This window comes from Pezoporus wallicus, unplaced genomic scaffold (genome assembly GCF_028554395.1).
Source record: "Pezoporus wallicus isolate ANWC-B61680 ecotype Strahan unplaced genomic scaffold, APGP_CSIRO_Pwel_v1 scaffold_13239, whole genome shotgun sequence".
Classification (NCBI taxonomy): Eukaryota; Metazoa; Chordata; class Aves; order Psittaciformes; family Psittacidae; genus Pezoporus; species Pezoporus wallicus.
The window spans coordinates 4,531,994-4,651,479 of NW_026642052.1; the positions used below are offsets into that span (position 1 = coordinate 4,531,994).

Sequence of the window (119,486 nt, forward strand, 5' to 3'; positions counted from 1 at the left end):
GCCACGGGGGCATTTCTCTGGAATGAAATGTCTCAGGTGATATAATTCTTAATAGCCAGGTCAAATGACACACTGAAAGTATAACTGCTCCCTGGAAAGGCATCCTAGAGCACAGCTGTGACTGAATAGTGATTAAATTGAAAACTGGAAAAGCAAAACCATCATACTGGATAGTAGAATGGCAAAATTATATATCAGGCCCCTTATTTTGTTGTCTTTGGCAGGCCATATTCTTAAGTCCTTATTCAACTCTTACTACCCTTTCTAAGCAAAAGCACCATTCGAGTTAAAAAGTAATAATTGCATGATAAGTCAACATAGAAACTGGATTTGAGGATGGGGGGATGTTGTGCTGAGGTTGATGTTTTCGGTATTGTCTGCATGAAAAAAGCCACATTTTGTAAGTATCTAACAAAGCAATCCAATTTCAAGGGAAGTAGAATCCACTCAGGGAATGCCCTTCTCTTGCTTGAAAAATTCCCTTTTTTGTTTATTCTCCCCAGAACTCACTCCCCCTTTCTTCTTTAGACTTCTTTACTTGTGGCTTTACCCATCAGAATTGCAATGCATTTGGAAGAAAGAGAATGTGTTGATAAACCACCTCACTTTATTATGGACCCAAAATACAATTACAGCAATTACATATAATAGCAGCAATATATTTTTAATAGCTTCTCTAAGACAGCTCTTTTGAGACAATAATGGGCATCCATGGTTTAAATCACTTATGACTGAGATTAGCTCTTTTGCCTTATTTATGTTCCCCTATTTCTGAGAAATGTTTCTGGAAAATATTTAAGGCAGAACAGCATAGACTTACCATTGAAGTTTTGTGGTAACACGTGCAAGAAGCAGACTTGAAAACAGAGATTACAGTCACTTACTGAATTGCTCTAATTGCTTAATTACTTATTCCCACATGTAGAATTGAGATCCTTAGGAATTGTTTTAGGAAGGCATGAAATCTTTTTGTGCCAAAAGAAGTGGTTGGTCTTCAAAGAGTTGAGCACCACTTGACAGAAGAAGATTTTTCCCCATAATCTCTACCATGGGATCCATTGTATCCCAAGCAGTTTTGAAATGCAAATCTCACCTACCTGCCTAGGTGTGTGCTGAGCTTTTCAAAAACGTTGGTCCTCTGACATTGCAGTGATAAATGATCTAGAAAAATGTAAGTTACAAATGTCTGTTTCCTGTGTTTTACACTGCAAAATACTTTCATGACAAATTCTATTTTTATCCCCTAAAAATACATTTGCTTTTTACTGGAGCTAAAGAGCTATTTACTAACTCATTATAAATGTCTATCAATCAAGGCTGTTCTCGTCTTCTTCATTCTACAGCAATTGATGAATAGTTTTATCAGGCATACTTTTCTGTAGACAGGAAGCATGCAATCAGCACATAGCCACAGAGTCTCAGTTCTTTCTCTGGCCCCACAACATCTGACTCACTATCATTTTAGACATCATCATCTCATATTTTTAGACATTTTATAATTAGCACTTTACAATGACTGGAGACTTCTGGAAAACTTGAATGGTATCACAATCACAATCTGTTGAACTTTGCGCATCCTTTATTTTGCACAACCAGATGTCCTTGCAGTAGGCATGTGCATTAGATATGTATTTATTTGTGCACGTTTACAATGAGTGTGGTATATGCTGATGGTGTTGGCTTTCCATGAATAAGGTCTTACACTGCTGAAGTGGTACTTAGGTAGGACTAGAGACTTTGTCTCAATCATTCCTAATCTGTAATCATCAGTTAATAAACTGCATCTTTCTTCCCCTGTCATTGCATTTGTTCTGTTAAACCCCATTCTAAGTAATTTAACTTTTGAATTGCATGGGAATCTTCACAGTATTCCGTTCTTCAGTTCATTTCACAGGGCAGATGACAAAATACTAGCTATAGCACTATTTAGTATATAACTACAGGTCTTCTGAGATACAGCTCCTGAAGTAATGTAAATGAAGCCTTCAGAAGAAGAGCAGGTGAAGAAAGATACAATAAAACCAGTAAAATTGGATAGTAATGTTTAAATAGCAAAATTTTAGCCATGAGAAGTACGTTAACATGCAACAAGTGATTTATATTCCCATGCAACTCAAACGCCTTTGGAGATCATGAGGAGAGCATTTGAGGCCAGTTGGGAAGCATTAGGTATCCTGCAAGATTGGACCCATATGAGATCGTCCTTAGAATTGCCTCTTTTACTCATGACTAATCACTTCTACCTCTTTTCTTTCTTAGTCACTTTATTTATTTCAAGGGGTCTGATAGGGCCCTTAAGGCAGTCCCATAATGATACTAATTAATTAATAATTGGTAGCAATTTGGGGGTGTGGAAGAGCTGACCTCAGATAATTCATGCATTGTGACATGATGTACTTGACAGTGCCAGAAGCAGAAACAGCAGGAGTGCCATCCTCCAGCTGCCAGAACTAATTATAAGTAGTTTGTCTTTTCCTTCAATGGCGGATTCTGTTTGTTTCACAACAGCCAATTTAAAAGTCACTTTTAATATCATCATCAACAAAAGAATACCTGGAAAAAATGCGCTCACTTTTGACAGACAAACTGCAGAATGAGTTGGATTTTCATGGTTGCTTTTGTTAATTCAAGCTGCGAACAGAAGGCAAAAAGCAGATGGGAAGTCTCTCACAGGAAAATGTAAAAAACTGTTATTGCTTCTGCACAACTGATGTGGTGCTGATAATTCAGTTAACACAGCAACTTAAAACATAAAGTCCCTTCTTTATATGTCATATATTACATGATCAAGCTTATGACAAAGGACCTCAGGCTACATTCTTTATGAAAACTAATTCTGTGTAAGTCTTGTCAGGGACAAGGTGCGGAGAAAGTCATGTAGTCTTACAGAATGATCCCAGGATTTGTTGAAGTAAAAGGTAATTCACTGCTATGAATTCCCATCTCTCCTATTGCTCAGTACACTCACAGCATTAAAATCCCTTCTTAAAATTTCATCCTTCCTCTATAGTAAGGTGAAAAGGTTAATTCCCAAGGGACTAATCCTGTGAGGTGCTGGGCTCTCTCAGCTCCCACTGACTTCAAAGCTAAATATTTGGTTCACATGAAAGCCTCTTTAATTCCCCATTACTGTAAGGTATACTTGTATACAACAGTGGGAGCAGTTGTCATTATAAATCAGACAGTTTATCAGGGGAGCTATTCTCCAGGGCAGAGCAGATTCTAACACACCGCGACATACTTTATTTGTTAGCCTCAATTCCACAGGAATTTTATTCAGGCAGACACCTCAAGGCATGCATCTTTTCAAAGTGTTTAGGCAGGAAGCGAAATTCAAATTAGATACACTTACGATGCAAATGCATTATTATTTAGCTCAAAACGACTGAGGCTCGTAAATCCTGCCATAAAGAGATCTTTCAATTACCTTCTGTTCATTGAATCAGAGAAGAGGAACCCTTTCCCTGGCTTTTTCATGCAGAACAAATTTAACTCCCAAACAAATATCAATCACCATAATACTCTATATTTTGCCCTTTATATAGACCTAACTCCAAGCTGGTTTATATGGGGCTTTCTTTTAAGATGGTGTTAAACCAAAACCTTGCATCTTTAATGTGACTGAATCTGAACCCAGTCTTCAATGGCTCCTCCCTTTGTGAGCTGAGCCAAAACTCCCGAGTAGAGGATGTGTGAAACCTGGAGCCAGATCTAGATCTAAGAATGCTTTCCTTTGAAGTTTTATTTCTTCCTCAGCTTATCCTTGTCCTTCATTCCAAACACCAAAACTACAGCAAAAATGTATTACCACTTTCTCCCTAATGTTTCCACAGCATGGCTCACATTTCCCTCCACTTCTCTGCTTGATTTTTAGCTCTTCTATCATTAAGTTGTTTCTCCTTCTCCTCCTTTCCTGTCCCCAGCTCTGCCTGTCTGTTGTACATACAGTCTGCCTGTTCAAAACACTGCTGTTATGGTCACTATCCACCATATTGACCATGGTATCCATCACAGGCACCTTGAATCCTTTCATTAGTCAGTCTCATTTCACTGCATCAGATTCACACCTTATTCCCCTCAGGATGCCCTGAACTTCTCCTTTCCCTTGCCTCTCTATTTTTGTGTTATATTAATAAGTTACCAACCTGCTCCCCAGCAGCCAAATTATCATCCTTGAGTTTTGTTGCACAAAACATGGGGAAATTTTTATGTCTGCTTCTGCTTTGATCGTCTGAACAGGTATAAGAGGGGACAAGCACAACATCTCTTTTCATAGCTCTTTAAAATGCATGTGAACACCTGAGTCCATGTACAGTGACTTGGCTGAGACAGTCACAGGAACGGTGAAGTGTTTGCAGTCAGCATAAGGCTTCCATCAGTCCAGTTCTTGGCATGTATGTCCACTATTTAGATTGTCCGTAGGATATTTCAGCATTCTCATTGCACAGTGATGATTGCCTAAGTGGTGGTTTAATGCTTCTGTATGACACAAACTAAAGGAAAGACATTTTACCTCAGATACACAAAGCTATGCCAACAAAAATTTACAAAAAGCTTATTGCTCTGACATGGAGAAACTGTAGGCTCAAGTTCTAAGTTCCTTATGTTTAAAATATCCTTAGGTGCATATTTAAATATCATTTGTGGCTGTATTTATAACAGTGCACACATTCCATCAACATTTTATGCAAGTATATATTGTATAGATGTTCAACAGAAACACATTTAAATATATGTTTTCAGCAAAACTTGCTAGTAAAGTTCATATTCCTCAAATTAAATATTTGGTTCATTCATCAAATTGTATATTTAGTTGTATTCTAATTGTACACACATATTTTCTCACAGAATAAATTAATTGCTAAAGACATTTTAAATTGCTAAAGCGCATTTTAAATGGGAGTGTGCTTTTCAAAAGGAATGGTGTGGCTGCAGCGCTCATGAAAGGTGCCAAATAAACACCTTCAGGGACTGCAGTTTTCTATGGGTTTCATCTAGAGACTATTACTTTACATCAACTGTTATAGAAGTACAGGTCCTATGGTTAGGGAGCAGAGAGTGTGTGAGGATGTCAGGTTTTGAGTCCCCACCTTCCTGGACCTGCTGCTTCACCTCAGGTCAGTCATCTGGTTGCTTTGTAACTCAGTTTGCCCATCCATGAGGAGGGTTTAATCTCTCCTACCTACGCCGCAGGGAAGCTGTGAGGCTTATTCTGCTAACGTTTATAAAGTGCTTTGAAATATTTGCCTTGGAAGCACGGCACGTCCCTTGTGGTGGTGTTTTTATCTATAGAAATGGTACTACATTTATAGTTACGGTATCAGCTCTCCAACACCACTAATAAAATCAAGTCCTAGTGAAAGAGTGACTCCCACATTGTAACTTTTCTGTTTCCTCTTTTCCTGACAGTTTGGGTAAATAATTTTTTTTCTGCTTTGCCATTTCCAGAATAAACCCCTAAAGGTTCAAAAGCAAATAATACATTTTTCAGATTACTTCTTTCAATTTCAACCAAAAGAAGAAAAGGTTGGATTATGCACATTGAAAATTATTTGTAAATTAGGCTTTATTACTATGTATGGCAAGTAAATACAATGGAAGCAACCACAGTGCCATAGCTTAAAAGATAGTATCAGTGGTTCTTGAGTTTGTGCAGGCCTGCTTAGGTCTTTATCTGTGATTCCACTATCTAAACAAAAGCTTATCTTTCTTTTGCTGTCCTTATCTTGTTTGTCAGTTGATTGTTTGCTAAGTATCTCAGTGAACAAGTCCTAAATGAAAATGACTGCTTGTGTACAATTTGTTTGGATCAGATTAAATTGGAAAGAAGGTAAAAGTGAGAGACAGGGAAAGTAGAATGCTCCTTACAAATTAGTAGTGGAGGTTTTGTTTGGACTTCAGCTTCTTTTAGATAAATCAAATAGATTAGGATTTTTAGTCTTTCACATAGATCTTCAGGACTCTTTTCCATGCAACTTCTACCTTGTCAGCGTTTTCATTTGGGAGAATGTGTATCCAAACTTGGTACAATATTCTGCTTCTGCAGCAGTTTCAGGAAGACCATGTACAACTGCAATATTTTCCTTGTGTTTGGTTAGTCCTCTGCTGACACATCTAGACATCTTCCAGCCTTAAAGTATTGTTCATTATTCACCATGATGACTAAAAGTAGATAACCCGTACATGCCTCAGATGTCTATCCATACAGTCTTGCCAGTCTCTCACTCCCACAAGATGTTGATATTGCTTGAAGACTCAACCACCCCATTTAACTGAATCCCCTCCTCCATCAAGTTACCTTCTCTCCCATGCCTAACCTCACAGCTCTTTATGTCATTCTAATTTTTCCCTTGTTTGAGCCTTTGCTGAACCCCACAAACTTCACAGATCATTTTCATCCCTTTTGTGAGCATGTCCAACTAGATGTGGCTAGTGCTAGCAGTAGGGAAATTACTTACATCAGCGACCACCCAAAAAGTCCCAGCCATCATTTCTACGTGTCCCCAGAGACTTTCTCTGTTGTATGGAAGACACCAATTGGAAATCAACAGAAGAGGACAGGAAAACACAGAGCAGCGTCCTCTCAAGAAGCCACCTATTCTACATTTATACACAGAATATGCATGTACTATTTAAAATTTGCAGGCCGACAGGTTTCCCTCTCTTTGTCCATCTCATGGAGACATTCTCTTGTTTAGTCTGCCACGCATTTTGAGATGCTCAGTTCACAAAGAAGCTTAAAACATTACTTCCTCATTGACAATTTATATGAAATTAAAAAAGAAACCCCCACGCACCCAGGGTGATGAAATCACAAGTAATATTAAACAGCCTCAGTCCACAAAATGCCACCCTAAAGACTCTGACAAGACCTCCTCTGAAACTCCATGGTAGTTAGTAGCCTGACATTTCCAACAGCACACCCTGATCATCTCTTTCAGACTTCAGTACCTACCAGAAGGCTCATTCCAGTAATAAGACTCCTTCTTTGTGAACTTTAAAAGTCAGTAGCTCTCTCCTTAGCACCTTATGAATATACCCTTTTCCAAAACGGTACAGTTCACACTGGAACATGAATTTGACTTTTTCTTCCTTTTTTTACTGTGACTTTCATGCAGAAGAATTCAGAATGCTGCCAGGCTGGCTATTCCTGCAGGGAATATTGCATCGTGGGAGAGTGCGTATGTGGAGAATAGCTTATCATGTTGCAGTGGAGGACCAGTAAGTGTGCTTCTGAAATACCTCGGTGTTGATCGACTTGTTCTGGCTGAAGGCTTGTGTCACTAAATAAAAAGGTATATTTATTACCGTGCTGGAAAAGGGAAGAGTTTGTTAGCAGGAGAACATTACATGTGGATAGTAGCCAGGATGGATCACGTTTTGCCAATACATTTCTGGGCGCAGACCAGGCTGTAGGCCTTTGATGCAAGCAGCTCTGTCAGTTAACTTAATTTCTGGACGCGCAGCCCCAGCACTGCAGAGCAGTGCCGAGAAGTGAACATCACAGCAAAGCAGTGTAGGGCAGTGTAGGGCAGAGCAGAGCACAGCAGAACACAGCAGAGGGGCAGCGGCCGGACAGGCCAGGGGAAGCTGTGGCACCAGCACCACAGAGCTGAACCACAGGGCTTCCTCTGACCCTGAAACCGATCATTATTCACTTGAAAGCCAGACTTGCACAAACAAATATTTTGTGTAGCTGTTATGATTATTGTCAGTAACTGTCTCCATTGTTCAGGCGCAGGAATTCCTTTGGTCTCATAAATAGTAAACCAAGTCCTCCCCTCCCCCCTTTAACTGTCAGATAATTACACAGTTGGCTTTAGAGTTTAACTTGTCAAAGGAGTTTCATTACTTTGTTCCTTTTGGGCAGCTTCCACTATTGTGCTTTCTGAACACTAAACAGAACCTATATTAACTGTCAGTTAATTACACACCGTTTTTCTTCAGTATTTACCAGTCAAAGGGGCAGGTAGGCTGCAATCCTATCATCTCAATCACTGTCTCTGCTCACAAAAGAATCAATAAAGATGAGTCACTTAGTGTCACCCAGTGTCTGATACTCAAAGCCACCCATTCCTAATTGCCTTTAGAGATGGATGATAATACAAACTTTGAAGTGATAATCAGCCTAATGAGTGGCCTTGCTGAGAGGGTAGATCATGTGTCAGAACAGTTTGCAGATGCTTACAGGCAAACAAAGCCAGCTTTCCTTTTAGACCTGAGAGGACCATGGCAAGTCTGGTACCCAGAGCCCAGCACAATGGCAGAGACTGGAGCACAGCAGGACGCTGTAGCCTGCTGATCACAACTGACTCCATCCATCTTGCTCTTTGCCTTTAATCAGCGCAGTCAGAACAAGTCCTCCAGATCTCTGCATGTTTATGCTGGATGTTTAGGCAATAACTGTGTAGAAGATAAGTTCTCTGATTCTGAGTCATTGGATTTAAATAATAGCGATTGGACTTGATAGGTAATGGCCGGGGATCCCAGCTAAAACTACTGAGTAAATGTAATTAAATACAATCGGGTGCAGTCAGCCAGGCAAAGGCAGAGACCATAAAAGGCTCATTCAGACAGCAATGAAAACAAACAACGTCAGCAACAAAAACAACACCAGTGTTTGGTTTGCTAATAAGAGCATGATCTGAGGCCTGATCTGCATTCAATTTTTGCACCCAACAATTTGACCAAATCAATAATATGAAAAAAACACACCAGAACCCAGAAACAAACAAACAAAAAGACAAATTAAATTGTTATAATCCCTGAGTCTGGATCCACTTATATTATCATAAAGACATTTGCTTTTCAAAATAGTTAAGCTGTCATAAATCCAGTCAAGTGTGAACAAATAGACTGACCATGTTTGTGCTAATATTAGTCTCAATATAAAAGGGTTGCTTTGATTTAACAATCCTTTACCAATTTAGCTACAGTTTGACAAGGCTGCAGACATGGATCCAAAATCATCTCACATGAAGACTGAGAATGTGTAATATTGCACCAGTTTGATTTCAAAGTATAAATATAAATATCATATATGAATGTGTATAAATGTTAACATGTTTAGCAATTTGGACATAACAATTTACAACTCCTTTGGGGACAAATGCTGAAATCTGTGTTCTCTTTCTTAGCACTAGTTTTCAGTGATTCACTGTGAGTCTGGGAGAGAATGGTAGTGAAAAAGCTGAACAAGTGGTTTCAGGATTTGATACTGTTTTAATAAGAAGCTGACAGAGGTTTTAACATTTTGTAATCAACTAGTTTGCTTGTAAAACATAATAAGGAATTATCACAATAAACCAAATGAGAAACAGAAATTGTCGTAAATGCAAAATAACATTTTGAAATTAAAAGCAAGAGTATTGCCGCCCTTAAAAAAAAACTATGGAATGACACCTTTCAGATAAATCAAATCATATTTACATATTTTTACCAGGCTACATCTGCCTTGCTTCATATCTTCAAGTCAGTAAGAAAGTGCAGTTCTTAGGATATGAATGACAAAAAAGAGAGCCTATTTGTAGTTTCTGTATTAATATAACAGAAGTGCCAGTGGAAAAGTTTCAGAGCTGTCTGATTGTACTGCAGTTTGTCTAATGAGTGATGCCTAGTAATGTTTTCTGCATGCTCATATAGAAACATATATCTTCAAAATATCTGCCATAATGAGTATCAGTCATTAGCCCAACCTAACACATCTGAAACTGAATTCACATTAAGGAGTTGGTTTAGTTCTTCTGGTAAAAAAAAAAAATAAATGAGGGCAAAAATCCTTTACGGAATTCATAAGTGGGCTCCAGAGACACGTGTTCACCAGTGGTCACAGGCTGCCAGTGATCACACAGATACCTAAGGTCCATGATTTCACAAAGCTGAAAATACATACGACTGTCTGCCAGCACTGTGTATTCAGTCTTGTGGTAGACTTCTCTGACAATGCTATCGCATAACTTTGGGAAGTGGTTTTGAGCCGTGCAGGCACTTCATCTTCCTTCTTACCTGGGGAATCAGTTGTGAAAAGCCACCCCTGCCATACTAATGTAATACTCTTCTCCAAGGCAAATTCTAACCCACAGTTAACATTTCTCCGACAGAAAATATTCCTTTTAAATCTTCTTAACTTACACGTTTATATCTCATAGGATTCAAGTTAATTTTAAAGTAATAAAGTTACTAAACTTTTTTTAAATCACTAAATAACCCTATATGCATATACACTGGACTGTAGCACATGATAGGTTCATGCCAATATAGTTAAACACAAATGTATTTACCAGCATGCAAGTCTAAAAGTGTCCTTTCAGGCACAAAATACTTCTATCATTACATATCTTATCACTCATAACCACATTCAAAATCTCCATCTGAGCTCTAAAGTGTGTTGGACAAAAGGAAAACTTACCTGTGGTCAGACCTATGGAACTGAAGTTGATAATTTGTGATTAGTTAATGGAAATGCGTTGACATATGAATTATGGCTGCAAGTTTAAGCATGTATGTTAGAGGCAGCTGTGGGTTGGAAATAAAAGAGGACAATGAATTAAATAAATAGTTTTGGTGATGCCTGTTAACTGATACCCACTCAAGTAATCTTGATTCAGAATTTGGATTGTAGGTAGAGATGTTATAACCCATGTGACATGATACACTGCAAGGAATTGATGAACATTTTCTTTTTCAAACAAACCAAACAAGACTTTTAATGTATCTTTTAAATCCATTCAGTTGATACTGACCTTAGTGTATTGATTTACTGTTATTTTGATATCTCCTATTTGTATTGTTGCATCTCATAATCTTAAAGCAGGGCATTTTGATGCTCAACTCTGTAAAGCTGACAACCAAATATTCCATGTCTGAAAGGTTTTCCTAGATTTACAGCTATGAGAATTATAGCTATGATTTTTAGAAATGGTTCAATTTTTTGGATGAACTCAATTTGAGCACCTTAAAGGGATCTGGTTATCAAAACATTTAAATTTCACACATTCTAAAAACATCTTAAATTAGGTACCCAAAAATAGAGGCAGCCATAATGACTAGTGACCACAAAAATCGCAGTTGTTTCTCCATCAGTTTGTGTCACTCTTACATGGGGTCACTGATGAAAAAGGGAATCCTAAGCGCCAGTTGCCTATGGTTATGCATTCTCACTGCATTAAATATGCTGGCATTCGTGGTCTTGAGCAAGCCAATCTGATGGAAATATAAGCCTACAGAAAATGCAAAGTGATGTGGTTGACTGGGCAGCAACACAAGTGGTAATGACAGCAATGGGCACAGGCTGCCAGGGCCGGCAACAGGCAGCACAGGTCTTTCAGCACCAGCCTGAACTTGTATTACCTTGAGAGACGATGTAACTGCACCCCGAGTCTGCATGCATTTCCTTCTTGGACTATGTAAGCAACCTGCTGGTGCTTTGCCAATAAGCAGATGAAGAAATACAAGCAATACAATAAATATTAAAAATTAAATTAAAAAATATTGTATGTCACAGTGAGAGAAGAGCAGAAAAGAAAGACTGGAAAGCTTACAAAAGAATACTAAGTATGCTTTTGCTTTAGGCTTTTGGCTTACATATTGAGATTTACAGTGATTAGGAGTTTAAACCAGCATTTCCAAGCTCTTTTTCGAACAAGTAGCTCTAAGTGTTTCACAAATGCCTACAAAATTCCATAAATCTTTCCATGAGGCAGCAAAATGTACCAGGAGCTAGTCACCTGCCAGTGGAAGGCAAGTACCTCTTGAGGAAAACAGAGCAGGAGTAGTAAAACCTAGCAACGCTATAAATAATGGAAACCACAGGAAGAAAATCAGATGGTTAAAAATAGCTACTGGAGATGAAATCAGGCCAAGACGTGATGGTGTATAATCCTTTTCCCAATCTTATGAAAAAGTGCCATGAAAGTTGCAGCAACAAACAGAAATGGGAATCTCTTTTTGTCTCATTTGAGACATATCTCCAGAGTAAGAAGTTTTCTTTTAAAAAAGGGTAGGCTTGTATTTATTCCCTCTGAGCCAGTGTAAATTTTACCAATGATTTTAACTAGACCATATCCTTAGTGTGTTACTGAAAAAAATTACCAAACCCACTTCCTACTTTTCTTGGAAATGTCTCCATTTCTTGGAAATGTCTCTGTTTCCTGTATTCATCTAGTCCAGCTCTTCCCTGAGCTGCAACTCTATCGAGTCTTACAAAAAACTAGGGAAGGAGAGAACTGTAACTGTGGAACTCTTCAGCAAATTTTGAACATTTACTTCAACATATGCTGTAAAGCAGTATAACTGTCAAAAGTCACACTCAGAAAATCAAATGTGGCTTTTTGCCAAGTCCTTTCCTATTTTTTAAAAAAGAAAGCACAGGATATGATTACCATTATATTAAAATGCTGCCCGATCCAGCACAGGGCTGTATTGCCTTCCCTCCCATTGACTTCAACATGAATAAGCTCAGCCTGGGTATTTGAGAATTCATCGCTGCTAAGACATATTCTGGCAGGTCAACATAAGCATTATTCATAGGCCTCAATTCAGTCTGACATCTGAAATGAACGAGAGCCTGTCTTTAAAAAGCTAAAATCCATCTTTAATTTGTTAACCCAGTAACTGTATCAAAAACTGTTTTAAAATAAATATGAAAAATGAGAACAAGCTGATCAGCAATTGAAGCCCAGTAAAATAGATCTGGAAGTCACTGCAGGGCCACCATGTCCATGCTCCAGCTATTGCAGGCAACCAGCTCATATAATCTTATTCATAAATATATCAAGCTCTGTCTTAAAAGCAGCTATTTTTATTTCTTCAGTTACTGCTATTGTATAGTTCTTTGTATTTTTTCCACTTTGAGTTACAGATTCATAGATTATATGCCAGAGGGGACCTCTGTGATCATCAAGTTTGACCTCCTGTATAACTTAATCTGTAGGATTGCCCTGAACTCATTTAAGAAGCCAGTGATTTTGCAGCCATGAATTTACTGGGGAAAGGGCTCAGTGTTAGACTGATGGGATTAATCAGTTCATGTTAACACACTGATTATCATACAGTAAAGGGAAATGTTTCAAAAGAATACCCCAGTCTGAAATATAAAGTGAAATCATTTGGACTTCCAGAGAGGTCATGGTTGGAATATCACAAAACTTTCTTTACTCAAAGCAGATGCTTATTAAGATTAATTTAGTGTGAAAAGTGAACCAGAATGCATATAAAAGACAATGCCTCCTCAATTATGTAATAGGACACCTCCTCATTATATTGTGTTCACTGAAGATGATGGTATTTTCCTAGGGGATGTATAACTACAGTTTGCCAAAGTCCCTCTCCCTTGTTTTAGATTAAATATCAGACTGCAGAGCATGAAGCCAAGTGAACAGAAACAAGAGAACTCAAATAAACATCAATTTAAATGAAAAGGCCTGTTATGTATGTTTACTAAGTATACGTGTTCAAAATAGAAGGCTAAAATGATGCCAGGATACAAACACAAATTACTGGCATTTAACATAAGCAAAAATACCTTCTTTTTTCTACATTTGTACATGAATTGAAAAGAAACGCAATCCGTAAGTGTAAATATTCATGCTAATTTTCATATAACTGCAACAACTTCTCTTTCCTGCCACCTTTTCTCTTTTTTCCTGTCTCTTTCTGTGAGCTCCCTCCAGTGTTCTCAAGGAAGTACTGAATCATTTCATTTTTGTATATTCCATTTTTACCACAGGAAGTACCATGATGAGAAAGATTGCATTCATCTAACCTAAAATCATCTGCCTCAAAACTAACCTAAAAGCTTTCTAAGCTGAAAGTCTAAGCTAAATTGTGAAATATGCCCTGCAAGTAGAAGATACATCTCACCCACCACAGATGTCCCTTAGAATGAATGGCAGACTTTGCCAAAAGGACTACTGGCTGTAGAGGTGGCTAGAGAATGAGTTGAGACTGCGTATCCACTTCGAGATTATGTAGAGTTAAGGAGTATCAATTCTTTCCCTTTTTTCCCCCTAGAGACTAACAGGAAGAATTTCTGTTCTAAACTGGAGGTTCATCCATTGGAAAAGACAGAGGACGAGGAAAGCCCAGACACTAACTCTCAGTCATCAACATGAAAAGAGCAAGTTGGCTGTAAGACCCTAGCAGGTAAGGTACATTCTGTTTAGCAATAATAATGCCTTTGTACAAGTCTAAGCTGAAAGGCTAAGGGGATATGATTACACTCTGGCACAAAGCATTCAAGGCACTGAATCCACTAGCTGTGGACACGCTAGCCTGCTTGGAGCCAGCTCAGGGATCTCTATGCAGTGCTGCTATGCAGGCTGTAAACATGCCATAAGTGCTCTAACACCTATTTACATGAAGTTTAACTCCTGTTTCTACCGCAATAAGCAAGAGAAGAGTCAGACACTATATTTTCTATGCATTTTCCCCTCGCTTGGTGGAGTTACTAAGTTGAGCAGATACACGTGACTATAAAGTTATTCTCTGTAAGGCTAGTCTGCCTGGTTTACTTCTGCTAGTTTGTTTTTGGGCCTGTCCACTGACAGAATAAATCAGTATAAGCTGAGGCTGTTGTAGTCCCTTTCTACCCTTTCTTCCCTAAGCTGTTTGTTCCCATCCCTTCCCTTGTACCCACATTAGTGCTTTGTGCAACTGGCCCATGAAATGCTCAGGGAGCTTAGCTGTAATAAAAATAGGCAAATCTCGTGAGAACATACGTAAGGTTAAAGTCATAAGCAATAGAACTAAAGAGAACTTAATTTTGAGTATTGCAATGTCAATTAATTTGGTGTCTTACTGGTGCTTTGTTTATAGTGAAAGCCACTATGACAAACCACTCTACTGCTAATCTGCATGATATTCAGCAGATAGTGAGCCATTGCCTAACCTCAGAAATGTCCGCATGGAGCTATGGAATTACTCCAGTTCTTTGTGGGTTTGGCAAAGACTTTGTAGGATCTCTAGTGACATATGCTGGGCCTGATTCAAATCCCAACAATGGAAATGCCTTTGATTTGGCTTATTGTTATTTCTGACCCTATAAATGTGGGGAGCACTCAGGCATTAAGAAAGATATTGTTTCCCTGACATACCAGTTGGTCATTGCAGTTAACATCAAATAAAACAGAATGGAAATCCCAGTTTGATTTTTCCTCTTACGCTATTAAAGCACTCGTAATAACATAAATTCAATGCCTGTTCAACCATCATGGTTTGTTATGTATGCACCAGGATTTGAGTTTCTTATGGGAAAATTGAACAAAAATGGTCCATATTTCACAATTCCCTTTCTTATACCACTGTCTGTAAATAGTTTAAGAGGAGCTCTTCACTTTTCCTCTCCTCTTCTCCTTTAATTATCTAAACAGGTTCTTTATACATTTTAACTTTCCTACCCTTTTTGTATTTTTGTTCTATCCATTCTTTTGTAAGGGCCACCTCACCATCACTTCTGCATGTTGTTAACATGGAATCAATGAAAGAACATATTTAAATACAGTTCCTCTTTAATACAAGACATTGGTGTGCTCTGTGCTGTGCTCCATGACTGAAGTTCATTTTAGTATTTTCCAAGAGGTTTTTTCTTCTCCATTTTTATACAGGGCTTGGAATTTTGGAGAGTGGCTACATTGGTTTCACTCCTAAACCCATGAATTTTGAGAAATAAATTGGATTTGGACTACGCTAGGGGGAACTGCTGTGTCTGTGCTGCTTTTCAGCCTTCATAGTAGTATGGTTCCTGAAAAGAGTTTCTTTTCAGCCTCTCTCCTACTCTTTCCACAGTGGGCATGTCAAGATTATTTTACTTGGCAAATGTCTAAAGGATCTCTTGCATATATACTCTTAGCTCTGCTCACTGCTAGTAACTCAGAGCCTGTGGGACAATGCAAGCATCCCACGTACATGGTATTTATTTCATATGTATTTTCAAGCCAAATCCTCTTGCGTTCAACATGGTGGGCAGACATGTGCAAAATCCAGGCCTGTCCAGTTTGTGCCTGTTTTTATCTCATTTCTAAGGCCCTATAGGCTGGCATACATAGTTAGGGATTTTAACTACCTGTATTAAACTATACTTGCAAGAACTCTGCATTGAGATTCCTTTGTGTTGACTGCTGCCCAATTTATAAGGCTTTGTCTCCTGACATTATTTGTTCTAATTATCACAGTCAAAATGATGGTATTTAGGTGCCCAATCTCAGGGCAGAGTGAGTACCAGCTGCTTGCTCAGGGTTAGGGAGCTGGTTGCAATACCACAGCCAGCAGAGCAGGACCTGGACAGTACAGCTTGTCCTACTGCCCCAGTGTGACGGGAGACATGCAGCCAGGGGCATCCCAGTACAGGGCATTGGGCATCTCCTTGACATCAGCCCGCATGGCGGTCATAAGTGTTTCCATTTATGGGAGGAAGAATCAGCACTTCTGAGAATTATTCTTACCCAAGAGATCTCTAACACTTTTATAGATCAAGCTGAATTGCACTGAACACACACTTCTTTGATGATGTAAATTAGATTGCACATATCATGTTAGGATGTATGTTACAAGTAAAGAATGGTTTTAACATAACATCTCTAAGAATTAAACATGCTTTTTGAACAACTGGAAAATCAAGTTAGCACTTTTTTCTCTGAATTTCTATTGTTATACATTGTATATACAGATATATTTTTAGGCAAAAATATATTTCACGTGAATTTTTTATATCTATGATATATAAAAATAATATATTTTACATCTATTTTTTAAATTATTTTAGTTGTAAATTATGGTTCGATGGTCTAGTTTCAAGGGGAATAACAGAACCTTGATGTTACTGCAAATTAAACTGGTTTCTAGCAGTGAATATTTGTTGTCTCAGACAGTACAAGCTGCTTGTAGTTATGCAGTTCATATCCATTCTTTCCACAAAACTGTTTCAGTGTACACAGTGACACTACTTCCTTTGTACAGTGTGTACTGTCTTCTAATCCTACCTTTAAACACCAAAGGAGATTCCTTTATACATCCACAAACTTGTTGTGTTTGCTTTGATTTTTAGCCAATGAGCATACATGCTATTGGCTTGAAAGTTTAAACAGTCATCAAATACAGCTTCTTCCCTTTTGATCTATGTTGATTACAGATGTGCTGTAAGCAAATTGCTTTCCTTTTGATATTTTGTTCAGTTTGCAACACTGCCATTGAATAAAGAAAGCTAGAGGGTTTATGCCAGAAAAAAAACTCACCAAAATATATAAAATCGACCGCATGTAGTTTTCTACTGTCTGTGCCAGATTAGGACCTTTGTAGTTGGAGTGCATCAGAAGGGAAGATGTTCAGGAGCTTTATCCTTTTTGTTTACCTCTCACACAAAAGGCAATTACAATTTCAGGAGTTACCTGTCTCTAAGTGGAGATGAACCCACTGGCCCCTGTTTAATGGTCCCACTGATTGATAACCACAGGGAAACACTGACTCCCTTTCCCTGGCAGGTTTGCCCAGGTTAAGCAAGTAGACCAAGACCTGATGATCACCATGCTGTCCTCACACAGTGCACAAAATTGCAGTTTGTAAGCTCCTAATTCCTCCTCTTCCAGGCATGCTCCTGCTTAGGCACGACGGAGTGCACAGTGCATGTGTTCTTACAGATTTACCTGCATTGCTTGTGGTGGGACTGTAGGCCTTTGTGTGTGTTTTGGAATTTTACTCCAACCTTAAAATCTTAAATGTCAAGGTTAGTCTTTTTAGCAATTACAGGAAGCTCCAGCATGTATTATTGAAACCTATCTGCTCCAAAGTAAGCTTTAAACTTTCAAAACAAGGTGGCTGTGGAAGTGCAAATAAGTACTGAGTAGATGCAGTTACTGTCTACAGGAAGCTAGGATCAAGTTCAAATAACAGCTCCGGGCACCAGTTCTTAGCAACTGATTTTAAAGCATTTGTAATCTTCAAAGGTATCTATTTTTCTCTACAGTAGAGGCCCTGGATATTATGTACATAATGAGTTAGACTATTTGAGCAACCTTCTTTCACATTTAGAAGGTCGTTTAACTTTTTCCTTTGTCAGATTAACTGTTCAGTCCATTTCTGACAGATGAGATCAGCTATATGGGATTTTAATAATGCGTTTCTTTTAAACTGTGTCTCTGTTCCTTTTCTTGTACCTGAATGGGAGTTTTAAGACTGTTGAGGTTCAAAATTGGCTGTACAATATTACTATTACTGTTTTGGAGTGTTTTTCAGTAACTACTGGTCACATACACAAAGCATGTGATCAGTATAAGTAAAATTAAATAAATAAAGTAGAACTGAAGACAAAATCTTTTCCCAAAGAATTTCTATTTAAGGTCCTTGCTGTGCTTGGGATTGCCCCGACCCAAGTGTAAGAACTTGCACTTGCCTTTGTTGAATCTCATGAGTTCACCTCTCAAGTGTGTCAAGGTCCCTGTGGATGGCATCCTTTCCGTCCAGAGTGTCAACTGCACCACTCAAGAGTGATCAAAATCCTCCTGGAATTTTATTAAGTGTGCTTACTCTGGTTTTGGTAATTCAAAGAATAGGAAGACAATCAATATTAGAAAACATACCTAAAAGTACTTGATATACCTGTATACATGTAAATTCCACATGTCTTTATTAAATATGTCATAGAATCATAGAACAGTTAGGGTTGGAAAGGACCTTAAGATCATCAAGTTGCAACCCCCTGCCATGGGCAGGGACACCTCACACTAAACCATATCACCCAAGGCTCTGTCCAACCTGGCCTTGAACACCGCCAGGGATGGAGCATTCACAGCTTCCTTGGGCAACCCATTCCAGTGCCTCACCACCCTTACAATAAAGAACTTCTTCCTTATATCCAATCTAAACTTCCCCTGTTTAAGTTTTAACCCGTTACCACTTGTCCTATCACTACAGTCCCTAATGAAGAGTCCCTCCCCAGCATCCCTATAAGCCTCACTTCAGATACTGGAAGGCTGCTATGAGGTCTCCACGCAGCCTTCTCTTCTCCAGGCTGAACAGCCCCAACTTCCTCAGCCTGTCTTCATACGGGAGGTGCTCCAGTCCCCTGATCATCCTCGTGGCCCTCCTCTGGACTTGTTCCAACAGTTCCATGTCCTTTTTATGTTGAGGACACCAGAACTGCAGACAATACTCCAGGTGAGGTCTCACAAGAGCAGAGTAGAGGGGCAGGATCACCTCCTTTGACCTGCTGGTCATGCCCCTTTTGATGCCACCCTGTATACGGTTGGCTTTCTGTCCTTTGCTAAAGTATTCTTATACTGAATTTTTTAATCTTGAAAGAGCAAAGGCTCATAGTTCAATAAACTACTGCTGTCATTCTTGGAATTAAAAATTTAATCTCCTTTGTTGCCCACTTTTTTAATACCTTAAATATATTTTCATGGTAAATCCAGCACCGAGGACAGGGACTTGAAACAGCCTATTGCTTTAATCAGAAATACACATCTGTGCCACAACAAAAACTCCATTTAAAATAGAGCTACAATAACAAAGTATGAATGAATACTATTACGATATAACTATAAGGAAACAGCTAATCTAAAGCTGAATTGATGAGAATTGAACTGAAAGTAGAGTAGTAATCAGCATAGGAAGAAAGCCTGATACTCTGGAGTAAATACGAAAAATAGTTGTGGTTGATTAAGTTCCAGTCCATTGGGGAGAGGCAGGAGTTTGAAACTGTGTTCTGTGGAGACTGCCTCAGGGAACGTGCTCGTGGTCAGTGAGAGCACAGTTAAAAACTACATCGTATCTGCTGGACCCCAGATCATTGTATGGTATCTATCAATGCAATAAAACATAAGATCACTACTAGTTATTTGGTCACATATTTTCCTCTCTTTGACACGCAATGTCACACAGCTGGTCTACTGCACAGAACCTGGTAATAAAGTTGCCTCAACAACAAAGGTTGTTTCACAAAGCTTTCTTCAGGATCAGTCAGATCTGAAACAGATCTGCACTGTAACTGTGTGATAACACCTTCCAGGTACCAGTGTGATGCTATCCCGGGGCTGGATGGCAGCAGATTGAGGACCTCATTGGCCAGATTCCCAGTAGAGAAGAAACCATCGCTACATGTTCTGGGTGTAGGTTCTCCACCTGTACAGATCACAGGTACACAACCAGGGCACACACACCTGTGGCCATTTTCTGCCCAGCGGCCACCCCAGACCCCAGTGCAGATCTGCCGACATGCACTAATCAGCCCTAATGAACCTGTCCTGTGCGGCCATAACTCTCAGTTGCCAAGCTAAGATCTTGGCAGACTGCGTCTAACAGCACCACCCGGTGACACCTGCCCCGGCGCCACCGCGGCGTGGTCCGGACGCCGAAGTTCTGTGGAGCACAGCTTTTATTCCACAGGGTGGGTGGCAGACCAGAGCCAGACAGAGATAGCCCCGCTCCGGCCGTCCCACTCAGGAGCTGGCTCCTGCTGGGCTGTACGGGAGGGAGGCGCACGCTTCTTCTTAACCTAAGGGCGCCCGCTCTCAGCCCTCCGTGCCCGGTACGGCACACTCCTCCGTAGCTCATGGGGCTCCGAGAGGCTGCTGAGGAGCATTGCCCCATAGCAGCGAGCAGGGCCAGGAGCCCTGGGAGAGGACTGGCCTGGCCCGGAACGCGCCGCGCGGAGCTACGTTGCGCGGGGAAGGGTGCGCAGCGGCACCGGCGCCGGTTGAGGGGCGGGCAGCCATGGCGGTGGACATCACCCTGCTGTTCAAGGCCAGCGTGAAGACGGTGAAGACCCGCAACAAGGCGCTGGGGGTGGCGGTGGCGGGTGACAACGCCAGGGACGAGCTGCTCAAGCGGAGCGCCGCCCGCTCCAAGAGCGACTTCACCGGCCGGGCCCGGGAAGTGGTGAGTGCGGCGGCGGGCAGCCGGGCCCCGCGGGGAGGGGGAGCGGCAGCCCACCCTGCCCTGGGCAGCCCGCCCCCTTCAGCTCACCGCGGAGCGGGCCGCCACGTCTGGCCTTCCCCGAGGACCGGGGCGAGCGAGCGGGCCCCAGAGTCGCCCGCAGACTGCCCCGGGGTGACTCTTTCCCACACGGATGTGGGTCGGGAGGGTGGGAGTGCAACGTGAGAGCCGGGTCCGGCAGGGGAAGGCTCAAAGCTCGCCTTCCGCCCGCCTTCCCCCGGCGGGACTGTCCCGGGCGACTCTGCCGGCCGCGGCCCCTTCCGGGCGGGCTGTCGCGCCTGGTGCGGGCCGCGGCCGTGCGTGCATTGATACGAGTGTTTCCTCGTGCGAGTTGCCACGTAAGAGAGCGCTCCTGTAAGCAGATATGAACGTAAGCGCTTGTAATGTTGCACAGTATATTCTGTCTTCAGTTTTGCTTTCGGTTTGTCACACCCTATGGCTCTGAAGTGCCAGTTCTGTACAAATTACAAAATGTACAAATTATATTGCAAATGTACAAAGGCAACTAGAACATTTTAAGGTTTGAAAAGACAAGCACTGAGAAGTTAAGGAATTACAGAGCTGAAGGCTGACCAGCACTATTAACAGTCCTCAGTCCAGTCACGCCGTAAACCAAATTTGTTGCAGGTTATTTTGCTCCGTACTGAGTAAAAGGCAGGGAGAAAAGTCTGGTACCAAAGCAGGGTTTGAATAGTACATCTTTAATGTACTGGACTGTATTTTGTAAAACTCGGAGAAAAGGACTTTCTGAGGAGACAGGCTTACGGAGTGCAAATACAAGTTTAGGACTAAACAAAGAACGCACAAATAATCTTGTTCTGTCATTTTCTAAGTTATGAATAATTTAGTTTTCAAGCATAGCTATTAATATCACATTTCTGTGCTCACTGTACGTTTTCCAGTTCTGAGAGAGTACTAAAAAAAACAGTGTAAATTGTAACACTTGATGTTTGATGTTCAGTAGCTCAGTGGTTGCTTAGAGGCCTAAGCAGAGGGTGTCGAGTACCTAAATGAGTATAAAGCAAGTTTTTGTTGTGGTTAATAAGTGACTTGTTCACTATGAGTGGTAGGGATCTATCTGTAGTGATCAGACCAGTCCATAAAACTACAGTCAAGATCTTTTCCTGTGAAAGCTACCTTTTCCCCCCCCCACTGCATCTCCTGATGCAGATATTCCACATTCTGCAGCGTTAGAGAGAATGGGCTCCTTCAGTTTTACCCCAGGGCAGTCTTTCTAATTTTTAACACTATTTGTGTGTGTAAATTCCTAGAATTCAATAAATGATTGGCTATCAGGGGGCATTATATTGGCATTTATCTCCATCATCAACACAGCTGCGATTTTTAAATCTTCCATTCAGAACTCCAGCAGTTGGGCTGGTGCTGAGGGGAGGTTGTTGCTCTCTAAAGATTTAGCACTAGACAGTGTTTGGATGTTTTGTTGAAGTGTTTCACAGTTATTTGTGGTATCAAGAGGAAATCTGAGATTTTTAGGTTCCATTCTAGATACTGTTATAGCTATAGACTTCTGGTTGTTCCCTCTGAAGTGTTTCACCTTTTGTCCAGTTGCCTCCACTATTGCCTGCACTTCACAATCATATAATGGTTTGGGTTGGAAGGGACCTTAAAGCTCAGTTAGGTCCAGCCCACTGCTGTGGGCAGGAGCACCTTCCACTAGACCAGGTTGCTCAAAGCCCTGTCCAGCCTGGCCTTGAACACTGCCCAGGATGAGGCGTTCAGTTCCTCATTCTCAGTTTCAGCGTCTGTATTCCAAATAATTTATAGCTTCAGACTAGGCTGACATCTACATCTTCCTCCTTCCTAGTTTTTCTGTGTCTTCCCTTCCTATCACCAATGCTTCCTTGCATTTGCTGCCTCCCAGTTTTGGTTTTCTTTCTTGAATTCGGTTCATACTGAAGCCTAGCCTCATGTTCATCTTCTCGCTGCCCAGCCGTAGTCCTGTGCTGTGGGAGCAACATCCAGCTCTGGTCCAAAGCAGACAGCAGGATGGGTGCTCAGCCTGGCCTGGAGCAGCCACACAGCTGTGGGATCAGAGTTCTCCTTCCCAGCCCATCCCATGGTGGTTTTGTATCACATTATTATTGTGTTTGAGGACTTGGCTGAACTGTATTAAGTGGTGTAATTCTATCATACATAGAATATTTTCTCCCTCCTTTCCCCTTGCCCCAAAGGACTATGAGTTTTGCTGCAGGATTTGAGGACTGTGGAAATGTTTTCTTTTTTCTTTTCTGGTCTTTTTTTGTAGACAGACTCTTATGTGGTGTTTAAGAAGGAAGATTGAAAGTACTTAATTAACATTTGGAGAAGAAGCTGGCAAAGTTGTAACAGTTCCTTATTTTCCATTGAATTTCATTTTTCTTCCCTAAGGAAGCTCTGTGTCTGCACAGTGAGCTTTTGTATTTATGGTAAAGTCTCGTTGCACCTGGGAGATAGAGTTATAAAGTCCTCTTTTATGCTCTCAAACTTAACATGATTTTTTAGGTGGACTGGAGTAGGCAGAGAGAATAGAGAATATCAGAGCTTTGACTTGAATCAGCAGTGTGCGGAAAACCAAAAATGGGAGGATACATTTTGTGTGCTCTTGGTATTTTGCATTAGTCACAAAAAGTACTTAATGGTTCTGCATTAATTTGTATTTCTTTTCAAAGCTGTTTTGTGCTCAGATATATGTGTGTGTACATATATATATATATACACACTGTGTTGTTGCAGCCTCTGGGGAGCTGACGAAGGCGTTTGTATGTGAGGCTGCATTGGTAACACAAGGATGTTATGAGGTTATATAAAGTCATTGTGGTGTTAGTAGCAGAAACTGCTGTTGCTGCTCATTAACATTTATTAAACTGTGACAAAACTGTCCTGTTTGCCTATGGATGCTTTTCTAAACCAAAGATGAATGTTATGCCTATAAAAGGATTTTCTTTGCCCTGGTGTTGACCCATCACTGTTTATTTGGTTTGGGGTGTTTTGGTCTATCAGCTGCATTGTACAAGGTTGGGTTGGCTGATACATGATGAAAGGTGACTAATGCTGCACATACGATGACTGTTTCTGGCATCTCGCCACCTGCTCACCAGTTATATATTGACTAGGACCAAATAAGAAATGATCGTTGAGGGGTTCCCTACAAGAAACCTGCAATAACAGTGACAGACTCTCCATTGCTTGCAACTCAAAAAAGACTGTTAGAATTCATTATGTATATGGTAGTGCTTTTTGGTCAATTGAAACAAAACCAGCACTTTTTCTTTTAGACTTTTACAGTAACCCAGCTATTTGAAATGCAGTGTATACTTTGACAGGCTTATGTAGTGTTACGGTGGGTTGACCCTGGCTGGACACCAGGTGCCCACCAAAGCTGTTCTGTCGCTGTCTTCGTCGGCTGCACAGGGGAGAGGAAAGAGAGGAAGTGTAACAAAAGGCTCATGGATTGAGATAAGGGCAGGGACAGATCACTCACGGGTTACTGTTGTGGGCAAAACAGACTCAACTTGGGGGGAAAAGTCAATTTGATTTATTAACAATCAAATCAGAGTAGGATAATGAGAAATAAAAACTAAATCTTAAAACACCTTCTCCCCACTCCTCTCTTCTTCCCAGTTTTCTCCACTTCCTCCCCCCAGTGGTACAGGGGCACATGGAATGGGGGTTGTAGTAAGTTCATCACACATTGTCTCTGCTGCTTCTTCCTCCTCAGGGGAGGACTCCTCATGCTTTTCCCCTGCTCCACCATGGAGTCCCTCCCACAGCAGACAGTCCTTCATGAACCTCTCCAACGTGAGTCCTTCCCACAGGCTGCAGTTCTTCATTAACTGCTCCAGCATGGGTCCCTTCATGGGGTGCATCCTTCAGGAATGGACTGTTCCAGACTGCATCGCCCCTGGGATCACAACTCGCAGCAGACTTGCTCCAGTGTGGGCTCCTCTCTTCATGGAGACACAGATCCTGACAGGGTCCTTCTCCAGCATGGGCTTCCTACAGGGTCACAGTTTCCTTTGGGCATCTCCCTGCTGCAGCCTTGAAGTAAGTTTTCGGGGACAAACATGAACAGTTCAGGTATAGCATAGGCCCAGTATATGTGGCACTCATTCACAACATTAGCATGGTCTTAAACCTGCAGATTTGGATATTTTAAAAGGTGGTCAGCTTTGGAAGGTGTTTGGCACTTGAACTTCTGTCTTAGGACAGTCTTGGGAAACCTGACTATTGAATCCTTTCCTGTTACTTTTTAAGGCAAGGATGAGCTATTGAGAATACCACCTGCCAAATATGCTTCTTTCTTAGTTACCTGAGTGTATTGAAGGAATGAACTTTTTATCATTGCTGACTGTTGGAGAAATGGAATCGGGGCTGGTACAGCCTATTACAGAAATAAATATCTGTTAATGGTCAGACAGAATTTCATGGTGGGCTTGATTGCAGCCATGAATGAAATTTTGTGTTTCACTAGGTTGATTCTCTTCTTTAAGGTTTTGCAGAAAGCTAAAATATGAAGTGTTGGAGCATGAATCCTTCAAAAGCAATACCAGACCTATCTGAAAACCTATCTTTGAGAATGGAAAATTTGAAAGGTTAAATGTTTCTTAGTCTTTAAATGCAGAATTTCAGAATGATCAAATGTCTGTGTTTGAAACTGTTGAATGCATAAGGATGCCAGGTTCATGAGGCAGGAACATCTGTTACTCATATAACTTCTGTGTATGGATTCTGTAGGATGATTAACTGATTCTTCAAAAAAAATTGGTATGATAGGCCAATATTCACATCAAAAATATGTTCAGCTGCTCTGTACAAATATGTAATGAGTAGGAAAAATCCCCACATAAAACTTGTCTCCAAAACTGGGTCTTGCGAAGGCCAAACCAAATGACGTTGAATATAAATTTTGAGAAAGCTTTTGATTTCAAGGCTACCTGACTTAATTTTTAGCTTTTAGGTTTTATTTTACATCCTCTGAGTAAAACAGCCTTTCATGCATACCTGTGTAAGTACAGCAGATTGGACAAAGCCTACGGGATATTTCAAAGTAGCATTGCTATTGGAAGAGATGGAGAGCTGATGTTTTGTCCTTGGTCCCAAACATGGCCCATCTTTGTGCAATTTGGTATTTAGAGCATCCTTGTAGGAGAAGAAAAGGCTGGGGTGTCTGTATGTGGTGTTTACAGTGCCTTAATCTTTGTCATGTGCTTGATGTTGTGCTGTTACGTCATCGGTCACTTGAGATTGACCCAGGAGATGGCAGTCTTGTTCAGAATGTGTGGGTTAAAGCCCTTCCTGAATCTTCGTTAGCGAAGACAAGCCTTCTTCATAGGAGAAGAACTCCTACCTTCAAACCCAGGCAGATGGAGCTCGTCTAGCCTTGTATGGTCTTCCATCTAAGAGAAGGACACTCTTACAAAACCTACGACTGAGGACTTTGGTGCCACCATTCTAGGTAGCTAGGCCGTGGCAGTTAAACCTCAGGGGTAGAGGGTGCGGCCAGTTCTGCACACACTGCGCCTCACCTAAAAAATCCACTGCGCAGGCCGGAAGGGCTTACTCTCACTTGTCTGGATGGACAGGCGAGGGTCGAATTGGCAGGTGACAAGGTGCATGGGAAGCTGCAGATCCAATCTTGCATGTGGGTGGATCAGGGCATGGGTCGCTCAAGATTGCCCCAGGAGTTCACAGTCCTGGTCCAAAACTTCCTGATTGCCTAAGCAGCCTTTTTTCCAACCAGATTTGCATATCCCACATGCCCTTGGTCATTGTGCTTGTAGTGAGCGTGGGTAAAACCCTTCCCAAATCTTTGCTTGCCAAGCCATCAATCAGTCAATCTTTGTCACTGTATTAATAAAGCCTAAAAAAGTATGAGAAATGCCAAAACCAGTAGCTGGTCCCTACAATTGACCATATAGGACCACCTTGAATAGCATGACATAATTATTGATGTAGCACCATTAAAAGGGTTTTTCACCATACATACTTTCTGATCCCTTTCAGACTATTCAGGATTGTTTGAAGAGGTACCAAGAATAAAATTCAGGCATTAAAAATGTGCAGTGGGTCTGGTTACAGTAAATAATCTGTAGCTAGTACATAGCACTAATAGAGAAGGACAAGTCTGCATGCTCACTGGAAAGTCAAAACCAGTTTGGAAAACAGTAGTAGATGATTAGATCGAGATTTCAAACAAAGGATTCTTCTTGCTTAATACAATTTTAGTATTGTAAGAAAAAAGAGTTGGCTTGTAGATTGGGAGGTTCATGGGCTTTTCCACTGCCTGCTTTTGGATATGTAGTAGCTTTGGTGATAGGCAGGTACCACTCTGTTGATGCAAGGAGTAACATCATTACTATTTAAAAAGTGAAGGTAAATGAAAATAAAAATGCCAAGTATTAAATGTTTTATTGGAATATGACAATAGTTATTATGCTGCTGGCTCTGAGTCAAGTTCAGGTTGGTGTCTCCAGAATGCATCAGATTATATTGAAGCTGTTTAAACAACAGAGAAATATCCTAATTAATGAAAAGGCCATCTTGCTATATTAACTTTAATAGGATGGGACACGTATTTGCCAGGTTTAGAATAGACCTGAATGTGCACTGAAGACTGCATGGTCATGTAGTGAGCTACTTCTGTTGTAGTTGAATAGCTGACACTAACCAGTGCTTTGAGAGAAATAGCCAAAAATGGTTAAAATGGTGTGCTTGAATGTTTTTGGTTTTACTCAAACTAAAAAAAAATCTAACCTGATGTAATGTTAATTTATACCATTATTTTGACTTTAATGATTGCATAACAATAAGTCCCATGAAAGAATATTTGGATGCAAGGAAATGTATACTGCTTATGGTATAGCCAATTATAGTCTCTATTAGAAATTAATGACTGTGCCAAATTTTGGACAGCAAGTGATATTTCAGCTCACTTAACTTTTAATGAGCGGTAAGTGCTAATAAATTGGAATCCACAGCTGAGGTCATTAGAATTAATTCTGACTTCTCCCATGTACAGTTATAAAGTCACTTTTTTTCCTCTAAGTTCACCGCTGATGCTGCATTTTGTGCTCTTTTGCATCCATGTGGGTTTCCCTCCCCCATTTTAGAATTGATACAATTCTAAGTGACGCTTTTTCAAGTGGGGCGTTACAGTGTAGGGCTTTCTAAGATTTCAGATTTATCTCTTCCCCTCTGCAAATTATGCATAATGTTAGGTTTTTATTATGAACATTTCTTGTTTTTACTTCTCATTTCCTCCATCCTTGTTAGAGAAGAAATTTAGCCTGAGAGATGAAGGGGAAAGGACTTGATAATTTTAATTAGTAGAGGAGAAACACTTAAAAAGCCAGAAAGTAAATAGCAGAGGAAAGATGTGTTTAAGATTTTTGGAGACAAATGCAATGCTGACCTTGTTTAATGCAAAAGGATTAACTGCCAATTCACTAATGTTCCCCTTGTGATGCTTCTGGTTTTGGCAAAACTCGCATCAATACCAGTGGTGAGGGTATAGACTGGCCTTGGGGGAAGAGTTAGATTTTGGGAAATGTCAGTGCAAATGTCTGTCCTTGTCCCCCACTGCTTTGTTTGTTTGTTTTGAAGTACATTCTTAACTCCATGGGAATTATTTTCTGACTGTAACTGAACAGCAGGATTGAAAGTTGGCTTGGGAGACAGCTTTCCTTGGTCGTCTGTTAGTTTTGTTTTGACTAACTGGACCTCATGTGGTGCTGAGGAGTCCAAAAGTACCTGAGGCTGCAGTTCCCGTTTTGAGGATGTTGTCTTTGTCCTCACCTCCAGCTTGGTTGTGGGAGGTTCTTTCCTGACTTTGTTGTTGGAGGAAACGTTATATTGTGTAGCTGGTCACTATGAACTCTTTTCTGACTATGGTTGTCCATTAAACTGACACCTCCTGTGAGTTCTTGATTTGTCATCTTGCCATAAATAAGAATAAAATTTATGGACTCTTGTAGTACATGTGAAAGTGGAATAAAGCTGAGGTTTATCATCTGTAGTTTCCAACACAGGTTACATTAACATGACATCTGAAGAAGGAGAAAAGTGGGTTAAGGACAGGGTGGTGGCTCCTGTGGCATCTGAAAATCTGGAGTGATTCAATAGAAGACAACAGAAAGTGAGTAGGCTTAGCTGGAATAGAATGATGTAAGTTGGAGAAGAGACAGTCTAACATGAGAGGTAGAAATGGGTAAAGAAAAAGAATGAACAGCAGGAAAGCATATGGAGGTTATGATAGGATAAATCTAAATAGGAAAGAAAGGAAGGGAAATGGAAGTGCGAGAATGTGACCTACAGGTTAGTGGATTTAATGGATGCATTTATGCTTTTTACTGTTTCTCCAAGTTCTGTATCAAAGATCTTGGAGCAAGAACAGCTCGTTATTTTGAGTACTTTGACACACTGCCATCACTAGAAGCTTTGGGCTCTGTATTTATGTTTATTAAAATCTCTTGTTTGGGACAGAAATCAACTTAAAAATAAGTAGACTTAATATTAGTGTGACTTGTTAGAGATTTAACTGTTGGGGTTTACTTTCCAGACATTATCAGTGAGGCCAAAATAAAACTAATTTATCTGGAAGTTAGTAACTGGTTCTTTAAGTTCTGATTTTCCTCCTCTTCTTTTGAAAATAGGGCAAGTCTGTTGAATAGTAGCCCAGAGTAGAGTTTAGCCATGACTCTTCCTGGCATCCTGCACTTCTCATTTCTGTGTGCATGGTGTATCCTGCTTGTGAAGTTAGGTAGAGAGAGATATTCTTGGACATTTGAGAAGTACTATTTCTGTTGCTTCTGCTAAATCTAGACTTGGACTAAGAAGGATTCTTCTCTGCGGCAATTAGCAGGCAGAATTTCTGAGTCCTCATACATAAATTGCTTTGAAATCTGAAATGTATTGAATATTAGCAAGATGGGGAGATATGTAATTTAGGATGCTGTGCTTCACACATGATCAGCAAAAAGAGTTTTAATCTGTATCTCAGTGAACAGCTATTTCAAAGCATAAAGATGTTGCAGCTTCTCACAAAAATCGGTTACAAATCATTGCTTTCAACAAGTGGGACTAACACATGTGTTTTTGCTAATTGGGCTGGTTTTGGTCATCAGGATTAGTTATTGCTGTAATGCTGAGCTGATTCCTTGTGATTTTTGGTAATGAGTGGATTAAGGTTTTCTGTGCTTTGCCATAGACAAAAGGATGTAATTTTTCAGTGAAAGATTATGTAATTATATGCTCTGTCTTTGAAACTTCAGACCACTGTGTTTGAAAATATGTGTCAGGCTGGCAAATACTAAAACCTGGTACAATAGGTTCAGCAGTGACAGCGATTAAAGGGTGAAAATTGGAGGTATGAATTGTTTCCAGCAATCCTGAGAAAATGTGCTTTAGTGTCGAAAATATTACAGTGTGATCTAATTGCCTAGAATTTTAAATGATGGATACTTGCTTGAAAATGTTGGCTTGCTGTCTTCAGGGTGGTGTGTCAAAGCTTTCTGTCTGCCCCAAAATGATGTTTTGTAGTGATCAGGTACCAGTCCTGAGGTTTTTGTTGTCCCTTTTTACCCTTTGATTCTGACTCTGCCTTCCCTTTTGATGGAGGGTGGTGAGAGCAATAGAGAAGCAGATTTACTACATCTGCTTAAATTTCAATCTATTCCATTTCCATAGGTATTGTCCAGCATTTGGAAACCAAACAAAACAAAAACCAGATACAGTTAAATCTAATCCAGCTTCCTTTCAATCTTTGCTTTTCCACTATTAATAGGCTGCTTGATGTTTCCCACTGGATATTTCCTTTTTTGGTTGATTTCTAAATGGTTTTGAATGTGGATTTAATCTCACTATGCTAAATTGAATATTTAATTTCCGTAGTACAAGATGCAACAGACTGGTGTTTCCCACCTCTCCGTGTCTCAGTTGGATAGCAAGTGTGAAAGGGGGTTCTCGTGAATGTTGGTAGAGGTTCTGTGAGGATTATTTAAACATTATGTTGGTCTGTGGTTGAAAGGGTCTTGGATTGCATCATAAATTTATTAGATGTCTCATATGGAGTAATATTCTAATCAGAATTCTTATGTGTTTGTTCAGTGTTTTAGTTTTTAATGGAAAGTAAAGTAAGTCCTCAAATGTTTAGTCCAGGTAAAAGTAAAATATCACTGCATTTAGAAGACCAGAAATAATCTTGTTGCAGGACTTGTGGGGGTTTCTGTAATGAAATAGACACCAAAGGCCTGGCAAATAAAAAAGAGTGGAGAACAGAGCCCTGGGTTGTACAGCAGCCCATGAGTGTGGTGGGACTCCTTACCCTGGCTCTATGGCAGCAGCTGCTGGGGAGGGCAGGTTAGCTAGACTCCTCAGTCTTCAGAGAAGGGAGAATTTTGTTAAAGAAGCAGGAAGACAGGGGAGTTGGTCAGCAATGTGTTGAAACTAAGATGTTCTACAGAGTATTGATATTATGGGGATGAAAACATACTTTTGGAGTTCTGAGTTGTTCTAGAAATCTTGTATTTTCTGGTTCTCAGATTGACATGTGTAAGTAAAACAGATGTAATTGCATCATGGATTGTTTTTTTTTTCTTGCCTGTTTTTGGGTGGTTTGGATGTTTTTGCAGAATAGAAACAATTTTGAATTCTCAGGCTTTTTGAGACTTCTCTTTCTTAAAGAAATTCCAGCTTTCCTTTGAGAGTTTTTGGCAGAACTAATGGCTTCATTTCACACACACACACACACATACAGACTCCCCCCTTATCTCCAGTTTAGCAGTTAGTTTGGGTGATTTTTTTTCTTGCTCTTTCCTGGAAAAGAAGCAAAACATTGTGAGAACTGCATAGGAACCTACTGCTTACTCTTATGACACTTCATGTCTAACATAACATGTTATACATTATATCTGTCTTCTTTATAACTAGTTCACTTGTGTTAAAAATAAATGGTGATAGCAAACTGACATGTGAAAGACAAACATGTAATGGTGATGAAAACCATTTAATGATTAGTAAGGCAACAAGTATTTCTTGAAAATAAAAACCATGTCTAAAGGCTCTAATGCTGACTTTTGGAAACACTGCCATGTTGTGGTATTTGCAATACCGTATGTCCTGTACAGTAGATAGTGTTTAAAATTTCTTGGGAACTGGAGCTTGCAATTGTGAGCTTGGAATGTCCTGCAGATAATTAAGTTGTGGTCAGGCTTTAGAAAAATAAAAAGTTCTCGAACTATGATTTTATAAACATGCTACAATAACATTTCTTTATATTTAACAGTTTCTTATAGAAAGCTGATACTCTCACAAGGCATTGACTAAAGGTACAACATCAAGAGAGAAAAAATACTAAATTAAAACTTCACTTAGGATGTTGACAGTTGGCTTGTAATATTAAACAGATGTGTGTGTTCATGGGATATTCTTTCAGAATCTTGTTGCATACCCATTTTATAGTGACAGCTACAAATTTTTGATTAATTTAAAAATCTTCTTTCTTCAGTTGTCTTTGTTACATATTATTTACTTGGGTCGATTCAGCTGGACAGCATGATGTACTGCAGTTTGTGATAGGAAAGTGTTCCTTTATGTAGGCTTAAATTAAGCCATGGCTCCTTCAACTATATAGAAAAATTATTACATCTATGCAAAGATTCTTAGGCGTGATATTACCTTTGCATGTGTAAGCAGGGCATTTATTGATTGTGGCTGTGGATATGGTAGGGCATAATTTGGCCTCTTCAGCTTCTAGTAAATAGTGACAGGAGTCAGTGCTAAAATAAAGAAACTTTTAAACAGATGAAAGTTGAATGGAGCAGAGATGGGATTATCAGTTAAAGGAAGAGCATATAGTGCTACTAAAATGACAAAATGTTGCATACAGTTCTGATGTCCACCTTTTCCAGAAATGTGGTGGTGGTGGAGGAAGAGGTTGTGTTTTGTTTTTTTTAGAAAAGAGGTGTGAAAATGAGCTGACATCTGAAAAATCTACTTAGTGGTGAGAAACTTTTTCATCCGATTTTGTTAGGGGACATGATCACAAGAAAAAAGTCTCCAATTTTTTCATGGATCTAAGGAAAAAGAAAAATAACATGCAGTGCTGAGAAAAGTCGTCATTATTTGTAGTGTTGTTCAGCTGGTCCTTGATTTGGTAGATTCTGCATCACTTGAAATCTCTTAAATCAAGTGCATATATTCCAAAATACATACAGTACTCAACAAGTATTGCAGGAGTTAATGCATGTAGGGATGGCTCAAGAATCCCTTTTTACATATGGGACACTGCTTTGTACCAAAGCAAAGAATTGGATACTGGTTTTCCGAATCCCAGACTACCGCTCGGGTGACCTATGACTCTGATCAGCCTGACCTTACACTGTGTGAATGTATGAATGTTCTGTCTTCATTTTTAATAATAAATTAACTTACAGGAAACAACGTGTTAAAGCATTTCTAAAATAAAATAGCCGTTTTAAACTTCACAGGGTGCTTATTCTTATTTTCTACCACAGGAGTGAGTTACTGCAAAGTAAGCAACCACTTTTTAATGTTTGGGAGTTTTTTTCTGATTCCCTCTTTACAAATTTCAGAGGATGAATGGATGTACAAAGACAGGTAAATGAATTTTGTAAAGACTGAAGGAATCATTAACCAGTGTGATGTGTTCGTTGATTAAATAACACTACATTGCTGTAATCTGCACACTGACTCAGTTTCATGTATGAGTGTCTCCTTTCTTTGTTAGAGTTGTGTAAAGACACAATCATGCACCATAAGGCAAAACTAGTTTACTGTATTACTGTAAGAGCACACTTTATTTCTCTTAATGATGTTATTTCCAGTTCCTGAAAATTTTAGCTCGCTTTGGAACCCATTAAAGAACAGATGCGAAATACTTAAAAGAGCTCAGATACTGTTTCTTATGGTCTTGAATATGATGTAAAGAAGCCTACAGCAAATACAGGAAAATACTTCTTAGAGATAATTAAAATATGGAGGAGAATTAAAAAAGGAAAAATACCAAAGAGTGAATTAGTTGGTCTAAAATGTGACCTAGTATAACTTCTTGTATTGATTTCCTTCTGTGTTATGGCATACAGAACGCATGGTGCTGTGGTCTGGCTATTACATTACCATTTCTTCACAATTTATTGTCTGAAAAATTACAGTAGTTTCAGGAGTGGTTTGTGGGTTCACACAATACACTTGAAATACTTAATATAATTTTATTTTGCAGGGAAGATAAGGCATGAATATCTTTTGTAGGAATATCATTTGCAGTGAATGAAAAGAAGGCTTTTCTATATAGCTCTTAAATAAAAATTGAGTCTACTTACTTAAGCATATGCAACCTATGTGAATTCTAATCTCAATATTATTCCAGTTTTGAATAAATATATATAAAAACATCCATTAGGGATATAGAAAAGACAATAATGCAAATATTACATGGATTTTGTCTTGTGAGTGAATTTGCATGGCTTGTTTTTGACTCTAATAAGAATCAGAAGTTTACTCCAAAGACTTTTTTTTTTTTTTTTTTAAATACGAGGTTGCTACTGATGCTTTTATGTTTATAAAAACCCTTCTATTACAAAAGTTTGTTTGCAGGCATTTTCTGGATTGAACTGTTTTGAACAAACAGATTGTATCAACCGGTTCTTCAAATATAGTAGAAGTTGTTTCTTTCAGTGAGATTTGTAAACTGTTGTGGGAATTCTGCCCAGCCTGATGATGATAGGGTGTCATTTTCTGCCAGAGCAGGCATACCAATAACTCTTATTATTGTGTATCTTCCAGCTGGGGCTCTGTGATGGTTGGTTCTCACTTCAGGTTTTGCTCCTTACGTGGAGGACTTTGGAATAGTATGAGTAAATTGTTAATCATTGAAATTACATGAGATGGCTTGCTATGCTTTTAGGCCTTTTTCTTTAGCACACTTGGAATTAGGGAGATTATGTTAACAGATTTCATAGAATCATAGAACAGTTTGGCTTATAAGGGACTTTAAAAATCATTTAGTTCCAACCCCCTGCTATGGGCAGGGAATTTTCTATTATCCTTATTACTGATGTATAATATGAAATCTCTGGCAGAACAACTCTGTATGTGTCTCATCCTGCAAAGATAACTTTTGACTGAGGCTGTTGCTAGTGAGAGATTGTTGTTTATTAAACACAAATGTATATTGTAACAAAAATCCACTTTCTCATTGGAATTTTCTAAGCAAGAAGATATGTTGTAATGAAAATAAACTGAAACTCATGAATAGGGAGTTGTTCGGAATTAAGTTTCCTACGTATTTTAAGTCTGTGAACCTAACTATTATATTGCGTTCTGATTGCATGATGTTTTTTTTCTGCTTTAAATTGCTATTACAGTAGCTCTGAGAGTCCCTAACTGAGAGCAGAGCTAGATATCATTTGTGGAACATTTGAGCTTTTAACTAAGCAAGATATTTAAAGATGCAAGATAAAATCCTACTTGTAACAGGCTGAAGCGTTCTGGTTGATTTAACTGAAGAAAAGAGTTTGCAGAAAGCTCTTAGTAGCGTGAAAGTTTAATTCTCATTGTTTGTTCCACATTTTATCTTCTGAATGAGAGTGAGGATGGAGACTCACATAAGAGAGACTGAAAGAGAAATCTTCTCAAATTCTTTTTTAGGACTTTTTATTAAGGTACATTCCTCTTACTTTTTTGGTTGTGAGAAATGAACTGAATTTGTTTGGACTGTTCATCCTTTGTTGAGTTGGGTGCTAAGACTGTTCTCAGGAACTTCTGACAAATAGGAAGGAATTACAAGTAAGGACATTTCTAATATTCTGTCCCCTAAACCAAAATAATTCTACAGATATTTATGCATAACAGCCTTGGAATTTTTCACAAAAGTGTAGTATTGAAAATATGTCTGAGTTGTAGCAATTAACCTACATGCACAGTTATAATTCTAGAAAATGGACAGCATATTACATTCAAAGACTGGATCTGATAGACCCAAATTGCTTAAAACATCAGTTATTGAAGATGTCCCCCTGGGACTTTGAGAAACCATTTAACAGATGAAAGTACATTTTGAAAAGTTTGACCTTACAGGCAATCATAAAATGAATCAAAACAGTTCTTTCCTCCCCTGAAATGTACAGAGCCCATCTGTATCTAATCCAGTAATTACAGACTGAGTTCAATTACCTTTTCAAGCTTGGAGCAGACTGGAGACTGGGCAGTGAACAAACATAGGGTTTTGTCTAGACCTCAATTGACCACAGTCTAAAACTTGAATTTATATCTCATTTTATTTTTAACTTTGTTTGATAGCAAAATAAATCCTTTAAAAACTATCTCGTTGCTAGATCATGAAAGTTTTTACTTCTCGATGCAGCATTTATGGCTACATTTTTATCCTAGTGAAGTTAATAAAATGATACCAAGTCCTAAGAGTTTATTGGGTAAATCATTTAAAATGTAACAGAAGCAGGTTAACCAGTTCGAGTCTTTAATATTTCTACAACGAACTTATGAAAGCATCATCACATAATTATGTAATTTATTCTCTGTGCTCATATCCATATATTTATATGGATATGAATATGTGGATATTAATATCTGTATCTTTATAAATATATGTTTAATATTCTATTAAATTTTAATGTATATTTAATGTTCAGATTAAGAAAAAAAACCTTTGTTTTCTTCTCTTTTAGAAAAGTGAACCCCAAACCTACATGACTGCAGTATTGCCAGTAGCTAACCCAATTAGAAACTATGCTGAAAATATATTTTTCTACAATTTTATTAATTTATTTCAGTTAGAGCAAACAGACTCTCCATTCAGCCATAAAGACAGTGTGAAAGAATACATACATAGCTACAAATTACAGCAGCAAATATAGGTTATCCCTTTGACCACGAAGTTGAAACCCAGGCATTTTTTGATATTATCCCACAAATGAAACAAACCACATAATACACATCTTGCTGAGAAGTATCTTGAGCTGCATTCACTGTGTAACCTAACAATGTCACCCACATGATGTTCTTATTCCTTACACAACGGTTTATGTGCAACCTTCACTTGTAAAGCATTCTTTGCAATGAAGATGTATGTAGTTTGCAGAAACCAACTGCAGCATGCAAGACTTCTGTTGTTACAGTAGTACATTTCCTATCTCTTGGGTAGCGGTGGAGGAACAAGGATTAAAGACAGGATAAACACCATGTCTTTAACTTTTAATTGTGCGGTGTGCCTTTGGTGGAATGGCATCTCTTGGCAAATGAAGGTTATGATAATTGCCATGTTTAGCTGAACTCACTGATTCTTAATAGTAATCAGTATTTTGTAGCAGTTGCTGTAATTAGTTAAGAATGTGGTTCATGATGACTTCCAAGTCAACACGCATTTGGCGAATAAAGCAGTCTGTTCCTATGAGTAGTAAATTTGATGTGACAAGCAGGAATCTTTTGATGTTTAATTGGTTTTCCTTGTGACACTTGAGAAAAAGCTGATCTAATGAAATGTTGTATTAACTGTAAAGCTGAGAGGCCCACTGATTATTCTGAATGTATTTTGTCTCTGTATTTTATAAGGAGAAATTCTCCAGTATTTGCTTTGTAGTTTTCTGGATGAGTGATAGTGTTCTGAAAAGGTAATATGGAAATGTATCAAATTATATTCATAATCATAATTTTAAGAATTTGTAATAGTATATGATGAGAAAACATAGTAGTTTTTGGTATATAACATCAGTTTGGTTCTTTTTCTTTCAGAAAAGGACTGTCAGGCACTCAGAAGTCAGGAAATCCAGTCTTCAATTTCAGTCCTTCGTCAGAACCTATTTATAAAATCACTGAGAACATCTTATTTCTTCCGTGTCTTAACTCCACATGAGGAGCTAAGAAGAACTTTCATCCATTGCTAATGGCCAATGTCATAATCTGTTGTACAATCATATTTATATTATTAGATTTGTCATAGAAAATAGCACTGTACACTGTCTAAAAACACGGAGTACTTCCAGAAAGACCCCAGCATTTTTTTTTTCATCCTCTTTGCCATAATGGCCACAAGAAATAAACAGTTCACCTGGAGATTCTAGTATCATTGATGCTGCAGTTCAGCGTACCTCCAGGCTTTGTAATTAAAAATAAAGAAGGACTGTTGATTCTGAAATCTTAATTTATGTAATAAAACTGTATTATAGCTTCATAGGAAAAGGCTACTACATCCAGGATGCTGGATCTGTTACTTGCACTCTGTTTTATTTTATAGAGCTTCAGTGTTGCACAGAGCTTCAGAAATGAAAGCATTTTAGACCAGCAGCTAAAATGAGTATGCTCTGAGAGTAAACTACTAAGGCAGTGCCTTTAATCTGTGGATTACCTGAAATGAGAAATCTAGATTTTGTATTGTTTACTTTGATCTACATAATTTTCATCCTAAAGTGTAGTGACACTCTTCCTCCTCTCACCCAAATGCAAAGGCTGCTGACAGTAATTGTTAGGAGAGTTATGTCTGCTACAATAGGCAAAAATTGTGTTACAGTAAAAATGAAAAAGTGACTGTTTCATGGCCTTTCTCAAGATTTTTCATGACCTTATCCACTCTCTTTGTCCCAAGTGGGAGTTGGTTGGTATGGTTCCACCTCTTTGCTCATTAGCAAATGGACTTTGTTTTGTGACTGTCTCAAGAAACTACCCAATTTCGGTTAGTTACATTCAACTAACACTGTACAGCAGATTTTCTGCTGTGTGCATTGCGTACACTTTAGATTTGTAATGTGAGAGGAAAACAGTATTATTTGTTTATTTATTTTTAATGATGTTTTCAGTTTAATGAAAAGGGATTTTTTTAATGTGAAAGTATTTGTCGTTTGTACTTCAATAGATGTTTTTGTTTGGACTGTTTTCAAACCAGATTACTTAAATCAGGTCTTGCAACTATACATATGTCCTCTGCCTTGGATCACACTCTTTGAACCAGGCAGACAGCACAGATCTTTTAACTGCCTCCATTCAAGTAAATGCATTTAAATTTCCTTGTTGGATAATTTTTAAATCTGAAGGGAATATTAACTATATTATCATCCCTGGGCTTGGCTTTGGCAAAAACTAGTGCTCTTCAGGAGTCTGGCTCTGTCTGTTGCGTTTCATCATAGCTCTCTGTTGACATCTCACTCCTGCAATTTGAGTGTCACCGATTTCTTATTGTTGGTGTTTTCTTCATTTGCACTCCATTTGATTCCTTTGTTACTGGTTTTGGTTTCTGATATTTTTTTTTTTTTTACTAGCACATAGTACAGAATTCATAGTTGCTTGTTTGTTTAAATGGTAAGAAAACTTTAGCTGCAGGAAGGATAAATTGTTTGCCCACAAACCAGTCAGTTGGTTTACTTTCTTTCTGCAGCAGAAGCCAGGCTTAGTCTTTTTGTTGTAGCTTAATTTGTCTTATAAGACAAAGAATAAAAAGCAAAAGGGCAGTCCTTGTGAAGCTTCAATCTACAGAATCATTTTTTCCTTTGTTTCTTTTTCCTCTCTTGTCCAGCTCCTGCTTTTTGGTCTTTTTCCTTTCATATCGTTAATTAGTATTAATAATGGCTGCTAATTAAGCAGCAAAAAGATGCATGCAGTCATTAAAGCTACACTTTTTAATTTCTGAAATGCAGATTCCTCAAACAATTTAGATAAAAATCATGTTCAGTTACTTAAACTTCATAAAAAGTCACAGTTCAGCTAACGATGCAGTGCAACTAAATATAACTAAAGTTACATTAGTAAAACTTTCTAATTAGACGAGTTTTGTTTTCCTTCTCTGTTTTTCTATCACTAGACATTTTTGTCAGTCTCTTCCATGCTCATTGAAGCTGTATTTGTGTCAGACACTTTAGTTGCTTATTGCAGGAACAGCATTTGAATCGTTACGAAGGGAACTGAGGAATATATGGGATGAAAAAGGATTGTGATATTCAGTATCTGCATGGCTGCTCTGCAGTTATACAGCTATACAGTGCAGCCAACAGCATGCCTGCCGTAGGTGTAACATTAGAGCTGCAGGCATTTGAAATTGTTGCATGTTTCGGGGGGGGGGGGGGGAACTTATAATTTTGGGATAGCCTGGTTCAAATGCTGATGAGGCAAGGAGTAAAACAGGCTGTTAAAAACATTAGGTCACGATAACCCTCTCCTTGCTAACATATATGTATGGAGCATACAGTATTTTGTGTAGGCTATTTTGAACACTTTCAAGGAGAGGATTTTACATTCTAAGATTTTTAATTACGGGTTGGGGGGATTCTTTCTTCCCCCTATTAATTTTTGTCTGTTTGTTTAGCCTAAAGAAGGGCCCATTCTTCCAAGTGCATGCTAGCTCTTGTGTCTCTGCTGTCTGTCTCATATTTGCACTGAAAAACATAATTATTGCTTTAGCCAGGATGTATTTTACAGTGTTTTGCATTTGTTCTTTACCTCAGACCATACCTTTATGCTGCTGTTCTTATGCTCTCTTCCATCTTCAATTCTCCCTTTCCTTCACTTTTCAGTATTGCACATATTTTTTCCACCTCTGTCACAGCAGCTCCTGTTCCATCTACTTATACAGTCAGATACCTGCTTGGCATCTGCCATGTAATCTTGACCAGTCTTCTTATGTTAAATTCTCTTCCCAGTATTAAGCTTTCACATTTTCATTCTGGTTTCATAGCCTTAAAATATTCATTCGAAAGCCAGTGAAATATCTCCCCTTTGGGGAGGTACTTCACGTTTACCTTTTTGTCTTCCTAAGTACATGCCAGTGCATGGGCAGAATACTGATGAAATATATTTCAGTATTGCTGATTCATCTGCAGTAATGCAGAGCAGGACCATAGAGCAGTGGTATGAGATAGCTATGACATCTATAAATCAAGTGCTTGTAACCCAAATAATATGAGAGGCTGTTCACAGAATGATATTTGTATACAAACCAGTATCCATCTTACAAGAGATATTCCTATTTCTACATATGCACATCTGAAGCATAAGTATTTTCTATCCAGTTGTTTTGTAATTTTCTCCTAGGAACAGCCCAACCACAGCAATCTAGTTCTTGCAGCAAAAGACAGGGAGGTGAGGTTGATTTCCTCACTGTGTACAGGTTGGTGAGATGCAGTGAAACTGCTTAATGGACAGTGAATCTTAACAAAAAGCTTCTTAGCAGCTCTTTATCGGTTAATCTGTATAAACTCATAGACAATTTGTCTGTGTTTGTTGACATGGTGGTGTTTTAGTTACTTGATGGCTCCTTCTTGCCCTACACATTACAGCACTGCCCATATGTATATTAGCAAAGAGTGGTGAAAAGTAAGGCTTCTTTGAAACATTCAAGCATCTTCAGGAACAAAAGTGTTCATGTACCACAAGCAGTTAAAAACTGTGATGTTGCCTGTAAAATACATCTAAAGAAAATCATGGGGTGGGAAGGGAAGCAGTGCCTGTTTTGTTCTTTCTAGCTGATTTTTTCAAGTAAAATCAGAATTCAGATTCATTTTGCCAAACAGTGTTTTAATAGATATTTGTCTTCTGAAGCTCTTCTGATTCATCAGAGTTTACAGAATAAGCACAATCTCTCTCCTCCACTGGTAGTTAACATGATTTTTATCTCGGTGTACTTAGGTTCTAGGTAACTGAAGTGTGCTGTCACAGTGAAGTGCTTGTGGACATGAATCTGTCAATAGATACAAAATGTGTCAGTGTGTGTTTCACCATCTTGCTTCTTAAGATTGTCTCACTGGTGCGTGGGCACTCAGCTGTATTTATAGTCAGTCACTTTGTAATTTCAGAATGGGGACTGTGTTGCTCTCCTGAGCAGCCTTTAAAATAACTCCTTAGTTACAGCCCTTTCTTCTTGGAGGCCCTTTGGAGCTGAATACTGGATAACATCTCAGACTTCATGTAGCAGTGTATGGTGGTGATAGGTCTCAGTGCAGATGCTGCTCCCTTTTATTTCAGCCAGCCCTTTTCTTTCCTGTTCTTGTGTTGTCTTAGGCTTTTTGGTTTCTGTGTTCTCTCCCTATTTGCACATCATGTATTTTCCTTTCTGTGGACTCATACCATCAAAAAGCTTCCCACTACATTAAGTTGTGGGTTCCTGTGAATTTGAGGCTTTGCAGAGATTAACAAAATGCTTTCAGAACTGAGTAATATGTTGCAGGTAGAAGTAGTCTATTACAGTGAACAGGTGACTTAGCTAGGAGCCAGGAACTGACTGCTGTATTTTCAGGCGTCTTGTATAGCTTTGCAAAGCTCAGTTCATTGAGTTTCATCTTTCCCATTTGCATTCCACACCAAGCTTTCCTTCATCCGTGTGAGCCTTGGGTTTGGGTGATGAGTCTCTTGTTTGGCTTCTGTTCTCCTTTATGGACTGGAGTAAGAGGAGGAAACCAGAAGCTTTCATCTCCTGAGGACTTCAGAGTTCTTACTCTGGCTTACAAGCAGTTACTGTCTTTTTAGAAACTTCTGGCTTTTGAAGCAGCTTAATATTCTTTTTATCTTCAGTTACATATCTGTCATCGTACAATAGATGGAATAATTTGATTTAGAGTATCAAGTTCAGAGTTCAGCTTTCTAGTTGTAAATAAGACTGATTTTATTTTTTCCCTTCCCTGATACAGATAATTTCCTATTGGTATGATTGATATGATTGAGGGAGGCTTGGAAGGTGGCTTTATGTACAGATAATGTAACAGCCAGAAGTGCCACATAATAGATCATCATAATACAGATGGGAATTAGAGAAATGAGCTGTTGGGTTGTATTTCTTTTGATAAAGATTCCTTCTCCTATATACTTGTATACTTCTCAGAACTTATGTTAAATTTATGTGGCTGTTATTGATATTCCCACAGGAAACTGTTTCAATCTATTGTGATGTGAAAAATTTCCTATGTTTTAGGCTATGATTCCTCGTTTTGATGTTATATTGTGAAGTATATCAACCTCATGTGAACCTAAGGTTCTTTTCCTTGCTTTTTGAAAGTGCAGAATATGCTGATGCTCTTTTAGCTCTTACTTAGCTAAGTTGTAAATCTTGAATTATTTTAACCTTAAAGTTCCTTATGCATTGTCATTGGTTTTGAGGGTCTGCATGCTAGAATGTTTCATGCTAGAATGTTTCATGCATCCTTGTAAATAGTCTGTAGGGAGCACTTTATTTTTCACTGAACATAGTGTCATTTTTTTAGCTGTGCTGACACACAAAAGGGTTTCCCAGTTTGTGCTTTTTTCTTCTCTGCTGTTCCCAAACTTTTTCTATGAAAAACTCATACAGATTTTTGTGCTGTCATCTTGTGGGCCTCGCAATGTCACAGCAGTTTCTCATGGTTGCTCTTATCATTAAAAATGTTTCTTACATTTAACTTCAGCTTCTCTAATCTAAAATCCTAACTTTCTTCTTACTGGCTGACATCTATCTCAAGTAAAATTAAGATACTCAGAACTGTGAATGCTTTGTTTGCATCGGCTAAGTGACTATGATTAAGTTGTAAGAAGCAGCCCATCAAGTAAACTGGTGTACAAAGCTGTATGTCGAATTAAAAAAAGAGAAACTGAACTTTCATTTGTAATAGGAGTGTTCTGATTTTCATGAAATTATGTTTTACTCTTCTTTAAACTCAAGATTAATTTCTATGGTTGCAGTGGATATAAATCTCTGGATTGCTTTTAAAAGGGATTGTTTATTCAGAGCAGGGCTGACAGTCCTTAAGAGAAGCTATTACTTAATTTTATTTTTCTAAGTTTAAATGCTTAAAAAATATTTGCAATGATACCCCAAAGGCATCATAAAAATGTAAAAATAATTATACTCTAAAATTACCAAAATTACAGGAAATGGACATATAAAAAAATCCGAGATTCATGGCTGAGAAAAAGTGAGAAAGGAAAAGTGCCTTTACTTCACAGCTCACATTTGTGTCAGGAGTTTCTGCTTTCCGTGATCAAAAATATGCTTTTGAATTGTCAGCATTAATCAGATGTGAAAATAGAGCATCAATTTCCCTTTTAATTACAGCTACATCTTACTCCTCCCAAATCCTGCAAGAGCTTTCTCGGGAGAAATTTCTACATGACTATCTACTGGCATATTTTCAAGTAGAAATTATTCTCCCCTGTGGTTGGGGGGACTGTATTTTCTCATAGGTCAAACAAGTTGGCAAATACATCTCGGTAGATCAAAATCAGTATGAGTAGCATTTTGTGGTGAACAAATGCAGGGGTCCAGAGACACTTTTCATGCCATATTATGTTACCTTTGGTAGTTAATAGAAATATGGAAAAGTGATGTATTCTAAAGGAAGGGGTTTTGCTCAGACATTATGGCTGGACTTCGGTTAGGTCAGGAGATTCTGGAGTGGGGACACAGTAAGGTGCCTTCATTCTCAGTGGTGCTTTTAGGCCAGTTTGTGATCTGATAAACTTCTAGCCTTGCTGTAAAATTGGGAACCAGTCCTCGTTTGCCTGTTTTATAAGACACTTGTTTCTTAGCAAGGGGCAGGGTGGAGGGAATGGGATAGTGTTAACAGACTGGATTTAGAATGACTGTTAGTATCCCTGTCTGGTCCAAGAGTTAGAAAATGATTATCCTTAGCAGTCAAGCAGCCCATTTGAAGGGGGCAGCAGGGAAGAGAGCTGTGTGCCTGGCTGAGGAACTTCGTCTAGATTTACGGGAGATGCGAATAGCCCCTATCAGTGTGTCACTCCACATCAGCCATGTAAGGACTTACAGCGACCAGGGCCCAGTTCATTCCTAAGATTTAGGGCTGATGATCGAGGTCTTGGGGTTTCCTGTTACATGAGGAGGGGGGAAAAAACCAAAGGCCCTTTGTCTTAATTGTTCTGCCGATACTGTAAAGCACATGAATGAAAATCTTGATGTCTATAGAATTAGCTTCTTTCCAGTATATTGATTTATGTACAAATCAGGCTTTTGTACCTAATTTATACAAGTCCATTACATTGGAGAAGGCATCATTAAGAAATCAATTTCTCACTTCTGACTGGATGTTCTCTTGGTCCAGTCCAGTGTTTTAATGGGGGAGAAATTTACTTGGTATAAATGCTAGAGGAAGCACTGAAATAGTGTTTCATCTGTGTAACACAAAGGTGTTGAAAATTAGTGGAAGGATTTTTTGCACCGAGAATATTATTGTACCAATAATGAAAATCCAGTAAAATACTTGGACACTGAAACAGAATGGTGCTTGTTTCCCTTATTCTTAGGAACAGAGTGTCAGTTCATGCTGCATCAGTATATAGGTGTATTACTGTAAATACACTGAAAAGGTAGAACTCTGACTGAAAAGGGCTTGGCAGAGGAGCGTGGGACTGCTGTTGTGTGCAAAGGAGGCTTCAGTCTGGCTGCAGCTTCAGCAGCGAGCACGTCAGCACAGCCGATGCCACAGGCTTGTGCTCTGGTGCCCTGTTACGGCTTCTGCTGGAGCAGCTGCAGTTTAGTCGCAAAGTGAAGCGCATCACATGAAACTGCAGAAATTTGGATTCTGAATTTCATAAAGATGGTCATCAGCATAACGTTTTACTGCTGTGTATCTGTTAAATGAGACTCAAAATCTCTTTTGATCATAAACCAGCTTGGAATCAAGAAAACATAGCACTAAATGAGAGTTCAGACTGTGAGAACAAGGGACAAAAAAACCCCACCTCTTACAGAAAGTCACAGGCAGAGTTGAATGCAGTTACTTAAACGTTGTAAATGGAGTGTTTGGAACAGCAATGGTAATGGCCAATTATTGCAAATATGTATTTTGACCAATTTACTTTTATCTCTCAACCGAAACATTCCCCACAATTGTTGTGGGGTTTATATTTTAGTCAATGAGGTTTCGGATGATTGTGTAAAAATATAAATGTTAAAGAAAGTTATGATTAGAGTCGGACCATGAACAAGAAAAAGGAAAAGAGAAAGTTTTATTAAAATCAGATGTTGCCTTTTTTTTTTGTATTGAAAGTATTTTTTGCCACAGGATAAATGACTGAATTACTAAAAGCATTTAGCATGATGTTACATTGTAGAAAGCCTACTGTTAAGTTTTTCTGGAGGTCATCTTATGTTCTATAGACCATTTTCAGAATATTTAGGTGTGCTTCTGTAGATGCAGGTATCAAATCAGTGTGTTCCCACAAGACCTAAGAAAACCATGACAAAATTCACACCTCTTTATCTTAACTTCTACATGTACTGCAGTTTTCTGGTTCAGACTTGAAATTCAGTTTGTAAGTAAGCATCCTATAAACTAATTTTTTTTTTTTCCTGTATTATAAACACCTGCATTTTTTCAATGGTTTTAAGAATACATGATATGCTCTAGGATAATTTTGACCTTGGGAAAAAAAAAAATCAAGGCCTTCACAATAATTTTTCTATACAGTAGGAGTTTCTGTAAGTACCATAAGCAGTTTTAAACCGTAGAGCAGCCCCAACTCCAAAAAGCACTCCAGTAAAACCTTCATCCAGTGGTAGTACTGGGTACTTTCACTCTTCACTGTGGTCAGTGGGGAACTGGAGCTTTCACACTCTTAGGACTTAACTTTGTTTTACTCAGAAGAGTCGTAAATGAAAAATATTTTGCAGTTGTGTCACAAATTTCCCAAAAGAATCTCTTAATCATGCACTTGACCAAATTTTACACCAACTCTGCACTGTTTTTAAGGGAAGAATGGTAAAATGAAATGTGAGGGTTTTAGGCTGCCAGTGAGTTATTTACTACCAAATTTTTCCACTTGGTATAATAAACAGTGAATAAAATATCAAAATAACCAAGTGCAGATCAGAGTATGCTTTAGAGGTTGCTTCAAATGTGAACTGAGAATAGCAAAACTCAGTGAGTAGATTTTTGAACCATAGGCAGTATTTATAAATATGTGCAGAAGAAAAGCAGGAATTAAACCCCCAGACTCTTTCCTTTAAACTGTTGTTTTCTTTACTGTGCAAAGCAATGCTTTTTTGCTTTCTATTCTTTGCCAATTTCATATTAAGCAAAAGGAAGCATTTTTCTGCTCCAGACCAGGTGCTAGGAAATTGGTTTTGCTTCTTACTCCACTTTAGAGGGTTTTTTAATCTGTTAATGATCACTGAAGGCTGCCTGTGATATTCTGCAAACAGGATTTATCTTCCCATATCCCACAATGGCTAATGCACATTTTTGCAGTGATTCATTAAAATTTTACTCCAGTCTTACAAAGAAAAAAAAAAGTGTTATTTTAAATAAGAAAAATACTCATATTACACAGTTTTAAAAAAAAAGTTTTGTACTGTCTTTACCTTGAAGAGTCAAAATGTCCCCATCTTAATTTTCCTGGCTTTTAATTGAATTAATTCACTTTTGGATGTTCCTATCCCACGTACCGCACATTTCATTAATACAACACCCCCATTCTTGGTTGTGCTTGCTGTGAATGCAAGACTACTATTAATAAAATGCGACTGAAACGTTCCTCTGCCCGTTGCTGCTGCTGTAACATATATGCTGATGTAAAGCAGGAACTGAACAAAGTCACAATTTTCCTGAGATTAGAGGTAGCCAGGCTGGCTGTCTCCTCTCCTGCCTCCCCATACCCGCTTCCAGCGCCGGGCCACCCCCACGCCGCAGTTTAGGTATTATTTGCTCTTTTGGGTTTCAGATTACGACAGCAATTGATCTGCGTGACCTGTTTTAGAAACTTTCACGTTTGCTGGGGAAACCTAAACCAAATGTATCCCCTCAAGAGACAAATCAGCTGAAAACTGGCCCGTTGACGTTTGAAGGCAGGCAGTGCTCCTCTGCGGTGAATTCTGGTAGGACAGCACCACCTCATGGCCTGCTAGTAAATCACCATCCAAACCCCTTAGATAACAGTTTCCACGCTATTAAATTCAAAGCTCCAGCTCTAAATTTAGTCTTTGGTTTAATCTAGTTGGTTTAATCTTTGTTGTATGTCCCTTATCAGGGAACTCTGTCATTCGTCTTTTGAAAGTTCCAGTTTCTGAAATGTAGAACCCAGGTAATAGTACTTTAAAACCAAATTCTTGTCTGTTCTTAGGCAACATCCTGCAGGAGCCGGTGTGAATTTAGTGGGCTGACATTGTCCTTAAATGTGCTTAAGATATAACCTAGAAGGAAGCTGTGTGGGACCTAGCTTTTCATATGTTCTATCTAACCAACAGTAGTTTGTAGTGGAAAACTCCCTAGGAGTCATTTCTGCATCAAAACTTTTCTAACTACTCTTTCCCAACTGTAATAGTTTAGGTATTGCTCTTAATTTTAGAATTTATTTAATAGAAATTGTGTTTCAGTTTATAGTATCTGTTCTGTTAGGGTTTTATTCCAGACTTCTGAAAACGCCTTCAGTACATGCACTAACTGTGGAAAATTACCTTTCTGTTTTTTCTCTTAATATGGTTTAGACATTGGAAACATTTTCTATTTGTAATAGGAACAAGTTTATGTTCTTACACCAGTTACTGTATCTCCTCTTGCACTGAGACCGTACTTTTTTTTGGTCAGAAGTGTGCAGTCCTGTGTATCACCTGATGTCTTATTGAAATCCTTAATGTCTTCTGAAATGGGCAGTGGGTATGTTTGGGTTGACTGTATGTTTGGAATTGAAAACATAAGTGTCTAGATATATTAATATTATGATGATCTTAATTTTTTCTGCCCTTTGCAGAAGGGATTGTAGAATGTAGTCACCTATTCATGAATTGGTAGATGGAATTTGTTTAGGTGAGACATTTGAAGATCAAGCTTTTTGTAAATGTAAAATGTAAATGTAATGCAAAATGTAAAAATGTAAAACTTTATTTTTTATTTTTGTGGTTAATAAGACACTTCCATCAGCAGTGCTTGTCAGTGCTGCTGAATCCACACTAAATGCCGTGTCTCTTAGGACTTTTGCAAAAGCTTTTCTATTATGTTTTGGGTTTAAGTATTTTTCAGTTTTCCTTTAACAAAGCACATCTTTTAAAAATTCAGAGGGGCAATACAGTGAAAAGTGTAACAGTCAATTTTATATGGTAGTAAACAGTCGTATGTTCTGGTGGAAGGGTAAACTTGATAAAACGCTGTGTTTGTTTAATGAAAATGACTGTTCAGCCCTGTCGAATTCTCTACAATATGTCACGGGAACCTACTCCAATCATTTTAATCGTAAACAATGCTGCTGCTTCTTGCAGTGGGTTAAACGTATGCAAATTGGAACCTACTGTTTCATGAGTGATCAATTCTTTGTTGGGAGCGGAAAGAAATGCTGTATATATTGCTAAGATACTGAAGGAAGCATAGTCAGCATCTTCCTTCCAAAGTATATGTATCTTTTGAAGATGGTGCTTTGGAGGGAATGCTTTTCTCTTTCTCCTCTTACTTAAAAATGCAGCCTACTCTAAAATCATAAGAAAAGTCTCTAAATAGAGGAACACCTACCATTTCTAGCAAAGGCACCAAGTATAAATAGAGCTGTGCATGCCACCTGTGGTAGCAGATGGCAGCCATTCACAGCTTCCTTTTGTGTTGGACCTGCATTTTATGCAATATTTGCTTTTATGTTTTAATAAAAGTTGTTTGAAAACTGCAGTGGCAACAAAATACAGATTTATGCATGAAAGAGGTAGTTTACAATGAAGATAATAAAATTTAATGTACAAACTGGAACAGAAAGTAACTTTAAGTTACGTTACAGGCTCTAATGTGAATTTATAGAGTGTTTTTGACTTGTGTGATGCTGATGCTTTTGTTGCCATCCATCAGAAAACTGCCGCTCCTTCCCTGTACAGAATCAATTGTTTTTTGACAATCACATCTACACATGGGAGTTTTTAAATAATGCCTGGAGTCTACAGCTTCGGTACCTGAGCATAGGAGATTGAGTTTCTTAAGTTGTAATAAACGTATCTCCTTTCATGGCAGATGAGTCTTTTAGGAAGTTCCTACTGGTGCTATCCAGCTGCTGCCCTCCCTTGTGCTGATACAGGTATTGGTGGAGCTGAAATGAAAGAAACCAATTCTTTAGATTTGGTCTTTAAGCTTTATTAACCCCCATTTCTAGAAGAGTAATTAAAGTCATTTCAGTGTTTTGGTGTGTGGTATTGAAACTCAAGGGAGTGCCAGTAAGAATGGGAAGAAAGTGGGGAGAGCCTGCTGTTTCGTAAGCAGTCTTCATTGTCAGAAAGAATGTAGCGTGCTGTATTCTAGTAATGAACAGGAGCTCAAGAATATGCTTTTAGTATAAAAATATAACTGACTTTGGCAATATTGGGAGGAAAGGTGTTTTTTTTTTCCCATGATTCTCAATAAATTATCAGTTATACCTGGAAATTCAGCAGTGTTCTTCCCCATAAGATACATTTAGTTTTAATGTAGTGCAGGAGTGCTGCAGCTACGAAGGGTGTTTCTGTAAGCCCTCCTATCCCTTCAGGGAAGAAAGGAAATAATTACATTATTTCAGAGTTGAAGGAGAGGCTGCTTTCTCTACTCCAGACTTTCAGAGAAGAAAGAAGCCAATTTCCAGAGACAGAGAACGGGAACCATAACAAGAAGCCAGTACTCGTATTGCTCACAATGTGTTTGTGCTTCGTCTTCAAATTGCTTTCATCTACCCTTTGATCAGAGGGAAGCAAATTTAATGCCTATAATTGAGTCAGCAGAGGGAAACTGATAATGGCATCGGCAGGGCCTGACCCAGAAGTGGTTCAGGATTCCGAAAAGATTATAAGGGGAAAAATGTAAATAGAAGGCAAGATACAATGCAGTATAATTTGCTATCTTACTGAAAATAGGATGTGCCCAACCAACCTGAATCTGTAAGAAAATCTGCTTTTTCTTCATTAAGATGACCTAGTATCCGGTTGTACAGTGTCTGATAAAGTGCTAATAAGTCTGGAGGAGATTAGCAGAGAAAATATGAACTGAATGAGGTAAGTAAGCAGAAGCAGTGCTTCTGTGTTGAAAGAAGTGTTGGGCAGAAGGGAGGTTAATAGTGGAATTACTTTTTGCATTCCCCAAAATAAGAGCAGTACTAACCAGGATGGGTTTTAAAAATAATCCCAAGAGTAAGATGGATCAGTAAAACTTACTCATGTAAGTTGATGTAAGTTACTGATGAGTACTGAGGGAAAGGAGAGGGAGGATATCTTACAGCAAGTGCTGAATGAGTCTGGGGTCTGGAGGTCTGGGGATAAGAAAGAAATTCATCAGTAGAGTATGTTTACAGAGACTGAAACAAAGAGTAAGCTTTAAACTAATCAATGAAAATGATGAAAGAAAAACTATGTCCAGCTGAGTTACAAGTAACTAACACCAGTGAATGCGCTTCTAAGTCATCAACAAGGATGGATACAAACTGGAGCAAATGCAAAAGAAGTTACAGGTTAGGCAACCTCAGAACCATGTTGTGAGAAGAAACTAAAAAGTTGAGGTAATTTGTCTGGCACTACAGAAGTTAAGAGGGAGGTAGGATAACTGATGGTAAACTAACACACATGCAGGGAAGCAGAGTTTTTATAGGAAAGGACTGTTTTGAAGCAGGAACAGATGGATAGAAGTTGGTAATCAGTGAGCCTGAAAATTTGGTGGCTCTTCTTCATAATAAGAGCAGTAGGATCCTAATAAAGCCATTCAGTTGGAATAAGGAGATGCTTTTATTACCTTTAGGCTGGAGCATGATAACTTTGTAAAGAGTGCATGGTATGCATCTGATAACCCCAGAATACTTGCAGGTTGACCCTGAAGATATCTTCAAGATTTATATTTGTATAATAAAGGATATTTTGTGTCTGCAGATTAAACATCATACCTTACCCTTTTTTTTTTCTAGTTTTAAATATAATTGGTATTTCCTTTCATGCTGATGAGACCTTCCTTTTCATAAAAATTGTTTAATTCTGTTGATAATGACAAATTGAATTAAAAAGTGTGCCTATAGTACACAGGCAACAGAGAAATAGCAGCAGCACAGGATCGCAGAAGGTGCTGTTAGAATTTGAGGGAAAGTAGAACAAGAAGTCTCACTTCTGATGCAAATCTTGGGAACTAAGAGCTTGATGCGAGTATGGGCATAATGGTGTCATTCTAAATTCATGAAAATAGCTTTACAAATGAAGGAGAGGCAAAGTGAGGTCAGAGCAATTCAAACACACGATAACAATTTTAGCCTAAATAGAATGCTCTTTGTGACTAGATGAATTAATTACTGTAAGACAGTGTTCTTGCTTGTCATTCTGATTCTTTCTGCTTGTTAATCACTCCTAAATTGTAGCTATTGCAGTAATATTGAGATTTATTACATAAAATTTTGTGAATCGGTCTTCTAGTTTAGTGATTGTTCAAATATTAATGGAAACATTCGGAAATGTGTTTCTTATTTTACATTTCTCCTTTTTGTCCTCTGTAGTACTTTCTGCCTATTGAAGTATTATTGTTCTACTGAAATACTATATGACTAGTTTAAGTGTTTTGCTTTCATAATCAGGTTCAATTTATCTATTCAGCAGATTTCATGACATACCAAGTCTGAGCTGAAGAAGAGATTAACGTAGAAAATTGCTCCAGTGGCAATGAGAAGAGCATCTGTAGAATGGTTTAGCTTACTTTTTGTGCCTCATTGTCCTGTAGTAATTTCAGTATTTCCCTTTTTATTGTGCATGATGGTGCTAACACAGTTTAGGAAATCTTGGACCTATTGGAAGTACTAACAGAACTGAGCTTGCTATGAATGGGGTGAGATTTCCTGTGCTGTTAATCACATGGAGACCTTTAAACATGAAAACTGGGGAAATTCTTATTCAATACAATGAGTTGTAGTAAGAATGAAGCAGAGCAAATAATACTAGGGAAATGTATGCATATTTATTTGCACAAGGAAACACTTGTAGTTGTACAGATCACTGTGGTCTTACTGGGTGCATTTTTTTTCTCTTAGTTCTTTCAAAGAGACCTTTTGAAAAAATAATTGGGGAATTAATCTTCTATTTATCCAAACTGTTCTGTGTTCTTTTTCTGTGGGTTTTTTTGTTTGTTTAATTACAAGGAACATTTGCATGAAAATGGGATTTTAAGGCTTGAACAGCTTCTGATGCTTTTTCCCAGATACATGGAGTAAGCCACATTTATTGTATTTGTAAACTAAACCAAGTATTGTTTTGTAAAATGCCTTGCATGCTTTATTACACTGATTATTAATGAATATTTGGGAGTATGCTTTAGGAAGGTTTCCCCTGCATCCCCTTTGAAAATATATGCCACTAATGTATATAATTTTCCTCACACACCCCCCATCATGTCTCCTTCAAGACCTGCCAAGGAAGTCATAGTGGTAGTCATCTCATTCTTTATCCAGTTAAACTAGATTTCTGTAGATCCTCTGTTCTGTAAAATAAGCAGCATCTTACACTGCACCAAATATAATAAATCAGACTAAAGTTTGCCAAAGTTCTCTTAGATTTTTAGGAGGTTTTTTCTCATCTTTTCAAAGGATCTTTGTAAAGACTTTTAGTAAAGAAAATAGAGTGGATTTATAGTAAAATGTATCCGCAGTGATATGCAAATCCAGAAATGGAAATTTGATAGGGATATATGCTCTGTAAATGAGATTCTGGTTGCCAGTTTACGTAATGTTTTGTGTTATTATTACTATGTTTAATACTGTAGTTGTATTTAGTGTTCAGTAGTGTTTAGTTTATGCTTCTGGGATAGAAGACATTTTTATTACTTTTCTCTGAGTTGTAGTTCCATACAACAGATCTTTTTTAGTTGATTTTTATGTATTGACTGCTTGCAAAATGAAAATTGTTAAGAGAGTAAATCTTACGATTCTATTTAATTACAGAATAGTTTTACAAAATCACATCTGAAGTGTGGAATACTGCACTTTAAACATTAAAAAAAAATCAGTTGTCTGATTGCAGTTTAATTATGATTTCTGTTCCTTTAGATTTCTCATATTGGAAAGCTGAAGGATTTTCTTCTGCAACACAGAAAGGATTACATTAATGCGTACAGGTAAGTGTGCATTCGGTTTAAATAGATCTACTTATTTTCTGATTTATAAAGTGAACTGCTTAGAAATCTAGAGGCATAATGGCTAAAACCAAAACTAGACTGCTTATTAATTGGCTTACTGTAAGCTACTTAAAGATGAATGCTGCTGTCACAGCACCATTTTCTTCTTAAATAAAATGAGACTCAGAATTTGAAGATTTCTGGCTCTCAGGAGTGAGTTCTGAAACAAACCAAGCTGGCAGTCAGAGTCTGACACCTTCTAAGGACCTGCAGAGTAGGTTTCTGAAGTGGTTCCTGTGACAGCAGAATAGTAGATACAGTGATCCATGTTTTCCCTTTCACTCTGTGACACTAAACCTGTTATCACTAAGGATACTGTCAATAGCATCAGCAGGACCTGGAGGAGAATGATGCAAACTCTTCATACCCTGGAATGTGAATTTCAGATGAGGGTCATTATTGAGAACACCACATCAGGGGACAGCACCACAAGATTTGCTTTTCTGAAACAAAACTGAAGGCTTCAGTTCTGGTAGTTACTATTCTATGGAGAAAGTTTTAGTGCTCTTCAGCCATTAGGAAAAATTCAAAACTTGTATCCAAATGAGACAGTGTAAATAATTTTTCCCTTTTAAAGGATATTCTAAAACCTCAGTTTCCTGTGTAATGTGATTGCAGTATTGCATGGGGGAGTCAGCCCTGGCTGCATTGTGATTCTGCCACAACCCTGACTAAAGCTAAGCTGTTGCTGCAGTCAAGGTAGTGAAAATGCAGTCTAAAGCCATTTTGGGTTAAAGACGCTGAAGTCCCAAGTCAGTTTAATACCTTTCTTCAAAAGGCTTCACAGATACCAGATAGGAGTGTTATCCAGACAGATATCCATATCCTAGGAGAAGACAGTAGGAACAGATCCATCTGCTGCTATTCCTTAAGCTCAGTCTATACTGCTGGAACAGTCTTTCTGAGAAGCAACTTAATAGGCATGAAAGGGACCGCCACAGTAATAGCAATCTATACAATCAGTGGTATGAAAATATGTGCCAGAGTGAGTCGACAGAAGACTTCTGGCACCCTTTTTTGTCTCCCTGAGATGGTGAAAAGCAGTATTTTGTTGTTTCACACAAACAAAAAATTTGGCACATTTTATAAGTGTAAGGCCATGAGAGCTATTCATAGTCAGTGCCAGTGAAAAATGAAGCTCTGGGTGGGTGTCAAATCTGTGTGCAAGGTGTATGAAGGAACTGCTTTTCCAAGCAGCAAGCAGAGGTAGTGTACAGCTACATGTTTTGACTAGCTCTCTGTTCAGTTCTGTTGGAATAGGTCATGAACAACACTAGATGGAGCTACCAATTTAGTACTGAAATTACTGTGTTTACTATGTGAAAACTTCATGTGATTGCATAGGCTGAGAAACTGCAAATAATTGCAGTAAGAACAGTCAGTGACAGTTAATTTTTATGTGCTATTTGTAATTTATTAACAGTAATGTGCATAAAATTGACATGATGAGTCAAAATTTGTCCAGGCTATTTTGGTTTCTAAAAGCTCTCAGTGTTCTTCTTGTAAACTCTCTTAACCAGTCATCATGGTAATTCTCAGTGATTTTTGCACATGCACACCCCCCCCCCCCCCCCCCCCCCCCCGGTGTTTACTAAGGAGTGTCATTTCTTTTATTAAACAGTAAAATACTCCTCCAAATCTCATCTGTCATTGCAGTTGATCCTGTCCATAATGGTCAAACTTAAAACGGATAGTACTTTAAAATTTCATACTAGATGGCTTATGCTGTTCCACTTGCTGGATGTAAAGAGGATCATAGCGTCCATGCTGTCAGTCTTGCAGTCTTAGCAAATACCTCAGTCATTCAAGACAGTTTTAATAACTTTTCAATACTCAAGCTGTGAGAAAAATTTTAAGGAATTTAATACTAAAAGACTCTTCTGGAATTTATGTAGGAAGCTTAATTTTGTTCATGAAAATTGACTCCTGTATTTTGTCAACCCTGCTATTTGTTTTTCCAACTATAGCACAACGTGTTGACGAATTTTGGCTTTTGAGTTAAGAATGCATGCCTTTTAAAACTTCTTCAGAATGTGTTACATCCAGGTTCTTGACCTTAATTTTGCAGACTATAAACTTTAATAATAGAGTTTTTATTTTTGGCATACATAAAATATCCTGCTACAGGAGGTATGTCTTTAGTTCATTTTAGAGGGATATTTTCAGCAACGGGAAAGACAACTGAGAAAAGGCCCTGACCCATTTGTTCAAACTTTAAATATTTAAGTACATCACCTAAATTGAGTCCAAAAAGCTTAAGAATTAGTAATTGCTTATTCGCCTTCTTTCTTCTTGATTTGACTGTTAGCTGTAAAATATGTGAATGGAAAAATACATGAAACTAATGATGCAGTGATCTAAGCATGCTGACTTATAGGCCATTGCACCTCTACCCTCTCCTGTTTATCAGGCTTCATTTGCTTTCCCTTACACCTTGTTTTTCAGCTTTCTGTGATAAGGAACTTTTCTGTTTTGTTCAGTTTATCTTGTCATAGTTCTCTGAGTAGAACTTCTGAGAGCTTTGGCAGTACCAAAGATATGCTGTCATCTTCCACTGACAGCATGAGTTACTATGGAAAGAAGCTTGAAACTGGCCTGTTAGAAAGACGACTCTGATTTACAGAGGGGCATGTATAGAAAGAAGCTCCTTCAAACTTCTCTCCAAATGTATGGTTATTTTTCGTCATTTGGCTTAAAAATTGAGGGCAGTAATAGTGAAAACTTGGGTTTTCTCTGCAACACACGTTTTAAGAAAAAATAATGAATAATGAAAACACTGAATGAGTAGCAAAGACTATGAGTGACTCATGTCACTCAGTAGCTTTATATGTATCATTACTTTTTATTTCACATTAGAGCCCTGTCTTAAAAACAACTTAAACGATTTTAATTATTTCCTTGCTGGCTTCATAGACACATTTCAAACCTAACAAAGCCCTTTGGATGTCATACTCGCGATCAGTAAACATATTCAGTGGCAGGTCTTTTATCATAAGCGTGTAGCTACATGGTGGGATGATGTAACATCTCTGTTGCTGCTAATAGTAGCTGTCTCTGAGCTGTTACTTGTGATGTTAACTGCAGTCTCTTTCCAAGAATCTTTGTAAAGAAGTGAAACTCAACAGTCAATAAATGCTTTAGGACATCTCAGGGTATTTGAAAAGTAATTAGTTACAATATTCAAAACCAGCAACGGTAATCGTATTTGGATGCTTGTATCTGGTTTATGATTTATCTCAAGGACTCCCTCACCAGCTTTTTCAAGTAGGTTTATTAGCCTTTATAATGGTGTTTAGAAGGAACATACGGGGTGTAGTCCTCGAGGCAAAGTAACCACGGGCTTTCCCTTTAAACAGAACTGATAAACTTTTTTTAGTTTACTAGATAATCAGAAAATTAAATTGATGAGTAAATACCAGACATTTATATATTAGAAAATCATCCCTGCTAAATTATGATCTTTAAGGACTTTGCCAGCAATGTTACAATTTGGCTAATGCGTATCTTTAGTAAATTAGTAATGAACAATTAACTTAAGAAGATACTAGTTTGGGTATTTCTGTGCTGCCTGTTCTGTAGCTAAAGCTTCCCCACAGACTTTAAAAAAAATAATGTCTTAAATGTGTTATTGGGGAATGTGTTCTTATTTGAGTTGATGAGGTTTTGCCTTGGAATTATGTCAAACAGCACTTGGATTGAAAAAAGTAGTAAATTAAACCACACAAAAAGTAACAAGTAATGTTTCAATTTAGTAGTTAAATAAGAAATAAAATAGTTAAAATATGCTAGGTGCCTAAAGGGAAAAAGTTAAAAAATGTCTGCTCTATTTCCAGCCAAAGTTATACCTATGTGTACATATGTGCATGTACCTACACAGTTACATGTATGTGTGTGGAGCAACATTTATGTATATATTTGTAAGGCAATATCTGCAGGTGGTAAATTGGACATATCTCTGCTCAAACAGTACATATCAGTATTTTATAACTGATTTATTTCAGCTTATCGCTTCTCTCTCTTCTGTAATATGTTGTTGGAGGAAAATCAAGTTTTTCTGCTTATTTGGTATGTTTGTTGAATCAGTAAGCAAAAAATATTTTATGCACCAGCAGAAATAGTTACTAGTTCCAAAAACTGGTGTAATGTCTCCATCAGCTCTGGTTCCTTGTGCTTTGCCAGCAAAACAGGATCATAGAAATGATAGGCTTGGAAGGAGCGTGGCTGACACATTCAAGAAGGGAATGATTAGGTCTTTCTACCACTGTGTTTTGCTTACTTTTAAATATTTCTTTCAGTGGAGATTCCATATCATCCCTCTGCCTTTTCCTGTTTCCTTTTCTGTGTTAGCTTATTTTGGTTTCTCCTCAGTCTCCTCTAGAATCAACAATTACAGTATATTTGGGTTTTCATCCTTTGATTGTACTTTTCCTCTCCTTTGGATGCTCTCCCAGTTGGTGTTGCAGTGAGGTGTTGAAGTGAAACAAATCTGAGGCCTTGTCCAAAGCTAAGGATAGCAGAAATAGTATCTTCGTTTGGAATGGATTATACTGCATTTATGCATCCCATTGTAATGACTGTTTATGCAACAGCATTGTTGTAATGTTTGGTTTATGATCCAGTATGATCCCAGATGACTTTCTAAAGAACTATTCCCTAATCAGTTATTCCCCATTCTCTGTGGGTTCAGATAATTGTTCCTGCTGCAACAATGAGCCTCTGACCGTTCCTTATTCAAATTCTTCGTGTCTTTTCTCCAGGTTTGCAGTATTGTTTTGAATTGAAGTCTTGTTCTCTTGGTACAGTTTTAATTTGCTTAGCTTTATGCCTCTGAAAATTTAGTAAGTGTATATGCTATTTTGCTAAGTTGTTAATGCGAGAGTGTTAAATAGCATCAGATTCAGGACAAACCCCTGTGGAACACAACTCAATGTATCCTTCTGTTTGGGTATATGACTACTCCAAGTTCAGCTTTTCAAACAGTTTCACATCCGTATGATGCTTATTTATTCCAATTCATTTATTCACTGGTAGCTTATGAGAATGTCGTGAGAGATAACAAAAGCCACACTAAAGAGAAGATGTATAGCAATAATTGTTCTTCAGCCAACCATAAGACTTGTTACTGCATCCCAGAAGTAAAGTACACTGCATTTGTCTTACTCATGATATATCTTGGCTACTGGTTATCTTTTTGTTCTTTCCTAAGCACTTAAAAATTGTTTGATTGTTTGTGCCTGTATTTTCCTAGGCTGGGTGGTCTATGATTCTCTGGTTGGCTTGTTTTTTTTTTTTCCCCTTAACCCTGTTTTTTAAAAGATAGTTGCTGTACTTCATCTTTTCATCAACCTAAGCACGCACTTAACCTCCCCCAGTTCTTGGCAGTGGGGATGTATCCTTCCATTTGATACATTTGCTATTTTATTCCAAGGCCTGGACTCCTGTCTCTGCACAGTCTATGGATGTGCATACATCTTGGGCTTTCTTGAAAGCCAGTTAGTTCACTTCAAGAGCACCCCTTTGACACACATATAGGAGGGATATGTACTTCATCAAGTTTACCTTCACCATTATCCCAGGAAGCACTACCTTCAAGATACACTTGTGCTGTGACCTGGCTTGTATAGCACTCTTTCTTATACATTCATTCACTCAGGATCCTGTTATTAATATATTGGCTGACACTTGTTATTCCTGATGAAAATATGAACAAATATTTATGATTCTTTTATTAATGGTGAAGGTACTAAATTGAGGCCAAATGATTTAGAAAGCAGTAAGCTAAAAGGAATAGTAACTGCAGCTTACAAGTGACTTTAGTGATGAAACTTAATGCAAAAAAAAAAAAAGGCACTAAACATCTAGTATTTATTCATATACTGTAGTGTATAATTTTATTTCTCTACTGAGCTAACAAGCCACCACCACATTCTTAGGTGTTTCTCTAAGTAGTATTTGCAGGGCAATCCCTTGTTATCATTGGCATCCCTTGCCAGGTGTCTCATCCAGCATTTGACCCTTTTCTGATTAAGTCCCCGCACGCTGTGTTCCTTTAGACTTGTCAGTAGCAGTCAGACCTAATTTGCACTTTCTTCTGCTTCTTGTGTTTGAGCTCAATGAAGAGCTCATGAAGTAGCTATGCTGATCTCTTCCCTTTCATCAAGGGTGGAACTGCAAATTATCATAAAGCAATTTCTACATGAAAACTACTAGTTCACATGAATTCTTTTTCTGTTCTGTTTTAGGTTTCCCTTTTCTATGCACTTTAACCACCTAACTTTTCTAGACTATTGAAGAATGCCTACTTGATAGCTACTGTCTTTATCTTACTCTTCACCCACTTTCTTAAAAATCACAGATAACCCAAGTTGGCTTCCAGCCTAGTTTCTCATTAAGCTTTCTCTTATCGATTAGGATAAAAATCTGGAAGAATTTCTTTTTTCGCTTCCTCCCTTGTCTGCATGCATTAGCCAGTGCATGTCTTGGCTAATTCTTCTGATTGCTTCTGAAAAACCTGGTTGTTTGACCTTTCTTGATTTAGTGATGTGTCAGTCCATTGCTGTGATACTGCCACTGCACTTCTGAACAAGTATTTGTATCTCTGACATGCAGGGGACAGCTGCTTTTTTTTTTTTTGTTCATTTGGTTTTTCTTCACTTTTTAATGTGTTTTTGTTTTGTCTTGGTCCTTTCCTTTGAAATGAATGGTCCTATTTCTGTTCTCTGTTTCTTTGTATCTGTTCAGTAGCAGACCAGCGAGAAGTTTTACTATTGTAATCTGAAATAGAAGAGTGGAGATTTTTTTGCTTCACCAAGGGCCCATCATAAGGCTGTAACTCCATTCTTGTTTTCCATCTGAATTTATGTGCCTTAACATGCTTGAGTAACTCTGTAGGCAGGGCTTACTGAATGATGTTATGCATGAACCCATCCCCGATGATCATAATGGTTGCGTTCTGTCTGGGTTTGCGCAGAGATGGATGTAGAAATGGATTTTTCTGGCTTTACGCATGTTGAGAACTTGCTATGCCACAGACTAGTAGTAAAAACACCCATCTATATAAACTGTGCTAAGGGAGTGGGGGACAGGTGTGTCCTCATATTTAACAATATGAATTGTCTTACACTGAATATGTAACTATCAATATATCATCGTAAGCAGGCTGTGGAAAGCCACTCCATCAGATGTGTCTAAAACCAGACAATTTCAAATCTTTCATCATTCAGAAGCTGCTTTCTCAGAGAGTGCAAATTAAAGTTAAAGCTTACAAAACCACTGATTACAGCTGTCATGGGGATTTTGGCACAAATTTATGAAACCAGTCTATCCCGACCAAAGGAGAGCAATTCAGCTAGTAAAATATAAATGGAAACACTATATGTGTTTCTGTATGTTTTTCTGTAAGGTATAAAAAATGATTTTATAACATTTAAAATAGTTTAATTTGTAGTGGGGGGAGGGAACAAGCTGTGGTATTTAGATGTCAAAGACATGGCAGCATTGGAAACAAACAAGTTTATTAAGTATTATAATATTACTTCCAATTAGTTTGTGTAACTGTTTGCTGGCTAATCTGTGTTTGTGTACTAGCTGGCCAGCAAGCAGAAACTAATTTTCAAGCCAGATGAACCTTGTGCTACAGCTATATTTTACAGCCTCCATTTTTATTAATTTAGCAACAAAAAGATATATGTATCCTATTAGACATTATTAAATACATAATGAATCATTTAAAATAGAAATAAACAATGGGGACAGGTTTTAATAAATCTTATCCATGTGATATTAAAAATAATTTTCTAGTGCATTTTCCAATGCATTATTTTCCAGCGTTGTTCTTTACTCTGGTTTGAATCCACATAATTCACAGCACATCCACTTTAAAAGTGATGCTTGGTATTTAGGATACTGAAAATAAAATAAAACTATTATATATTTTTTTTAATTTCTTTCAACATTTGAGCTGTTCCTTTATCCTGCTTGTTCTCATGTTTTCAGAATTGAAATATGCTTTGTTGGAATAACTACTGAGGCTAATAATGTATTATTGTGTTGTATCTTCTTATCTACTCAGTATTTTGTTGTGTATTGTTTATAGGATATATTGCTCTTTCTACATCTATTACTAGCCAAAAATGTGTTAAAACACTCTCTCAGCTTTATAGAAGTGGCATTTTTATGAAGAATGGTTGTTGTACTTCTTTTTCCATGAAAATCAGTGTTGCAGAAAAGCTTTCATGAGTATAATGAATGGGAGGAAGGTCTAAGATGTCTACTTGTAGATTTTATGTTGGGGATATCTTCAGTGACAGTTTGTCTTCTTTCTCAGCCATATTATGTCCGACTATGTGAGGATGACAGATACAGAACGTGATCAGATAGATCAAGATGCTCAGGTATTTATGAGGACATGTGCCGATGCCATTCATCAGCTGAGAACAGAAGGTAAATTGAGCAACTCTTAAATGCTTTTTTGTTTTCCTTAGTTATTGATAAAGGCTGATACAATGCTGAATACTGCATGGTGAATCTGAAATGCTTCTCGAAAGAGATTTGTGAAGTCTCATTGCCTTTTCATTTGCATCTTTGTAATCCCATTCCCTGATTAGTACTGTACTTAATTTTCTAATGTTAGTGGGAGAGAAGGCAGAGCATAAAATTTTATTTCTTTCTTTATATTCACTTATTAGCAAGTGTAAAAAAAAAAAAAGATAGTCTTAAATATTTACGACTTGAATAGGAATTTAGCACTGTGGCACAGAGGCCTGAACCAAAGCTCACTAAATTCAATGGTTGTCTCTTTCTATCTTGTCCACCTGTAAGGTATTACAAGTATAATCTTTCCAAATTTGGGATAATTAAATAAGTTTAACAGAGTCCTTGTAAAATAAGAGCCTTTTTGACAACCTGAGTATGGGATCATACCTTTACAACACCATTTCGTGCAAGCTGTAGAGAGAACTTGTTTTGCCATTTTCAAGTTGACCTGCCGTATGTGTGTGCTTTATCAATATACCAAAGATTTTCATCAGCTTTGAAATGCCATTGAAACATAGAATCATAGAATCACAGAATAATTAGGGTTGGAAAGGACCTGAAGATCATCAAGTTGCAACCCCCCTGCCATGGGCAGGGACACCTCACACTAAACCGTATCACACTCAAGGCCTCGTCCAGCCTGGTCTTGAACACTGCCAGGGATGGAGCACTCACAACCTCCCTGGGCAACCCATTCCAGTGCCTCACCACCCTAACAGCAAAGAATTTAGTCCTTATATCCAATCTAAACTTCCCCTGTTAAAGTTTTACCCCTTGTCCTATCACTACAGTCCCTAATGAAGAGTCCCTCCCCAGCATCCCTATAGGCCCCCTTCAGATACTGGAAGGCTGCTATGAGGTCTCCACGCAGCCTTCTCTTCTGCAGGCTGAAGAGCCCCAACTTTCTCAGCCTATCTTCATACAGGAGGTGCTCCAGTCCCCTGATCATCCTCGTGGCCCTTCTCTGGACTTGTTCCAACAGTTCCATGTCCTTTTTATGTTGAGGACACCAGAACTGCACACAATACTCCAAGTGAGGTCTCACAAGAGCAGAGCAGAGGGGCAGGATCACCTCCTTCAACCTGCTGGTCACCTCCTTTTGATGCAGCCCAGGATACAGTTGGCTTTCTGGGCTGCAAGCATACACTGCTAACATTAGTCAGAATCACTGAATGTCAGTCATGCATGGGAACTACATAGCATCAAAATATGGATTATTCATGTATGTGAACTAAAAGGATGCTTGATGCAATAAATCCCAAAGATTTCCATGTAATCTGTACACTAGAGAATGTAAAATGTTAGAGGTTCAATGTTGTAAGCAAGTTAAATCTCTAGATGTTTTGCTGTGCTTAGCTTGGTGACACCTATACTTGTTTAGAAATCTAATTGACATAATATGACTCAGTGGCATACCTAAGAAATCAATAACATAAATATTGTAAGACACTAGTTATTTTCAGCTTTCAGTTTATTGTAATGATTTGCTTTTTCACAGAACCTATATTTAAGTATAGCTATGTTTAAAATAAATACTAAGATATATATATATATATATAATGTTAATAGGCTCTTGACTATATTACTTGTGTGTCAAATGTAACGGCAAACTTTTGTGCAGTTCAGTAAAAGGTTAAAAGATTGTGTTGTATCTTTCTTTTGTATTTCAGCACACAAGGGCGTCCAGTCTGCTCAGGTAAAGGAGCACAGAACAGCTGTCTTGGACTTCATTGAAGATTACTTAAAAAGTACTTAATATTTATTGAATGGTTAAAAATGAATGATTGTATTTTCCAAGAAAGAAATGATGCTTTTCTAACCTGAAATTTTGTTTACTGCTGTCTTGAACAGGAGTGTGTAAGCTGTATTCTGAACAAAGAGCCATCCGAGTTAAGCGAGTGATAGATAAGAAGAGACTGTGAGTAGTGTCAAAAATAGTTTAACTGTGCCTTTAGTTTGTAGGACATTCAACAAAACTATTACACATGTTTAGATTCTAAGGAGATTGTTTTAACAGAAATCTGTAGCTGGATGAGCAACTTCTGCTGTCAGTAGGTGTGTCCAGGCACTTCAGGCATATGAAGTTACATCTGTAAGTGGCAGTGCCAGTTCTGTTGTGCTTCTCATTTATGTAAATGTTAAAGCACCAAATCAAACTTGATGGATTTTTACAAATGCTACAGAACATTTTCCTGTGTCCCGTTAAGTAATTCTGCACAAAATAATTTTAGAACAAAATCCTGCATATTGCTAATATGTCTCAAAGATGCTATTTAAGATACTGTCTGTTTGGGTACAAGAGATCTTCTCTCTCATGTTCTCTTCTTTGTTTAAGCCGCTGTCTTTCTGCTAAAGCAAGTAACTGTTGTGAATAAATGCTGCTTGACAGGGCAGGTCTTCATGTCAAGTAGGAACTTGAATATATCTTGTAGCTGAAACAAAGTAGTTTCTGCTTCCTGCCATAGTGTATATTCAGGCTGCTATTTTAGAGGTGAAAATGTCTGGGAGAAGTTAAAGATAATGTGCTTCCTGTGTTTCTGGTCTTTTTTTTTTTTTTTACTTGATTTTGGGTATTTTTCAGTCAAGTATCAAACCCCACACTACTTTGGTTGCTTTTTCTGCACACTTCCAGGTGTAAGAATGAAACAGGAAAATGAACAGGTTTGGAATTTAATACCTGAAAGGCTTTCTATGTCTTCTCAACCAGCATTATTTGAATTCTAACCTTACATTCCATTCTTTACATTTCAGTTTAAAACCAACAAGTTCCAGAACATACAAATCAATAAATAAGTTCTTGAGTGTTTTTCCAAGACTTTATACTGCTTATCAGTTTGGTGTTTGGCTCCATCAGCTATTTACATTGAAACTAGAGAGATGTTTTTGAAGTCCATAAGTACATCTTTTTCCAAGTGATTCAGCACGACTAAGTACAATTAGATTTGCTCAAATATATTCTCCTGGGATGTAAATAGTAGCACAAGCCAAAACCAACTAAGCAAAATATCCCAAACCAGTTCTGAAATTTGCTAAGAGAGAAAAGGCAGGCATTGGTATTTTTGTAACTGGCATAACTTCTCAGAAAAAATATACAGAAACAAACTGTGTGATATTTTTCATGTGTAAAAATACATAACCTTAGCAGTATTCTTCACACTAAAGAACTTCAAAGAAAGATAGCATGGTTCCTGCAGTTACAGAACCGGCTAACAAATGCCAGCTCTTCTGTTTGTTATACTCTTATATTACTGTTTCTATGTGAAATACAAGATTTCTCAAATGACTAAGCAGAGAAAACTCAATCTGATAAACATGGAGCAATGAAAGAGCTATTTCAGAAGTTAGAATACTACTTAAATAAAGAGCAATAAGGCATTAAAAATTAACCCAGAAGATGTAGTTCTTTTATGTAATATTGGAAGATACCTCTTTGCCTGCCTTTATGGATCTAAGAGGTGGAAAACAGATGTCGACCAGGTGGAGTCTGTATCATTGCAGATGTGATGTAAATTGTCATTTAAGTTAAAATTCAATTTAAATAAATTACAGGCATAAACCAACCTTTATGATGACTTGAAAAAATGTCTTTCTTTTCATATGCCTTCAACTAGTTCATTTGTAATTTCCCCAAGGATTTCTGCAGACACTAATGTGATGATAAGAACACGTTCCATTACTTAAAAACCTTAGGCATTCTTTAAATAGTGTATTTTGTTCATTTTTAATTGAAAACTCTGTACATTAGCATATTGTGCAAAGTAAGAACAAGAAAGAATAAAGAATGCGTTTCTTTAAAAGTAAATTAATCCTAGTACAGATCTTTCTTTTTCCTGCAAATTAGTCAAAATACGTATCAAGACAATACTGAAAGGTTTGCAGTAGAAATCTACTTCATCATGTTTCCTTTTATACTGATGACCATCTTAAGCTCTTCAGCAAATTGCCTGAGTGTTACAATTTTCTTACATAAGTTGCCTTTATGTTTTAGCTCATATTTTTTTGATTAAAAAGTTCTGCCTATTATATAGGACTAATTCCCAGGAATGAAAAGCTGAGAAGTAGAAACACCAGCAGCTCTTTCTGTACAGGTCTTTGGTTTCCAGTCTTTGTTTACTGGTATTCAAATTCATCTCTCATTTCAATTTGAAACGTCTTTTTCCATTAGAATATCTTGTGAATTACGCATGCAATTATTCAAATCAAGCTGATATTTTTATTATCTGGGGAACTGATGTTTTATTAGTATCCAAACTATTATTCGAACTACATGGACATCCAGATGAGGTTTTTTTTCCTCATTATTATGCAAATTTGGAACTTGAAATGAGGAGATGAGAGTTCTTTTTGTAAAATTACCAAAAGCCCAGTACTTGCAGAGGTTTTAGAACTCAGACAGGTTCCCACTTACATTTTTTCCTTGTTTAAATAACGTAGTCACTCAGTGATGACTAATGCATTATATTCTGGTTTTCTGAGGATTTTCTAATTATGGGGTAGAATTTAGACACAATACAAAAGAGAGGAACACAAAATTCAACACCTCCAGTTAAACAGCAGGGAAAGATTGCAGATCAGAGTGAGATCAACTGTTGATTGTTTGAGAGGGGAGGGAGTTATGAAGGTGGCACAGAAGGTGATTCAGACCCACTGCTTTTTGGTTTTTTGCTCTTTATCTTATCTTAACAGCGTAATTGCTGAGCATTTAACAGTCTACTGTGTGGCAGTTACAGCATTGTTGCAGACCACAGTAAACCACAGGAGTTTACTGGAAAAAATGTTGCTGCTAATTTGAGGCTTTTTTTGGTGCTGCAGTGAAACATACTTGACAAGTACTGAATATAGAATCACTGAATATTCCTCTTACTTTTTGCATTGCCTTTGTATTAAAATTACATAGGAGAGACTTAGATGTAGTGTGTAGTTTGTATAGTCCACTTTTCTTGCTTCTAAATAGTCCATTGTGTCATTTAGCAGACGAGGATAACTCTCATCCTGGTTAAACTATTATAGAATCATAGAATCAATGAATCAACTAGGTTGGAATAGATCTTTAAGACCACCAAGTCCAACCACTACCCCAGGACTTCCAAGAGCACCACTAAACCATGTCACTAGGGGCTTCATCTACACGTTTCTGAACACTTCCAGGGATGGTGATTCCACCACTGCCCTGGGCAGCCTGTTCCAATGCCTGATCACCCTATGGTGAAGAAATTTTTCCTAATACCCGATCTAAACCTCCCCTGGCACACCTTGAGGCCGTTACCTCTTGTCCTATCACTTGTTACTTGGGAAAAGAGACCACCATCACCACCACCACCCCCCCCCCCTCCCCTCACTGCAACCTCCTTTCAGTCAGTTGTAGAGAGGGATAAGGTCTCCCCTGAGCCGTCTCTTCTCCAAACTAAACAACCCCAGTTCCCTCAGCCGTTCTCATCACACTTGTGCTCCAGACCCTTCACCAGCTTTGTTGCTTTTCTTTGGACCTTCTCCAGCACCTCAGTATCTCTCTTCTAGCATGGGACCCAGGACTGGGTGGAGCCTCACCAGTGCCTAGTACAGGGATGATCACTGCCCTGGCCCTGCTGGCCACACTATTGCTGATGGGATTGGCCTTCTTGGCCACTTGGGTGCAAGCTGCCTCCTGTTCACCTGGCCATCAGTCAACACGCTGAGGTCCTTTTCTGATGAGCTCTCCAGCCACTCTTCCCTAAGCTTGTAGTGTTACATAGGGTTGTTGTGGCCCAAATGCAGGACCTGGCACTTTGCCTTGTTGAACCTCATACCAGTTGTTGCAGGTTATAATCAAATTTCCTTCATGTAGTTTGAATCTTATAGGCCTACCTCATATTGATAACAGCAATGACTGCAACTCTGAGAAATTAAAAAGAAATTATGGTAGTAAGGAGGAAATTCATACCATGTTCATAGGATCATAGGATTCTTTAAAGCTAGTTAAATAAAAATACTTATTTCAGGAAAAAGCTAATTCTGTTTTATTTTCTTACTTTTCCTTAATTGACAATATAAAGTAAAATTGTAAACGGTACTTGTAATAATATTGCAGTGAAAGATGCTAAGTATAATTGAATACTTAACACAAAGTTAGCAACAGTTAAACAGTTAAAGTGTTGAATTTAATAATCTGTGGTGGTTCTCATTTCAGAGAAATTCAGCTGTATAAGATCAGTTAAATTATAGGCTCTTGTGCTTCCAGGTCCAGGCTTGAACCTGAGCCGAGCAGTGTGTCCAAATCACCTCTTTCCCCTGAAAAATCTTCACAGAATCCTTTAGATGATTCAGAAGAAAAACTTTCTGCTGAGGAAAGCAAAGGTAAGAATAAAACCTAGTTACAGTTTACTTTTTGTGGTAAGGCCTGTTCTGGTCAATAGTACCTCCTACACATTACAAGGGCCTTTTTCTGTGACTTGCACTCTTCTATTTTCATCTTCCTGGAGTCGATCAGGCTTTGGTGAAGCACATTGTGAGACTGAGGAAGCAAAATCTTAAACTCTAGGCATGCTTTTCCAAATAGCATAAAAACATCATATGCCTTGGTGGATCCTTCATCCTCTCAATAAACTGTATGAACTCTTCCCTTTTTATTTACTTTTATCAATATCCATCTACTTACATGTCTGCTGAGGTCTGTCTGATATTTCCATATTCCTTTCACTGATGGCAAGGAATTGGAAGGTAGCTCAGTGACTTCCTGGGAACATTTTCTAGTTTTCAAGCACAGAGACCTTGAGTTGGACACTTGTACACTAGAAACTCAAAGACAGAATATGCTTATAGAGAGGAGGTTACTGGCTGGCCAGATCCAGATGTTTTGGAGATAATCTTCTCCACAGCATTGAGTTTCACTGGTGGAAGGATCACATCTTATCTTTCAGTGCGCAGGAGATAGCCAGAAGATCTGGGCAGTCTTTCCTACCCCAGGGTCATTTCAGCTAGTGCTGTTCTTGACAGAATATGTGAACATTGCTTCTGATTCCTTGGTGGCCTGCTTTTGAGGCTGAGGGATACAACTCCCTTCTCTTACCTGTTTTGGTCTGTCCTGGGATGTGTACAATGGCAGAACTTTGTTGCAGGGCACCTTTCAGAGTTATCGCTATGCAGATAATTTCAGATTTCATACTTAAAGAGAAGTCTTGTTTCTGTGATTCTGGATTTCTTTTTCCTGGCTTGAGTTCTCCTCCTTGTGCTGTCTAGAGGAGTTCAAGGTACACAGTGATATATAGCATGAATTTTTTTTTTTTTTTTTTGAGAGAAGCAAACTGTATGAAATGTGACATTAAATTAGGGAAATACTTCATCATGACAGAATAAATGCACTGGATGGCCACATTATTCTGATAATCAGTTAATTGTTTCTTGAGTGATTTTTGTTAAAAGACTAAAGTTCCTCTGGTTGGTGATTTGAGGGTACTACAGAAGATGGATTCATGTGAAGTGGGTACTCCATTTCTGGATGAAGTCCCTAATACTGAATTACCTCATAGTATGCAAGTGGTTTCATTTTCTGATATGGCATTGCTTATCTTCCTAAACCAGTTTGTATTTCTTTAGCCCTATCAGTAGGCTTCTCCCCAGTTCCCACACCCCCAGACACTAAATTTATTATAAGAAGTAAAGGTTTTGATTATGGATTGTTTCTAGTGCTTGCAGCATTTTTATAGTGCATCTTAAGTGATGCAGCACACAGATGAGTTTCACCTTAACACATTATCAGTGTTCCACAGCCTTGTGCTAGCATGAGCAGAGACACAGTATTGTAGTAGCATCTTCCTTGCCCTGTGCTCTTCCTGTACTGAGTGTCTCCACAACCTCAGGAAGTGTGCACTCCCACCACAGTGTCTGTACCATTTTTAGCTCCAAAAAATCTGTGCCACAGTGTAGAAAACACTCTTCTTTGGTTGCCTTGGACACAGGAAACCACTGCAATAAGCAGAAATGAGGCTTTGTTTGTTGCACATTAATTTTGATTCCTCCAATTCTCTTACTAGTTTATGCTTTAATTTTTTTATAAGAAAGTAGGGTCCTGTCATGTGAGTGGTGCTAAGGCAGTGCTTAGGAAGGATTGCTGGCTAGTCTTTGAAATCTTCTACATCAAAATAAATCTGAAACAGTTTGTAAATGCACATGGCCTCTGATTCCTCACATAAGTGTTGGTTGCTGCTGCTTATAGAAATGAGCCTCGTGACTTCACTGGTAGGTGGTTGTCTAAGAATGGAAACGGCATGAACAAGTTGACTAGGAAGCAAGCAGCTCAGTTTCAGTCTTACAGCCTTCCCCTCTGCCCCAAGTAACTTTTTAAATTTCAAAGCAGCTGGAGAAACGATCACTTTTAGAAATAAACTGTTTCACCCTCAGGATGATGGTGGTTTCGAGAATGGTGATCATTTGTATTTAGGAATTAGCTATCATCATCGGGTCTCTTGCATTCAGTATCTCAGCTGTAAAGACGGTTCTGAGAGCAGCTTGTGGTCCTGTCCTTAAGGTGAACATTATGATGAGCCGCTGAATGTCGTACTTGGCATGCTGAAGCACAACTTGGGTTTTGTCTGGGTTTTTGACAGAAACCAAAGCAAAATGTGATTACTTTTGTTCTGAGGCAGCGTGCCCATTTACATTAGAATTATACTGGACGTGCCTCCTGGTAGCAAACTAGTCTCTCTGGAGATTGCTTTTCTATGCTGACAGTATTTATTTGCATATTACTAATTTAACATTTAGTTTATGAAGTAAATGTAAATAATGAGTAGCTTTTGAACTGGTCCACAAGCTTAGCAGCTGCTCCTTTCAGTGTGGGGAAGGGTTCAGAGGATTTGATCATGACTTTTGTATCTCTGTCATGCGTTAACTACTTCTCTTTCTGCAAAAGAAATGGAGTTTGGCTTTTGCTGGGTGAATTGTATAAAAGCATTAATGTCAGCTCCATGAAAGCTGCAGAAAGCCAGAAAGGTACTGTAGTGACAGGAGGAACCCTGGGGAGGTGTGTGTTTCTCCTTTACCTCTTACCATAAGTAACTTGCTTATTAACAATCACATTGGATACAGGTGCTGTTTTTTTAACAGTGCTGACAGTGTCTGAAAGTAATTGGTTCCTCTGGGATAAAATAGGAATACCTCTTTTTTTTCTTGGCTCCATAAACTAATTATCTTATTTTCTTTGAACCCAGTAAATAGTTCATTGATACAATGTAAATACACTGATTACCCAAACAAGTTACGTTTTGTGTTTCTGTGAAACAAACTTGAAATACTGATGACACCCCATGGAAAACATAGTTTTTTGGTTTGAGTTTTGGAGTTTTTTTAAGTTTATTTTCTATATTCCTTATTCACATCCCTTATTTGTAACCTTGTCATTATTTGTACATTGTAGCTTGGTTGTTGGGAAGCAAAATACACATTTCTAAAGGAGACATAAACAACAATCCTCTCATAATATTTATGTTTTGAGAGTTTTCACAATTATTACAGTAAAGAATAAAGGAGAAAATTTCTCTTTATAATCATTCTCATATGTTTGTGAATAGGATTTCTCCTTTCAGAGGCTTCCCAAGACAAGTCATTTTCTGAATGATGATGCATTATTCCTGCTTATGCAACTGAAAAAAAAAAAAAAGGGGGTTTAGAAGGTTATAACAAAACCAAACACAGTCCTTGGAAATGCCTGAAAAAATGGGCTGGGATAAAAGGAAGTCTGAAATGATAAAAAAATAAAAACTACATCTTCCTGTATTTTAATTTGCAGCCTGCATCTGATAACTCAAAGCAGGTTCAGATCTGATCCATTGTGGGGTGATGCAAATACCTCTTTTGGGGTTTGTAAAAATGCCACAGCCAGTGAGGAGGAGAGAGGCCTTCTCAAGAGTGCAGTCTAATCGTCAGGATTTTAAACATTGAGGCTCGAACAGCTTCAGAAACAGCGCGTTCCTGCAGCACAGCATCTTTTCTTTCTCGTTCCAACTTCATCTATAATCAAAAGTATATAATTAAGCCTAAAAATAAATCTTCCAGAAGGGACTATTCCAGAAATAGCTGTTCAAGTTCTTTTATGCCCAACTCCTGCTAAGATTTATTCAGCTGATTAGCTTTAATCAAAGGGGAAGTACTACTGAAATCAATGAAGCAGCTATGATGCGTAAGGGTTAGTTTGTGGGATCAGATCCGATTCCTGTTATACACAGGAAGACCCCTCGCATGGCGTGCAGCAGGATTGCCACTGCAGTATGCAGATTGAACAGCATGAGGAAATGGAGCTTGTCCTGTGAACTTTGCTTAGAATGTTGCTGAGATTCTGATTTTACTTCTCGGAATGAGGAGCTGGTGGTTTGGTCAAGTCTCATTGGAAGATAACAGTTTGCATACAGACTGTCATTTTGAAAATCATGTGTTTTCTCCTGTTAGAAGACAAATGTTATGGTATTTTGTACCGTAATAAGTCTTAATGCAGTGTGAGTTGTTTCACATCCTTCACTATCAATGTGCAGCTTCTTATAGTTCACAAAATTAAACATATGCATTGACTTTTGTCCCTGTTGGGATGTTAAAGGTTATTAGTGTAATTTTGCACTGTAAGGGTAGGGTGAATCTCAGTTAATGACAAATGAGAGAAAACAATTTCATCAGCATTCTGAAATGGATGAAAAGTCATTTTCACTTCACTGTTCGGTGTCCTGCATTGTCTCAAGCGTTTGGTGGTTCTTTTACAGACAGGAATCTGCCTGATGCCCAAAGTAACCTTGGATTATGGGGGGATGGCAAAGGTGAAGATGAGCTGTCACCTGAAGAAATACAAATGGTAAGTATCTCTTGTGTCTTACTGTCCATTTTATTACATTTTCTGTGTATTCATATGTATGAAAGTAGAGATTCACCCAAATTCATTTTCAACTTTTCATTTTATGCAGAATGCCATGGCAAGAGATACCTCTTGCACATGGCTTCCTGGTTCTTCTGGTAGCAGTTAATATTTAAAATTGCTACAAATACTTACATGGAGCCATGAAATGAGAAACAACTGTTTTTCAGCAATTGAAATTAAAATATTTTTTGCAATTAGTTATGAATTGCTTTTTTAGCCAGGAAACAATAGAAGTCAAGGCAACATCAGAAAAAGCATTATGAAACTTCTGAAAGAATAAAGCATTGGCTGTTTTTTTCCGTGGACTATTTCAGCAGCACACCTTAAATAATTATACTATTTAACTATGAAGTGATGCTTTATTCCTTTTTATTATTATTTTTTGGATTATCAAAATCAGATTGGTTTACTAGAAGGAATAGCGACAAGCTTTCTGTCACAACAGAATCTCATAGATTCTGCATTTCTTTTCTCATGGATTGTTTTCTGCATTTTCCTGTTATCAGCACATTTATGTCTTGTTTGATCCAATTCTACTTCCAGTTGAACTGATACATACAGAATTCCTGACATAGACGTGATTGCTGGCAACCTATCTGTTAGGCTTTTCGATATTCCTAACATTTCTCATTTTGAACATGGCTCTGAGTTCTTAGAAAGCCCCCCTCCATTAGCACACGTTGTCTTCTTTTATATAAAGAAAGAAAACCTGATTTATAACTAGCCAGTAGATGTGCGATTTTCAAAATTGTGACTTTTACTAAAGAAAAGGGCTGCTGCAGCATGAGTATGTGAAGTTTCCTTGGCAGTGATTAGAGATGTTCCCAAACACAATATGCATCACTCTTCCCGTCAGAGATGAGTAAGTTGCACATAATTATGGTATGGTTTGTCAGAGAAAAGGTCCTTCAGAGGCTGCGCTTTATGCTCTCATACTGCTCTTGTGTGCCAGTCTGAAATCTAAAGGTTTAGTCCTGCTTTCCTTTTTCTCTTTAAAGAAAATTCTGTACATATTAGCAGCAGTCCTGGCTGACTGCGGAGATCGCAGTTGACTGGAGGTTAGCAAATGTGATGCCCATCTGTAAGAAGGGCCAGAAGGAGGATCTGGGGAACTACAGGCCCGTCAGCCTGACCCGGGTGCTGGGAAACGTTATGGAGCAGATCATCTTGAGTGTCATCATGCAGCATGTACAGGACAACCAGGTGATCAGGCCCAGTTAGCATGGGGCAGGTCCTGCTTGACTGACATCATCTCCTATGACAAGGTGACCCGCTCTGTGGATGAGGGAAAGGCTGTGGATGTTGTCTACCTAAACTTTAGTAAAGCCTTTGACACAGTTTCCCATAGTGTTCTCCTGGAGAAACTGGCTGCTCATAGCTTGGATGGGTGTAGTTTGCTGTGTAAAAAAAACTGACTTCCTAAAGGATAGAAAAGCTCTACAGAGGGATCAGGACAGGCTGGATCCGTGGGATGAGGCCAATTGCATGAGGCTTGGGGAAGAGTGGCTGGAAAAGACCTGGGGGTGCTGATTGGTGGAGCTGAACATGAGCCAACGTGTGCCCAGGCAGCCAGGAAAGGCCAGCAGCATCCTGGCCTTTATCAGCAATAGCGTAGCCAGCAGGGCCAGGGCAGTGGCGATCCCCCTGTGATCATCAGCACTGGTGAGGCTGCACCTTGAATCCTGTGTTCAGTTCTGGGCCCCTCACTACAAGAGAGACATTGAGCTGCTGGAGCGGGTCCAGAGAAGGGCAGTGGAGCTGGTGAAGAGCCTGGAGCACAACTGTGATGAGGAACGGCTGAGAGAACTGGAGGTGTTTAGTCTGGAGAAGAGGACGCTCAGGGGGCACCTTATTGCTCTCTACAACTGCCTAAAAGGAGGTTGTCGTGAGTGGGGGTCAGTCACTTCTTCCAAGTATCAAGTGATAGGATGAGAAGAAACTGCAGCAGGGGGGGTTTAGACTGATACTAGGAGAAATTTCTTCCCTGAAGGGGTTGTCAAGCATTGGAACAGACTGCCCAGGGAAGTGGTGGAGTCACCATCCCTGGTTGTATTTATAAGATGTTTAGATGTGGCACTTAGGGACATAGTTTAATGGTGAACTTGGTAGTGTTAGGTTAATGGTTGGACTTGATGACTTAAAGGTCTTTTCCAACCTAAATGATTCTATGAAGAGGGCAGGTTACAGTGTAGAAACTGCTATGTTGGTTTTAAATTGGAATGTATTGTGTCAGATCATACTTAACAATTCTCAGTCATGATTCTGCGATCCCTCCTCTGGGTAAAATAATGAATTAAAGCCCCATCATATCGCTACAGCAGCGATTTCTATTAGTATTTTACCCACAGGAGAGAGCTTTACATTGTTCAAAGTGGTTGCAGGACTATGGTATGATTTGCACAATAAATTTCAGTTTATAACCCTGAGTACAGGTATATTAATGGTTCTTACAGTGAGCAGGTGTCTTCTGGTTGCATTGGGTGACAAAAAAATCTCTTTCTGCTGTTTAAGTAGTGAAAATATCTAATTTTCCCTGACTTTATCTTTTTTTGTTTGGTTGGTTTTGTCTTAAATTCAGATGCAGTACATGGAATGACTTACCTCATGGGATATCAGAATGGAACTGTGGTTCTTTCTTGTATGCATTAGACTTGCAGAGGTATCTTAAGGGGTTTGTCATTTTATGCCATACTTAGGTAACAATATTTCCCTGCCCTAAGGGACTCCTTTAACAATCATTGAGCTATCCTGATCACTGGAGTTTGGTTAATGTCCCTGTGGTGGAAATCTCTTTGTGACACACTGGTATGTGATGTGTTCTGTGCTCTAACCTTTTGTTCAGCTGACTGATTTAGCATATCTTAACTGCTGTCTGTCTGCACCAAGCTCCATCAGCCATGATTGCACATTGCAAAGATCACTTAGTGGTTTAAAAGGCAATCTGTGACAGTGGAACGTTTTAAATATCAAAGGGACTTCCTAAAGAATGCTTTCTCAAGTGGATTTGTGCTATTTGTAAGGGATTAAAATCATTCACTGCTTCTTTATTGAAAACTTGCTTTCTAAATTAGTTATCTCAGTTTCACTAAGGCAGCAAAATAGGGAGTTTTTGGTGCTGAGTATTTGTGCAGAAATACTTATCCCTACAGAAGTCAGAAAAACAATTACAGTTTGGTGGCCCTATTTAGTCACTTGAGGACCAGCCAGTCTACTCAGTGCTAAATCCTGTGGCTCTTTCATTGCTCTGTTCTGAGGTGACTCCTTGGGTGACTCACTAAAACCAGAGACATACAGTGAACATAAAGGAGTGCACTGATGAAACAGCTTTTACTGTCTGCCACTGTGAAGCAAATATCACTGTATTAGTCAATTGTATTGATACATGTAATTATGTATATCTGTTGAAGGAGTCACTACAGCCAGCAGTGACAATGACACTTGAATGTATTGCAACACCGACACTTCTACATTTAACAAAGCCACTTATGTTTAGGTGGCAGTCAGTGGGAGTGCAGGGAGCTGTGCAGTGTGTTCTCCTCAACTCACGGGGCCAGGCTGCTCTACCCAAAGTAAAGGTAACAGTGCCCAGTAGCTGCCCTCCTTATCTGTAAGCTTGGACTCTCTGGAGCCCTTTAGCCAAGGTGAGGTAGCTGATCTTGCCAGTAAGGTAGACAGTGAACCTCTAGTACAAAAAGAAATCCATATTTTAAAAGATGAAAAATCATTTTTCATTATTCTTCATTACATAAATTAGCTGTGTCAGACTGTGAAGACAACCTTTTTCTACGAGATTCACTGTTTAAGCTTACCTGTCATTTCACACTCACTTGTGCCAGATTAAACCTACGGATTCCTGGTTTTTAAGGCAGTAGCCATTTCCCGTAAGGCATGCAGGTTGACAATTAATTTGCTGTTGGCAGAGGGTCAGGTACTGGTCCTCTGAGTTCCTGATGAGCCTAAAGCAAGTTGAAAACTTACAGCACAAAGTGTGTGTGTGTGGGGGGGGCAGTGGTGATGGTGTGGGGCATGATAAGGAGGCAGTGAAGGTGAGGGTCAGAAAGGTAGCTTGCCTTCTCTCATTCTCTTGCTTTTCTGTGTTGCTGTGGCAGTGCAGAGTCTTGCTCAGCTCCTGCTCCCTAATATCCCTTAAGCCAGCCCTATCATCTGGTCCTGTGGTGGGATTCAGTTTATTAACCTGCCAGACAACTCGGGAGGAAAAGTGGTCAGTGAGCTAAGGTGTCACAGTGTGAAATCAGATGAGCAGCAGCACTTGCTTGGGATTGTGCATGCGGGGAGGGAGAGGAGCAGGACAAATTCCTCAGTGGCTGCACTAGATCTTTTTCACTGCACCCTCTGCAGTGTGCACACATTACTTCTTCTCTGTTAGTGCTATGGAAGTACTTGATATGGCAGAAGTTTCAGGTGGAACATTTCCAGGGAAGCACATCAGAAGCCACACAAACTGTGTAAGGAAGATCTTCAAGAACTGGGGTAGAGATGCTGGTGGCGCAGCTGGGACAGGGAGGGGGTCATAGTGGTGAGCCAAAGGTGGCCACCAGACATGGCACTGAGTAATGTTGGATGTACATACTGCTGCAGACTGGCTCCATGCAAGCAGCTGTGGGTCATGTGAACTGCATGTCATAGCTACTGAGTTTCATGTTGCATCTTAATGATGAACTGTGGTGTTTAAGATCCTTTGCAGTAGAGTGCTTCATTTCCAGCTGTTTCAGTAGTGCTGCTCTAAAAGCAAAATGCCCATTTGCCTTTCACTGATGTAACACAACACTTGCTGTTCCCATAATCCATAATCCTCTGTGATTCAGACCTTCTTTTCCCCCTCCTTCCTTTTGCTTTTGTCACAAGATGACTGTTCTAAATACTTACTATTTTCTCTGGGCAACCCCTCCTTTTTTGCCAGCTTAAATGTCAGGTGTTTGCTCAGATAGTGAGCAGTTCCTGTTGCAGTGACTGCAAACCCAGTCAGACTGTGAGCAGTGCTGCTCTGCTGGTGTTCTTTTGGCAAGACACTGCTCTGTTAAAAAGGATGAGACCTTGCAAGGTGACCACAAGGACTGCTGCACTTGTGCTGCTGCTGAAAGTGTAACGTGACTGGATGATGCCAGGATCCCAGTGTGTTATGTAGGCTGGCTCAGAACAAGGAGACTAACTGACCTAGAACAGGGCTTGCTGTCCTGCACAGCTCTGTTGCCAAACTCTACATTCTGAATCCTGTTTCCTGGTATTTGCACTGCTGCATTTCCTGCTCCACTTTGCCAGAGTCAGGGAGCAGGTCCTGCTTCAGTGGAAACGTGTATCCTATGTTTGTTTCTGTGTAACCACATAACAAGGTCTTTGCCAGCTTTGTGAGGGAAGTGCAGACACCTTGTTGGTTGTGGGTGTACTGCAAAGGCGCAGCTGTTACTGAGGCTTTGGTCATGTTGAATTGACTGGTAGAATACCTTGAATAAGCTTTACCTGCCCCCTCCGGAGAGGGGCTTGTGGCCACTCTGATACAAGGTGCTCTGCTGTCCCAGATGGCTGGGGCAGGCCACAGAGCTCCCTGAGCATGAGCTGCCATCAGCCAAGTGGCCAAGCTGCCAGACTGCGGGATGAACTCACTCAGCATCTCTAAAATCCCAGTCAGGCCGTCCCAACTGGTTCTTTCTAAAACGCAGCCTTTATGGCACAGCTTCCAACAGGCTCCACTACACCAAAGGATACCTTTTTCAATTGTATTTTGTCTGTGCAGGTTTTGTTTCAGCAAACCATGTAATCGTACTTGCTGCATGATGGCTTGTTCTGTAAGGAGTCCCAAATGGATCAGGCAGTCAAGTACACCTGAAAAGTCACAGCTTATTTTCCTGTATAAAGTCTCTATGCTGTATTTGGAAAATGTAGTGCTAGACGTTTACTAAGGTTTTTCATTGATTACTCAAGTTTTAAATGGACGATGTCTACTGGAATAACTAAAGCAAATGTATTTGTGAAGTATGAAGTATATATATCAAAATATTTTATATTGTAGCGAAATCTAATAGCTGTTCATGTCATAGGCAGTACGTGAGTAATGTGAAGGACAATGCAAAGATGTTATGAAGAGCGTCACATGCTTGAAAAGCATCATATGCATAAAGAGCATGACAAGCACTCAATGGCTTTCCCTACTCGATAAGGAACAGATTTCACTCACTGTATTTGTCCTTCCTGCAAAGTAACGTGAGCAAGTTAGATTTGGGGTTTGTTTCACTGAGGGGAGGATAATGACAAGTGTTACAGGGAGTGGTTACAAACAAGCAGATTCATATGGTTTATTTAGATGACTATCGGTAATTCCTGAACATGTTTCCAGTTGGGATGTATTGTAAATAGGTCGCAAGGACAGGTGGAGGTTGGTTGATCTGGGGTGGGTACTGAAGAGGGGTTCGCCAAGACCAAGTATGTGAGCTCACGTGTGTGATTTCCTTCTTCTAGTTCGAACAGGAGAACCAGAGACTCGTTGGTGAAATGAATAACCTCTTTGATGAAGTCAGGTACCACTTCCTGTTACTTTTGCTGCGCCTGATAGTCCCACAACCTGGACAACCCTCCACAGGGTGCATTTGTGCAGGATGCCTGGCTGCAGGAATGGCAGTGGTGTGGTAGGGGAGGGATCCAGGAAACCAGCCGTGTGAGTTCACACATTGTGCTGTCCCACAGGTGCTTCTGAGTGACACACAAACCATCCAAACAGCACTGGTTAAATTCGGAAGCTTTACATTGACTCAGTTAAGTTTCAAAGATGAAGTTTTCCATTTGTACCATGTTGTGCACTGCACACGCAGAGGGAGGTGCAGTCACTGACCCCCAGGCAGGGACCTGTCCCAGTGGTCGGGCCGTTTGCTCTCTGTGTGCTGTGCAGAAAACCTGAGTGGGTAACACAGAAATGGATTTTGGATTATTAGTACTAGGCAAGGGGAATTCCACACTTCACAGCAGGACATAAAAAGGCTATGTCAGAATGAACCACTTACGGTTCACCATGGATTTTGTTACGTTAGATGAAAGATGGACCATAGGTGGATTCCTCATAGTGAAGGCCACTCTTTGCCAATTTCCAGGTGGAGCCTCTCCAGAGCATCCCAGGGGCTGGTGTGTCCCAGCCAGGCACTGTCATAGTGCCCATCGCAGACTGTTGCTGTGGAGCTGCCAGTGAACAAATGGTGGCTTTCTGAGCAGCCCCATCCCAGGCTGGAGAACCTGCATCTGCAGGAGCAAGCAATGTTAGCACTAGTGTCTAATGGGATTTTTCTGTTCTTTGCCCAGACAAATTGAAGGAAAAGTGGTGGAAATCTCCAGATTACAAGAGATATTCACTGAAAAAGTCTTGCAACAGGTCAGTATAATACTACACCAGCAAATACAGCTGGGAGATTTTACTGGGGGGGGGGGGGGGGGTTGGCCTTGGTTACATGCAAGATGGAAGTTTAAGATTAATTAATATGTGATGCAAATGTGAAGTGTTCTGATTTTCAAATGCAAAATCAAGATATTTACTGTTGTTACTTACTGGGGCTGGACAATACAACATATGTATTAGAATGATCCCTCTGTCTGAGAACTAGTGTCCTGGTAAATGGGTTATAGCATCTCATCTGGAAATAGTGGTACCTCTTCCAAAACAGCAAAAATTAGATTAGATTTGGTTCTAGATAATTGGAAGACTTCCTGCTGGTCTGGGTGGTCTCCATTCAGACTCATGAAATCACAGGTAAAGAAATTACAGGTTGTCTGTACCTTTACATCACTGACACTAAGATGTCCATCATACCAGATTTTAGAATTCTGCTTGTTGCCCAAGTATTTGGAGGTGTGTTTTTCCCGACATTCATCACTGTTTCTCATTTTTAACAGGAAACTGACATTGACAATATCCATCAATTAGTCGTGGGTGCAACAGAGAATATCAAAGAAGGCAACGAAGACATACGAGAGGTAATGTCTCAAAGTTGTGTTTTAAACTCATTTCTCTTCATTCTCATCTTTGTCCAACCGCTGCTTTTAACAGTACCTGTGAGCTCACCCACAGCACTAAGCAGTGTGTGCTGGGGTGTCAAGGCACAGTTTGGGACACTTGTGCAGGCTAGGGAGGGCTCTTTGTGGTAGTGCTTATCTCACTGACCATGACTGAAGGGCTCCACAGGCCAGCAGGAGCTCTAGCATCTACCTGGCCTCACTGAACTGAATTGACATGAGTTTAAGCACCTGTGGAGTTTGAAGAAAAAACAAAAAGGGGTGGGGGGAAACTGCAGACTACGAATAAAGGACAGTGCTGGAATTGTTGAAGCTGGAGTTAAATGCTGAGGGTCAGCAGAAGAGTCATCATGCTGAACCCATTTCCCATGCTCCTAGCAAGCTAATCTATCCCACTGTCTTACTAATTAGAATGAAATCATGTTTTTCTTTCAGGAACTGAGATTTCAGTAAAAACAGACTTCCTGAATTAGGCTGCTGAGTAAATAGCTCAGTTGTTTGGTTTGCTCCTTCCTGAAAACTCATCCTTGACTCACATATTCTGTGTTATCTACTGCTCAGCTCTCCCGCGATGTGCACCAAATGTGGCATGAACTCAAGTTGTCTTTGCCTCATTTTTCACAGCTGTAGGTAGAACTAAGTTTCCTGAACCATACTGAGCAACAGTAGAGAAAGGTGGCAAATACAAAACTTTGTCACTTACAGTAATGCCTGAACTGCATAAAAAAATCAATTCCATGTGTAAATCTGAAAAATGAAAGTCAGGTCCCTGTATTTGCTGGTCTCAATGTTAGGATGGGGAATCCAAGAGAATGCTTGTTCTGAGACTGAAATACATGACTGATGGTGCTAACCCAACTCCAGAAACAGTTGTTGGGTTTGGGGGTGGTTTTGGGTTTGGTGTTTCTAGTCAGGCCCTGTTCATTAGAATGGTGAAGGCCTGATTACTTCTCACCACAGAAGTTCACTTTTGGAACTTAAACTGCCCTTTATGCGTGTACATTTTGACATAGTTCTTAATGTTTTGAGTTCCACTTAAAATTACCTACTTTAAGTTTTTGAGAGGAAGTTCAGTGTGACAAATCTGAAGGGGTGCAGCCAACCTCACTTATTCACCTGAAATTGATGGCGAGCTCTGTTCTTTCTCTTGTGGGTGAGAAGAGGGAAGCCACTAAGGGCTATCCTGGGTTGCCACTGCTGAAATGCCACTGTGTGTTTACTGGTGATGGTAACAGAGAACTTTTTCCTCACAGGCCATCAAAAACAATGCTGGATTTCGAGTATGGATTCTATTCTTCCTTGTGATGTGTTCGTTTTCCTTGCTTTTCCTGGACTGGTATGATAATTAAAAATACAGTGCTGTCTCCATGCTTTATTTGTAGCACTTTGGACACTGGTTTCAGCAGAATGGGGTAAATAGCACACCTGCCTCTTCTATGAAGTTTTTCATACTGCTATGATGGGAATATCTTCCAGCAAATAAATGTGTATATATCCATTAGTGCAGAGGGAGCTGATAGCATTCATTTTAAATCCCTTTATCAAACATTAAACCACACTTAATCCTGCAAAGAACACAGAAACCTTTGAAGGAGCTGATAAGAAAGCTGCAAGCAGGAGCACAGCTAAGAGGAGAAAATAAACCAATGATGGTTTTATCATAATCACCCACACATCTGTGATGGCTGGAGCCCAGCTCCCCATGTGCAGACCACAGCAAGAGAAAACTGGTACTGTGCAAAAGCATCTACGCTGTCTCAGGCTTTTATTTAATCACACCACTGCAGTACATAGTGATCACTTTGCACATGTTATGACCTCGACTCCCCATCCTCTGAAACTACTTGAGTCAGAGAGCAGGCTGATTTAATAGTAATAATAATGGTAAGAAGTCAACTAAAGAGCTTTACTTCTAGGTGAAAAGAGAGAGTACAACACAAACAGATTCTGCAGTGAAACAGATGTGCTGGGGTGTTGGAACAAAGCCCAGGGAGTCAACATTAAAGCAAAACAATTCAAAGTACTAAAATAGGCAGCAATTTGTTAATCAAGATTAAAAAAAGTTCCAAAACCAACTGTAGATGAGAATCAATAAACTCCCTCCTGTTAAATCAGAGAGAAACTGGGTTAGACTTCACAAAGCATAAGCAGTCTCTTTCTCCTAGATTCTAAAGCTGAGCCATTTTTAATGTTTATTGTTATCAGAGAGAGAAATAAGTTGTTTCTTATCAGTACTTACTTGTGCATTAAAGTTTTTATTGTACTAAATTTAAAGGGGGGAGCAGATGTCTCAATCACTTTGATGTAGGAGGGTGCTGGGAAATAGATCTTTCTATCCTGTAAAATCAGAATGGCCTCTGTAAATACGCTGATATGAAATATATGGTTTGCTGTCTCTCTCTCCTGAAATGTCTATTTCTAGATGTTGTACGCAACAAGCAGCAGCATCCTTACTCCTTACTCTGCAGAGTGAAAATGTCAAAAGTTACCCATGAATACATTTGATACAGCATCTGCCTATTGCAAAATGCAGACACGGTGTGTTTTCAATTTCTTAAGAGAAGACTGAAGTTTTTAAATGCAAAGAAAAATTTGGCACATAATTTATTGCTTTTTATGACTTAATAAAAAGCCTTTTACACATCTTGTGTAATGGCTGTTTCATGTCAAACCTAAAGAATGAAGTAAGAATGGTTATTTTAACTGTATTGGTAAGAAAGGTGGTTGATAAAGTAAATCTACTGGAGAAAAATCAAAGTAGAGCTGACCAGATCTTGAGAAACAGCCCATACTGAGGGTTTTCCCTTCATTTTGATATAGTCTCTACCAAAAAGGAACTTTTGACATCTCCACTACCCCTTATCCCATTCACATGACATGAACAGAAGGGTGACTGGCTTGCCCAGATGCTCCACACACTTATTTTGTCTAACTCTTAAATTAAGGTTTTTTTTGTAATATATATTTAAGATTTATAATAAAAATGAAAACATGGTTTCACACAAAGAATAGATAAGTCTGTAATTACAATGGAACTTCTGCGTGCATCCACAATACTGTGTTCTTCTATGTCTTTTCCCCTCCCCATACATGAACAGTTCTACTCTTCACTTTCTTTCACATGTAGCTTTAAAAGATCCACTTCTTGTACCCAGTCTGCTGGTTTCATGCGTGATGCTTTGTGGTTTAAAAAGTATCACACTGCACACCATGCATAAACTGAGAGCTCTTTCCAATTCATAAAAAGGGAAAATGTTAATGTAATAAGAGAAAATTTAGACATGTTACTCCCTCACTTGCATCCAACAAATTATATGGCAGACTACATGTACTGTGCATAGGCTTTCTGCCTCTGAACTATGACCAAAAGATGTAATTTCTCATTAGGATATCCTTGAACTGCCTATTTATTTATTTATTTTTACATTATCCTCAACATCCATCACTAAAACTGTCTGTGTTTTTCCATGACATCTACCTAGTTTGTGTTTCAGTGCACATCTGTACCAAGATGCTAAAGCCACAGTGGAAATGCAGTTAAATCCTGTTGACAGCAATAATAAAACATTGAGCATGCCTTGTTGCGGAGAACTTCATCATCACTTACAAAGAAACAACAGTAGAGAAAAATGTAAGAAAAATGCTACCTGACACTTTCTTTCTCCATACAAGTCATTACATTATGCCCTTGACATCAATGCTGACTCTCATTCTTGCTTGAGCCAAAAGTAAGTATTAGATACAGCTTTGATCTGAACAAGAGATCACTCTGGTTATGGCTGGGGTGTTTCAGTTTGCAAAATGACAGAGAATAAAAGAAGTCATAAGTAAAGGATCAATTCAGAGAACAGAACACGTGATTTATCTAAGGTCCAAGCCCCAAAAATCCAGTGATGAAATCTGTCAGTATCCAATGAACTGCAAGAACATACCTAACATTGGGGGTTTGTTAACATTGAAAATGGTGTCAAAGCTCTAAAGCGATGCTGGTAGGCACCTTGTCTTACGCCCATGAATGTTCTGCAGCAAGTTTTTGGTTTTTTTTTGCAAAGCAGTATCAGCAAACAGAAGCAATTGCACCATAAACATGAGTAACCTCTAAATTATCCATAGTTATATTTAATGAAAAGTTCCTTAAAGTCCCTTAGTTACCTTCAAATGACATAGTGTTACTAATTAGCGGATCATACTAAGCCGATTTCTCCGCGGCTTCAGTCTCCTGTTCCGATAGTTTCTCTTCTGACAGTACTGTCATCCATGGGGACACCGAGCGTGTGATGGTTTGCTTGGCCAGATTGTAGTGGTTTATGACTGTGTAAAACTTCCCTCGAGCACTGGAGTCTTGTTCAGAGTAGTAGTTTTCCAACCCAGCTGGAATGCATTGATTATTCTGAAAGGAAAACCCATCACTTAGACACAGCCCCATTCACACACTGAATGTGGTTCAGTCAGGTTTGGTTTGTTTCTTCTTTCCCTTTTAGTCTAAGCCAGCATTTACTTTCTGTCAAGATGCAACATAAAGCAATTAACTACAGTGTTTTCCTACTGTGTTCAAAATGTTCTTCCCCACAATCCTCAAACTACTGGTATATTTGCCAGCAAGACCAATCCAGGTTTATGTGCCAGGACCATTAACACACAAGAAATATGCTTGCCTGAAATTATTTTTAAAAGTACTCAATCTCCAGTTCCAGCCATCCTTTGGAATGGTTTTTCCTCCCCACCTAGTTTCCAAGTGTTTACCCTACAGTTGCAGCTGTCTGTATCCTACCTTTGGATTAGCTTCAGGCACTTTTGTATGGTGTTTTCAGTCTGAGGGACAGAAATTAATGCAGATATATTGGTGCCAAGGTACAAACAGTTTCATAGCCCAGTAAGAAAGACATACAGGGAAAACATAGTGAGTAGCCAAGCTTATGTGCAAGTGTGTACACACACACAGAATACTTCACTCTTGATTGTCAGAAAGACACAGCCAGCAGCAGGCTTTTAAAAAGCTATCTTTAGCCATGGGACTGCATTATTTAATTTCCCTTAAGTGTAAGAGCACTGAATAGAAACTGCTGGATGCTCAGAGCTTTTGAAAGAGAAACGCACGATTTAGAAAAGTAGGATCCAAACTTTGCTGTCATCTTCAGAACCAAAGGGAGTGCAGTGCATTAGTCAGCAGGTATCATTTAGCCCCCGTTCAGGGATGGTGCAGTAAAAGCCAACACAGTAGCTACTTGCAGTGAAGGTAAAAAATTACTTGGGCATATCCTGTGACCCCCCCAGGTCTTGCTGCAGAAGGTGAGAGGTCTCTCTGTAGGTCCTCTGCCACATCTGCCAGTCCAGGCTGCCTGGCCTGATAACTGTTCCCAAACCAATCAAGTGCTGGGGCAGAACCCTGGGCAACTGAATGGACCTTCTACGATACAAACTAGGAATAGGTGCAGCTTGAAGAAAAGTAAGTCTAATCATTTCTACTCTCTTTTAAAAAGAAATGGGCTTTTTGGTCTTCCTGCTTCCCACACTGGCTAAAATTTATAATACCCCAGCACAGCAACTCTGAACTGCTGCTGGTCTCATAGAACTTGGCAAATGGAACTTAATATTGGAGACTGCTGAGGACAAACACACATGCAAAAATGCCATGGGATTTAGGACCAGGTGCTATCCATCTCAGTGTGTCCACCTTTACTTTTGGGTTGACTCTTGTCAGAAAACCAAAAGAGCATAAATGAGCACCAGCAGCAACAGTTTCAAATGGTTTACATTGTAAAGCAGAAAAACTGGGGGTCAGATCTAACAGACAGTCTTACCTTAATATAAATTCTGAATTCCAAAGATGTTAGTGAAAAAAAGCATCAAAAGGTATGAAAGAAAAAAGGAAGACTTGCCAAAACAAGAGGCCTGCATGTGCACCATGAAACCTGCCTGCCCTCAAGAGTACATGTGACTGCTGCAAGCAGAGTCGTTGCCATGGGACTAACAGCCCTCCCACGAGTTACACCTCCTCAGTGCCAACCTGCTCCTGTAACAGAAGCCTTGATGCATGTCAGACTTGCAACAGTGCTCCAAGTTACCATCACATCCACCCAGGTTCAGCTTATCTGGTATCATCTGTTAAGGAAGCACAAGGGCAAATTCTCCCCCAGCATTTTGCTGGAAGTAGCACTACAGAGCAGGCAGGATTTCACCCCAGCTGAGCAGACACTTGTGCCTGTTCAGCACTGTTTTAGTCCCTGTGGCCATAACCATTATATATGCCAGTCGCCAGACCGGGACCTAGATTTAAAACATGTAATCTAGAATTATGGAATACAGTTACTTGAGATTAATGTTCTCCTACATCTACCTTGCCATCTTCTGGAAGTATTATCCATGCTTTATCTGGGAAAGCTGACACTACTTTTGATGTGATAAAATGACTAAGAAGTAGACAGACACAGCATCTTTGTAGTGATTATTTTACCCAGTTATGCGATGCAGTCACAACTGTAAATATTTAAAATTGTAAGTATTTAAAATTAGATCAATCCATTGGCCTAGTGAAATCTGGCCAAGGAAATTCAAGCAAATATAATTACTGGTGCTGAAGACAAGCCAAGATTGCTGCCAGTCTAAAAGAATGCCACAGCATCTTGTGTTGCTTTTAGAATCACTTTGCTTTGTAACGGGCAAAATTACTCAGTAAGCGGTTTTTTTTGTGCTCACAAACACACACAACATCTGACCGAAGAGCCTAAAGAAACACACAGCAGTTGCCATCCTGACTGCATTTTTGTTCCTGGGATTTCATGCTTCTAGAAAAGATGGGAAAGAGCTCCCTTCTGCTCAGTGCTTCTTGTTTTCTGCTCAAGGACAGCCCCTCTGCTTAGCTCCTGACAAGTCACACAGCACTGGGAGTGACTGAGCAATGGCAGATGGGACCAATGCTCGTTCTGCTGCTCGCCTAATACCTTCATCTTACATCGGACATCTCTCCATCGTTTTTGTTTCCATGGTTCCCAGGTAAGAGAAGTAGTAAGGAATGCCATGAGGAGAAACTGGAATGCTCCAGAGTGAGTTGATGGTCTCTTGTTTATTTCACAACTCTTCTATTTCAGAAATTAGTTATGGGTTAAAGCCTTTGAGAAAACCCTGGTTGCCAGTCTATGGCTGTATTATGATGACTCCTTTTGTTCCTTTGACATGAAGACTCCAGTGGTATTCACTTCTAAATAGTATCTTCTGTCACATTACCTTTGCTGGGTCAGTAATTCTGAATTTAATAGATGATGGTATTGTCTTTAGTGCACTGAAATTACTTTGCTGTACTGTCCATGAGTCTGACAGAACTCAGGTGCCTTGGCAATGAAAGCTAAAGGGTAACAGATGTAGTCTGGGGCACACTGAAGTCCTGCAGAAACTCATCCAGGATGGAAGTGCACTCAGGTCTTTGAGGAAAACACAGGTGAGTCACCAAGAACCAGTGAAAATCACATCAGAGGAGTGATCTACCCAACATAAGTACTAGGGCTGTGTCAGAAAGCCTGAGCAAGTGCAGAGTTGAGGCTCAAGCAGTCTGCCTTTGCTATACAAAGGAAGATGAGCAGCTTTGTAAGCACACCTTCAAGCCCTGGATGTATAGGACAAGCAGGAAGGTTGAGAACACTGAAACCTTTGGAACTGCTCCATGTATGAGAGCATCAAGGCAGAGAAGAACAAGCCTGACTCAGACCTATGGTACATCAGCCTTTATGCAGAGATTCCCATGGTACCAGGCTTCCTGAGGCAGGGGACACCTCTGCCCTTACCCTGGAAATCACATCAGCATCCACAGCCTAAGGACATCTAGGACGGAGAATGTTACAGAGTCCACATCAAGCACAAAGCCAGTCCACTGAGACACTGGTCACAAGGTGACAGATACAGTCTTCATGCCTCTTAGGACATCTGTGCAAGCTCTGACGTGACATACTACAGACTCTCCCCCCAAAAAAATACAAAGGCAACAAATACAGATTCATGTCAACACTGGTAGTTTCAGGCCTTGTGTCATTTGCTAATGTGTTTATCCTGTAAAACTCGTATTCAAGAGTTACATGACCAAAGATGCTGGGTCTCCTGGAGTTACGCCATCAAGCAGCTAGGAATCAGCCTTCAAAACTCAAACACTGGGAGAGTAACAGTAGTGCAGGCCTGTGTATGTGCTGCACCTTAAACACAGCATGAGTTATGGGACCTTCTGCCTAACCTCTGTTTCAAACACAGGGACCTAAGGAGAGAAACCCAACCACACTTTCACAGTGCGACTGAAATACAGCTAAGGAATTGTTCTCCCCTTAAACATCTTTAACATGAGGAAGAAGAGACAAAAGCCAGAAGGCTGCAACTCAAAAGGGAGGGACAACCTGGTATGAAAGGAACCAGAATCAGCAGGCTGTTAACTAGACTTACAGCAGGAATATGTAACCCGCCATTCCTGTGAAGTCAGGATCACATCAAGACAGGCTCAGTAGGAACATACACTCTGTATTCCAAATTGCTCAAAGAGAAATCTTAGGGAAAAAAAGGCTATAGTCCCATGAGACTTGAGCACAGGGGGTTTCAGTGCTTGTCTGAGACAACAAAAGAGAACAACAGCAAAACCAAGCACTGGATCTCCTGAGTTACCTCCAGATATTCTCACCACAGTATCTTCTGCCCTTGAACCAAGGGAAAGCAGTATAACCTAAAACTGACTGCGTGGAGCTAAGTTAATAGAGCAGGGCATCACTGATTATAATTTTGGACTAGATTCTTGCAAGATATTTATATGCCTGAAGTGACAGAATCAAAAATCCTAAACAGGATCATCAAGGAGTGCTGAGGCAGCCATTCTTTCTTAAGTCCTTCTGAAGACACTAGGTACCCATCTGATTCATTACGTGCCTAAGTATTCTTAACAAATTAGAGGGAAGGATGCCATCATCACTGCTACTTTTCTATCTAATTACAGCCAAGCTCAACCCTGCTGAATCTACAATGGAGAAATCAATGTTACCTTTCTGACTTTGAGCGCCGGTCACAGCTGAGGAGCCAGCACTAATATCTTGCACAAATGAAGTGCTCTGCAGCCTCCCTTTCAGATAGAACCAGGGGTTTTCTCTGATAAATGTGTTTTCCCTTTTTTTTGGCATCACTTTTGGCCCGTGGCAGTAGGGCTCCAAGGTCACTGTTCTAGAACAAGTTCTTTCTACAGAAATAACCCTGAAGTCAGTCTGCTGCTCCTAATGAGAACATCACTCACTGGGTTTTTGACACATATTCCAGAGTGATTTTTTTTCCCCCTCCAAGTTTTATCATTCTCTTCTTTCCTAAGACACATGAATTTAGAGGAACAGCAAAATTAACCCATATGACCTAATAAATGAAGGCTTTGTCCAGACAACTAGAAGTGAAATAGGCTTGAAGGACACTAGTGCTGGGACTGGGCTGTATTTTCAATGTTAAGAGCATTAGCAAAATAACAATGTTAGGAAAATTATGCAATAATACAACCTCAATTATAAATTAAGCAGAAAGAAACAGCAGGAAGCACAGTAACCTCTGTAAACAAGCACAAGTTTCTGTGCAATACAGCATGACTCAATCAAGGTTATACAGAAAACAACACAGAGAATATTACATGCTCTCCTGTTTTTCTAGCATGTGAACACAATTTACCTTGAAAACAAATCCTTCTGGACAGGTATGGTCATACTTGTAAACCTTGTAGACTACCAGAAATACAACACAGGTTAAGAACGCGAGGGCAAAAAGGACCAGCACAGTCACCTGTGAAGGAAAATAAAACATGCTCATGTTAGTAACGCACTGCTAATTGTATTGCTGTTTGTCACTGCTGGCAGCAGAAGCCACCTCTAAGTGCACTTTACAGTAAAATCAAGTAAAGGATTAAAACAGCTGCTTAATTACTGAGGGAGAACAGGGAAGCAGCACCTAAGTGCTTCTACATCTCCCTTCTCTGAGAAGCAAGCAGTTTGTCTGGTCAGAGGCCCATTGCCTCTGTACTGCAAGGTGGGTTTGGCTGCGCTCCTGTTCAGTTCACACAAGGCCAGAAGGACACATGGAGGTAGCTTGAGTCTGCTGCTGTTTGGATGATGCAAGTGTAAGTCTAGTTTATGTCAGCTGATAAGCGTGTTTGTTTTCCCTGTGCCTGTCTCAGAATGGAGTCAGGTGACAGTGCTTTAGTACAGGTGTCATCTGGATAATAGAGGTGACTGCAGCAGGGCATGGAGAAAGTAATGTCTACCCTCTCTTGTTAGGAAGAGAGTTTGTTGCATCTGCTACGAACATATAGATAGTTACACCTTAAGTCTGCATGCTTTGTTGCTCAATCCTCCTGAATTCATAGCTTGAAACAGTACTTCTTTGCCACACAGAGACTGTGCAGGAGTAGCTCACTGCCAGATCCATAAGGGAATATACCATGCTCAATACAGGGCTATCCTCAAGGAGCAATGTTGCACCTCTTTCCACAGTGCTCACAGAGAACCCTGGAATGGTTTGGACTGGAAGGGAGCATAAAATTCACCTAGTTCCAACTCCCCTGCCATAGGCAGGGACACCTTCCACCAGACGAGGTTGCTCAAAGCCCTGTCCAACCTGGCCTTGAACACTACATTACAGAACCATTACAGACTGCATTACATGGCACTGACTTTCCACCATGTCTGTAAGCACCTCTCTGGTCTGGAACGTGGGCTTGAAGTTGAGTCTACAATCAGTGTCAGTATCAAGCTAACGCTTCCCAGGAATAAACCTAGAGCAGATGGAAACCAACAGCCTTTTAGGCGAGACCAGAGACAGAACTAGCTCTAGAATGATCTTGCCTCTGACAAGAAAAAGAACAAGATTTTGACCTAGCAGTTTCACTGCAAAGCTCCTAATTCAGCTCAGATGTGAGCTGAGCAAACAGCATTCTTTACCTGGGAGAGTGTCCAGAAGTGTGTTTTTATTATTCTAAAGCTCCTACTGACAGACAACTGAGTGGCTCAAGGAGATCACGCAGTAAGAACTGCTGAGCTTTTTGGGGTTTTGACAAGTTAGAAAGAAGCCAGCGTGTTCTACAGCACAAGAAACAGCAATAAACAGAAACAAGCAAGATTATGTGATTAATTGAAGTATAATATAATCTAAATTTTAAAGGAAGACAAGTAAGCCAGTTGTATACATCTTCTGAAAAGAGAACTTAGGCACATGAGGGTCAATTATGAAAACAAGAATAATCTGGTATTTGCGAAAGCAGCAACAACAAGAAAAACTTGTAGCTTTGCCTCTTGGTAAAAACCACCACCACACACTGCCTTTATGATAAACCCCATAACTAACAGGATCTGCAGCACTGTGAACTCTGTGCTAGTGGGACTGAAGATATGAGATGAAGTTTTAGGACTTCTCATGCTGGGCAGTGAACTTCATCATGGGCAGAAAACAGTGAGTGCTGCACTTCCTGGCTGAAACAAGGCTGGGGAGTTTCATGTGCTGCTGCAGCCAAGGATTTTGTAAGGATTTTTGACAAACAGAAAATAAGCACAAAAGGAGGGCTGGAAGAGAGGCAGGGAGAACTACAGGTCAGAAAGTAATTTAGCAGAAGAAACTCAGATATTGATGTAGCAATGCCCACTGAAACAAGACAAGGAGCAAAGGACCTTCTTGGTTAACAGCAACGTCTTCAGTTTCTCTGAACAGTCACTGGGTTACAAAAGCCTCCCACTGACATCAATTTTCAAACCTAATTAGTGTTTCCCCAAGTTTGTTACTTAATTGCATGCATAAAGGTTAACATGGATCACACTCTCTTGCCAACCTTCTCTTTTCTGCTGACATGTTCCTTGTCTCAGTATGTTCAAGAGCTCCAGAATCCAAGCGATAAAGCACATTTTCCCTTCTGGTCATTCTCTGTGGCCCAGTTTAATAATGAACAACATACCCTCCACCTCCCCCCCATTCCTACCCAAGCTATGCCCTAGCTCAGCCCTTCTCATGTTTTTTTAATCAGGCCTCTCCCTTTTCTCTTCCATGGTTGGTTGGGGCCTCTTCCTATGTTTCCTCAGCTATTCCACCCACGCTCCTGTGCAAGGCCCTTCACACTCCAGCTTGGCCCAAACCTGGCATCCCACCTTCCACCATTTTCCCTTCCCTACAACTGTAACAAACCTTATTCTCTTCTCTCCCCACAGAATTTTCCTTGCACTGAAGGCTCTAGGAAAACTCACCCCTAAGCCTGCAGTTCCCACTTGGGCTCCTTGTTCCGCTTTCCTATCACCTTGCTGCTATCCCTGAGTCCTGCTCTACTGTATGCAGGGCCCCAGTGCAGGTTCACAGATCTGCTGGCCTGTGGAGTCATGGGCCCAAGGCCACCTTTCCCCGTGAAGCAGTGTGGGAAGGTGAGGAACCAGAAAGGAGCCAGAGGCTCCTCACCCAGTCACTCTACAACACACGCACTGCAGTCCAAGTTTCAGGTTTTGGGTCATTCACTTCTCACTGACTCAAAGTGTGTCTGTGTTATACTGTTCCTTTTGCTCTGACAGTCACTGCTCTTTCCCTTGGAGAAGAAATGGAAAAGGGACTAGAAACTGGGGAGAGAAAAGATAAAATCCAGATGGGATTATTGCTGAGGCTTCTCATGCCATACAAGATATATTCCACACAGCCACTGACAAAGGCTGCTCTCTGTAGAAGCATAGGCCTGCGACATGGGACACAGACACCAAGCAGAACAATTGCTATGTTACACATGAATTCAGCTCACATCTGCCTCCTCCAGTAATAGGAGTGAACAGTTTAGAATACTTTGAAAAATATTCTCACATCTCAAAGTATTTTAACCATATTCCCTGGCTATCCTACGAGCTAGGAATAGATTTATACAATTAGTTCCCAGTTGTAACCATTCCAACACACAGACAAGGCCTCAGGAATATACTGTAAAGATAACAAGCTCATTTATAGTTGAGGCCAACTACTGAACAACAGAAAAAGATCTGTATTTCCACAATCACTGCAGGACCACTATCTCCAAGCTCTGAAACTGTTTTGGAAAGTAATGATGTTTTTTGATAGAGGTCAAAAGCCAACTGTTGTGCAGACTGCTGGAGCCTGGCAAGTTGCAGAGCTACAACCTCAGGGCTGATTTGCTGAGACATGGAGCATTTATCTGTTTCACAGATGTACATGGAGCTGCGAGTTCTCACTGCTCACACAGGTTACATCCAGCATGGTTCCTCCGTTGCCACACAGTAAACCACTGGAAAGCACTCTCAGGGCTCCTAGTTTGTAATTTTCATGGGTCTTTCCTGCTTACTGTATTTCTTATTCACTTTGGAATTAACATGTACATTAAAAAAAATATTAATTTTGGTATTAATATGTAAACTGTTATTCTCATTATCTCCAATAATTTGCAATCACACTCAATTTGCAAATCCCTAATCAAATAAGCTCTTGTATCCTTCCTATTAGAAGAGAATCTCCCTTCTCTTACCATCCATCCTTCAGGATACAAGTAACATTCATCTAAGTAAAGGACAGTCACATGCACAAACGACAAAGACAGAAAGAAATCCATCACTGGATTCCAAGGTGATTGCTACCACCTGTTAACCCAATCCACTTCTCTCTTTTGAGCTGAAACTCCTTCCCTTCAATACCCATTTTCCTTTACTCTCATAATAACTCACCACTGATGGTCCACAACTGTCAGACTCTCAGGTTCACTTCTAACCTTGAGACAGCCAGCATCTCTCCCCCACCAGTAACACAGTGTAGCCCTAGCTTCCTACTTCACCTTCTGAGCCCTCTCCTCCCAGCATGGGAAATGGGAAGCCATCAAAGCTGCTCTTTAGACCACAAGCTCTACCAAAGCTGTCATTTTGTTGTTTTCTTCCACAGTAGCTTTGTACACTCACTATGAAATAAAGGAAAGTTATTCTCCTCTTCATACCAAGGCACTAGCAGCAACCTGCCCTCTTCCTTTGTTCAAGGCAGGAGAGGATGCACTGCATGCACAAGCACCACTCCCTCCCTTCTGGAAAGAATCTGGAATCTCTTCTGTTTGTGGTAGCCAGCTGGCATAAGTGCAGAGCCCCACATAATGGAAGCAGAAGCCTTCTGAATTACTATGATCATTCACTGCCATATACATCCCGCCAAACTCCAAGGTGACTGTCACATCACACGAGTGATGGGCTTTTAAAATGCTTTTCATAAAATAACTACAAGACAGTACAAACAATTCTTCCTTCTGACTAGGAACTCGAAGCGTGGTTTTGTTTTCATCTTGAGAGTGTCCTTTAAAGGTGGTTTTAAGGGGTCTGGCAGCAAAACTAAGTGAACAGAAAAGACGACAAGGTATTATGTATGTGGCAGATTAATAGATTGTAAGTGAAGAGCAGAAGGACAACGTCTAGCCAGAAGCCATTACAGTAATCGAAATGAGAGATGACTAATGAATGAACTAAGTGCACCCATAGCAAAAAAGCTGTCTTCAGTCTCTGTAAGCATTTTGCTGAACAAATTAAACTCACCAGATCTGACAACTCCCTAACATGTAAACAGCTTGTGAGAAGCCTTGCCATCAGAATCTGCTACGTCTTCCCAATCAGTCCACTTTGTTACAGCTGCAAAACACTGCACGCTGCATTTTCTCTGCCTGGCTGCTGCAGTCTCCTCCTTCCTTACTTTGCTATAACGTTTCTTGTACTGCCTTTTAAATCAAGCTGGAATATTACAGCAAAATTCATCAACTACACCAACCGTGCCTGCTTCTCTTCACACTCCTTCCTGGCTCCGGTCCCCTTCTGAGCAGATTAGAAATCATGTTTCAAGGCATGCACAAGTCTGCTCCTTTTGCTCCTCTTAGCTCTATCTCTTTCCATTTGCCTGTATCCCACTAAAGCCTGGGTGCAATCAATTTTTCCTCTGCCTTCACCTGCACCTTTCGCATCATGCCTCCTCCTCTTGACCAACATCCCCATTAACACACTCTTACTGTGCTGCTTTGCACTGCCTTCCCTCATGCTGTTCCTTCTGTCATGCACCTTTCTGCACACAAACCCAACTATGAGCATTCCTCTTACTACAAGAAGTGGAACTAAAGTGGAACTAACAAGACACGTAGTAATTTTCACTGCTCAATCACTGGCACTTGGTCACATCTCATGTTACTCCACGTTTATGTATTATCTATTTCAATTGCAGCCTCTTGGGACCACAACTTTCATTTCCGATTTGCCTGTAAAGTACTAGGCACAGACTTGGTGCTAGCACTAAACAAAAAGGGTGAAGACATAAATTTATGGAGCACCTTTCATACAAAGTGATTTACAACCAATTTATGCTCTGCTCACTAGTGAAATGCAAAGCCCACTGGGATGAAATACAGCAACTCTGTACAACCATTTAGGCCAGGAAATTAAGATTATTGCCATCCAATTTAAACTACAGGAGAATTTTGGGCAGGCAGACTGTAATTACAATAGATTGTGTCTGGCTACAGCCCACAGACTGAAATCCGTAAAACACCACACTGACTTCCCTGCAAATGGCCGTGACCTCCATTTCACCTCTCTCCACTGAAATCCGGCATCTCCAGCTGCATAATGCCCTCTACCAGAACGTTGGAGAGCACTGAAAACAGCTCTTCACTCCTAATATTCCTGCTTTTCCAAAATGATATTGTTTGTTATTACCTGTCCCTAGTAGTCTACATGAAAAACGTGTCTGAAACAATGCACTTAAGCATTAAGAATTGTTCAACTTGAAGTAAATGGCAACATGAAATAAAAAAAAGAAGGAACATTCATATCTATGCATGCAACATTTGACTCATTTATTTATGGAGGAACCTAAATTATACAACTTCCCGTACTTGTTTGTCTCAGGAGCATATATACATATACAAGATGACTGGTGGCTCAAAAGACAACCAGGTACCTCATTTCAGAAGAGTATTTCTAACATGATGTCATGTTTAGCTATGTGACTGGTATCTACCTATTAAACTCAACTTTCTTCACCAGAACACTCATGTCAAACTTTTGTGGTCAAAGAGGATGACAGTTCTGGGGTAAAGTGTACAGAAAAAGTAGAAGAAATTAAAAGATTGTCCTTCTCAAACACAAAAGACAAAGATGAAGAGGGAGCTGGCTGGGATGCTCACCTGGAGATGACCAGGAGGAGCAGCAAAGCAGATAGATATGTGAAGGAAAGTAACAGCAATGAAACTACAGACCCAGTGCTTATTAACAGTGACAGTACAAGACAACAGAATAAGCCTGCAGGGGAGCCGACTAATGAAACCCAAGGGAGATACTGTTAGACAAAAATAGGTTAACAAGGCAGTGGCCTTGAGATCTGACACCATGGGTTAACACAAACAGGTAACAAGACAGTGGCCTTGAGGGTCCAGCACTGTGGCTCAACATCGAATATTTCCTTCATTTCTCATCACATGGCACCATATATTAGTTTCTTAACTACAGAGATCTGAAGAAGCAGTTCAAGAAACTCTGTGGCCCTGAAGTAAGAACTCTGATACCTTCCCAAACAAAGAGAATATTACTGAGGCCAGCAGAAAGGCTGGAAAAGGTTACTTCAGGAGAGGAAAGGCTATAGAGGTGTTACATATGGAGAGGCCCAAAACATCATCTTTGTCACCAGCATCACTGGTTCTGCTCCAAGAAAAGGATTTCTAATGGATACAATAGCAGAGGACACCTGACTTGGAGCAGGAGAGCTGCTGTTAGGCATCCACTTAACTTAAATCTTCTGGCTCTGACTGTAACAAAAATTCCTTTCAGCCAAAAATTTAGTGTGAGGATTGTCAATGTTACATCAGAGACTTGTCTAACAGGTAAACAAATGGAAAAACCACAGTTGCCACGCAGAGCCTTTACTTACATCAACTGATTTAAAACAGCAGTTAGATTGAAAGAAGAATCTCCTTTATTTTTCTTGCTTGAAGTAATAACAGAAAGATTCAAACCCTGCCAAACGCTTATGCTTGTGAGTAACCTTAATCCTCTGAGTTGTGCTACTGAAGAATACAGAACTACTCATGGCAGTAAGCACCTGTCACTCTCCCAGCACTTAAGGATGTGATATCCTGCACAGAAATCAGCTGACATCTCCTGCACCTAACAGACTTTTCCAGTAGGAACAAAGAGCTATTCAACACACAGAGTATCACACAGAAACAAAGAGATTCTTTTTGCAGCAATAAGTTATTAGTTATATTGGTATTATTAAGAACAGGTTAAAAAGTCAGAAATATTTTTTAAAGGATGCCACTTTTAAGACAGGTCAAAAATGAAGTATTTAAATATACATTACATACATTTTTCCAGTCTTAAAAAAAGCAGGTAAAACTTCAAGAACTGATTTAAAAAGGAAGTCTTGATGCCTCTTCCATAACCTCATACAGGCATTTCAACAACTGCTTGCTACTTGACAATACATGGCTTGCACCATATGGTCTTACCACAGAAATAAGCTTAAGGCTTTGGCTCTGCAGTTAGATGTATTTAGAGATGTCAAGGATAAAATCTGAAGAACTGAATTGCCTTTGAATAGAACCAAATGGCTGAAGACATACCACAGCTTGGATTTATTTAAGGAGTTAAAATCTATTGGGAAACATAAGTATGTGCTTTCAAAATACCTCTGTGTGTTCCTTATTCAGGTTTCCCCCAAAGACAGAAAAAAAATCTCCTGCTTTGATACAACAAACATTTTTTAAATTGGTGTGTTTGTGCACAACTGTCAATTGCAGCCCAATTCAGTGGGTGCCAAAACAGACATCCCACTGCAAAATCCAACTGGAGTTTGTAAAAATGCTGCTTTGACAATGGCAGGGCAAAGGTTTGGCCTTGCGTAACTGATACCATTAATTTTTGCCTGCAATAACTTTCTCCTATGTCCTGATTCATAAGGCTCCTTTGAAATGACATTTCCAGTCTTCTTGTGTTATTCTGTACAGTGGACAATATACAGGAGAGAAAAACCTGCCTCGTTCAAAGTTGCTCTGCAGATGTGAAGGACCAACTCCCCGCATTAGTCTATACTGTTCAAAGAATACAAGCAAGACTTCTCTTTCTCAATGAAAAATAACCTCCAGTGAAAAAAAACAGCTCTTCCTTGGTGTGGTTAGTGCCATAAAACTAAATGAAGACAACAGCGTTTTCAGAATCAGGAAGTCTTCGTATTCTTCTGACAGATTCTGATTGGAATTCAGAATGTGGCTTCAAACAGGAAAATTATACTTGCAGTTGTCTTTGTAAACATTCTCAGCTCTGTTGTAATAACTGTGGTAATGTGGAGAATGCAGAAAATAAGTTTTGTAATTTCTTATTCACCCAGCTGCTGAATCACTAAATGATCTACATGACATATGCACATGCTGGAGTTGCTTCCTTTGTTAGAATGTGTCATTTCTCAAGAACAGCTTTAGATGATCTGCACTGCTGAATCCCAAAAATGCAATCTGCTTTGTCCTTATTTAAGAAGTACACATCTTAGAACACATATGTGAATTAATTGTAAATAGGCCTGACTCTATTATTTTTAGCACAGCATTCTGGCTGGGTCTTGTGGCAAGCTTAGGCATTGGTGATGTACAATATTCAAGTCACCGAAACAGCATCTGAAGCTTTTTTCATGAACCCAAGCCAAAGTCAATATCCCATCAGTTAAATAATGCATCTCATAATTATAGCAAATATTTAATTTTCAAACAAATATCCTTTTGCTCTCTCAGAATCAACAGCAGTAGTTAACATGATGGTTCACAATTAATAAGGACCCAAGAGAAAACCTCACACAATCAGTACTTTTCATCTACATATTTATGAAATTTCATCAATTATTCATGTAATATTTACTACTGGGAGTGGTGAATACGACAATCATCCCTGCTGGAGAAGCAGTCAGTTCTCTTGAAAATGTTGCAAGCAGTGTAATTCAATTCTAAAACTGTTACATAGAGATTAAGGGACATTTTTAGGACCTGGATGTTCTGCATGAAACTATTGTTTTCAATTAACTGAACCAGTTTTCCTAACTGATCAACCCCCACACTCTTCTTTAGCAGCCCAGACTTACAGCCACAGTGTGAATCACCCTGCAATTCCCAACAGATACCAAATCTTACTGAAACCTCTCTCTGATGCAGTAGTTACCTAGCAGCAAAACCTAGCAACACTGTAGTATGAGATTAATCCCAGAGCGATCATCATAAAAGAGTATCTAAAACCTATTTTATTTAAGTATGCCATCCAAAGGTATATCAAAACGCAACACAAAAATGCTCAGGCTTCTAACTGTTCAGCTATTCAAATTAGGAAAGACTATCCAACAGCCTATCCAAAGCTATTTATTGTTCAGTAAGGTCTCATTTGCTCAGCTCTCCCAACAAAAACAGAAAAAGCCCAGATTATAAAGGGATGTGCAAAAAATTTAGATGAAATCAAGATGTTCAGAACCCTTCCTTACCTACAGTGTAATGTAACAACGAAATCCCTTAGTTGCTACAGCTAGTAGATAAATGCAGAATTCCTCAGGTATAGATTCTGCTCAGCTGCTTGGAACTGAAGTCTTAGCAGCATACTCAAACTAAAAACTAAATACTCTTCCTTTTTTTTTTTTTCACAATGTAGTAAGCATTTTCAGATCACCACAGTGTGACCAGGACACACACAAAAAGAGAGGAGGCATACGTTCTCTTTGTTCTCAGATGTCCATCTGCATCTTACCCAACAATACAGTGTGCACAACCCTCACCTGAGAGGAAGGGGATTATTCTCAAGGACTGGTGCCAAGGAGGAGAGTGTCAGTCAGAATGTAGCATTTTCCCTGAGGGATAGGATGTCCTTGCTCCACACCAGGGAACAGAAAAACTGGAACTAGGTTTCTTAGTATGTTTCTGCCACACCCCATATCTCTTATTAGCTATCTGGCATGGTTCCTCACACAGCTTACTGGGAACCTACAGACTTCACTGTGTGCCTGAAGACTCCACCAGGTGACCTGCACTGAAAAACATTTGTCCTGGCAACACTCTGCAAAGTTCCTTTGCAAACACAGCCTGAAGTGTCTAACCCTTCCTTGAACCTTGACTTTCTTCATTCAGCATGATCCACAGAGCTGCGTATACACTTCTGAAGGTAGGCTTGGGCCTGGGCAGCTTTTAGAACCACAGGTCAGGCACAACAGAACTACAGTCTCTGGGTAGGCACTGCAACTCCTATCACGCAAACTGAAGTTAGAAGTGTACAATATAAAGAAAATCCACATCCTTACTGAATCTTTATTTTTCTCTCACAGTAAATCTTAGGTTTTCCCAATGTATTTGTACCCATGCACTGACCAGTGTCATTGCTTACCGTTTAAAAATGCTTTGGCACCCCTGGGTAATATTCCAAATTAACAGCCCTGAAAAGCTGTAGTCTTCCTTTGTTAAGACAGTAAGTAGGAAAGCATGAGCTGAAGTGCCAACTTCCCTGCTTTCCAAGAAAAGCTATCCTACAATGAGAAGAGGAAATGGTAACTCAATCCTTGCACCAGTTAACCTCTCGGCTTTCCTGTAGTAGTACTAAAGGGAGTAATAGGGGTGTGGACACTAAAGAGTAAATCTGAGTCAGATTCTTGCTGAACTGCTGTCTGCCAGTAACAGTCATCACCAAGCTGTGAGACACAATTGGACCAAGAAAACTGATAGCAAAGAACTCTGGTATACACTCTTGAGCCGCCAAGTCATACATTTAACTATAAAAATACACATAATGAACTGTGACAGCGCTTTTAAGAGAACGGTTTGGCCACAGTGAAAAATAGGAAGCCAAAAGGAAAACAAATACTCTTGTGGTTCTTGTCCTTCAATACTAACAGGAGCTTTATACATTCCACAACAGCTACCTGCATGCAGCCCACATACACCCTGGCCAGCCATGCTCCAAAACCGACACACTGACACAAGTGCCTTCTGAATTAATCTGCCTGTGAGGGATTGCAACAATAATGCTGCAAGATTTGCTCTGCTTCTAACTGCTAAATACTGATCTATTATAGCATTTATCTTCCTCATGTTCTACTATACCCACAACAGCCACTCTGTCAATTCTATACACTTTTGACACAATCAGCAATTGATTTTAAGCACTTCTCTGAACACAACCAAGTCATTAACATCTTCATATAGCATTACTTACCTTAAATCTTTCTGAAACCCCTTCAGTGATGCTGATTGTGAATTCAGCTATTTTAGGAGTACGGAACTTGCCCTTCTTGCGATCAGGTTCATATTCTGTTTTTGTTTTGACCACAACCTTTAAAAAAAATATGAAACAAATCAAAAAGCCGTCACCTGAAACACAGAATCATAGAATGGTTTGGCTTGAAAGGACCTTAAGATAATCTAGTTCCAACCCCCCTGCCATGGGCAGGTACACCTCCCAGTAGACCAGGTTGCTCAAAGCTCCATCCCACCTTACCTTGAACTGGCCATACAAATCTTATTCATTAACTCTTCTTTTACCTGCTTACAAATACATCTAGCACAGTACTTTTTTTCCCCTACTTGTATTTGGCAGCCAAAGGTTGTTAGTTTTTTTCCCAATTATCCATCAAAGTGGTTCTGATGAATCTACAGAAGACTTGTTATGCTACAGTTGCACAAACATTCAGTTCTCTCAGCTGTAGTGGTACTGTGCTGCTACACTAGGCAAGCATCTACTTACTTTAAATCCAAATCATGAAACTTCCCACTTTACATAGTTTGAAAACAGCCACCTCCATTTGCTTCAGGAGATCCTATTAATGGAATTTCAAACTGGAGACTAATAGGACAAGACAGTTATTGAGGAGTGCCCATAGAAATCTAGCAGATGATGCCACCAACAGTCATGCTCTTTGAAAGCACTAGCTGCTATTCACTATGTACTAGACTATAGGTCTTGGCACTCTTATTTTTAACATCTAACTTTGGAATTGCCAGCTGTAAGCAGCAAGATGCCCACAAACCCTTGTGTTAATGAGATTTCTTAAATAATCCAAGGCTCTTCAACTTCAGTTTATTCCTTGCTATGAGGTACTGCCCTGAGCTACACCATTTAGCACCTTACCTGTATTCCTAAAATACTCATTACGTCACTCACAGCTCTAGTGCTCTCCCAGGCATTCTAATTGAACAAAATTCTCACATACCTAACCTATTTGCCTCATTTTTGCCTTCTGCAGTTTTTCAGGGTCTTTTTCAAAGTACCACTCCCAAGACAGTGTGCAACATATTGTACTAACAGTGCTAGTAAGATCTGCTCAGTTTTCTCTGTTGTTTCAAGTTAAAAATATGCACTCTTAGATTTTCAGAATCAGATTCTATCTACAGCATTACGCATGGTCTCAATAGCAACTACATTATTCTGAAGTTAAGACTGTGACACTTACAGACAGCAGGCAGTGAAATTAAAGCTTTGGGTTACCTGAAATGGCATCTAGAATGTATAACTGTACCTGGACTCAGTACCACACAGCTTACCAGACACATAGCATTACACATATATGTGCCGGACAAAGGTTTAGAACTACTTTACCTATTTTCAGCTCTAATTAATAAGATAATAATTACCATTTAATTTTACAACTGCCAAACAGCATCATGGAAGGAAACCGTAGATTTCTGGCATGCTTTTTAACAGTTTACTCCCCCCTTTATGTTGCATAACCTAAGGCAACTCAAGTCACCCTCAGCTGACACTGAACATAAAGTTCTATCTATGTGGTTATATAATGTCTTCTTTTGTTTAATATACCTAAGTATGCATCTGGATCAGTTCATCCTTTTAATTTAGAAGCTGTCAAAATCATGAAATTCTTAGCGCTGTAGACACTGCTGTTCAAGAAGTTATGCTTCACTGCCATACTGGAGCATTCTTGTAGGTGAAAAATAAGCATAGATATATGATGTACTCCTATTCATTATACATTAATAGCTTTGTACTTCAGAATTTGATCGGTGTGTTAATCTTGACTTAATAATGTTTCTTTTTTTTTCCTCACATCAGCTGCTGTACTACTGCCTTTGGGTCCGTAGCAACCAGTAAAGTCACACTGACCTCGCTAACCAGCTGCAGCCAGTAGGGCAAATAAATATAATGGGTTTATTGTTTTCCCTGTATGTTTGTGAAAGGAAGGAAAGCTAACAGACAGATAGACAGTGGAAGGAGTAGAAGAGCCAACCAGCTATTCCCTTATTTAAGCTTCTAACCTAGCTGTAAATTTCCTTTCATTCCAAACAAATGGCGTGAAGGAGGGAGGAGTTCTGCCCCATTTTAGTAAGAGCAATCAGGCTGGCAGAGAACCTCCTGGGCTCACTAAAGAGGCTCTGCTCAGGTTAAACCTATTACCATACAGATCCCCAGTTCAGACTCCTGCTTAGCAGTGCAGTAACATAACAAATTCCTTTGGACACTGGTCCTTGGTAATCAGTTATATCCAGTCACCAGTTGGCAGGCGTATCAGACACAGTAAGGCTTAACTTGTTTTAAAGCCTTAGGGTGCAATTTTGTCCTCAGTTACAAGATTTACACCCATGTAACCAAGGGCAGAAAATGGACCCTCAGGCTCTCTAACAGCTGTTATGGCTTATTGCATTTATGCCTGCCAACTGGTCACCACACACAACACAGAATGGTGTTGATAGCAATTAAAATGGAGGTCACAAATTTATCTGTATTATCTACATGCAACGCTCTCCTGAGACAAATTTCATAAGGTAAAATCCTTTACTCCAATATAAGATTATGTGATTTTTTCTGAGCTATGAGGAAGGTATAGCTATCAGTTTATGTAGAAATAGAACTGAGCTCGTGGAAGACACAATGCCAAAAATAAAAATCAGCATAAAGGTATTATACTTTCCCAGTTAAATTTTCTATTTTTCAAAGACTACGAAGCATTTATTTTGCCAGATGCATAAGTGAGAAATGTTCAAGTAAGTATCCTACTAAAACAGGATACTGAAAAATAGGATACTGGAATATTTGAAAATTTATCCTACTACTGTATGCCTTGCCTGTAGTAACACTTGCTGAATTCTTATTGTGAGAATAAATGTACTTACATGCTATCACATCACCTTCCTAAATCCTCAGTAATCAAGCCATGTAATGAGGTATGCAGGATGCACACTTCCCTTCCACCCTGTAAGCAGCACCTTGGACTGTCCCCTTCCAGCTATGTAGCATCTAAGTCACTTATCTGGAGGGTTTTGAACCAAATCAGTCACCAAGGAGAAAATTCAATGGCCTGTTCTCATCTCATTATTTCAGCTTGTCAGGCTCTAGTATTAATTTCCTACTGAAGCACGGAGGGATCGTGGAAGTTCTTTCTCCCTGTGGCAAGTCTGCCCGTGCACATCTCGCAGAGAAATAAAGCGGTGCTTTATTCCCCCCCCATTAGGGGGGCATTTTCTGAACAGAAAATTCATATCATTCACAGAGAATACACAGTACCTTACAGACACAAAAAAAAATACAGACTAGAAAGGACTATGACAATACAGCATAGAGAAGCTTGCATTTTTATGTTTAGACATTTTATACAGCAGCACTGAAATCTGCAGGTGCTTCTTGCTAATATTTCCCACTATTTCTTTATGCAAATCGCTACTACTGGATTTTCATTAGCTTAACCGTTAATCCTTTTCCCCAGAGAGAACTAGCATGCCTTAAAACACCCCATATTCCCTGACATTTCTAAGCTGCTCCTTTCACCACGTAACCTATTCTTTTGTTGCTCGCCACAGATTTGGGTGTGATTCTCCAGGGTGGAAACTAATGCCTACTGTACCTTATCAGGAGGCGGGAACTGGAGCTGATTGACATCCAGGGGTGTGATCAGGGGGATGGTGTCAAATCCATCCTCCAAAAGGGGTTGCTTTGTGCTCTTCTCGCTGAAATTATTCCCCAGTTTCACCATTCTTCCAGGCTAGAGGGATTTTCTGCTGACACACACGCACAGAAATGCAAAATGTCAGGAACTCGGGATGCACCAGACCTTTCCACAGCCCTCAGGGAAATGGCTTATGGAAAAAAAGTAATAAATATTAAATATTAACATTAAACAGCGTTGGTCGTTGTGACTCGGTTACATCTTGGCGTTTTGGGAAGTACTATGGCCAGCGCTTTTGTTGTCGTAGTTAAACAAAACACAAACCCCAAAGCACCCCAAAACGCCAGACACGTTAGCCTGATCCCAGCGCCGCCTCCCCACCCGGCACCAGTGCGGCATCGCCCCTCAGCCCACGGGATGGGGCGGGCTCCGGCGCCGGCCCCCGCCCCGGGCCAGAGCCCACCGCCGCATCCCTCGCCCAGCCCGCCTCCCCTCACCGCCTGCCCGTACCCGCAGGGCACCCGCCGCGCCCTACCCCGCCATCCCGACCCCGGACGGCCCCTCACAGGGGTAACGGCCGCCCTTGGCCGAGGTGTGAGGCAGCGGCCCCGCCACTCACCGCCGCGGCTCCCGGCCCTTCCTCGGGGGGCGGCGAGGCGTCGTTCCGTTGCGCCGCGGCCCGCGCAGCAATGGCGGAACGGGGGTCGAGGCGGCAGCTGTCCCTCCGCGGGGTGGCTCTGGGCGGACGCAGCGCCTGGGCCGTGACGCAGCCGCTGCCTGGCTGAGGGCAGCTCTGGAGCAGGAGCAGCAGCAGCACAAAGGGGACCCGCGAGGCTGAGGCGGGCGGCTCCCCACAGCCGGCTACTGGCGCAGCGGCAGCAGGTGGAGGAGGAGGCGGTGGCGGGGGGACGGGACGCGACGCACCGCCCTCCGCGCCCCTCCCCTGGCGGAGCCGTACGGAACAGAACAGCACCGAGGGAGCGGCGGCTGCCAGCGCCGGGCGTTGACGGATCGGGGGGCTGGCGCCGTGCCCCTCACGGCTGCCCCGTGTCCCTAACGTAGAGGCCGCCCGGCCCCGGCGGGGTCAGCCGCTGAATACGGTAGCGGAGGGGGCCGCCCTCGCCTTGCCCGCCGGCGGTGCTGGGCGTGAGGCGGGGGGAGTGTCACCGAGAGGTTAGCTTCGTCCTTAGCGCGTCTGCGGGTAAAGGACAATCGTGCCTGTCAGGGCGGTGAGAGCGAGCTCCCCCGCAGAGGGGGGCACTGCGAGTGCGGGACCCGGCGCTCGTTCGTGTCACTTGAAGGTAAATGCGTATTGCAGAGCTCTGCAGCCCCAGTGAGGGGAGGGGACATCCGTCTTATGATCTCGTCTGTCCCGAGGCGAAACGAAAGTGATTCGTGTTCACAGTCTGCTATAACCCAAGGCAAGCGACGTGCTCATTCTGCAGTCTGGCAGGTGAGCCGCATGTGGAGCAGAGCCCGCTGTAGGTGATGCAACAAGTGACTGGGATGATGGCAGCTCTGGAGACGAAGAGGCAGGCGGGCGCTTGGCGTTTATGCCTCAAACCAAACCAATCTCTTCTCACGGATGACAGCATGAGCAGCCCCTCACTGCGGTTTGTTCCAGTTGTCAGATCCAAACGCACTCCATCTCTCTTTTTCCGAGGTCAATGGTCTGTGATGTTTAGAGGCCCAGGTTCCCTTCCTGGCTGCGGCATAAAGAAAGTCACTTCTCTGACTATGGATCATCTTGTCGATCTCATTTATTTCTCTCATCAGTGTTCTGTTCTGAGTAAATAAAGTGTAAAATAAGCTTGTCTGACTCTAGTAACATTTCATAAATCATACATGGATGTGTTAAGTAGGAAAAAAAATCTCATTTTATATAGAAATTGCACCTGTAAGTTGAATTACAGGGGTTTCTCAGAAAACAAGAAGTACTTTATTTAATTTTGGCAATACCCTTGTCTTCTACAAGCAAGTGTTCTTGAGCAAACAGATGAATAACCCATGGATGGATGGGTGTAATTCATTCATTTGTATGTGAAGCCAGAGTCATTCAGAATCCAAATGACATCAAAAGTCCAAGTGATGATCAGAAGTATATTTGACAGAATACCACAGGGAGCCAAAATAACACAGCGAATGGTTTAACAAATTGACTGGCGACATCCTTTCATCTCCAGCTTCTGTGATTTTATATTTGAGCCCTTCTGTTGGCTGAAAATAGTCAAAAGCAAAGGACGATTGTGCATTAAGAGTGTGCCTGAGGAAGTATCAGGTTAAGATGAATGGATGTAAATTCCCCAGTTGATTGCTCTGGCCCTTTTTTTAGTTATTTGAGAGTATTCAGGGGTACTCTGTTTTAGTGTCTCTTGTGGAGAAAAGGAAAATTTTGAATAGCCTGTCCACAGCGTAGGTTATTCTTGTTTTGGCACTGTGCATTTCTTTAATGGCAATCTGCCTTTTATGAACTTGCACTAACTAGGCATAATCTTGCCCATTTCTCTAGATTTATGGAAAAAAATGCACATAGCATGTCTGTTAAGCAGATAGGCACTGCACTGAGTTGCCACTCAGTACTACTACAAATACTTGGCTTAACATTTTTAATCTTAAGTGCATTTCACCCCATATAATATGATGAAGCAGAGAAAAAGATAGATGTTTGTGTGTGCGTGTGCATATACGTGCACGCAATATCTGTGACTAAAAAGTGTCCTTATTTGCCAGTCAAGTGAAATGGGCAGCTAAGAGGATTTCATTTCTGATATCAAATAAGCAACTGAAGCCTGCTACTGATGATTTTAGAAGAATGAGGTAACTTGGTAAGGAAACTGGCATGCTTCCTGGTGAGAAGTTGCTGCCTTAAGGATGCAAAAAACTATATATATATATAAATGTAAAGAATACTTGAAAATAAATGTGTCTTCAAAACTAGCACCCCTCTTTCCTCCAGGGCTTGTGCTGTAGGTCATTTTGCCATGGTTATGCAGGGGACTGTAAATTTGGGGAAAGGGCTGTGCTCCTCTCTACTTCTACAGAGTAACTCAAGTTCAAGGTGCTTAACAAATAGCGCACATCCTTGCTGAAGGCACTTAAGTGTCATGGCCAGCAATCTTTATTTAATGTAAGTGATCTCTGAGGAAACACAATAGCTCCATGTGTGTTTTGACTGGTACACAGGCAGCAGAAAAAGCAGCCAAAGCATGGAATTGATGACCTAATGGCCAGTCTCATTAAGTCAGATTGTACCCTGATTTACTTACTCTGAAACCTTAATGGTCTCAGTGAGGTTAGAGCTCAACTGTGTGTATCATCAGCCTAACTATGAAAGCAGAAAATTTGCACTACCATCAAGCAGGTGAAGTTCTTCCTAATGAACTACTGGAGGAAAAAGAAAAAAAAGGAAGTAGTGCTAAGCTTCTGTCTGCCAGCACTTGGTCCAGGAAACGGTGCAGAAGTCTTCCTTAAATAATAGTAGGTCTGTAGCTCACAAAAGCTGGAGAAAGACCAATTGCATGGCACACTGTTGTGATCTGACCTGACAACACATGCCAAGGTCTCATTTTGTAGCAGAAGTATGAAGAATAAAGTCACATGCTCTCTACATATGGCAATGAAGGAAATACTGTAAAATGGGAAGTGCCATAGGGCCAGACTTTGGATTAAGTACAGGCAAAAGCCCTAGAAATTACAGGTTTTTTTTTCCTGCAAAATACTTTCTCTAAAAATGAGGACAAAAATTGTGACCATTAACCTATTATCTGTGATTTGATGATGCTTTATCCAGGTTGGCCACGTGTCTTTTTCTTTGTGGGTTGTAGTTTATTGACTCAATCAACTGAAATGGCTCTTCTGGAGCCATTACAATTCGTTATATTAGTGCAGCTGAAAACACTTCAACATACCATGTGTCACGCTTTGTCAAGTTAACAGTTGATGTTTCCAAATCAGGATTAGGAACAGTGCTGATGCAGTGCAATGCAGCAATTGCTTGTGCAACATAAGCATTCATGAAAAGGGACAAATGCTGCTGAAGTAAAGAAGCACTACCTATCGTTGTTTGCCAGGTGTCCCAGCAGTTTATTTACCCTGACACATCAAATGGTCTATCCCTTCAGTATCTGAGGTTATTTACAACAGCCAAAGGAAAAAAAAACATTCTTACATGAATGCTCATGAACCAATAATCTTCAGAAATTATATTGTTAGTCAACAATAGGGAAACAGCAAGTGATGCACCAAAGGAGGTGGAAGAAATGCATGGCAAAGTCAGACAGGTAGAGCCAGCTCCATGGCTACTAGTACATGATACTGCCCTGAGTTCATCTCACCAGAAGGTACTAAGGTTTGCATAGCCCCTTTAGTCCATCCTTCTGCCCAGTAGATCCACGCTGGTACAACAACAAAGCTAAAACTGAACTTCCTCTTTAGGATTTCATTTTCTGATTTCCATATTTGCTAGGCTTATGTATGAGTAGCTCCAGAATTACTGCATTCATGCCAAAATGGAAAATGGATAAATGGATAGTGAACCTGTGCATGAACAAAAGTGATACCCTGTTGATGATAGAAAACAGCAATATGAAAAATTGTGATTTACATATACTGCCAAATTTGTAGAATTGCTGAATGGAAATAAAGGTATTGATGTTGAAGAATGTATACCTGTTACTTCCAAAATCACTGAAAAGGAGGAGATTGAATTCTTTGGGGAAAATTGAGAAATGGTCCCTGGAAAGCTGTGAAATACTTTAAAATGTCAAACAATTCTTCTAGCCTGGCTTCCTAATGTTAATCATCCTGAATATATATGTAAACATCCGAACAAGATTTTTTTCAGAAAGAAAATACTGTGCACATTGGAATAACACTGAGACAGAGGAGGTTCTAAGCGCTCAGATTCTCAAGAGCAGCCTTTCTCAAATGGTGAAGCAAACATCAGTGATATACCCACATGAGATACAGCATCACAGAAGCCAGAAGGATTGCTCTGAGAGTCAGTACTCTGAGCTTGCCGATGCAGCAGAAGGGAGAAATTCTGCTGCAAGGCAGATCATGTACCATACCTCCTCACACCGTCTGTACACCTGCAGATTCATCTCTTGGTGAAGAGAAGGTGCCAAAACACAGCAGGGCAGATGAGTGTTCTGGGTCTGGGGGAGAAAGGGAGAGGCAGTACTGACAGATGAGTTGTTCTCTGTGCCTCTTGCTATTCCCAGCTACCAACCTGACACTTTGCTAAGTTGGAGCGGAAAGGTGACAGTCATGATGATGAGGAGGCAGAGCTCTGGCAGAGGGATCTGAGGAGTCAGCAGTGATGGGATAAACTTAAAGGCAAGGAAGCACTGCTTTAGGGGTGAAATGAGGTTGGTCTTTTACTGATCTCTTCCCAGGTTAATCCTGCTTATGATTTAAACAGTCATTTAAATGGCTGAAGTTATCTGATTTAGGAAAGCACAGTAATGTTTGGGCTATTATACAAATGGGTTTTAAACAGCATCTAAGTAACACAAGGTCATGCAGATATCCAAAAGATCCTCTATTAATTTAGAGTATTAGTGTTAAATTTAAAGGATAAGATCAACTTCAGCAGAAGATTGACTTAACCACCAAACCATTTATTTAAAACAAGAAATACATAAACAAACCTTTCACCAGGAATGTAGGATGTGATCCTAGACTTCTCTTTGGCCTTGAACCACCTCCGATTAATTGGTTTGGAGCCAAAGGAGGTGTGTAGTGTAACATCACAATTTATATTTAGGAAAACTCATTAGAAATGAAAAAGTTATGTAACTCCTCAGAGAAAGCAAAAGAAATATAGGACAACTTAAACACTGCAGTTAAATTATTTTAACAACAGGGTGGCTTTAAAAAAAAAACTGTTAGGACAAAATCCTACATAGCACGGGGAAGAAAAGCTTTTACATCTTACTGTAATTAGAAACTCATCAAGTTAATGGGGCAATTTTTCAAAAGCTGCCATTTAAGTTTTTGCACATGTCATTGATCTTGATGTATTTCAGTTTGCAAATAGAACTTGTCGAGGAGGGAAAAAAAAGCCATCAGGCTGTTTCTAATGTACATGTAAATTCAAAGCTCTGTATCTTTGTGGCTGTGCTTTTTCATTCTATTTGTACTCGTAATAGAATTGTAACAAGATTTCACTTTCACTTCAGTATCCAATGACTGAGATTGCCAAAAGCACCAAGTGAGTTTGGGGTCTCTTAGTCTTTAGCAGGGAAATGGGAAAGCATCAAGAAAGCTAAAGGAAGGGAGCCAGCTAGTCAAAGTCCACTCTTAATCAGAGCACTTAAAATCTGAGGCACGGGAAATTAATGATCACTTTTGATAATTGTTTAATATTTAAATATATGATGAGAAGAAATGCTGAAATGAATGGAAAGAGATGCAGGAAAACGGGATTTTTTTCCCAAAACAGCTGCGTGACAAAGGAACCTTAATCTGTAAGGATTTCATTTATTGGCTATGGCAGTTCTCATATTGTTTTGTGGCTCTTAAAGATGCTTCTTATTTACAAAGATATCTAAATGTCAAAAGACAAAGACAAGGGGGGATGTACAAACATCTGCTCACTCCAGATGACTAATAAGTGAAAATAAGAGGGAGCCTGCAAAGCAAGTCATGAACGAGCCAGTTACCTTTACTGAAATCATGAATTATGCCTGTTAGGGAGTAATGAATTATTAGAATTAGGTGCTTAGACTGCAACAGGTTTTCCATGTATTTTTTTTTTAAATAAAGCTTTGAATATATCACACTGAAAAACAGAACTGCAAACAGAGATGTTACTGAACAGCAAGGTTCAGTGCTTACTATTATATTTTTCAGGGTAGCTGGATCAAGGCAATAAAGTGAATAGAATTGAATGGAAAAGAATTGAGTAATTTCATTTGGAAGGAACCTACAGTGATCATCTAGTCCAACTGCCTGACCACTTCAGCACTTACCAAAAGTTAAAGCATGTTATTAAGGGCATTGTCCAGGTGCCTCTTCGCACTGACAGGCTTGGGGCATTGACCACCTCTCTAGGAATCCTGTTCCAGTGTTTGACCACTCTCTCAGTAAAGAAGTGCTTCCAAAAGTCCTGTCTGAACCTCCACGGCACAGCTCTGAGCCATTTCCACATAAAACAGAGTAACTCAATGAATGAAGTAGAACCGTATAACTAACCGGTATCAGAAGGGTACTCTTGACTTACAAATGTATTGCTATTAACGTAAAATATTATTAGTTTTATATTCTGGATGGAAAGGGTTTTACATGCCCAACTCCTCCCTGCTACTAAGGACCATAAAAGCAAAACCTCATTCATAGCTTATGTGCACTGCATATCACACACTCTTTTGTAGGATTAGAGCTTTATCATGGCTTTAAAACAGCAGAGTTTTTCCTATCCTGTAACCCATTTTGCATTCCTTTAAACTGACAATCTGTGCAAGAGAAGATACTTTGAAAAACGAAGACAAAAAGATGTAGCAAGCAGTATCAGTAGTAACTTCAAAGCAGTAGCGTTAACCCTGCAGGATCTGATTGCCACAGGAATAATTCATTTTCTGCTAGCTGAAAAAAAGCGAAACCAAGACCAGCTACTTCCAGCCAGCACAGATGTTGACTAGAACAGAATTGCTGGTACTTCACAGCAAGAGATCTAAGAACTTAAAAACTATTTTTATTCTGTAAATTATGCAGCATTGCCACCACTATATTTGAATTACTTATGTGCTTCAGGAAGCTGCGACTGAGGGCATTAAGCACCCTAGATGCTAAGAAATCTAAACCCAGTACTTACGAATTCTAAATCAATCACATCTCTAAATGTGGTGCACATTTGCAACAGAATCAGTCAAAATGAAAAAGCAGTGAAAAATAGAAAATACAAATTACAAGAAAGGAACAATTCCAGAAAGACAGGCTTCCCACTGAGTACTGAAGTACAGCAGCTGCAGAAATCTGCCAAACACATTCAGGACTCTCCCTAAATCGCGTTCTTGAATCAACATCTTCAATCAGAACTGGCAGTAAAGACATCCAGTTGCCCTGTGGGAACAGAAGGGGAGTGAGAGCTCCTTGAATGCTTGGCTAAGGGCAGGATGTGGACAGCAAATGTGAGATTCCTTTGCCTGAGGAGAATAGGAGCAACTGTACCAAGCAGCTTCCGAAAACACTTTACATCTTCAAAGCACTGGACCATGATGAGCTAACAATTCCCTGCTCCATTTCCCATTATAGACAAATCTGAATTCCAAAAATGAGCAAATCAGGCCGGAGGCTTGAGAGACAGAAAAGGTCGATGTTTTCAGAAGTGTTGTGATGGCCAAGCTAATTCACAGTAGGAGTTTAGTGGCAATCTCCAGGTTATAATCCCTACAAAAGAGTTCAAAGAGGTGTGTTTTAATACCTTCCCAACTGCCTGACTGCATTTTGCTCAGCTGAACTCTATCTAACTGGCTTATGACAAAAAAAGAATTTGCAGATAGTCATAAGGTCATAAAGCAACAGCTCAACAGACACAGTGGAGCAAGTGGATATTTCTGTTGTTTCCCAGTAGTCTGTTCTTGTTTCCATCTATCTCAAATCATTGTACATAGATGACGACTACTAGAATGTCAAAAAGGGCCGCTGCATAAGGAAATATTCATCAAAGACAAGGAAGAATCTATCACTTCTACTGAAGGAGGACATCAGCCATTCAAGCACTATCTTATCTGTGCTGCAAATCTAGTCCTACTGTGCAGCTATGGATGTTATAAAACATTCTAGAAGTAGCAGCAGCAGGGGCTGGCTGCTTCTCCCCACTGCCTGGGAATAACATTTAATCCATATTAAAATTCTTCCTCACATTTGGGGAAAATTACACTTACGTCAAACATAAATAATGATAACTGACTGCAAATGGATAGCAAATATGGTTCATGTGTTCCTCAGTAGTCTAACCAATGCAATATATATTTTATACACAAACTCTAAAGAGCACCAATGTCCAGCTCTGCTGGAAACTGAAGGCCAACTTTTAAAGACATTTTTACATGTCTGTGGGTACCTGTATGTCAGTAGGTACAGGAGGGTGTCTTTTTGAGAGATATGGCAATACCAGTTGTAGTGATAACAACCCTCACCACAAATGGGAAAGTGATGAAATGTAGTTGGGTTGTAAAGCTAAAGCACTAACAAAATCATACTTTTTCACTCATAACGCTTCCTTTACTGCTGCCAGACCTGTAAGTAGGTTTAAAACCAATGGTAATGTTTGACCTGCATCTATTACTAATATGTACACTTTCAGATTCTTTTTGTGTTGATTTTCAAACTATTGTCCTCCCATGCTGGGGAGGGTATAGCTAAGCAATGTCAATTGTACCGTTTCCAAACACTTAGTTATTCTGAACACAGTTTCTTACTGTTTATGCAGTTCCTCTGATCCCTGCCCTTTCAGTTTCACTATAATGCTTTCAGGTCCTTGCCAGAAGTTGAAGTCAAGACATTTGGTCTTCAGGGAGAATTAGTGGGGAATGACTTCCTAAGTTAGGAGGTGAGTTGGCAGGTAGGCATCATACAATCAATGAATGGCAAAAGGTGGTTACCAGTAAGTTCAAAATAGTAGTGTTAAGGCTACTTAATGTGCTGAGCATCCTTTTACATTAAGTAAAAGGAGTAATTTAGTGTTTCTTTAGAAAACAGTATCAGGAAACAGTAAGAGGGCCCCAGAGCCAATGGAATGTTGCCAAGCGACCCACTGTGTGAATGCTAGGGAGCTGGCTCACTTTGTGCAACAACCTGCAGCAAAGGGAACAGTTGTGAAGCATTAAGGCATAAGGTAGGAGCACGTGTTCATGGCAAAGCACCTTATAAATCTAATTATATTTCTATCATGTATCGCAATATCCACAGGACTGGATCACAGACATGTTCTGGCTGTTGCTGGCAGTGCCATCTCCAGCTTTGTTCGGACGAGAACGCCTAAGGGTAAGAAATAATTTCGTTACAGTTTGTTAAAGATGTAGATAGCAAACCAGGTAACACGTTATCGCTTCTAACATAAAGGAGTGAGGTTATCACTGCTGATAGAGCCACAGTCTGATTACCTGGGATATGCAGTAAGAAAGCACTTGGGGTGCAAGAGCAGGCTCTCAGGAGCCGCAGTGGAGCAGTTCAGCCACATGAGCCATACCCTTCGTAACTCGGGCTTTCACTGCCACCCGGTGGACAAATGGGTTTACACCGCCGAGTTACTCTCAATCCGATTTAGTAGTGCTGACGCATCAGAAAGAAATTTGGCCCAGTGGATTTATGGGGCAAAATAAATTGCTTAAATTCATGGAGGAATAAGGGAGACATGAAGAAACCTATTACTCCAAACAAACCACACAGTCAGAAATCACGTGGGTATATCCTAATGCATCAGGAATGTTACTTAAACATAGCTACAGGTATTTTGAAATGCTTTTTGTCTTCTGATTTCTAGGCACTTACAATATGTCAGGCTTTTCTTGTAATACCCTCTTGCAATACCTAAGAGGCTAAGCCCTCTTAATAGTAGGTTTTACCTAATCACATCTTCAGAGGAAAGAACTTTTGAGAACAGCAGATAGCACAAATGGCATAGTTGAGCTGCTGAATAGTGGTAATGTTAACGGTGGTTGACAAAGCTTCCTTGTTTGTAGCAAAGCTTTCCAAAGTGGTAACTCTTTGATGATTCCACTACTGCCAGGTTACTAACAAGGACAAAATGACATATTCAGGACAGTCAGAGCACTTGAGATGCTCATCCATATTGCAGTCCACATATGACAGGACTCCTCATCAGAAATACATTGCACAATATCATTCTATGTCCTAGACTTTGATTATTATTTAGCATTTTGTCACACTAAGCACTTAAAAAATACAAAAGGGTGTGACATGAAAGCAGCAGGAAAGAAAAAACAATGTTCCAGATGCAAACATAAAGTGCATCTGGAACATAAATAGTGTTTGTCTAACACCTGCATTAGGTGTTAGATGCTTTTGAATGAATGCATTCATTCAAAAGCATCCTTTAGGGTGATGGCTTCTAGGCTTTGGAAATATCAAAACTCAGTCCTAAGTATTTAAAAGCCTTAAAAGTTATTCCCAGCTGGGCGCAACTAGGATTCCTGTTTTTCCCATGTGCCAATGTAATCATTTGGATCCAGAGCTCAACAACTTAATATTCCTGACAAATACTCAGATTACCAGAAGAGTCACTTACTAGCCAGCAGAGGAACAAAATACACTTTTCTTCCTATTTGGTTTGTTACTGGATTGTTCCAAAGGCCTCCTACGCACTTAGTAAAGATCCTTGGTGCCCTAAGGCCCCAGCGGGCATCCTTCTGCCAAATGAAGAGATGAGAAAAGCTTTTAAGATCAAAACCTTTTTGGTCAGTGTCCCTTTTCTGGTAGATTTGAAACTCATGATTACAAGACAAATAATTTATTAGGCTCCATGATTATGTTTTCTATTTTAAGCTGTAAAACAACTGCTCTAAAGCAAACATGGCATAATCTGAATCTACTTCACTGTAACAGCACCTGAACTAAGCTTTGGCAGGGATTTTCTTTTTGTATGCTTAATTCCTAAACTCAGAGTGAGGTTTGAGTTTGAGAGGGTGCAGACTACAATGGGTGAAACCAAAGGCAACATTTAGTGAATCTTAATGAAGTAAAATTCTCGAGCTTCAGGCAACTTCACATCTTCTGTCAGTCACACAGAAGATCTGCATTACATGAGAAATTGATGTAACATTGTGATAATCTCACAAATACAAAAGGTTGTACTTTCCAGTGCCTGATTCCCCTGTGACCCAGCCTGTAAAATCCTGATTATGAAAGGTTTTGGGAAATGAAGAGAGTGCATGGAAAAACAGCACAAATCGTTTGCTTAACAGCATTTGCTTTTAGAGCACGTCCAGAAGTGTTAAAAATATGCTTCAGATGACAGGAGTGATTCATGACTAGACAGTTGCTGAGAGAGACATCACCAACAAGGAGAGAGAGGGAGAGAGGTTTGACATGCAAATTACTTGGAGAAAAAAGAAATTAAATACCTTTTCTTCTGAGCTTTAGAAGTTAGGAATTATTTTAATGACTTTTGAATTGAAACAAAGTTGTTGCATCTCCTGAAGCTGTCAGAACTTCAGTGCCCCTCAGACCCATTCCACAGGTGGCAGTTGTTGCTCTGCTGATGTGATGACTGTCTGCTGTCGCTTTCTGGGTAGGAAAAGGCAACGTTCTTTTGTGCATTTGGTGTTTTGCAATAATAAGAGACTGACTGTTGAATATCTTGTCAAGGCTTAGCGTCATAAATAATGCAGTTCTCACATAGGTGTCAATCTTCAGACAGAAACACCATAAAGCTGGTTGGAAGTCTCTGCTTAACAAGTAGAAGGAATACTTTCCCCATTCTTGATCCATGGAACAAATTCAGAAAGTGATTGATAGAAAACCAAAAGCTAAAAGTAACGACGGAACCATTTAACACTTGAGTTTGATGTTCTACTGGTCTCTGGTGTTCCCCATCTGAAAAATATCCTGACAGAGGTGCTCACCTCTGATCTCTACCTGCACTCCCACTGCTTTTGCCTATCTATTTAGCACGGATCCAGTAGCATAGCCCTCAGCCTGTGGATACAGGACTTTATACTGCAACAGCAATCTTCATTGACGGCCTGCTTTGATATTGCTAATGTGAAATATATTTACAGTGGTATGATGTTTCCTGGAAACTCAGACTTCAATTTCGGTGTTTGTCCAAACTAGTCAGACTTAACCCTGGCCTTTTTGTGACTCCAAATACACACGCCTCCTGGATGATTTAATGCTTATGGTTCCCTTGTATAGTTTTTCCCTGAAATACCGTGCCTTACTTTTTGTGCATGGCAGTGAAAGTGCAGAGGGCCTTTATTCTGAAGTGGAAATAAACCACAGTAAAAGCAGCCAGAACTCTCTGTACTTAAATGTACAAATTTTCAGCCACTTCTAAAATAAGCATGTCATACATTCATCTATTTGCATTGAAAAAGCTAAGCTGATTTTAGACAACCAGTGTGATTAAATCATAGGCAAATTTGTGTCGACCACCCCCTTTTGAGAAGGGGCTTTTTTAGCTTGCTTTGTTTCTCCAGAATACA

The 119,486-nt window shown here is 39.7% G+C and overlaps 2 protein-coding genes and 1 long non-coding RNA gene across 6 annotated transcripts; 1 reads left to right on the plus strand and 2 right to left on the minus strand.

Annotated features, from left to right (window-relative positions):
• Positions 1 to 20,669: 20,669 nt before the first annotated feature.
• On the plus strand, positions 20,670 to 84,432 carry STX18 (syntaxin 18). 2 transcript variants are annotated; one of them, XM_057426841.1, is made up of 11 exons: positions 20,672 to 20,868; positions 53,872 to 53,939; positions 62,326 to 62,441; positions 64,205 to 64,282; positions 64,386 to 64,452; positions 68,752 to 68,867; positions 73,259 to 73,347; positions 79,885 to 79,943; positions 80,716 to 80,785; positions 81,304 to 81,384; positions 82,677 to 84,432. In XM_057426841.1, exons 1-11 carry the CDS (start codon positions 20,704 to 20,706, stop codon positions 82,770 to 82,772), a joined length of 1,005 nt encoding a protein of 334 aa, XP_057282824.1. In that variant the 5' UTR covers positions 20,672 to 20,703; the 3' UTR covers positions 82,773 to 84,432. The 2 variants fall into 2 exon arrangements, with proteins under 2 accessions (XP_057282825.1, XP_057282824.1); XM_057426842.1 differs by lacking the exon at positions 64,205 to 64,282 and having other exon boundaries at positions 20,670 to 20,868.
• A 409-nt stretch (positions 84,433 to 84,841) lies between these two features.
• NSG1 (neuronal vesicle trafficking associated 1) lies at positions 84,842 to 107,263 on the minus strand. Of its 3 annotated transcripts, none has more exons than XM_057426845.1 (5): positions 106,934 to 107,263; positions 106,273 to 106,426; positions 102,636 to 102,752; positions 91,093 to 91,203; positions 84,842 to 85,813 (listed from the first exon to the last, which is right to left on the minus strand). In XM_057426845.1, the coding sequence occupies exons 2-5, from the start codon at positions 106,399 to 106,401 to the stop codon at positions 85,613 to 85,615; spliced, it is 558 nt and encodes a 185-aa protein (XP_057282828.1). In that variant the 5' UTR covers positions 106,402 to 106,426; positions 106,934 to 107,263; the 3' UTR covers positions 84,842 to 85,612. The 3 variants fall into 3 exon arrangements, with proteins under 3 accessions (XP_057282828.1, XP_057282827.1, XP_057282826.1); XM_057426844.1 differs by having other exon boundaries at positions 106,273 to 106,423; positions 106,934 to 107,260; XM_057426843.1 differs by having other exon boundaries at positions 106,273 to 106,504; positions 106,934 to 107,260.
• Positions 99,037 to 101,035, minus strand: LOC130608684 (uncharacterized). Its single transcript, XR_008974615.1, has 2 exons — positions 100,531 to 101,035; positions 99,037 to 99,734 (listed from the first exon to the last, which is right to left on the minus strand). It is a non-coding gene; the product is annotated as an uncharacterized LOC130608684 (long non-coding RNA).
• Positions 107,264 to 119,486: the final 12,223 nt, after the last annotated feature.

What these genes read in the sequence shown, in the direction of transcription:
- STX18 (XM_057426841.1), top strand. Translation starts at nt 20,704, where the DNA reads ATGGCGGTGGACATCACCCTGCTGTTCAAGGCCAGCGTGAAGACGGTG. An exon ending in GATTACATTAATGCGTACAG is followed by an intron (nt 53,940 to 62,325) that starts GTAAGTGTGCAT and finishes CTTCTTTCTCAG; the next exon opens with CCATATTATGTCCGACTATG. An exon ending in AACCTCTTTGATGAAGTCAG is followed by an intron (nt 79,944 to 80,715) that starts GTACCACTTCCT and finishes TTCTTTGCCCAG; the next exon opens with ACAAATTGAAGGAAAAGTGG.
- NSG1 (XM_057426845.1), bottom strand. Translation starts at nt 106,401, where the DNA reads ATGGTGAAACTGGGGAATAATTTCAGCGAGAAGAGCACAAAGCAACCC. An exon ending in AGTTCCCGCCTCCTGATAAG is followed by an intron (nt 102,753 to 106,272) that starts GTACAGTAGGCA and finishes TTTTTTTTAAAG; the next exon opens with GTTGTGGTCAAAACAAAAAC. An exon ending in CAGAAGGATTTGTTTTCAAG is followed by an intron (nt 85,814 to 91,092) that starts GTAAATTGTGTT and finishes TTTTCCTTTCAG; the next exon opens with AATAATCAATGCATTCCAGC.